Source organism: Trachurus trachurus (assembly GCF_905171665.1).
Source record: "Trachurus trachurus genome assembly, chromosome: 22".
NCBI lineage: Eukaryota > Metazoa > Chordata > Actinopteri > Carangiformes > Carangidae > Trachurus > Trachurus trachurus.
In genome coordinates this window covers 28,979,291-29,123,469 of record NC_139907.1, presented here as the reverse complement: position 1 = coordinate 29,123,469, position 144,179 = coordinate 28,979,291, and the positions used below count along the sequence as shown (strand labels likewise).

General features: G+C 42.9%; 1 protein-coding gene across 1 annotated transcript; it reads left to right on the top strand.

Moving 5' to 3' along the window:
• Window positions 1-72,604: 72,604 nt before the first annotated feature.
• On the top strand, window positions 72,605-143,727 carry myt1lb (myelin transcription factor 1-like, b; the record flags this gene model as incomplete). Its single annotated transcript, XM_083998671.1, has 21 exons — window positions 72,605-72,650; window positions 74,854-74,887; window positions 100,299-100,777; window positions 105,380-106,588; window positions 111,349-111,483; window positions 116,195-116,285; window positions 118,352-118,459; window positions 119,952-120,178; window positions 121,012-121,298; window positions 127,057-127,320; window positions 130,121-130,242; window positions 130,757-130,819; window positions 131,505-131,573; window positions 133,206-133,268; window positions 133,419-133,502; window positions 136,731-136,952; window positions 138,287-138,381; window positions 139,533-139,636; window positions 139,767-139,910; window positions 140,778-140,840; window positions 143,587-143,727. 21 exons carry the CDS (start codon window positions 72,605-72,607, stop codon window positions 143,725-143,727), a joined length of 4,050 nt encoding a protein of 1,349 aa, XP_083854797.1.
• Between the last annotated feature and the right edge of the window lie 452 nt (window positions 143,728-144,179).

The window sequence follows — 144,179 nt, the reverse complement described above, 5'->3', positions numbered from 1 at the left end:
ATAAATATGAATGAAATGATATTAAAATGTCACTTACCTTCATAATAGGCTTCGTCATGTTGTGTTCATTAGTTACCCGCTAGGGCAGGGGTCAGCAACCTTTAGCATTAAAAGAGCCGTTTGGGCCCTTTCCCACCATATGGAAACCCACTTGGGTTTTTTCGTCATGTCATCCGCCCGACCCGCGGTTTATCCGCAGACTCTGCGGATGTGCCCGCAAACCGCGCATCTCTAGTGGCTATGCTTATTATGCAAAAACATAGAAGTGCTAAAAAACATCATCAACATCAGCTGCATTTATACATCTATTTATTTTCTTACATCTGTGCATTAACTCATTCGCATGGACTACAAACTTTTGTACATACAACAATTGCTGTATATGTGTACCTAAGTCTAAATAAATGAGTGTATATAATCTTGTAATGAAGGAACATTTGACTGACAGGATTGACTGATGGGTTTTTAGTAGTTCATTAGAGCTCAGAGAAGATGTTTCAGGTTTTTGACACAATACACTTATAGGATCAATTCACCATTTGTTTTGTGTTTCTATGTAGGATTTATTGACATTGAAAACAATTCAGAATGTTACTGGCCTTATATTGATAAGCTATCATTTCATAAAACTCTCCTACATAAACTTTATCAAACAGACATCAACATTGAGATTCTCATGCAGACAACCCTTGTATATTGTACATGACACTGCTGCATGAAGACACATAACCAGTTGAAGACACACAACTCCTGGACCCTTGAGAAATAGAAAATCATCCGATGAGTCATCCAGTCTTTCCTACCCATCCAGATGGGTTTATATTTGGAGAAAACAAAAAAGCCTCCAGCTCTTAGTATCTATTAAAGTCGGAGGTGGGTGTGTAATGGCAGTAGCTACAGTGAATCATTAGCTTAGAAGTTTGGTCTATATAATTACCATAGCCACAGTCACTCCTCCCTATTTGAAGAGTAGGTGTCATGACTGCAGGGAATATTACAAAACCTGCTGCATCCTCAGTGCAAATAGTTTCCTCTTGATGTTCCCGCTCTTGTTGAATTCTAACTATGTTGTGAATGAAGTATGTGAGACCAAAAGGGTGGCAAGATGAAGTCGAGCAATAGACTGCAGGGATATAAATCTCAAACTAACACTGTACTTGTCTTTCATCAGGATTCTTTATTATTCTGCAGCGGGAGACAAGCATTTGTTATGAAAAGCTTTAGTTCTAAAGGGCTTACAGTACAGTCGGGAGAGACTATCAGGAGCAAAGAGAAATATGAGGTAAAATGGAAGAACGAGTAATAGACATTGGTGTTTAAGGAGGAAGTAACCAGGAGAAGAGTCCTTTTAATTGGAAGAGTCTTCCTTTGGAGCCAAGACGCTGGTGGTGGAAAAGAACAATGGAACTTAAGGATGGGAACATCTGGCCAGATGGACAGGCATCCACAGATGAAGTGATAAAGGGGTGGAGATGGGTCATGAAAAGTTCACAGTGCCTAAAAGACATCTGAATGACAGCAGAGAGAGAGGAGGGCATTGACAGCTCTCTGATTGGCTAAAGGCCAGAGTGTCAGGTTGTGTTTGGATGAAGATCAGAATGAGCTGAGACTTGCACAAGGAGTTTTCCTGACTGTGTTCTCACGAAGTTTCATTTGTCAGCTGGTGCAACAGCATCACCACTTTGAAAATGAAAATGAGGTACAGTACATACTCATAATTTGCTGATATATTATTTAAAGTATATCGGAAATGTAAAAGAAAAAAAAAGTGTAATGTGAGTTTTCTCTCACGATCTTTCACCCAACTTCACTTTTATCAGTCTCACACTCGCATCGGTGTCATTTCCAGCAGCAAATACACTCTGATAGCACTTTACCTGCCCAGAGCCATTCAGCTGATGCAAAGTTAGCTACCATTCATTGAACATTACGAGGTATACAACATGCAGGGATCATCTATAAAATGTTGTTTTTCATGCCCAAACACACCACAAGACTACTCTGCTAACCAGCCATGTTGCATGAATCTTTAGCAGTTACCACATTTAATGACAGTCAGGGGTAGAGATGCGCGGTTTGCGGGCACCTCCGCGGATAAATCGCGGGTCGGGCGGATGACATGACGAAAACATATATTTTAATTAGATTCGGGCGGGTGGCGGTTGAACCAATTAGGAAAAATATATACATAGTCCATATTAGATATACAACAACGGGTGAATGGCGAGTCTATGACGACTTTTGTGATATGGTTGCGGATGAAATAATTGCCTATCCGCAAATCTCTAGTCAGGGGTGTTCTTGCAGAACATTATGATGTCACAGTGAAGACTTTTGACAATTTGTCATAAAAACATTATTACTGCATCATTTTAGCTTATTAGATATTTGAGATAAGTGGTGCCATCAGAAATTCATGAGAGTTTGTGGTTTGTCTATTTGCATATGTTTTCTGCAGTCACTTTCAGTGAGTCGAGCTCTCAGAGCTTATGTTTCTAGATAATGTAATCACCTGTAATACTCCTCTCATCTGCTGAATCTGTTTATTTTTCTTCTCTTCTGAACTCTGATAAACTTCTACATGTTTTTAGTCTTCCCAAGCACCAGGCGCTGTGACAGTTTCCAGAAATAGGTCACCCAAGTAGACAGTGAATCCACAGATACAAACTACATGCATATTGGTAAGTGTAAATATTAGTTTTCTTAATATACTACAAGTTTTATACAGCTCATAAAAGGGCCTGAGAATGCTTCAGGCAAATAAACTGTGTCCATTTAAATTTGACTGCACTACCCAAACGGATTAGTGAAGAAAAAACCTCCCAAGTTCTTCACTTTGACAGCGAATCTCTTTAAGTCCAGTGAAACTGAAGCAAATCAAAGCACAGCGAGAATACAGAAGAGCAGACCTGAGGTCAGTTCAGTCTCGAGGACGAGGCATTATGATGCCCTCTCAGACCTGTTGGCTTTACAATCAGAACAGAGCAGAGTGAGTGACCTCTGCTATTCAGTCAGCAGATTTAAACATCTCTGACCCTGGACAGGAAGCAGACTTCCACTTCTTTCATCCTTCAAAGAACTGAGGAGGATTGGTCCAGAATCGATAGTAGCAGATAGTTGAGGCTGCAGTGTGACCGCTGTACTCAAAAACACTAAAGGCAGGTATAGAACTATCAATTTATTGAGGCTTATAATTGTTAAAAGGTTTTGTTTTTCATTTGCATACATGAGGAATCATGTTAGAGGTCCCCAGGGGGAGGGGGGAGGTCATTGACAAGCATCAAAATATACCACAGGAGAGAGAAAACAAAGGCACAGACCTAACAATACAGCAACTAGTACTGTATTCTGCTGAAGACAGGACAAGGCCGGAGCACTCAAGCATATATGCCAGAGTTGAACAATTCCTCTCTCCTAATTCTGAGGAATTGAAGGTCTAGATCACTGCTGTAGCCCATACTTGGACCATAATCACTGTTTTCATCTGGGCCAGTGTTGCTGGGGCTTGAGATTAAATAATGGAGCAAATAAATCAGCTCTGTAATTAGGCAAAAAAAAAAAAAAAAAGATTGGAGCTGCAGTATTCTCTGCAACAAACTGTCCCATTCTGTATTTACCCCCCAAAATGGGCTGAATTATCCAGATTCTATTATAAAAGGACTTGTGCTGCCCAGTGACACACAAACCTTTGTTCACTATAATAGCACCACATTAGACGGAATGTATTCCATAAATCTAAATTAAAACAGGAGTTGTACTACAATACTTCTCAGTGAGACAGTCAATGTAGCTGCTTTGAAGAATGGCACATAAAGATGTGAAATAATAGGATGAGATCTGATAGTAACGACTGATCTGACTGCCTCATCTCTGAGATTTAGTTCTAGATGTAACTATTAAACTCAGTAATAAGAGTTGGGATCAATTCAAAGTTCAGCTGCGTATTGTGAAAGTAGATACGTGAAAACTATATAATATAATTTTATTTACTGCCCCTTCTGTGTGCATCACATCTTGACCTTGAGAACCAAAGAAAACACATTTCTTCCTTTTGGTGCAGCAGGCAAGACAAGTGATCGCTTTCCAATAGAAGAAAAATAGCTACGCCTACAATTGATGCTTGGTGTAAGACCATGAGTAGTTTATGCCTAAGGAGAGAATAACATATTGTAGGCTCAACAACATCACAGTAATAATAATCATAACATTATTGAATGGTTTATTAATTATTGTCATGATTCTCTTGGTGATGATGCTGTGACTGCTTCAGTCAATGGATTTCCAGTCTAGTGTCAATGAAGAAATGTTTTAATGACCTACCAGCTACAGACTAAATGCAGTGTCCAGTGATCATGAGGCTGTGTTATTACTACCACTATACAGACATTTGGTAAGTGAAAATTGTCTTATTTCCTCATCAACACCATCATGAGCAGAATGTTAAGACCGGCCTATGAGCTGCTGGAGACAGGGATCCGAGGAGGTGGCAGAGGTTGCTGTGGTAACATTGGGATGCGGTATGGTTTCTCCTGGAGTTTCTATCACTGTCATCACGGTGCTACTGTCAGTGTCTCGGTGGTTCAGCCTAGGTTGATGTTCTGTCTTGGTCCGTGTTGGTTGCTCAGTGTCAGCTGCAGGTCAACTGATCCCTGGGCCTCTTGCAAGTTGATGTGAAATAAAACCTTACTGTGGACGTTTGCTGATTAACTTTAGGAGAGGCGGACATTGGCTGGATGACTGAAGTTATTAAAAATCTTCAAAGAGGCGAATGTGATGACAATTAAAAAGTTGCAAAAATGACTTTGAGGTAGGCTACTTCTGCTGCTTGATTCAATTGGTTTTATCCTTGCCTCTTAAAATAACAGAGTGCACATGTAGATGGGCGGGGTTGGTACATTTTTCTGGGGTGTTTAAGCTAAAGTTTGCCCATTTACTTGCATATCCTTCTTCCACCATGGCTATAGAAAATTAAAAACTACATACAGGTCTAACAGCACTAATAAGTAGGCCTACAGAAAAGAATGTGGATTTTATGCTAGGTTACATCGTTTAGGGCCTCAGTTTAAATATAGGCCTACTAGTGGTTAACTGGGGAAACATTTCCTAAGGTGTATAGTTATTAAATGTGGATTACACAACACTTCTTTAATTATAGGCTATTGATTGATGATGATAATCATAAATAAAATCTTAAAGCCATCCGTCATTTTGACAGATTACAATTCACACCCATAGCCGTCTGGCCACGTGTATTTGGATTCGGATAATCGATAAATGGAGCGATTGATAACTTTATATAACATCTACTATGTCACAAAGTCACTACGGTGAGAATAGAGAGCCTAAGCGGAAGCAGGAAGTAACGGTCACCATGGGACCTCAACTCTGAAAAACTCGCCATTCAAATGAACGGGACTGAAAATTTTATTTCGTGATCCGATTGAATTGTGCCATGAGAAAAAAATATGTCCTCTACCTGTTTAAAACATCACGTTTCATCCCGAGAAATCAGCAGTTTGTTGTAAAGCTATTGTAGAATAAAATTCAGAAGAATCTGTAAGCAGAAAGACTACAGGTCGCGTAGGTGACGTCACACACCAAATGCCGCCCTTTGCCGTGTCAGTTGGTGACGTATTTTCTGTGGGACACAGATCTGTAGTCCGTAGAGCGGTCTTTACACAAAATACATTCTTCTGTTGCCGTTTTACGATAAACGGCTGATTTCTCTTCATGAAACGTGATGTTTTAAACAGGTAGAGGACATATTTTTTTCTCATGGCACAATTTAATCGGATCACGAAATAAAATTTTCAGTCTCATTCATTTGAATGGCGAGTTTTTCAGAGTTGAGGTCATGGAGGTCCCATGGCGCCGTTACTTCCTGCTTCCGCTTAGGCTCTCTATTAGATTACAAACCTCACAGCTGGCTGGTGCTTTCAGTAGAAAACGCTGTAGTAGCTCCTCCAGGCGTGTGTGGCGCTGTAGCGCTGCCACACGCAGCCTACACACCAACAACAGAGAAGAAGACAGAAAGCTTCCCTGCAGGATTCAAACTCATTAACAAAGTGGATTAAATGTTGACTGGGAGTCGTGTCAGTGCAAATATGACGGTCGATAATGATTTAACGGGCGAGATTCAGCTGCAGTGTCCGAGGGACCGACAGTAGTCAGCTGTTGTTAAGTTACGTCCATAGACTGTTGCTAGGCTACATAGCGGCGTGTCTCGTACAGGTAGAGCGGTATGACATCATCGTTTCAGAGAAGATCCGTTTTGGGTGTTTTCGGACCACAGATGTGCAATGCTTCATAAAGGAAAGTCCAGGTGCTTCAGCTGGACTTTGAAAGAGACTGGACCCGAAAATATCCGACCCAGTGGAAAGATGCAGTTCTTCCAACTTACACCGCTGCATACAACTCTTCTAAAGGTAACGCTAAGCCTCTTTCAATGCATTTTGCCCGCCGTGGCATTGTATCACTTAAAGCTTAGTGGGGGTTTGTCCTGTCTGAATGTGTGCTGCATCTGGCTGTGTGGTCTATGCTTCAGTTGTTTCAGTGATGCGCAATGGCTGCGTGCGTGCGTAAAGAGAGATGAGAGGCACACAGTGCTTTGGATGTTTTGGTATAACACATGGATTAGTGTTGTTTGTTGACAGAACACTTGTGTCATCACATATTTACGTTTGTTGAGTGGCAGAGAGTGGCCCCTGCATTCACTGAATGGATTGGATTGGCACAGACTTGTCTTTGAATAAAACCAAAGAGGAGTCAGCCTCCTCGGGATCACTGCTGACATCCAAGAAGCTCTCCACTTTGTCTCCAATTGCTCTTTTCTTTCTCTTTAGCTTTTTCAAACGTCCAGCTACAGTGTACTGTATGTGGTCCATTCCTAATGCAAATGAATGATCAGTGGTTACAACCAGCAAACAGCAACAGAAACATGACAAACATTTAGCCGCTTTTCTGATTCAACCTGGTCAGGGATCATGTTAATAAGCTCTGCAGGAGCATCATCCAGATCAGAAGAGTTTGGTCTTTTTCAGTGTTTTCCTTATCTCTGTTTGTTCTCAAGTCCCCATGCCCATCATGGTTTTGTTGGTCTGGTTGCTGAAGTGTTTTCATTTCATTCTCATAAATGACATGTAGGCTACTTAGAGTAGATCTCCCAGCAGCCCTGAACCAAACACCTGACAAAAAAGAGCAATGTCTCGTTAGGAATAAGAACTTGTAGCCAGCAGGGGGAAGAGTACAGTGATTCAGACAGGAAAGCACAAGTTTCATTATTTTCATTTCTGGGGAGGATCAAACTCTGAATATATAGACACTATTACACACATGTGAGATGGATACCATCCATCATCAATCTCCCAAAGACCATCTATCAACAGTTTAAAGGTTATTTTAATGGCAAAATTCAATAGGTTGATTATATCATCATCACAATCATAACCAAAGTTGCGGTTGCTACCACTTTATTGAAGTTGCACACCACAGAAAATATCAAACTGCTTTGAACTCACAGTATTGAATCACCTGCAGCTGGATTTGACCAAATAACCATATTTCAGTCTGCAGCAAAGTAATGTAGACATAGACCTTGGCCGCATGAACTGAATGTATTATTTTAATATTAGGTATATTACTCAGTGCTTCAAACAGTCTGGCCTTCAACACAGACTAGATTGATCATTATGTGGAAAAGTAATTACAGTGTTTCAATTATTGTCACTGAAAAGGATTTAATCAATTTTCTTTATTTCGTGATAATAAATAATAAATGCCCACACCCTCTTTGCTGTTATGCTGACATGTCATTCAACATAGTTCTCAGGTTGGTGGGACTGGTTCATTGGTAGGGCAATGGGGATGGGGAGACAAGGCTGCTGAGCCTAAAGCTGCAGCCTGACAGCAGGCAGGTAGCAGGGACAACTGATTCAGTATGAATAACTTACAGCGCTTTACCTAAATAGAGAGCCGAAGCGGAAGCAGGAAGAAACAGTGCCATGGGTCCTCAATTCAAAAAAAGTCTCCATACAAATGAACGGGAGTCCAAGTTTTATTTCGTGATCCGTTTGAATTGTGCCATGAGAAAAAAATATGTCCTCTATCTGTTTAAAAGATCACGTTTCATGCCGAGAAATCAGCCGTTTGTTGTAAAACGGCAACAGAAGAATGTATTTAGTGTGACGACTAGGGATGCACATGATTAACCGTTTAACCGTTAACCGATAACAAGAACTTTGACCGACTAATACTATCGGTTATTTATTTATTTTATTAGCTCCTTATGTCGTCAACTCATGGGGGCGTGTCGACACGTGCAGAGTTCACGTGCCTTCAGTCATATTTCGCAGCAAAAAGTTATACAGGAGGACTGACAGTATGTGCAGCAGCCCCCATGAAGGAAGGTCAGACAATAAATGTAACCTACACGGACATAGACATGAATCACCTGTAACAACGACGCTGAAAAAAAAAAAAAAAAAAAAAGAGGATGTCGCTGCTCTCCAGCCTGTTCAGCTGCAGCTCTCCTGCAGCTCCACAGAGGAGCGCGATCAGCTGAGACAGAGCGCACTGATCAGCTGTCGCGGCGCATGTGTGTATTTAACGGCAAAAAAAAAAAAAAAAAAAAAATTTAAACCAAAAAAGAATTTTTTATTTATTTTTTTTTATTTTGGCCGTGCGCCGCAAGATTCTTAATCTTATCGGTTAACGGTTAGGCTAATAATCGGTTAACAAGCGTCGGTTATCGGTCAGAAAAAAAATTCAAAATGTGCATCCCTAGTGACGACGCTCTGTGGACTACAGATCTGGTGTCCCACAAAAAATACGTCACCAACTGACACGGGAAATGGCGGCATTTGGTGTGTGACGTCACCTACGCAACCTAGCTTGTCAGTGTGGAGCTCATGAGGAGTGGGAGAGTCACAGTGCAGCGAGTGCAGCAGCCGCAGCGTCTCCCCGGTCTGCTCTCTGCTCTCAGTGAAACTAACCCCACTCTGCTGATGCTCCCAGCCACCGTCTCACCCGGTTCCTTCACACCTCGGCTTTCCCGTCAACATCAGCGCGCCCCTGATAACACACTCTGGACTTCATCATCAGTGTTTTTAATGACCCGCCCCACCGCGCCCCGCACCGCAAATAAAGTACCTAAACATTTCTTGACCCGCACCGCGCGTCACTAGTGTACAGACCTCCTCAGCCTTATCTTCTTAAACAAAAACTGTTTTTGATTTGTCATCATGACTGCTCCAGTGTTTGTTTTATTTTGTTGCATACAGTCACCTGTTCTGCAGCTCTTTGTATGTTAGACTGCTTGCCAAGTTTCAGTTTTATAGTTACAGTTAGGGACCCTCCCTTTTAATTGAATACCATATTGGCAAAATCTATTTTTGGAGGCCTTTTGGAGGTCTTACAAGCTGTGTAAGATGTATGTTTGAAGTCCAAGCATGCATGCAAAAATGGCCTGTGTGAAGAGTTTGTCAAATAAAAAAATATCCTGTGAAATAAGTTGTGACATGTTGACCTGCACCTCAAAGAATCGGAATCGAGAATCGTTTAGAACAGGAATCGAAATAGAGACTCGGAATCGGAATCGCTAAAATCTAAACGATGCCCAAACCCTACTTGTAGTCTTTCTGGTTACGGACTCTTCGGAATTTTATTTTACAATAGGTTTACAACAAACTGCTGATTTCTCTTCATGAAATGTGATGTTTTAAACAGGTAGAGGACATGTTTTTTTCTCATGGCAAAATTCAAACGGATCACGAAATAAAACTTGGACTCCCGTTCATTTGTATGGAGACTTTTTTCGAATTGAGGACCCATGGCGCTGTTACTTCCTGCTTCCGCTTCAGCTCACTATGGTGGTTAAAAGGGGGACAATAACAAGCAGCACTGCAATAGAATGGTCCTTACTTTGCCCCTCATACAGGCCACTTTACTTACTGATCTCTGCTGTGGTGGCTTAGCTCAGGAAGATGTGATTGAACTACTGCAACTATGAACAGGCTTGGGGAGTAACGGACTACATGTAACGGCGTTACGTAATCAGGATACAAAAAAAAGGTAACTGTAGTCCGTTACAAGTACAGAAAAAAAACCCTGTAATCAGATTACCGGTACATTTGATAAAAACGGAGATTACTTGTATGATTACTTCACATTTTAAAAATCAACCGTAGAAGCCGCTCGCCGTCTCGTTGTATTTCAGAGGAGAGAGAGCTGCTCTGCCTCTTCTGCCCGTACGGTGTGCGTGTGGCTGAGGCTACGCTGCCTCCCTTTGCGTAACTCTACTAGTGTGAGCGGCACGTAAGTTCACGTTGCTTTCGTGAATTGTAAACACAGACGGCCCCTCGGTTTTAGCGTCCAGCAGTTTAACGGCTAATTCAACAGCAGTGATGGATAACTGTACCGGAGAGGCTCCACATACAACTTCATGAGCTTCATCTGAGGAATAAACGGCAGCTTTTACCTGACGGGAGACCGACGCCTGAGCTACGGTAGCTAACAGCAGGTTTTACAGACTTTCTCTCTCTCTCCCTCTCTTTCTTACGCACGCACGCACGCACGCACGCACGCACGCACGCACGCACGCACGCACGCACACACACACACACACACACACACACACACACAGCCCAGGTTGTCTGTTGTAAACCTTGTAATAATAGCTTGTTGAGTACTATTGTTGCTTCGGTTTGAGTGTGGATTCATTGATAAAGGTTTGTTGTGTAGCTAATGTTAGCGGTGGTCCAATATCACGATCCTGTTATTGATGAGTTGGGTTTTAATAACAGCTGATCTGTGAACTGTAGATGGCGTGGATTGTGATGAGAAGGTGTTGCAATGCACACATTTATTCTAAGACTTATCTGTGCAAAGTGCAAACCACTGTGCAAAACCTGTCTACGTGGATTGATGCGTGATGGCTGCGTGACTTCATTTGCATATGTTTGGTATTAAAGTAATCCAAAAGTAACTAAAAGTAATCCGTTACATTACTTTAATTTTGTGGTACTTAGAGTAAGTTACTAATTACATTTTTTAACAGGTAACTTGTAATTGTAACGGAATACATTTTTAAAGTAACCCTCCCAACCCTGACTATGAATAAGTTAAAGGACAATTCCTGGCGAATTCAACTCTGGGGTGTACTTTCCTAACATTTTAGGTCTAAAAGAAGGAATCTGAAGATTTTCAGTTTAATTGCTCCTGTTTTGCGGTAGTGCGTCTGTCCCCGCATCGCCACGGCAGCAATGAATGAGAGTGGATGTAAGTTCCGCTGCTTAGGCTGTTTCCAGCCCTCAAAGCCGCAATTTTTTTCCACAGACAGCGTCAGATAGCTACTCAAACATGCACCGAGAAGTTTATTTACTTCAAGCAATCCGACATGTTTGTAAAACTAGATCTAATTCAAAGTCTCCCAGAGTCTCGCGCGAGACCAAGTTGCCGTGCGCGGTGCATTCGGGCGCAGTCGGAGCTACCGTTTGTGTCATAAACACAGGAATATCAACTCTTGACTTGCTTCAAGTGTACATTTTTTTCCACAGACAGCGTCAGGTGGCGACTCAAACATGCGGCGAGAAGTTTTTTTAACTTGAAGCAAGTCAAGAGTTGATATTCCTGTGTTTATGACACAAACGGTAGCTTTCCCACTGCACCTGAACACACCGAGCACGGCAACTTGGGCCTCGCCCGAGACTCTGGGAGACTTTGAATTAGATCTAGTTTTACAAACATGTCGGCTTGCTTGAAGTAAATAAACTTCTGGGTGCATGTTTGAGGAGCCATATGACGCTGTCTGTGGAAAAAAATTGCGGCTTTGAGGGCTGTAAACAGCCTAAACAGCGGAACTTACATCCACTCCCATTCATTGCTGCCGTGGCGATGCGGGGACAGATACAACTACTGCAAAACAGGAGCAATTAAACTGAAAATCTTCAGATTCCTTCTTTTAGACCTAAAATGATAGGAACATACACCCCCGAGTTGAATTCACCTGGAATTGTCCTTTAAAGCAGTACTAAAGAACTTTCAGTTTTGGTTGAGTTTGGCGGCGCCTGTGGACCAAAGCGGTAGTGTTTTGCCTGAAGGAAGACTCCATTTCCCATGAACACTAGCGTGAAGCCCTGTAAATATCCTGCATTAAAATTAACAGAAGACATCAAAACTAAGTTTCTGTTTCCAGTGGATCATTTCAAAGTGAAAACACAAACATAATCCATTGCTAAAGTGCTGTTTTGCCTATTCCCTTCTTGTTGTGACTCGCAAAAGTGAAAGTGAAAGTAAAGTGAGAGCAGGGTTCCTACCATGCTCCTCAAAGCTGCTTAGTGCCAGAGAAAGAGATACAGACCCCCTCAGACCATGACAGAGGTGTCATTCAATTTGTTGTAAGTCGATGTATCATCACAAAAGTTATGAAAATATTTTATGAAGGTTGAAAAGTTACTTAGTGCTGGTTTAAAGACAATGATTCAAATCAGCAAAGTGATTTGTAATTTCCCCCTCTAACTCTGCGTTCACACCAAAAGCTTCCAAAGCATCAAAAACGTTCAAGGGTGGGCGTCAGACAAGACAGCTCCCAAAACGGCAAATATTTTCAGCCGCTTTGGCCGCTCGTCACGTGACTGGCGTCAAAGTTTGATCGCGCTGGTCATTGGGGAGCCGAAATACAAAAAAAGGGAGCCGACGGACATCTCTATTCTGACAGGTTGCCACCGAACCACGTCATAGCTAATTACCCTAAAGTTAACCAGGGCTCAACTTCTCGTCTGGCGACGCCTGTTGACGCTTTGGACGCTCAGTGCTGCCGGGCTCTCATTGAAAATGAATTGACTTCCGGCGTTTTGACGCTTTGGAAGCTTTTGATGTGAACGCACAGTAATAGTTGGGTCTCTTGTTGCCTAGAGGATTAGGATTAGTTTGACTTTTTATTTGCATTTTTGCTGAGCCTTTCATAGAAAAATCAATTCTGTTCTAATTTCTGTCTGCAAAATATGAATCTGAATCTTCAGCCAACTGCCAATTAGGAGACTAGTCAGTGTGTCTGGAAGCCCAGGAAGTCACAAAGATAGAAGCTGTGTCCTAATTCAGGGACCACATCCTATGGGGGCTGCATTTGGAGACTAACAGTGGGACTGTCTTATTTTCCTGACCAACAAAGGCTACAACAGGTGGATCCTTCACGGCCCAAACTGGCCAGGATTCATTTGAAATATGGCAGCAAACAATGTCAATAGAAAGCTGAAGGAGTAGATGTGTGAATATGAGTGGTGGGCTCACTTCATCTGCTAATAATGGTACAGTTGTGAAAAAACAAGGACTTTGAAACTTCACGTTTTGGTAATTTATTTATTTATTTTATTTTTTGATAAGGTTGCTAGGCAACAGCAGTAAAGGCAGTCGTAGCAGGTAGCCCAAAGAAAATATCCCCCATAGGCCACACTCTTTTTTGTTGTTGTTGATGTTGTTGTTTTTTTTCAATGACAGTGAAGGCAACATCTTCACTAGGGGTGGGAATCTTTTACTATCTCACCATTAGATTAGATTCTGATTTTTGGGGCTATACGATTTGATTCAAAATCGATTTTCGATTCAAAACGTGCTTCAGTCTATCGGTGTGAAAGGATCCTCATGATCTACTCCAGTCTGCTAAAATACAGAATGACTAAAGTGTCTTTTTCACATTTATTGAGTTTTAAACATTTATAAGTAATTACTTTTTTAAAGTTACGCGCCCAACACTGGGTATACTTGATTACTTTGCTACACTTAATGTTGGTTTAATGCAACATTTAAATTTTTCTTTTTGCATTTTTGTTTAGATTTCATTGCTTCATTGTAGTTTATTTTGTATTTATTTGGATTTGCTTAACCCTTGATTTACTCTGTGATTTCTTTTTTTTGCGCTGCATTGCTTTACGTGACATGAAGTCATGTAAAGCAGAATGAAATTGTCCAGAAAAAAATGTAATAAGTCTATATTTCAAGCTTGTTTGTAGCGGAAGCTCCTCTTCCCGGTTCATCAAATTTGGATGAACCAGGGTCTGTCCTCTTCCCAGTTCGTCCAAATTTGACGAACCGGGAAGAGGAGCTTCGAGAAGCTTCCGCTACAAAACAAGCTTGAAATATAGACTTATTTAATTTTTTTCGGGACAATTTCGCATTCCGGGGCTTCAATACAAGACGGACATTACATACGAGCAGCATGGAGGTATTTGGATGTTTTGTGTGTCTTTTTGTTACAAAGACAGTTGGTATCCATTTGCAACCGTCATATGGACATGCAGTACTACGCCGAGACCCCCTGTAACTAAATTTCAATTTTGGGTGAACTATCCCTTTAAAATAAATACCCTGGGAAGAGCTGTAAAACATTAGTGGGTAGGACTGGACCATGCTGCTGCCACAGCAACCCAGTCAGGGATAAGTGGTGGAGAACGGATGATTACAGTCCATCAGATCTGCAATTGTAGGTGCAAATGTCCAGATTCTGCTCCACTCTAACCTATATTTTCCAGAGGTGAAGAGGTTGAAGCTTCACTGACTTCTCCTCAAACCGCTAAGACGAAGCCTGATTTATCAGGAAGTGGAACCAGACAAATCAGCTAATGACTCTGTTGAAGTGAACAAGTTGAGTGATTTAATGTGGGTGCAGTCTAACCTCAGTGGACCTCCCACCGTGCCCTACAGAGTCAACCAAACTTTCCAACAGACTTCACCCCCCGTGCCCTATCCCATCATGGGAGGTTTTGATTCACAGGACTGACAACCTTATTATGCAGTGCACTTATTATTGATATTACGCCGCAGAGGCGCGGTTGCCATGGTCACCGAGCAAGAGACATTTAATTTTCTCTCCTCCATCATCATTATCTATGGGGCCATCTGTTGTGGAAAATGAATTCAGCCTCATTTGCATGACTGATAAGCACATTCTTTATCTGTCCCACAGAAGGTCATATGCCATGGATTTGGGGACTCGAGAGAGAGAGAAAGAGAGTGAGGGGGTGAAATGATGCGTGGTCTTACCTCTATGAATGAGGGAAATGGTGTGTGTGTGTGTGTGTGTGTGTGTGTTTGAGTGTGTATCGGAGCTCGGATGCGTGCATATGTCTGCATAATGCATGGACATGTAATGTTTATGTATGCCCTCTTGTTTATACCCATGCCTTTGTTCATATATGGGTGCTTCTGAATTTACATACAGTATGTATGTGTGTCTATGTGTGTGTGTGTGTGTGTGTGTGTGTGTGTGTTCACCATAGGTCCATGCATTTTGTGTACATGTAACTATTACTTTAACACTATGTGAGTGTGTGTTCTTGTAGGTGTGGGTAAGAGTGAATACATTTTTGACTAAGTAATTGTGTTGAGTGAGTCAGTCTGACTTCAGCATGTGGTTACCTGGATGTGCTGACATGTCTGATTCTTTCATTTCATTTCATTTATTGTTTATTTGACGAGGACAGTGCACATTAATGAACAATTTGGGACACGCACATCACGTCATGTAAATGTGCCGGATTTAGCTCAAAGCTAATGTCCATCCATAGTCCTCACATTTAAAGACGGACAGACATACCATACAAAAAGATAACAGCAGGAAGCTACCTGCGTAAGTATGAAAAAACATAGTATTAGCAGCAGTTACAACAATAAGAAAACAGATAGCAACCTGCATAAATACATATAAGAGAGGACAGAGTACTAGCAGCATTTATTTCAGTAAAAAATAAGAAATAAGAAAACAGATAACAATGCCATGCAGCGCTGCATGGCATTGTTATCTGCATAAATATACGAAAAAACGGAATATTAGCAGCAGATTCACAATAAACTTGTTGGAGTTGAATTACAATCAACTTTCTTGACGTACAGGTCAGCATAACTGGTGCTTTTGGAGGTGTATATGTCAGTATGTGAGCTCTGTATGGTTACCTAAAACACCATTCCAGAGACATGCACATGTATCCGTATGATTTGAACAGGCTGAAAACCGTGCACCTGACATATGATCATCTTATTATCTGTGATGGAGAATGCTTTAATTACTCAAACAATGGTAAGATTACACATCCAGCGGAGCAACATTAGCATTCATTTGGAGTCGTGTTGGTGTCCACCTGATAAATGTAAGTCCAATATTCACTCCTTTATCTCTCCACCAGCACCCTGAGAAGAAATATCTGGCTCATTAGCTGCTAAATGCTCCTGTGTTCACCAGTAACTTACTAAGCCTCATGACTGTTTGCTCTTCGGTGCAGGTGGCGCACAGTGGGTTTTGTTGTTGTTGTTTCTTTGTTTGTTTCAGTTTCACACGGTGATAGCCAGGATTTTAGAAAAAGAAAAGTGTGAGTTTAGTTTAGTTTAGTTTTATTATGGATCCCCATTAGTCCTCACCTTGATAAGGACTATTCTTCCTGGGGTCCAGACACTCATATGTGACAATCAAAACATAATACAATAACTTACAGAGTTAGATAAATGACAAACAACAAAATAAAACAAAATAATAAGAATAAAAAATATTTTACAAATACAAACCAATTTTGACTTTTCAAAACCTTAAAAAAATGTAAGTTCTTTACTAATAATGGCCTCTTTTATTTTCTTTTTGAATCTCCATTTATTTTCAATGTTGGTCATATATGGTGGGAGCCTATTCCAATACGTCACTGCTCTGTACATTACAGTTCTCCTAAGTGCCTCAGTTCTTGGTAGAGGCAGAGTAAAATGAGCACTCAATGCATGCCTTGTTGCATAGCCACGCCTTTCGTTAGTAGTTTGTAGCTGCAACACCAAATTATTAGGTTTTCCCACATGATAAATATTAAACAAAAATGTGACCAAACTATAAGCAAATCTTTGTCATCCAAGACAGCGTTTGTCCCTTGCAAGGTCAACCCCAACCTCCAAGATTTATATCTATAAAATAGTGTTTCTGAAATTCCTCCATCACTCGTGAAATATTCAGTTCAGTTGAATTCAGCTTTATTGGTATTGTGCCAATTTACTACATGCATTAGGCACATACAGACTAAGGTCGAGACCTTACAATATTACAGATATAAGCCAACAATTCCCACAATGAACAGTGTTATTATCCAAACCTCCAACAGAACCAGTCGGGGGTGCCTGCCTGCAGAACGAGGACAGAGGGGAGAAACACAAACTGCAGCAGAGAGAAGATAACTGCATACAAGCAGCGATGTGATATAAATGCATGGAGCGAGATAGAAGAAAGCCTCGGTGCATTAAGGAGTTTACTCAGGATCCGTGGCCTACAGCAGCACCTAAGAGCTGGTTCAGAGCTCACCTGAGCCAGCTCTAACTATAAGCCTTATCAAAGAGAAGAGTTTTAAGCCTGGTCTTAAATGTAGAGAGTGTGTCTGCATCCTGGACCCAGAGTGGGAGCAGGGAGGAGGTTGACAGCGAGGGGTTCCATGATTTCACATGAGATAAACCCACATATCAAATGTTATTCTACATGGGACAAATTGCATGTGTCTGGGAATTCATTCAGACTAAATGGATATTATTAATACCCACAAAGACATGACCTCAGTGTCAGTTGTCATTATGCCTCTGATCTTTTTTTCTGACTGAATACTGTTGCCTGCTTCTGCTGGAAACAGGGTCAAATAGAGTGGCACTCATTAGAGCATACCTCTGCCAAGGCCACACAACTCTGTCAGATCCACACTATTCTCTGCATCTGCACCACATTGTGTAAAGTCAGTTCTCCACATAAACCATAAATGCCTATTTTACATCTAAGTAAAAAAAAAAAAAAAAAAAAAGGTTGGTTCTTGCTTCTGACTGTTTGGCTGCCTTCTTAAAGGGATAGTTGGAACATTTTGGCAAATAAAAGCCCATTGCCATAATCCCTATAGTCATAGCAGTAGGTTTGTTACCTTTAATTGTCGGTGCAAGCTATTTTTAGAACGGTAGAGCAGAGCCGCAAGCTGCTCAGAGCTACGCTACGGAGGCTAATGGGATGGTTTCCCTCATCAAACTCATCAAATACACAATCCAACAACTCCACAACGCTCTGGTGGACAAGTTGTGACCTGCACATTCACCACGCTATGAGATAATAACACAACGTTACCAGACAGAGTTGTTTTAGAGGGAAATACATGCAAAACAGCTGATGCGCGTTGCCTTCAGGGACAGTTTTTCATCAAGCAGTCTCTATATTTCCCTCTAAAACAACTCTGTCTGGTAACGTTGTGTTATTCTCTCATAGCGTGGTGAATGTGCAGCTCACAACTTGTCCACCAGAGTGTTGTGGAGTTGTTGGATTGTGTATAGGGTTGTTCGGTATACCGGTACTAGATTGGTACCGGGGTACTGACGCATTTAAACCGGTACCATACTGCGCTTAGATGGGACCGGTACTTTCATTTTGCGCCGCCGGCAGCGGTGACGTCGCTGCGTTAAGTCGCCACATTGTAATTTGAGCCGAGCGAGTGAGCGAGCCACAAACGAAGCAAGGTGCTTTTTTTTAAATTACCGTTACAGCGCCACCTGTCCATGTGCCTGTGTTTATGTGTGTATCTGTGTGTGTCGTCAGCGCGCGAGAGAGAGACGGGCCACCACAGCCTCGTTAATTAATGCAAACACTGCTGGTTGATAAGTTTATTTGTTTATTAACGGAACGATATTGCGTTGATGGGGGGGGGGGCAGAATCAATCAATTTGGTCTACGTATGGGAAACAATTGGTGTGTGTGTTTGAGTAAAATGAACGTTTGTGTTTCATTCTATAAACTACTGATAACAATTTCTCCCAAAAATTACAACTGGTCAAAATAACAAAAAAGATGCAGTGTTTTCAGACCTCAAATAATGCAAAGAAAACAAGTTGATATTCATTTTTAAACAGACTGCTAATGTTTTAATTTAGGAAGAGTTCAGATTAATATAGATGGAAATTTAATCCTGCAGCAGCGGTAACTGTTTACTGATTTACTGATTACTGATGCATATGTTATAGTTCTAAGATTTTCTATTAAAATAAAGCCAATAATGACATTTTTTGTGTTCTCTTTTTATTTGGAAAAGTACCGAAAAGTATCGAAAAACATGTTGGTACCGATACCGGTACCAAAATGTTGGTATCGTGACAACACTAATTGTGTATTTAATGAGCATGATGAGGGAAACCAAGAAATCCCAGGAGCCTCCGTAGCGTAGCTCTGAGCAGCTTGCGGCTCTGCTCCGCCGTTCTAAAAATAGCTTGCACTGACAAATAAAGGTAACAAACCTACTGCTATGACTATAGGGATTATGGCAATGGGCCAATTTGCCAAAATGTTCAACTATCCCTTTAACTGCTATCCTGTCTGCCACCTCTATACCCCATTGCCTACCTGGTTCATTTACAGATGTTTTAACATTACAGGGGGCAAAACATGAGTGAACGGCCTCCAGCTAAACAGAGTAAAACCCAGTGGCCTGTGGAGCCGGAGACACTTCAACCTCAGAAAACACACAAACACACAACACAAGCACATTTAGAGCAGAGCCGTGTACAGAAATGTGTGTTTTCTGAAGTTGCAGTGTTTTGAGAATGGGCACATAGCCCAACACACTAGTATACTAGTGACACAAACCAGTGTGTGTGTGTGTGTGTGTGTGTGTGTGTGTGTTGGTGTGTTAACCCCCCTGAAACCACTGTTGTTGGAACGCATGTGTGACTGCTGCCACCGTGTGTGTGTGTACGTGTGTGTGCGCGCAGGTAAAGTGGCTTCCTAAGGTTTGTGTGTGTGTGTGTGCTGCTCTGTTCTTTTATGTCTGGCACATTTGTCATCCTGCTCCAAAGACACACACATCTCTCTCTCCCTCTCTCTCTTTCTCTCTCTCTCTCACACACACACACACACACACATAGAAGCACACCATACTGTACGTATGTAGACTGCAGCTTGTTATTCCTCCTCTCTCTTACTCCCAATACACAAACAAGGCAACTTCTCCTCCCTTATACATCTTCCTCTGCTCCCTTAAGGTCTCCTCTTCCTCCTCTTCCTCCTCTTCCCCTCACCCCACCTGCTCTTCTCCCTTGGTCCCACTGAACAACAAGCCTTCACCTTCTCCCACACTATCATCTCCAGTCCCAAAACGCACTGATTATCTTTCTCCCGCTCCTCTGGCTCCCTGGCTCTCGTTCTCTTTGACTCTGCAACATCAAACCCTCTACCATCAACAACCGCTCCCTCCATCCCCGCTGCAGCAGCGGGCTTCCCTCCATTTCTTTCACTCTTTTTCTGTCGCTTCCTCTGGATTCTATCACTTCATTTTCACTTCCAACAAAGACAGTAAGTCATTGTATTTTTTTTAAGCGTATGCATCTGTACATACTGTATATTATCTGTGTATACTTTTCATTCCTTTTTGAGTAGATTTCTTCAACTATTTTGTCATTTTGTCTACCATAGTGCATCTACAGGATGAAGGATCAGAGAGCAGAGATCTGACATATAAGACACATGACTCCAGAGGAACATGTGATTGCAAAATCTTTAATTAGAGATTACTTTTATTGACATCAGTATTTTTAGATCTGATCTGTGTTTTTACTTTTAGAAGCAGCATAAATTTAACATGCAGTCTTAAAGCAGAAGTGAGTGGTCCGGTCGTTTTCGCTAATGCTGCGTTCCAGGCAGGCTTTTGAAATCGTAAATTACAGCTTCAAGTCACAACTTACGACTTTGTAGCGTTCCAGGCAACCCACTCGTGTTTTTCCGACCTGTTTTACCGGTGAAAGTCACTATAACGGCCACTCGTAACTTCCGACCGGTGAACTCGTACCAGATCGAACTGGTACCACTTCACGGTCGGAAAAATACGAGTTTCCTTGAACGCACCATAACAGTCCTCGTCCCTACGTCACGGCGTTCCTTGGCTGCACACACAGCCCTGCATGCCGTTCTCTCTCCTCATTGGATAAAAACTGTAGGATACGATAAATGTTTTCTCTTCGGCTCAGAGCAGAGCAGAGTGACTGACAGACCCGTGTTTCAGTCCAAACACTCTATGTAAGTGATTGCTGTCGGAAGATATAACTATTTAAGACTTATATTAACACAAATATATCACTCACTTCTGCTTTAAAGGGGAATTGCCGTTTTTTTTACAATATGGACCTTATTTCTAGCATAAAATACGATCATTTACTCACCCAGATAACTTTGGTGTCATTACAAGTCGTTCCGACAAAATTAGCTCCAGCCGAGAGCCGCGTATATCCGTATAATTTGAGTCTACAGGGCAGCAGAATGGAGCCTATCTATCTGCAGCGAAACTCGTTAATTTCACCAATATTTAGTTCTGATAGGCTAGTGCTATTCCCCTCTGAGTCCGGGGTTAGCTGTTAGCAACATCTGGCGTTTGTAGGTTGACCTACTGACCTCTGACCTGGATGATGTCATCTCTGAGCGCCTGCAGCTTGTTTACCCTTGTTTAATAGCTGCAGCCACCCACTACAACCACGCCTCCTCCAGACCACGCCCCCGTCCATTACGGTTAGGTTTAGGGTTAACCCTCCTTGGCAATGCCCACCCCTAAGCTAGACCCTTCTCTGTTTACCTGAAAGTTGCTACCGCTAACACTATGGTTGGTTTCTGTGTGTTTCTGACTTGTCAGAACAAAATGAGCAGCTGGATGAAGTTCAGCTTCCACAGGCTTCCTCTCCTCAACCTGGACTCACTAAAGCTCCGGCTAGTTGAGATAAAAATGCAGCCGAATGCCGAAGCGGAATAGCACTAGCCTATCATAACAGAATATTGGTGAAATGAACGAGCTTCGCGGCAGATAATGTGTTATTTAGAGGCTGCATTGCGTGCCCCGTGTTCTCACATTATACAGATATACGCGGCTCTCAGCTGGAGCTAATTTCATCAGAACGACTTGTAATGACACCAAAGTTATCTGAGTGAGTAAATGATCGTATTTTATGCTAGAAATAAGGTCCAGATTGTAAAAAAACAGCAATTCCCCTTTAAGGTTCACTTGTGCTTACACCACAATAAAATACTTTTAAAAGACTATAGATCTTATATACTGTAAAGACTTTCCTTAAAGGTGTACAGAAATGGCCGTTTGTCCTGTTTGTCGCGCCGAGTTGTCACGAGCTACAACACGAGTTTACCCGAGTAAGGAAAACGAATTTGATTGGTCGTTATCGAGCGGGCGGGATATTCAAAGTTTGGGGCGAGCCCGAGCTCCATGTGTGTGTGCGTGTGTCAGACGTTTGAATGACGGATTACGGATCCAATATCAGTGGCTGGTGAATCGTGTACAGGCTGACGTATAATCCGTGCGCCTGCATTATCCAATGCGAAAAAAAAAATACACACTTTCATCCCGGATTTACTCAAAAATAGAATTTTGCACAAAGTTTGGCCTACATCGTCTGATAGATGAGTTATTACATTAATTTTATGATCCAGAGTGGGCTCAAATTCAATTTTCTTTTCTGTACACCTTTAAGAGATTCCTCGAGATTATTTCCCATCATGCTCCTAACACTGGTTTTCTGGTGACATCGCTCTGTAAGTCTGCTGGTGCTCCAAGCTGCCTCCTTCTGCTGACAGCACACCAGTGTGAATGTACCACAAGTTACACACTGACTGACCTCACACAACCCCATATCAAATAACCTGAACTATCCCTTTAAAAACATTGAAACAAGTATGTTAACTTGCTGAGTCCCATAGTTACACTGCGAAGATACAAAATGTTGTCGAATGGCATCGAATCCATGGCAGTGTTAGATATGACAAGTAGTGTAGATGAGCCAGACTCATTACAATATACGTCAGTTGACTGAGGATTAGCAGCTGCTGGTATTGCTATAGGGATAGCTTCACTCATTCATCATGCTGCACAAAACTATAGTATATGTTTGTAAGGATAAACAATACCGAGAATTTGAGACACCGCAGTAGCAACAGTGATCAGGGAATTGGTTTGTCAAAGGTTTGAGAGTAAGAACTCATTATGGAGAAAACAATATCCTGTCTGTTACACACACTACTGACATGTAGTGTATGAGTAACGGTCAGCAGGAGGCCGGCTTGGCTAAAGTGTCAGGAAAAGCTCCTCTAGGTGTAGTCAGTGACTAACCTTGCTTCTGTATTGTCAGCTCATGCTTTTTTTTTTTTTTTTTACCTGACTTCTGTTTCCATGCCATTCTATTGTGGACAGCCCACTGTTCATTGATTGGACTCATTGAAGCATTTGGGTAATAATTTTGGCTCTCAGTGGGTCTGTTTGATTTGATTGCCCAGTTTTCAGCATACACAAAAATGTCTGAACAAAAGGCATTGGCGTAATCAGCCCTTTATTTTTCTGAAACAAGTGGAGCGCAGTGATTTTGGCCAAGATATATTGTTTTAGCCATCTGTTTTTTTTTTTGATTGACATTTTCACTGTATTACATGTTTAGAATGCTCATTCTGCTGTGTAGTTTCACATATTATGTGAAAATATTTCATTTCTCTACAACAAAGTAACCACAGTTTCCTCTAAGGACAACACACAATACAAAGGAGAAGTCACAATACAGAGGGGAGGAGTGCCCCAAATTCACAAATACCAAAATACACAGAAGCATGAAAGCACAAACATTAAGGGAAATGCAATACAAATCCAAAAATGCAACACACACACACACACACACACACACACACACACACACACACACACACACACACACACACACACACACACACACACACAAAAAGAGAAAAATCACGCGGCATGAACTGCTACACCACAAGTGCACCGCAACCCAGGGGAGAGTGATAGGCAACGTTACACACACACACACACACACACACACACACACACACACACACACACACACACACACACACACACACACACACACACACACACACACACACACACACACACACACACACACACACACACACATTTCTGAACAGATTCTTCCAGGGGAGAAAATATCCAGTCGGCAGTTAGTAGGCCTATGGTAAAAGATTTTGTATTATACAATAAAAAATAAAATAAAATGAATACAGACAAGACTGCCACTGTTCGTTTGAATTTGTAAATCAGAAGTGAATGTTCCATAATGGTTCCTCTATTGTGGAATTGTATAATTGTCCTTGTCCCTATGGGCCACCATACTTTCTCCTTTCATGTCCATATTTAATCATATTTTCTATAATGTGTCAAAAATACCTCTAGGTGTGAGGGAGAGAGTCAACCTTGTTGCTTTGTAGTTCTCTAATAGTTCCTGTGACTTTTCTGATTGATTACAGCTGTAAAACTAAAAGCATCATTCTGATTGGTCGGTGTCACCTGTGCTGTGGGTCCTGCCACAGTTGTTATTAATGAAGTTGGTAACACCTGTTAGAAGCTGGAAAATGAGATAGCATTCATTTGACAAAATAAAAAAACAAACAAATTAAAAAGAACTGTAAAGCTCATTGCATGTTAAAGGGATAGTTCACCCAAAATTCAAATTTCCTCCGAAGAGTCCTCCGTGGCTTCTCTGAGTTACAGGGGGTCTCGGCGTAGCAGTGCATGTCAATATAACGGTTGCAAATGGATACCAACTGTCTTCGTAACAAAAAGACACACCAAAAAACATCCAAATACAAATAAAAATTTGGACGAACCAGGGTCTGTCCTCTTCCCAGTTCGTCCAAATTTGACGAACCGGGAAGAGGAGCTTCGAGAAGCTTCCGCTACAAAACAAGCTTGAAATATAGACTTATTTAATTTTTTTCGGGACGATTTCACATTTCGGGGCTTCAATACAAGACGGACATTACATATGAGCAGCATGGAGGTATTTGGATGTTTTTTTTTCAAATTTCAATTTTGGGTGAACTATCCCTGTAACAGCAATGTAGCCCCGAGTAACTAATAACAGTAAGGTAAACACTAGACCATGCATTGACACACCTATTCAGCATATCAGTCACATAACAGTCCCACAATTCCCAAATGGTGTCAGCTGGAGATCTTTTGTTTTTGTTTTCCTCCCCCCGGCAATTTATCCACAGACCGGTTTACACGGTAATCACTTTACAACTGAGAGAAGCCGCTGCTTTCACATATCCAGGTTTTGAGCAGTCAGCGCTGCACCGAGGTATCACTGTGCTGATAGACCACTGTCAGACACTAACTGCTTCAACCATAGATTCTGGCTTAGTATGCCAGATAGGAGAAGATTCCTCTTTGTTTATTTGTTTAAGAATGTGTGGTAAATTAATTGTGCTTGACTGGCATTAACATAGCCAAATAAGGGTTTGAGATTGCTAATATTGAACGCCCCCAGGGCATCTGTGTCCCAACCCACCAGAGTACTTATCATGCTTTCCACAATTGCCTGGCAGCATTGTTGGAGAGCGATGCTTGGTGGGTCTGTAGAATACTGCTTTACAGCATTTGATTTGTTTACTGATATGGGAAAGATCAAAACAGTGTGGCTCATATACATGTTTACTGGGTTGGAGGAGCACAGCATAGGCCCGTGTCTTTGAATGTTATTCTGAATATTTATGTGTAAACATGAATTTATTTGAATATATTATTGTTTGTCTCTGTCATATGAGCATGCAGCTCTGCCTATAGGGTGGCAGCTACATTTACAGCTGAGTCTCCCCCCACTGCTGCAAAGTAAATGAATTAGCACCTCTTGTCCGGTAAGAAATGAACCTAATTTATAATCTAATTATGATGATGTCTCAGGGATCAAATTAGCATTCTCCGTGTTTGCATATCTGGGTAAATATGGAAATCATCACGTTAGTATTCCCATTTTCATTCACACAAGAGCGCACATGAATGTCACCTTCTTCTGGCTTGAGCATGATTATATTGTAAATATTGTCTCCTGTTTAGGAGCAGTGCTGCTCGTCGCTGAACACATGGCTACAACTAGAAGCCGTTTCAATGCTCATTCATCTGGTGCTCTCTGAATGCTGGAGCTCGGCCAGCCCCGGAGCCTGGAAACGGGGGGAAAAAGTGTTAATTAACAGCGAGCCAAAGACTTCCTTTAAGTTTTGCATCCTGTATCTGTCTCAGCTCTCTGAATGATCTCAGGCCAAATGCTGTGCACTGAAGCACCAGTGCAGCTCATTTCCCCCCCTTTTAAAGGCACAAATTTGCGTCTCCCCCATTTGAAATAAATGCACTGCACATGGCTCCCAATCACCCCCCCTCCTCCTCCTCCATCCTCCCTCTCTTTCCCTTTCACTCCCTGCGCTCCATCTCCACCCGGGCCGTGGGAAGAACTGACTCTGGGAGCAGACAGTCTGCAGCCCTGAATAAATGTATAAGAGGGAGAAGGGGAAGGGAGGGCACATTAGCAGGCAGAGAGAGGGAGAGAGGGAGAGGGAGGGAGAGAGAACATATTGAGTGTTGGAGGACATACATGCACAGTGTACAAAGGCAGAGATGCACAGATAGAGGGAGAAAGAGACACAGAGAGGAGGAAAGGAAAGCAGCTCTGAGACAGGAGGAGAGAGCATTTCAGCTTCCTGCTGCCGTCTCCCCCTCTCCTCCCGGCACACACACACACACACACATGCTCATACACACCCCCACCCTCTCTCCCTCTGACACACACTCATATACACACATACACACACACACACACACACACACACAGACAGGCACGCTTGCTTTAGGGCATACCAGTAGTCCTCTCTTTTGTTGTTTTTGCTATTGGTTAGTGCAGCGGCAGCGCGGCATGCGCCTCTACCGCCGGGGCGGCTGCATGTGCATATGAATGTGTGTGTGGAGTCTGCGAGGCAGTGTGTGAAGGATGCTACTAGCACCACCCGGGTAAGTCAGCTCTCTCCGTCCTTCCTTCCTTCCTTCCTTCTCTCTTTCTCTCCCTTTCATCCTTCCTCTTTGCTGCTTTTTTTTTTTCATTTTCTCTCTTTCTTTGAGCTCTCTTCTCTTTCCCCCTCTCTGATGTGCAGTCTCTCCATCTCGCTCGGGATGCTGGCTTCTCTCCTCCTACTGTGCACATCCGCTATGTGCGGCTCTCCCCCTCCCTCCCCTATCTCTCCCTCCCTCCCTCTCTCTCTCTCTCTCTCTCTGCTCTTTCTCTGTGCCTCCTCTCTCCCTCAGTGTCTTTCTCGGTCTGCGTTTCAGCGTCTCCTCCCGACTGCGCTCTCGCCATCCCTGCTCCTCCAGCCCGTTTCCTCTGCGCTCTCTCTCTCTCTCCTCTCTCTCTCTCTCCCCGTCTCGCTCTCTCGCTCTCTCTCTCTCTCCAGGCTGTGCCTCATTGGTGTGTCCTGATTCTCTTTTTCCATTAGGCTTCGGGCCCATTGGTCGCCCGCCTCCCAGCCATTATCTCCACTCCTCCACCCCTCTGTCATCCTTTCTCCCTTCGCTCTCTTCCCTCCTTCCCTCATTCCCAGTCATCTCGCAAGTCGTAAAAATGATTTGCATGCGGGAGGAGAGCAGAACTTTGCAGTGAACACAGAGAGTGAACTGGGAAGAGAGTGAGGGAGAGAGATAAAGGGAAAGACTTGGGGGAAAAGGACAGGAAGCGCATTGTGGAGAGCAGGAGGAAAAGTTTACAGAGAAGACTGCAGTTGGTAGGTAACTTGCACTTGTTCATGGCTTCTTGTGTTTGGCTTGTGCATTGATACGAGGTGTATAGGATACAGCTGCATTTCTACAAAGATGATATTGTGGGGGGAAAGAGAACATTGTGGCAGCTTTAATTTGATTTGAGGTCGATCTGAGGAGCGGTTTGTGTGTTAATTGTTCCAGTTTCCTTTAGTTCAAACAGGTGTAGCGGCCATGTCTTGTCATAAAGGTGCTCAGTGAAAACAGAAATGCAAGCTGTCATGTTGCATGGTGAAGACTACATTATCATGCTTATTTCTCATTGCTCATGATTGTGGAGAATTGCTGCTGAACATGAAGATGTTTCCCTTCATAAATCACATTCTGTTTGTCTGACAAAGCTGCATGTGGAGGTGGCATCGTTCCTAACAGGAGCACCCATTTAAAAGTTTGTTCTCTAAGTTCTGAGCTCCTCCCATGCATAAGGCTGCTCTGCAAACTTCAGTGTTTAATAGGACATTTATTTGAGGACATATACGTGGTACATGCTCATATTCTTACTAGCCTATTAAAAATGAATTTCTTTATGTATAATTTTGCTTCTGAGCTAAAAATCATGTCTTATCATGTCTTGCTGTGCGATGTGTCCTCTTTGCTTTCACTCTGAGGTCTGTGAGGAGGGTGTTAGGTATACTGGGGGGGGGGGTAAAGGTGCTGTGACAACCACAAAACAATTAGAGGTGGTGAAAGTAGAGGCAGAGAGACAGAAGAGAATGTAAAGTTAGAAGAGTTTCAAATCCACTTCCTTTGCCCAAGTTGGATGCATATAAACAATCACACACACATGGACACTGGACTCTGCATTTCATCCTACACACTACTGTACATGTTTCTGGTTTGTAACAAAAGGCGATGCAGATGTTTGTTTGTGTGTGCCAGTAGGCTATGTGCGTGTGTGTGCATGCGTGTCTGTGTGTGTTGTGTGTGTGTGTGTACTCCTGTGGGTGGCATATATACTGTATACACACGGCAGAAGGCAGATGCGCTGCAACATGTTTCATTCTGTCAAGACAAACAAAGCTCTGATACAAAGTGAGGTACTTATGTCTCTCTTGCCCAAAATGTGTCAGACTGAGTGTTTCTCATGTCAACAAATGATGGAGACAGTATTTGGAGACATGTGGGGATAGTGTGAGGGATTATACAGCACAGTCCCCATGCCAAGATTCTTGCTGGCAACAAACCAACCTACAGGATGTAGGTGCAGTGAAAGTCCATGTTCGTATCTGTGAGTCTTCAGCTATAGATTCAGTCTGGTCTCATTTCTTTTTATAGGACAAAGTCGTTGTCAGATAGGAGCAGTAGTAAGAATAAGTGAGCGCTTGTGTTCACTATATAGCTCCGTATCTTTGTGTCACTTTATTGAGGTGGCCGGGACAAGCCGCTTAACAGGAGGTGAAGCCATGTTCTTTGGGATGTTCCTTTAGCTGGGAGAGGAAGGAAACGTCTTGCTTGTTAGAGGGAGGCTTGTGTTGGTGTGCCGACAGTGTGTGTATGTGTGTGTGTGGTTGACTGTGTGTGTGTTTGTGCCACCACGGTGCCTGATGTGCTTTGCTGCGCGAGCCGAGGACAGGGAGACAGCTGAATGTGATTAAATTATAGAGGGAAAGCACGCTACCCAGGTCTTACTGAGACCAACATTGCGGGAACCCCCCTCCCTCCTTCCTTCCCTCCTTCCCTCCCATCATCTCTCTCTCATTCTTTCAGCATCTTTCTCTCTTTGCCTCTCTCACTCGGGTATGAAAGTAGAAGAAGCCAGCCTCTCATAATCACACCAGTCTAGTCGGAGCTGGAGGGGAGAGGAAATTGGGTGCTGATGGGATTGCTGAATATGGACTGTAAGGTCATAAGAAATGTACTGTTGCACTGTATTTGGTATACTATGATGTGGGTGGACATCACTGTGTATTTTGTAACTTGTTCTCATTTGTATGAATGAATACTATGTGATATAACAAAGAAAACCTGCATATAGTTGGTTATCATGTAGAGACACAGACTGTGTAGAGGTATCTATTCCAGCCTTGTAAAGGAGACTCTGTGTGTCCTTTATCCCTGTGTAGCCTAATGGATGAGTGGCAAAGAAGCTCCTGGGGATCCCCTGCATGCAACTGGCCGGGGGGTGGGGGGGTGGCGGCTGGAGGAGGGCAGCCACACACTAATATTAGCCTCCATGTTGAGCGGCTGGAGTACACATCTGCACGCTACGCTTAGCATGTCTGAGCCATATACTGTACTGCCATAGCATGACTCTGCATTCATGCCAGACAGTGTAATTTGCTGTCGTGACAACTTTTTGCAAATGCCTCTCCATATGGAAATGTGCAGAATGATGTATTTGGAAAATATTTAAATGTAGGCTATTATAAATTAAATATTTTAAATAGGTGTACAAGCTTGTATATAATTTTAATTTCTGGGAGAACCCATGTAGTTGATATCAGGCAATGCTGAAATTGTCTATGAAAATAAATACATAGAACTTGACCTTTGGATTTCAGCAAAGAGATTTTGGTGGGAAGCCAGTGAGGGATCACATCCTTGTTACTATTATTGGTATCTCCTCCCCTCCTCCCCTTTGGTTGGTCTGCCTGCACAAACGATGTGAGCCTCATGTGAAGCTTGTTATACAACCAAGGGGGCAGTTGTCGGTCTGAGAAGTGAAGTCACTTCCGCGTTCAAAAAACTGCAATCCCCTCGGCTTCCTCTGGGGGCTGGTGTCAGAAAGCAGCATTCTCCATAGACCCCCATGTTAAAATCACCGACTTTACATCCTCAATAAACATGATCAAAGCCTGGTGTCAGAACGTTTTTTGGTCTCAACCGATTTTCTACCCCCGCACACACTCTGAGGGGCGTGATTTTTTTTTACTATTATTAGGTTTAAAATTCTTGCATAAATTAGTGAGAATTGAAAAATTGGTCCACCTTAAAACTGGTGGAGAGGATTTAAAGGGATAGTTCACCCAAAATTCTAATTTCACTCATTATCTACTAACCCTCTTGTCAGAGCTGTGAGAATTTTCAGAGTCCTCCGTGCCTTCTCTGAGTTACGGGGGGGGGGGGTCCGCATAGCAGTATTTGTCCATATAATGGTTGTCAATGGATACCAACTTTCTTCGTCCAAAAAGACACACCAAAAAACATCCAAATACCTCCATACTGCTCGTCTGTAATGTCCCTCTTGTATTGAAGCCCCGACATGAGAAATTGTTCTGCCGGTCAAATCACGCGAGATTTGCACTGACACAGGAAGAGTAGTGAACTGAGACACTGGGAGCTTCCGCTACAAACAAGCTTAAAATATAGACTTTTTTTTTTCTTTTTCTGAACAATTTCTCATGTGGGGGCTTCAATACAAGAGGGACATTACAGACGAGCAGTATGGAGGTATTTGGATGTTTTTTGGTGTGTCTTTTTGGACGAAGAAAGTTGGTATCCATTGACAACCATTATATGGACAAATACTGCTGCACGGACCCCCCCCCCCCCCCCCCCCCGTAACTCAGAGAAGGAACGGAGGACTCTGAAAATTCTCACAGCTCTTAGTCGACACGAGGGTGAGTAGATAATGAGTGAAATTTGAATTTTGGGTGAACTATCCCTTTAACCTTCCACGAACCTGTGCCCCGTCTGTCACAGTGACTGCTGCTCTGGGTACAGCTGTGGACTGTGCGACCTCTCCAGCACACAGCAGATCAGCCTCTCTCCCTGCAGCGAAGGCTCACAGGCCGGCCTTCCACCGTAGCTTGCCCTTGACGTCAGACTGCGTGTGCACCCACAGAACTGCTGGCTTGCGTTTTTTTTCCCCTTATGATTCATCATAGCATGGCACGAATCGATTAGGCAGCATCTGGCAAAAAAAATTTCAACATTTCGTCACAAGCGAAACATTTTTTTTTCTCTTTCTATAGGCTACCGTTTGCAAAGTCACAAGGATCAGTCCGTGGTTGTGCTATGGGAGCATGTATACCCTCGTGAGGCTGTGAAGATAGTACGGGGGAATCAATGTGATCAGTTAGGCCGGGGTGGAGGAGGGATTGATCTATCTGAGCAGACACAGTGTCAATACTGACATCTCCTCAGTGTAAGATGTAGCTGCTCTCGTGTCCTTCACACATGCATTCCTTTGCCACGCTTGCTGCTACAGGCTATTAATTATGTCACATTCATCACTCAGACCCAAATTCACGAGTTGCAGCAATCACTGAAAAGCCCTTGTGTTAATACCACTATATTTAATAACAGTGACAATACATATTTAACATTTTGAAGATGAATATACAGTTATAACTCAATAACTCTTTTGTGTATGGCCAGATAAGCAAAACATTGTTGCTTTGTGTCCTTGTATTGTAGTACTTTAAAGGTTCTATAGAGAATAAAGGGAAATGTCTTGGATTATACAGCTCTTCTATGCAGATTCTCTGATAATAAAGCTCTCAGTACACAGAGAAATGCATACAGCCTGTATTCAGAAACTGAGCCTTAAAGGTCCAGTGTGTAATAATTGGAAAGGTTTATTGGCTAAATCTGAATATACTACCTATAAATATATTTGTATATCCAGTATATAACAGCAGAACTATCCTAAAATGGTTTAGATCTTCACTTCATCGCTCCATGCTCCTGAAATACTCCCAGTCGTGGTAAACAAGTTGTTTTGTCCTCGGAGGACACCGTCACTTTGCCGGTGGGAGGGGTGAGTGCAAGTGAGCGCTGAAAACTAGAATCTGAACGCTAGATGACATGCCTCCTAGGCCTGTAACGATACACCAAAGTCACGATTACATTCGTATCTCGATTTCATTCTGACCCACGGTTCGATACACAATTCGATTCAATTCTAATTTTTTAAGGTTAAGAAAAGAAGAGATTTTGGTAGCAAAAACTGGATTATTTATTATAACAACAATATAACAATAACAAGTATAACTTCACCCAAATAGTCGACCAAGCACTGGTCGACTAAAAAAACATTAGCCAAAATCTCATTGATCGATTGGTCGCAGGAAAAAGAACGCGAAAGAAAGTGTCTTGTCAAAATTAAGTCAAAATCAACATGACTGAACTGTATATGAAAGGCTATAGGGCTTTTAATTTGAAGGGCCAGATACAGGAAGTCATGACAATCACTCACTGTCAGTTTTTTTTTGTTGTTGTTGTGTTTTTATTTTTTTTTTACATGGCACGGCCGGTCTGGTCCCTACTTTTTTTTCCTTGTCAAGAGCGACTTTTTCCCATGTTGACTCCGACATGGAAGCACGTATCACGACCGTCTATGATCACGACGTATCACGTAGCAGATGATCTGGCTGTGTGATGTGTGTGTGTGAGTGACTATGGCGGAACGGGTCCGACGGGGCGGGAGGGAGGGAGCGGGGGATCGTCAGCCTAATTATAACAATGATAAATTAAAAACAAAGAAACTATTCTATTTTCTCAAACAAAATACTGTTAAAAAAATAAACAGAACTTAACTCCATTGTGGAGACTATTTAAGTTTAGGAAACAAACTTGCCGTCTGTGCCTTATACCCAGGGGGCAAAGCAAAAAAACAGACACGGAGCGTTGGAATGGGGGTGTCGTGGTTCTGCCATTTCATTGGCGACACAGGTTCGTGTCTTAGAGTGTCGCGGTTTTGGTTTCGATACGTGTATCATTACAGGCCTAATGCCTCCCCCCATATTTTACACACTGGACCTTTAAAACGAGCTGTCAGGCCTTCTGTAACTTTGTGATGTCACAATGACCTGCTCCAGAAAGGAGAAGTAAAGCTACAGTAGATCCAAATGATTTTCAAATATATTTCCTTTCCAAATGAATGCGTTATAAAAATGGGAGCCTTGAATAAATTGTCACATATGTAAAGGGATGTACTTGTGTGACTATTTGTGTAATTGGTAGCTGTCATGTCACCAGTGGAATAAAAGAAAAAGAAGGTTGCGCCCACTTGTTACTGGCAAAGGTAATAATACTGCATGTGACAGGTTCCTGCCTAGATGTGGTTGTTTGTCTCTCTTGTAAAATAAAGAGATAATAGAGAGGAAATACGACGTGGGTATCCCTCCAGAGATAGCTCAGGTGCCCCCCTACCCCCCATCATACACACACACACACACACACACACACACACACACACACACACACACACACACACACACACACACACACACACACACACACACACACACACACCTTTGTGCCTTTCCTGAGGGAAAACATGATCTATCTTCTGGCGGGCAGGCCAATTAAAAACCAATCAGGCTACTTGAAGTGTGCTGGTAATGGGAAAGCCACGGCAGTGGAGGAAGTGGAGCTGATTAATGGACATTTTCACCTTGTGGCATAACAGCCTCCCACAGGCATCCATCAGCTCTGGGGACAAGGCTCACCTAAACACCAGACCTCACACCCATCCGCCGTCCGCTGTCACACATATAAGCTGCAAATGTCTGAGTATGTGATGATGTGTGCCAGACTAGATTAGAGTATCTATGATTAGCTTCCCTGACCTGTGAGGCCACAGAGATCATTTGCTGTGAGGCAGCATCCCAACTTAATGTGAGCTCGTAGTGCTGAGGCATTAGAGATTATTGCATGTAGAGGCCATGCTGGTCAACTACTACTGAAATACAACAGCCAAAATCTTCCTATATTATTAATAGCTGAACTTCTGACCTCAGTTCATGCTCACTGGCTCCTGAGTTGGTGTCACTGCCTATTTCTGTTGTTTTGTGGACTTTCCCACAGGGGGCCAGACACATTTTTAACTGCAGAGTCAAGACGCTTTTGCTGCAGGAGGAGTGAAACCGGTGTGTTTGTGTCTTTCCCCTCTGGTGCCATTGTAAGGTAGCAAGCATTCAAAAGAAAAGTATTAAATGGTGTGAGCGAGGTTTGTTCCATTTCAGGGGCTGCTGTGACCTACTTCACACAGCCAGGCAGCTAGCTGTAAATAAGGATTTTCATAACCTGGTTTGGCCTTTCCCATTAGAGGCACAACTGTGCCTTGAAGAATATTACAAGGAGCACAGGACCAGCTGCTTACAGCGCTGCTCCGATATCATCAAAGCTCTGACCTTGAGACTGCTTGTGTAGTTATGTGATTACAATTAGTTTTAGTACTGCATTTAATCGGAATTGTGAAGGTTGTGTATGCAAAGCACGATAGAAAGGGAATTCAATCTTTGATGCCCCCTGCTAAACCTTCTGTATGGTAATGTTTTCTATATCCACCCCTCTGGTCCTCTGCCCACATACACCATCAGAGAGAGGAGAAGAGTCCAACTCAGCTAGTTTAGTGAGCTGAAGCTCCCAATTATCAAGCTGCTGAAAGAGGATGTGAAATGTACACACGTATGATCAAATGCATGTTTAGAATCAGATAATTATACACATGCAGATATATGAATAAGGACTTGGCTGTTGTGTGGCCACTGATTGTCACTGGTTGATCTGCAGGAAGGCTTCATGTTGTTTTACCTGTGAGAGAAATGTCAAATATATTTTCTGTTTCAATCTGTTTAATTTTCGTCCACATTTCTGTACTGAATCAGCTGCAAGATTCACACCTGTTGACATTTTCTTTCTTTCTTCTTCTGAAGTCCCCATTTTCATTAAAGAGCCCATATTGTATAAAGCTAGATGTTCATGTGTTCTTTAGAAAGCAGCTCTAGGTTCTTTATTAAAACTGCAAAAGGGTCAAAGCCTCAGACCACAGAGAAATACACACAGCCTGTATTCAGAAATGGAGTTTTAAACAAGCAGTTTGGACTTCTGTACCTTAGTGATGTCACAACTCTCAACCATGCCCCAAGACGAGCCCACTACTGGGTGGGTTCATCATCCAGCATGGCAGGATTTGGTTTCTGGTTTTGTTTGAACTGAAATCTGATATGTCTCTGTTGGATCACTGAGCAAACAGACAGCGAATCAGAAGAGAGGCTCAGAGCCTCCTCTCTTATGATTGGCTTACTGACCTGTTGTTACTAGAGTGTGTGGTACAGCGGTGTGGTGGTTAGCATCCTTGCCTCTCAGCAAGAAGGTTCTGGGGCTTTTCTGGCTGGAGTTTGAATGTTCTCCCTGTGTCGGGTGGGTTCTCTCTGTGTTCCTTTATCTATTGGCCATTGCCAGGTATCAGATTTTTTTGAATGCGACCGCAATCTGAACAGCCAGGTCCCATTTAATGCGACTTTGACGTCATTCTGACCCGCGCTGCACTGTTTTGTAAATTAATGACAAATAAAGTTGATTGAAAAAAAAAAAGTGTGCCACAGGCGGGAGCCATTAACAGAATCAAAACATGGATATCAGAGTAAGCTTGATAGCGTAGTGGGGAGAGATGCTACTCTAGCCCAAGACCAAGGTTCAAATCGGATGTGAATTTCTTTTTTTAGCATTAAGCCATTAAGTCCTACAATACCGGTTGCCGTTACCATGTTCGCTTCCGTAAACACCGCTGTGGCATTATGTCATCAATGATCAACTGCGCATGCAGGTTACTTCAGGAGCGTTCACACAGCAATCTGTAGACAGGCCACATTTAAAGACGTGATGTGAACAGCCAAACAAAAAATCGGATTTGAGCAATAAATTAAATTAAATTAAGACCTGCAGTGTGAACGTAGCCATATGTCGGCCCTGTGATAGACTGGCAGCATGTCCACAGTGTACCCCATCCTCACCCTGTGTCAGTTGGGATTGACTCCTACCGAGACCCTGCATATACAGTAGGCGGTAGACAATGGATGGATGGATGGATACTGGAGCTCCAGAGAGAAACCTGAGAAAGGAAATGTAAAACTACACTGAGATATTTTTTGGTTCCTAAAACTACAAAATATCATCTGATGGATCGACACAGGGAAATAAAACACAGAGAAAGTGTAAAATATCTTAAATAGAGAGGTTCTGGTTGGGAGTCAAAGCAGTGACTACATGCTCAGAGTATTCATGTGGTATTGGCCCTATCCACTCTGCAGTCGAACAGTAACAACAAGATGTTGAGTGGGAGCAGATGTGTAAATCTTTTCATTACTGATTGCTTCAAGTCAAGGTATCCTGGAATCAATATATTAGAAAAAGATAAGGAACAAGAGAAAAGAAAGAAAAGAAAATACTCTTCTAGGCCAGTCTGAGAGAAAGTGGTGTGATATTGGAAAATGATTACCAAACAGGCATCCATTATTCAACAGGGCAATCAGGGAGGGCACAATCTCCTTATTTATGCTAGCTCTGTAAATCAGATTTGTCGGTTTTGATCACTCTAAAATCTCGCAGTCACACGGCGGCAATATTGGGCGAATATTACACTGTCTAATGGGTAATTGATGACGGCATGTGACACCGATCGAAACGAATGGATGGCCTACAGGAACAAGGGAGGGGGGGCTGGAGGTGTGGAGAGAGGAGAGGACTGTGGAGTGTAGCGTCATATTCAGAAGGCGTATTACAGGTCTTCTCACATTATCCAGACATGATCATGGATCATGTTTGTCTGCCCCACTGAGGCCGCTGCGTTGTTCCAGTCAGGAGTCAGAGTAGTTATTGTTACAAAAGGTGAAACAGCTGTTTTTTGTGATAATCAATATACATTTCTGCACTGTTTGTTTTGTGTTTACTCAATAATTATATTTGATGCATGTTTAAAAGGAAGTAGATGGACGTTAAAGGGACATTGTGTAGGAATTCCTCCCATCTAGCGTTGTGGTTGTATATCGCAAGCAACTCAATCGTATTTTTCCTGCTGCATTCACGTGAAATTGGGCAGACAGCAGACGGACGACAGTTACAACGGCATAAACAAGCCTTTATGTAAACAAGTGGTCCGTCAGCACGAGGCAAAACAATACACGTGACAATATGTTGTCATGGCGATGTCGTATTGTTTACCTGACCCACGTTTTACCGTCTTTCTCTGGACTTCTGTGACTAAAATGACATCTGGTTTGTTACCGACGGCCGTCTGCCCGACTGCAGGTGAATGCAGCATCAGTGTAACGCTCCATTCCTCCTCACTGCGTTACCGCGGTGACTTTTCACAGACGCCACCTCGACCTGAGCCGACAGCTCCGGTGTCTCCGCTGAGTTTCCGTGGTTTCCTACCGTCACGCTGCCACTGAACGTAAAAACATGGAGACACCACATGGCAGCAGCACCGAGCTTACCCGCTCCATGTAGATATGAATGATATGAACGGCTCATTCAGAGCTGAAAGGAACACTTCACTTTGTTGATGGGGGGAATTACTGGTTAATGAAAAACAGACTTTTGAACGAAATAATCGATTTTCCTGAAAAGATAACAGGAGAAGTTACACAATGTCCCTTTAAAAAAACACAACTGGTGTCTGCATGGACAAGGATGAGTCTGTGTGTGTATGCAAATAAATGTGTGCCATTGTTTTATGCATGAGTATGTGTGTGTGTGCAGGCAGGCAGACATGATGTGCTCTGAGTCGCAGCGTCTCTGTGAGGGTGGCCTGACCCCTGCCTTCAGCTCCACTTCACAGGACAGCAGCAAATGAGAGGTGTCATTGCATGACAGCAGCACAGCCCCTCTTTAGGACTGACGGCTCTTGGAACACACACACAAACACACACACACACACACATGCATGCGTATGCACGCACACACACACACATACAAAATGTGCAAATGGTGCAGGCAAATGTGTACACATGCATGCAAATGCTTGCAACAGTTTGAACATAAACAGACAATGGTGCATAAATATTGACACACACACAAATACACACACGTACACACACACACACACACACAAATTCCCAGGAAACACAGAGCAGATCAATAGCTTTGTTTCATGAACATACAGCTTTTGTTAGGGGAACAATGATTTGGATTCAGTTTTGACCACCTAGTGCTCATAGCTGGCTTTGTCTGGCTCTGAAAATCAAACTCCCATGCAGAAAGGATTGTATCAGACAACAATCCAAGCACACTCATTTTTGATTCGGTTCTTTTTTTTTAAGGGGGTGTCAGTATGATCCTTTGAATTGGAAAGGCCATTTGAGTTGAGATAATCCGTCTGTCTCTGGTCTGTTTGAGTCACATCGATCACTGTGTTTTTCTGAGGCCAGGTTTAAGGAGCCTGGCTGCAGCGTGACATTTTGTCAGAGAAACTTAGTTTTCAGTAAATCCGATGCATACAGGCTGCAGAATGCATCTTCAGCGTGCAATCAAAACAACAACAGTTTGTTGCTACTTGGATTTACAAGAAGCAGTGAGATTTCAAGTCTTTAAAGGGGAATTACAACATGCAAGTCCAGTCGCTTTTCCTCTGTTTTGCTAACCCTCAGTTTGGCCATGTGCATTTCTTTTCAACAAAGTCGGCACTAAAGTAATCAGTAGAGTTGTAGATAATATTATATATCATATACATATTTGTGTACAGTAGTCTTATCTGTCATAAACAATAGATTACAGGTTACGGGGCGCGTTTGTGTGGCGGTGCCACAGAGACGAGAGCTGGGACACCGGGTCGGAGGCTCTAGGTTGGTTTTCAGCCAAGAGATGCTAGGTGGAAGGCAGAGAGCCTCCATTCTCCCTGGAACTAGTTACAAGTCATTTATTTAAAGGGATAGTTCACCCAAAATTCAAATTTCACTCATTATCACCCTCATGTCAACTAAGAGCTGTGAGAATTTTCACAGTCCTCCGTGCCTTCTCTGAGTTACGGGGGGGTCCGCGCAGCAGTATTTGTCCATATAATGTTTGTGAATGGATACCAACTTTCTTAGTGCAAATCACGAGAGATTTGCACTGACACAGGAAGAGCAGTGAACTGAGACACTGGGAGCTTCCGCTACAAACAAGCTTAAAATATAGACTTATTTAATTTTTTTCTGAACAATTTCTCATGTCGGGGCTTCAATACAAGAGGGACATTACAGACGAGCAGTATGGAGGTATTTGGATGTTTTTTGGTGTGTCTTTTTGGACGAAGAAAGTTGGTATCCATTGACAACCATTATATGGACAAATACTGCTGTGCGGACCCCCCGTAACTCAGAGAAGGAACGGAGGACTCTGAAAATTCTCACAGCTCTTAGTTGACATGAGGGTGAGTAGATAATGAGTGAAATTTGAATTTTGGGTGAACTATCACTTTAAGCATTCAGCCAAGGTGAAAATCATGCATGGTTCCCCTTTAAGGTACGAGATATACCTTTACCAAACGGCGATACAAGGACAGGAGACAGCCTGCTGTTTACATGAATAACAATGACATGTTGAAAGCAATCAATACAAATTTTGATTCGACTTAATAAGAGTGAAGAGGAACAGTGAACTGTAAGGGTTGAGCACTATTATCTGTGTGAGCTTCGGCTAAGTGAAGCAGCACCTCAGGGACTCAAGTGTTAAATATTTAGGAAAATGTGATAAAGAGAAAGAGGACCTCAAGTCTGGTGTGTTTGACTCCTCTGCACCAGTGTGTGTGTGTGTGTGTGTGTGTTAGTGTAGAAGTAGACAGAGACGCCGCTCCTTAAATTAGGGCATATCCACCTGCCACCTGGAGGCCTCCTCAGACGGCCCCCTGAAACCGCTGACAAGGCACCTCTGGGCCTTCCTCCTCCTCCTCCTCCTCCCAACACACACAGACACACACACACACACCTCTAGTTGTGCGTTCTCCTCATGCACCCTCTCCCTGTCTGTCCTCCCTCTGTCGTTTCCTTCATCTCGGCCTGTGAATGTGTGTCCGTCTGCGAACACACACACACACTCTCTGCTGCCTCTCCTCTCCTCTCCTACACCTGTCTGTCTCTCTGAGATCTGATGCCCCCCCCCCCCCCCTCCCCCTCTTGCCCTATCCTTTTGCTCTGGTTCTGACTGCAGTGCATCTCTGTTTCATTGTTATCCTGGTCTCTGTAACAGGATTTTCCCTGTCCTGTAGATGATTAGTTCAGATATAACTGAGAAAGGAAGGGGAGGGTGGGTGGTGGTGGTGGTGGTGGTGTGTGTGTGTGTGTGTGTGTGTGTGTGGGGGGGGGGTGTCGTTGCAAGTTTTGGCTTCACTTCTTCCTCTCAGTTCGGTGGTTAATGAGGGGGATGGATCACATATTTACTGTTAACAAGGAGGATGCCATCATTTCTTATTCCCCCTCACCAATTGTGCCCCACAGTCCCATGCATAATAAATCAGACCCTCGGTGTCAGCGCTGGTCTCTGCGTACGAGCAGGAGTGTGATCTTCTACAAAATGCAGGAGGAATTTGAAGCTCTGCTCTGCTCGGCGGGTTCTCTCACTTCTCCCCTCCATTGCTGCAGTGTATTCAGGTCAATGCCAGGTTTGTTAAAACGCTTCTGTGCTTCGCCTCCCGTTAAGCCCCCCATCTTGTTCATTTTACTCAAATCTGTGTACCCTCTGTCCTGAATAAATAGTGCTACATGTTTTTAGTTCTTCAGTCCCAACCCCTTCGCCGCCACCGCTGCTCACTTCCAGAAAGAAGGCACAGCCCTGCTCATGTAAGTGACCTAATTTTCCTGCTCGGCCCAGCGTTTTCTGATGTGAGCCGTTTCCAAAATAGCTTGGCTACAGCAAAGCGTGGCAAACTCATTTCCATCTTGCATAACAGGGACCAAACATCACCCCCCCCCATGCACCCCCCCACCACCTCCTAAGCTCAATGGCGAGATGGCAAATACTCTCACGGGCTGAATATCAGACCCCCACACCACACCCCCCCACCTCTCATTGTATGAGGACGAATGTGATATGAATTTCACTAATTCACTTTCATCCCACAGCTTGTGCATCATTTCTCCTCACTCTCTTTTATTTATTGAACATGTCATGTCTGAGTGTGAGCCTGCATGACCCTGATCAAATACACAGAAACTACAGTAGATGCTTTGTCCAGAATAATAAATAAAGGACTGTGGTGTGAGGGTAGGGTGGGGGACGTCACACTGCAAAGATCAAATCAAAAGGATTGGGGGCAACATACAGTACTTTAACACAGCCTCTAGTCTGCTACGTTCTATCTGTATTTTGTACCATAAAAGCATCAGAATAACGGTTCATATGCTACAAGCAGAACTATCGCTTTCCAAGCAGGGTACAATATCACAATAAGATGGCATTTCACAGAAAGTATAAGGACCGTACATGCATTTGGCCCCGTATCTACTCCCTGCCATTGAATTGGCTTTGGATGGAGATAATGAGGAGTAGGGGGTTGAGAGAGGAATCATTATTTTACCCATGGCTGCAGTGCTTCTTAACGGGGTCTGTAGGGCGCCTTCACAAAGCTAATGTAGAGAAATGGAAACAGATGGAAGGCATGATTATTTGATCTGCAAAGAGCTCTTGGTGGGCTTTGTAGTAACTGGACTAGACTGCTTAGAGGCAAGAGAGTGGGTTGTATATGTCTGTGTGTGTGTGTGTCTGTGTGTGTGTGTGTGTGTGTGTGTGTGCTCAGAGGGGAGTACATAAATGTGCCGGGGTGTGTACGGCGGCTATTGTTTTGTGTGGATGCCGACATGTATGTGTCCATCTGTTCCCATGTTTGAATGCATCGCACGTGCCTCTTTGAGTGTGTGTTTGTGCATACTCCCCTAATAACAATAAGATTATTTGTCTCACATGCCAAACATATGGCTGTATAATTAGGATTAAGCAATGAGCAATGAAACAGGTAGAAAGCTCAGGCAGACGGTTCTCCCATGCAGCACATACAGGGTGTATAGTATAGTATAGTATAGTATATAGTGTGCAGGTGTCTTGGTGCTGTGCTGTGGGCTGTTTGTGCGCTGCTCTGCTCCATACAGTACCACCTCGCCATGCTTCCTGTTAATTTCTGTACCTGTGGGCAACAGCAAGATTGATTCTGTGCGTGAAGGGCGCTCCATTCTGAAATGTTCATTCAAGAGGTACACATTTGCAGAAAAGCACTCACACAGGAGCACAGGTCTCATCTTCTCTGTTGCACTCCTACACACATGCTGTACATGTCCTGTAGATGTGTAGTGTAGCTATACGGACGTATAGACATCACTGTTATAGCAGGAGTCCACACCAAAAAAAAAAAAAAAAGACCATTACCACTGTGAAAAGTAATAAGTTTTAGACACACATCAAATATACAGAGGCTTGCGTCTTTATGCTGTACACCCACTCACAATAGGAAGAGAATTAGCCAGGCTCTGTGTTATTCTATTGATCTGACTGCAATGCTGGAGCTGGTACCATGCTCCTCTACACAGTACTCACAGCTGCAGCAGCAAAGCCCTATAGAAGCACTGTGGAGACTGCTGTTGATGTGACAGAGGGGCACACACACACACACACACACAGCTAGTCCAGGGTCACACGCATGGACTCTGACAAAACATACAGTTTTTCATTTTAGTCCTCCTCCATCTTTGTCCATTGCACAAACACACACACGCACACAATGTCACCAAATGGGGTACATTATCACATGTGGTTCGTTGTGTGTCAGGCGAGGGGTTGGAGGACGTGGCTGGCTGGTGTGTGTGTGTGTGTGCGTGACTGGCGGGCCACACCTGTCAACAGTGCTCCATAGGCTGGTGGTGATGCTATCTGACAGCACGGCTGCCATGGCAGGGTGTGTGTGCGTGTGTGTGTGTGTCTGTGTATTCCGTGACCGTTTGGATGAGTCACTGTTATGCCTCCGCTGCTATGTTCCCCAGAGGACCCTCTAGTGTCTGACTGGTGTTTTCAGTGTGTGTGTGTGTGTGTGTGTGTGTGTGTGTGTGTGTGTGTGTGTGTGTGTGTGTGTGTGCATGTGTGTGTGGTTGTCTTTTTTGTCTGGCTGTGTGTTCAGACCCTATTAACAGCTGGCCTCTTACTCACACAGTAAACAAACACGTTGAACCATCAAAATTTTTAGCGATCCAGTCTCTAGTAGTGTTTTCACCATGCCTCTGCAACACGTTCAAATATGCAGTGTGCTGAAACACTCACACTCTCTCCCTCTGTTGTGTGCCTGTGTGTGTGTGTGTCTGTAACACAGCAATCTGCTTTAATTCATAGGAAGGATTTACATTGAGGAACAACACAACACCTTTTGCCAAAATTGGATCATTGTAATGCAAATCACGTCGCTTTAAACGTAATGTTTGAGCCCACTTCACATCGCACGTTCTGTACCCGACGACTATATGACTCTCAGACGCCGTCCTACAGCCACAGCCACCACAAGACCCGGCGTTATGTAGCAGCTGTAGCCGAACCCTCCAGTGCCTCTCAGCAAGCACATGCATTTGGCTGAAATATTCAGCCCGGCTCCCAGCGTTACCTTGCATGTATAATTACCGGATATGCTGCCTGCCGCTGATAACTCTCCCAAACAATGTTTGAAGGGGGAAGGCGGCGATGAATTCCCAATGAAGTGTGAAAAAGACTGATTAAAATTGCCGTGGTCAAAAGCCAGCACACCAGTGTGTTCTGCTCTCACGGACCAGGGGAGATGGGGAGACAGGCTCTGCAGTTAAGATAGCTGGCTCTTTTCTCTCTCTCTCTCTCTCTATACTGTGCTGAGGATTGATTTTTGTTTTTTTATTTTGGTCCACAGTAGAAATTATGTTGGCATGTATTTCTACTTCTGTTTTGGCTGATTAAAAAAAACAGTTACATCTGGTTAATAGAGATAGATAGATAGATAGATAGATAGATAGATAGATAGATAGATAGATAGATAGATAGATAGATAGATAGATAGATAGATAGATAGATAGATAGAGCGATCTAGTGTTATTTATTTATTTTTGCTGCTAATGTAGCCTACACTTTGTAATTTGTTAATTAATAATATTAAGTAGGACATTTATATCTGTGTTAATTTGTTACCTTTATTTTAACAAGGCTAAATGTTTATGTCAAGCCTGATGCCTTCACTCACATGGCAAGGTATAAAACTCACATATTTCATGCTATCCTAGTATATGAGGTCACTGCACAATCTAGAGAAATACACAGTGGTCAGCGGGGTACAGTTGAGACACAATGTCTCAACTGTACCCTGATAGAGTTCTATTACATCACATCACTGTTAAGTTGTGCAGTGTAGGCTAACGATAACATGTTATAAGTCATAATAAGACAAAAAAACTAAGAAAATGGAAAAAAAACAACTAATAATTGTGATACCTGAATAGTGTTATATTAATATATACTATTAATATTATAATTGTATGTAATATAATAATATTTATGTTAAGAATACAATACTGTTCCATTGTTTTTTAATTTTGATGAAGAGGAATACATATATATTGAAATATCTTGTCAAATTGTCATTTTAAAAAGTTTATTGCATTTACAATTGATGTTCAGTCATCATCAATGGGTTTCAATAGGTGTCTCAACTGTACCATGGTAGGCTACCGTCTCAACTGTACACATATGGGGTATGGTTGAGACGGGACCATGGTAAAAATGCACCTCATATTTATGACCTGATTGTGAAAAAACAAAAACAAATAATAAATTATATTCTTCAATAATAACTTAGTATACAAACAAATTAAACAGCATATGAAAAATCACTTATTTTCAGTGTATAGTTTTTTTGCAATATCTATTCAAAAATGGAAAATCAAAAAGTGTCTCAAACGTAGGCTACTCGGTCTACCCTATCGGGTATCAGCTGATACGCTCATCCCAGGTATCGGTATCGGATTGGATTGGAAAAAACTGGATCGGTACATCTCTAAGAGATAGATAGATAGATAGACAGACAGGCAGACAGACAGGCAGACAATGTGTGTGTGTATGTGTGTGTGTTCCAGAGCCCAGCCGCCCGGGAGCCTATTTGCAGAGGGGAGGGAGGGATGGATGGCGTCTCATTCAAGGCGTGTGGGCGTCAAACTCAGGGCACCTAATTACAACCCTGGCTCCCACAGCCTGCCTGCCTCTCCCTCAGCCCCCATGTTTGGGTGCGTCTTCCCTGGCAGAGGCAGACGATGCGCTCCCCTTGTCTCCCAGGCCCGGGTCTCAGGAGGGCTCCACCTTAGCACAAAGCACAAAGCACGGCTGGGTCTGATTAGCAGCCTTAAATGAGATCCCCAGCTAACTGGCTATATTGTCATTCTCTTTGTTGACAGTTGGGAGATGGGCTGCCAGACAGCCATCCGGTTGGTTTAGCTTGATCAGGAGAGTTCTTTATCATACCTAACAAACACTGACATTACTGATCTGCAGGGAGCTCATTTAGGGCTACTACTAGCCCTAGTTGTAGAAACTAGTTAGCCAGCTAGCTAGCTCTGGACCTTTGTGCTAACAAGCCCTGACTAACATAGAGAGGATCGTTTTTTTTACTTCCATTCTTTTCTTGTGCTGATGTATAGTTCGATAATTGGTGGTTATTAGTGAGCTCGGAGCTGGAAGAGGAGCTGGGTAGCTGGTTAACCCTTTACTCCCTGAAAGGACTGCAGTTGTCTTTCATCTCGTTTTTAGAGGATTAAAAGGCAGAGAGAGTGGGAGAGAGACAGAGACAGAGATGGATGCCTATAGTGGGGGCTGGTTTTTCTTTTTTATATTTTCTTTTTTTTTGCCAACAGCAGATGCCAGGCACAGTGTTTTCAACCGGGCACACTTTAAAACACAACACAGCTGCCTTTCTCTGCATCTGGGCACCAGATAGAAAGAGGAGGAGAGGGAAGAGAAGAGGAGAACAAGAAAAAAAAAGACCCGAATGAAAATGAGAGAGAGCAGGAAACAGACTGTGTAAGGAGAAACAGAGGGAACACAAAGGATGAAGAAGGAGAGAGAAGAAGAAACAAAGGCTGACACAGATAACATCTATCAGCGCAGCAGAAACATGGGCCGGGTTTACCATTATAAATAGAGAGATACCCACATCCCCCCTCCCACCTCATCCCCAGTTTAGTATTCCCTTCCAAAAGCTGGGAACCACTAACTGGGCCAATCCACAACAGGGATTAGCTATCGAGCTGCAGAGGCATTTAAATATGCTCATAGCGAGCGCTGTGCTTTATGTGGGAGTGACTGTAAACACAAACACATACCGAGGTGTGAGGAAGAGCGAAAGACAGAAGAAAATATATGGTTTACTCCATTGTTTTTAACGCTACGGAGGAAACATGTCACTGGGAGAAGACATTGTCGTAGCATTACATTAAAATATCCAATTTAAGATTTAACACAGCAAAACTGCGAACAGCTGGAGACGGGAAAGAAAGAAAGAAAGAAAGAAAGAAAGAAAGAAAGAAAGAAAGAAAGAAAGAAAGAAAGAAAGAAAGAAAGAAAGAAAGAAAGAAAGAAAGAAGAGTAGACTATTATGTGTTACTGTTACTGTAGCCTATGTTGGTGACTGGCTGTACACAGCTATAGGCTACAGTGCTCAGGTTGCTCTTTGAAATCTGGCTGAGTTGTGTGATATGTAAAAAAGAGGAAGATTGAAATTTTCCTTACTACACCCCCCACCTGTGGACAGTGGCACAGGACAGAGTTCTGCACCATTGAAAAGGGAATTGCACACTATTATTATTATTTTTTTAACATGTACAATTTCAAAGACCCTTGCACTACAGTGTGCTTGTTTCTCTCCATCCGTCTCTCTCACCCCCTCTCTTTCTCTTCCCTTCCCTTTTGTTCTACCTCTATTACAGTTGTCCTTGACTGCCGAGTGAGCGCGCAATGCAGCCTTTGGTTGAGAGGAGCCAGTCAAACGCTCTCCCGCTCTCCTGTTGAGACGAGAATAAGAGAGGACGTGGGGGAGCGAGAGATGGAGAGAGAAAGGATAGCAAGAAAAAAAACGAGAGAGAGAGAGAGAGAGGGAGTCTTTTTTTTCAATTCAGCCAACATATTCCTAAAGCCACAAAGAGCTTTGAATGAGATAGGAAGACTATTAGCAGGATGCTGGCCTGATGACTAAGCGTCTGAAGACAGCGGAGAGCTCCGGGCATCTTGTTTGGAAAGACAGTGAATGAATAGACATTGTCTGCCAAGAAAGGAACCCTCATAAATTGTGGTGCATCATTCCCTGATATGTGTTGGAGAGCTCCTGGTCCTGGAAAAACCTGCTCCTGCCCATTGTGGACTGGCACAGTCGCATTCGTGGTAAATGTAAGATTAAGGCTGAGGGAATACTGCCGAGGCTTGTAGTGACAGGGTGGTCTTGTAGTGTCCAGTCAGAGGAGATGGAATTCAGGACTCTTCCATACATGGGCGCTACCAACACACAACTGGGAGGGGGGTGGTCACACAAACAGTTTTCCCTAACAAATGATTTAAATTATAGAATTAAAGGGACAACGAGGAGTTTCTCTGAATAATTCCGCGACAATAAAAAAGTCTCATATTAATGTGGATGAATCTACGCTACCCACACTTGTTAATGGGCCCATTTTCGATAAATATATCGTTTTGTCTCTATTGTTATTTTGTTATTATTAGTGGTGGTGGAAATGCTGGTCGAGCCGACCAGCGTTTCCTTACTTTCAGTTTCGCGGTGAGTCATGAGAATAACGCCGCCGAATCGCCGTTTATGGTCGGAACTACGACGGTATGTGATCGTCTTCCAACCTCTGACTTTAATTCTTGATGAATGAAAACATGAGTCTGTCTTGCCCCGGTCAAAGAATTTCACGGTGCGCGGAGGCTCATAAATGTAGTGTGAAAACACTTCGCTTTTCCAAAACTCCTCGTTGTCCTTTTAAATGGAAAATAAATCGGAAATAACAAGAGAAGGATGCACAGCTGGGGTTCTTAAAAGGAGAATGCACACATTTTTTTGGGGGGGGCAGATTGGTGGTCCCCTAATATTGGGGGGGGGGGGGGGGGGGCATGTCCCCCCCAAAGAATGCGTGGTTACGCCCATGCTTCCATAACACCAGACATGTCTTTAAATGTTCTGTTGTGGAATTAAAGTGAGCAGCAGCTGCTATAGGAAGGAGGTCAGGGGTTCACGTCATTTTACAAATCACCTTGACACAGACGGACATACACTCACATACAAACAGATTACAGACAGATGGACAGACAGACAGGTAAACAGGCCGATAGACGAGCAGGCAAACAAATAGAGACACAAACAGATGACAAATAGACAGGCAGATAGTCAGGCAGATTGGCAGAGCGGCTGACAGCCTGGCCGCTTTCCGGCGGAGAGGTATTGGCTAGAAAGAGTGGCTGGCAGGCAGACAGGCAGATGGACAGGCAGGCCCCCATGCACACAGACAGAGGCACAGACACAAAAGCAGACAGACAGACAGACAGGAGGACTGGGAGAGAATGGTGGATGGAGAGAGACATGCATGCAGAGCAGCAGACAGAAGCAAGGCAGAGAGGCTGCCAGACAGACATGCACTGTTGGTAGCAGGACAGGCAGTTGGCGTAGATAGGAGACACGGGGACAGCAAGTGCCTCTGGCAGAGAGGGAGAGCGAGATGGAGGGAGACAGAAATAGAGGAGGAGAGAGAGAGAGAGGGATGAGGTCAGTGCACGGCTGGCTGGCTGACTGTTGATCTGTGGCACTGGGCTGGCAGAAGAGGCTCCTCAGGGAGAGAGCTGCTCCACACAGCCTGCGTCTACATCCCCCCAGCCATCATCCCATCCCTCCATCCCCCAGCTGGGATGGAAAGACAAGCGCGTGGAGGGAGAGACTTTTAACAAACAGTGGCACGGAGGGGTGAAAGGAGGGAAACATGCACAAAATTAGGAGTCGGAGGGACAAACGCAGAAACGGGTTGCGGGGGAATGAAAAGGGGAATGAAAGCTGTGAATCAGGTTGAAAAACAGCCTCCTCTCCTCCACTTGAAGGACACAGTGACGGGACTTTGTCCCACATGGGGCTCTGCATGCACCCCGGGCTTTTAGAAAGGGGGACATGTGATATTCACTGTGCCTCTTGTCTGATGACAAAACAGAAAGACAAACTCTACATTGCACCACTGCTCCGTCAATAAATATTTTACCCGTAAACCTTTTGCTTCAGCGGTGCAGAAAAAGTCAACACCATCTATTTGTATCAAACTCAGAGGGAGTAATAATAATCAGCCATTCATTTTGCAAATCAGGTCGAAGCGCTGCTGTTACTGGTATGTCTGGTATGATATTTCCCGATCGTGTTTCCAGAGAAGCTGCATGGGATCAGAATGTATCGCTCATTGTTGAAAATGCTTCAACACTTAAGGGAACGTCTGTGTCTCAGCTAAAACAGCCTGTGGAGGTATTTCCAGGGCACAGACCAGACGAAACGTTAGAATATTATGGCCGTTTTGACTTACCCCATGTTTGGACAGTTGAAATATTGAATCAGTATGTCGATATGTGATTTGAGGTGCTGAGGAGTTTTTTTTTGTTTTTCCGTTGCTATCTCTCGGCTAGAGTTACACAAGGTTAATGTTACAGCCGTGTGTGGGAGTGTGAATGTGTGCGTGCGCGTGTGTAGATACGCGTGTGTTTTGCTGCAGGGTGCAAAGCTGCTCCAAATGTCCATCTGCCGAGTTCACAATCCACCTGAGCCCACTAACACATGATGCACATGTGCCCACACCCCCCACCCCTCAACAACATTAACACATGCAGTTGCACACATGTGTTCGATCACACACACGTTCACGCGGGCAACACGCAGGGGGTGTGACATAGCTCCCAGCCTGAATTATTCAGCACGTATACCTGTAACGGCCACGCTCGGTGTTTTCCCTCTTCCACTTCTGTTCAGGCCCATCTTCATTCTCACACTCATTTGCATAAAAGCATCCCACCTTTTCTCGAGCTGTCACCTTGATGTAGCTGCAATACACAGTGTGATATCAACATAACAAGTTTTCTGACAAAAATCCAGAAATGCACATATACAATATTTCACAACAGGTGTTAAGAGAAGTATGGGGTACGGGAAAGAATGCAGCGGAATCACACTAACGCGCAGACAGAATGGGCCAGAGTAAATATCCATATGTACGGGCTCGCGCTGCCATTCAATTCTTACCATGTATGTCTGCGTGCACGTTCATACACACACACACACACAGCTCTTGTTTGCAGATGATTGTTTTTTCAGCTTGTATTTCAGTGTGGGCATGTGTGCTTGGCACTCCAAGTGCAAAGCTGATAATTATTGAAACGAGCTTGTGACTCAGTGGCGCTACCACTCTGACAAGATCTCTGAACCAAATTCATTTACAAGTGCCACATACAGTACACTACAGTACAGCAGCAGGTTTAGTCTTCATGGCCTCCCAGTCTTTCTCTGTGACACTGGGCTCGGCCACTGTATTTTATTATAGATAAAGTTGCTGTCATGTTGAAAGTAAATGCAGCAGTTTTGTTCCGACTTATTCATCAGCTGAGCCAGCCAACAGCACCTCTGCTAAACCGGTGCCGTGTAGCCCACATTTAACTGGTCTTTGTTTAGTTTAGTTTATTTAGATCCCCATTAGCTTTAACCACGCAGCAGCAGCTATTCTTCCTGGGGTCGTTTCATCAGAATAAATGACAAATACAAACCATTAACACACAACACATTAAAGCTACAGTTGGTAAGTTGACGAAAGTGAAAGTAAACTCCACAAATTAGCCATAAACGCACCCACAGAAGACGTACCGTATCCATAGCAACCGGAGACTCCATAACGATCTCGCCTCTCTCTCACCCAACACAGGGGGAGGGGGGTTGACAGAAGTGAAAAGAGGGAGCTGAAGGTGTATCGTCTTGAAATTTCTGACCAAATCGCGGACTTTACTTTCACTTTCGTCAGCTTACTACGACGTGTACGAGCTGCGATTGGCCGCTCCTCCTGCTCCCTCTACCTGATTGGAGGAGAATCGTCGGTCGCGGTGGATTCTGGCAAATACGATTACAGGCTGTAGGTGGAGCCAGAGGAGTTGGATTTTGCCCTAAATTACCCATTTAATGTCCAACTATCAGAATATAGTGACAGTTCCAGCAAATATGACTGAATAATTGTTACCAACTGAAGCTTTAATACATAAAAACAAAAATACATACAGAAAACACATACTTACATACATACAATACATACAATACATACACATACAAAACAAAACATCCAAGACAAACACTTAACATATGTTACCCGCTCCTACACAACAAGGATACCAGGACCCAATTTACAAATATACAAATATAGGCTAATGGTCAAAATTGCGATCAAAATAATAATCTCTTAGTTTCATTTTAAAACTAACCATGTTTCTTTGTTGTATAACATAATTCCTTCATAGCTCTATACTGTACCTTGAGAGAGTGCCCTGGGTAAAATAAAATCACCTCCAGCAGCATGTCCAGTTGAGTAATTAGGCTATGTATGTTTGAACTAAAAGATAATTTTCTATACAAAATGTACAGTATGGCATTTTAGTTGTTATAATATTTCTAAGAAAAACCATCAACAAATATGACAATCTGTGCTTAACATCCAGCCAACCAAGACTGGCAGCATTTGACAAATATTCGACCTTGTTCCACACATAAGTGCAACACGTGCTGCTTTATTTTGTATAAGTTGCAGTTTTCTGATGTTGGCTATAGTGAGGTATTGGACCAAACAACTGTACAATAATCCACATGTGACAAAACCAGTGCTTGAATGACTTGTTCAGTGATTTGTGTTGTTAGGATCTGTAGGAATTTTAGAGCCTTTATTCCATTGTCTGTAAAGATTTACTTAATGGAACCACTGATCTGATTCTTCACTCATTATTGCAGGATAGTTTGATTAGAAAGGTCATTAAATTGTATATGTATTATATTTTATTCATTTCCTGCTGGTCGCCATTTACAGGACACCACAGAGTGACAAAAGAATATTTACATTTTATTTTTCCATCGCTCCACAGACCACAGAGCAGTGCACAGATGTTTCTAATAACATTAATGATGACTCTGTTTTAGGGTGCTATTATAGTCAGCCATGACAGTTTGATAGCACATTCAGTGGAATTTATTTTTACTTAACATTATTTTCAAAGTGACATGTCATAATGTCTTTCATGAGAGAGATCCATCATGGACATTATAGAAATACAGTGTTAGTGTTCGACTCTCCTTCATCAGCTTCCACCACATGGAGATTTCAGGCCTGTGTGAAACACTTACTGAATAACTAGCAACACAATAATCAGCACTAGATTCAAAGCTTCAGTCCACAGAGGAACACACTCTTTGGTCAGAAACTGAACATTAAAACAAGTTGTCAGGACTTCTGTAACTTTGTGATGTCACAACGAAGCAGTCATAGCTCACAGGCACAAGCCCCACACACCATCCAGCTTTGTTTTCTCTGTGTTTATCTGAAATCTGCTTTATTTTATTGGATTGCGCAGAAAATAGAATCAAATAGGAGGCTCAGAGCCTCCTGTGTTCTGATTGGCTCACTGACCTGCCGAGAGCTCCAGAGAGAAGCCTGAGAGAGAGATGGAAAACTACACTGAGATGGTTTTTGCTTCTTAAAACCACAAATATATCTTCTTAACAATCAATACTTGAAATAAAACTCAGGAAAAGTGTAAAGTACAGGACTTTTAATTTTTATTAAATGTAGTAAGTTAACTTTGTAGCACCCGTCAAAAAGTTTCTATATCCTAAAGCATTGAACACTGGCAAGTAATCAAAGTTGGTGCTGAATAGATAGTCAGATCATTGACTTCTCTACTCATTCTTTTATGTACCTTTTTTAACAAATGTGAATTTTAGTGAAATTAAGTTGTTCTATTTTTTGATTTTTAAAAGCTGAAAAACAAAATGTCTGTATCAAAAGTCAGGTATTATAAGGTAACAATATCAAAAACACAATTAAAATAAAATAAAATAGCATAAAATGAAATAAATTGAAATAAAATAAATATAAGAACATATTAATTCATGACACAGTGGCTTTATGAAAACAGCTTACCTGAATGCAAGCTCAGGATACTGAGCCTTCTTTGGATTTAAAATTATTTCTGCTGTATCCAATCATTTCTCTCCGTATCCAATGATCCAACATTCACACACACCTCACGCTGCGACTGACCAGCTGTGCAGAGGCGAGAGGAGCCAGACATTGTGTTCCTCTTTTATCATTTTTTACACACTTGTTGTGTCAGTTTTAAGGTGAACAATCATGTGCAAACGTCTGGTCTGACTATAAACAGCATTATGCAACCGTTTCTACTATCCAGTATACGTTCACTGGGCCTGAATCCTGACTGGGATGTAGTAGTGGTCCTGTGTGTTCCTGCTGGAGTTGACTGTGCTGTGTGACAGCGACTGGATCGTGGTGAAGGGAAACTCAGCTGTGTTTCTTGAAACCCAGGCGTGTGCATGCTGCCAATTGTCCGAGTGTAGTTCTGCTCTTTTTCTTCATATTTAATAAGTTGCTGTATTTTAAACCCTCTCAAGAATTACTCACTCCCCAAAAAGCGTCCCAGTCAACACTGCAGTAGAATACACCCCCCCTCACAGTCTGAAATTGATGGGATGAGTTGTCAAGAAATCGAAATACAGACGGACAGAGATTCTTTCACATGTGGAGTGACTTCTGAACCTTATATAGACAGGGGAACAGCCTGCCAGTGTGTGTGTGTGTGTGTGTGTGTGTGTGTGTGTGTACCACAGAGTGCACTCAGGGTTTGGGGGGAGTTATTTTGAATTATTGTGTAATTCATTCAAATCCCAACAAATTCCATCTCATGTTGTTGTCCAGTGGCTTTGAGTCCCACACTGGAAGTATAGGTCCTATCTTAGCAGAGAGGGGGGTGGGGGGTGGGGGGGCATTTTCTATTCCATTCTATTAGGCTGCTATTTTTGGTACCACAGGATACCCAGTGACTGTGTAGAGCCTTGTCAGTGACGAATGTGTTTGTGTGAGAAACAGGGGTGGGGTGCCTTCCCACAGGAAGATATATGCATATACGTGTGTGTTTGTATGTGTTTGTGTGTGTGTGTGTGTGTGTGTGTGTGTGTGTGTGTGTGTGTGAGATGGAGGGAATTGGGGGGATATTCACTGTTTTTCTCTCCTGCCTGCAGGACTGTGTGTGTGTGACAGAACGAGAGAGCGGGAGAGAGATAGCATGTGTGTACAGTGTTGGGATGTTCTCTCTCTCTCTCTCCCTGGCTTGCTCCCCTGTGGTGATTCAATGTGTGTATGCCCATTAGCTTGCCCGAGCGTGTGTATACTTCTGAATGTGAATGCCTGCAATGCTGTGTGTGTGTGTGTTTGCGTTTGCCTGCCTACCTTCTTCGGTGCCTCTGCTGAGATAGAGCATGCCAGGCTGGAGGTACCGTTGTGCAAGTTTTTGTGTGGATGTGTGTGTGTGTGTGTGTGTGTGTGTGTGTGTGTGTGTGCGTGCTGCGCCTGCTGTCATCCTGGGGTAAAGCCTCAGGACACATAGGGTCATGTGACAGACAGCCATATCTATCTATCTGCAGACTGCATCATTGGTATTCTGGGTAGACACAGGCAGCCAAGCAGGAGGTGGGGGGAGGAGGCGGAGGAGGGGGAGGAAGGAGGGAGAGACAGGAGGGAGAGAGAGAGAGAGAGAGAGAGAGAGAGAGAGAGAGAGAGAGAGAGAGAGAGAGAGAGAGAGAGAGAGAGAGAGAGAGAGAGAGAGAGAGAGAGAGAGAGAGAGAGAGAGAGAGAGAGAGAGAGAGAGAGAGAGAGAGAGAGAGAGAGAGAGAGAGAGAGAGAGAGAGTGAGGGTGTTTGATGGAGAGAATCAGAAAAAAGACAGAGGGATTTCGTGAGAGAGAAAAAAATGGAGAAGAGAACAATAGAGCTCATCAGTGCTTTGAGGCCAGGGTACAATCAGACACACACACATGCACAGACACGCAAACTCTCACACACACACACACACACCAACGAGCACATGTATTTGCACACTGTATACAAACCTGTGCACTTGCCTGCATGCCTTCACATGTACACAAACTTTCGTGCAGTCATTGATAGCACATTGTGCACACACATGCATACACACACACACACACACACACACATACAGGGACGTCCTTGCAAATTCTTAAGGGAGATCAGATATGAATAACGAGGAGGAGGAAGCCATGAGGACCAAATGTTGGAAAATGTCATCAACAGTGACACAAAAGCCGCTATTTCATTAGCCGGGGCGCCGCCGTCCGACACGGTGGCAGTTTAGCGCGGCTGAGGGTTAAACTCCCATCTGATGTGATGAAAGAAGGCTAACCTTCAAACACTCCATAGATACTGCTGCACCGTGCTGCTGCTGTTTGATCCCTCTGTCTGAATACTGAGGAGAGACGGCAGCATATAGGCCGGCTCTATAAACAAGCATTCAGCCTTCATTGGCATTAACATCCACATGCAGGTTGTGGGTTCACTCACTGCAGCACCGGGTCTGATATCGTTCCCCAGTTCATGTCCAACCTTCTGAGCCCAGATGCTGTTGACTAACAAAAACGCAGGATAGTCTTGTGTTAGCTTTCTGCTACTATCTCTCGTGTCGGTTTTGTGTGTTAGATCAGCTGTAAAATACACTAAAAGGTTTTTTTCATCCATTTTTTTTTCTTGGTTACGTTGTTAGGCTTGGTTGGTTGCTTGGTTTTGCACTTATGATTTCAGTTTAACTCTTATTTTTGTTCTTATCGTTATAACCGGGTCGGTTATTGATGCAATAAACTAATTAATGTGGTACTTTTATGCATTTGAAACCTAAAAACTTGAGGAAGGTTAAAGGGATATTTCACCCAAAATTGAAATTTCACTCATTATCTACTCACCCTCATGTGGACTAAGGGCTGGGAGAAGTTTCAGAGTCCTCCGTGGCTTCTCTGAGTTACAGGGGGTCTCGGCGTAGCAGTGCATGTCCATATAACGGTTGCAAATGGATACCAACTGTCTTTGTAACAAAAAGACACACCAAAAAACATCCAAATACCTCCATGCTGCTCGTATGTAATGTCCTTCTTGTATTGAAGCCCCGAAATGCGAAATTGTCCGGAAAAAAATTAAATAAGTCTATATTTCAAGCTTGTTTTGTAGCTGAAGCTTCTCGAAGCTCCTCTTCCTGGTTCGTCAAATTTGGACGAACTGGGAAGAGGACAGACCCTGGTTCGAGCAGCATGGAGGTATTTGGATGTTTTTTGGTCCTAAATTACCCATTTAATGTCCGACTATCAGAATATAGTGACAGTTCCAGCAAATATGACTGAATAATTGTTACCAACTGAAGCTTTAAGGAGTGCTGCATTATTTTCACATTATATTGTACAAAACACAAGCACAAAGAATGTTGAGCCTTGACTGGTTTTCAAAGCTCTAAGTGGGCTATAACCTATTACAAAAACATTTATATTGTGTTCGTAAAAGAATCTGCAAAAAAATAGTTTTTATAATGTTCAATCTTTAATGGGTTAATGTTATAATGTTAGCGATACTGAAACATATCTGAATCTATTTAAATGTATATTCTTTTATTAGTGTTTTGAATGTAAAAGCCATGTTCCAGGTTGAGCTCCATCAGCAGACAGACCTGGACCAGTCACAGTGGTAGATTCCACTGGTTGATGAGCCGGCCTAATTACCATCCACAACATGCGAGAAAAAAATGTTGTGCGGACTGTAGCCGTGTACATGCAGCACGTCCTCACACTCCCAGTGCAGAGAGAGTCTTGAACGCTCCCTCATGGCATCATATACAGCAGAGAGCATCAACAGAGTGCTGTTCTATAGGCAGCCTCGCCGTACAGCTCTGTTTTCCTCTGGCTATTTCAAGTCTTTGCTGTCTCACTCCTCGACCTTGGTGTTCTATAGCTGCTGGGGATGAGAGATGGTGTTAACACTTCTAAAGGCGTAAATCACCCCCACCCCACCCCACTACACCCCCCTACCACCGCCATCTCTCCCCCTCTCCCTCTTCCACCGACTGCAATGTTGTTCTCTTCCCTCGCTATCTGTGCTGAGAGGTGATTGGAGTCTTCCCAGTCTGATAATGGGCCACATAAACACACTCACTCACACACACACATACACACACACACACACACACACACACACACCTTTTTACAGCCAGAGCAGAGAGAGAGAGAGAGAGAAGGAGACTCATCAAGTAATTAAGGCCCTGGCTCTCCCTTGGAAATTAAAGGAATGGCCCTTTGCTCTTATCTCTCTCTTTCCCTCCATCTCTCTCTGTCTCTCTCTCACTCTTTTTCTCTCTCTCTCTCTCTCTTCCACTTCCTGCTGGGCTGATTGCTGTCTGGCTTCTCTTCTCACCTGAGTATTTCACTCTCTCTCCCAGGCAGCCAACCCATAGTGCATTGTGCTAGTGATTACCCCACTGTGGGTAATTGCGGTGGCGGTTCGCTCGATGTTATTTCCCCCCACACTCTGCCCTTCCAGAGGAGGAGGCAGCTCCCCGGAGGAGGACGAGGGGTGGAGGGGGCACTTTGAGCTGCGTGCGTGTCTTACTGGGAGTTACAAACTAATAATGAGAGCTCTGCATGTGTTCCAGGGAGCATTTTAGAAAGAAAAAAAAAACATGTATAAAATTTCATCCAGACTGCTTGTGTGGATGGTGTGTGTGTGTGTGTGTGTGTGTGTGTGTGTGTGTGTGTGTGTGTGTGTGTGTGTGTGTGTGTGTGTGTGTGTGTGTGTGTGTGTGTGTGTGTGTGTGTTCAGCTCAGAAGGTCATGCATGCGGTCAGTTCCATCTCTCACGTCCTTGAAGAGAGAAGCGGGTCAGAAAAGCGCTTTTACCTCGGCTCACTCTTCCTCTTTGGTCGGAGCAGAAAAGTCCTAAAGAGCCGGCCCACTTCACTAGCTGACAGCTTCCTTCACCCCGCAACCTCAGCGTCTCACACAACACAGCTGTGTCCACAGCCCAGCACACACATCCTTTTTCTCCTCTTTTACCAGCCGGTTAAATATGCTACTTTAAGTGCTGATCTGATACATGTGACTCTGTGGTTACTGTACCTCGGCTCGTCTGCCGTGCTGGTTGGACCTAGACCCTAGACCTGGGGCCCAGTGGGAGTCGCCCTCACTTAGATTAGCTGCTATAGAAAACTGGATGGATGGATGACAGTATAGCACCCCCCCCCCCCCAAAAAAAAAAAAAGTATAATTGAGTCTGTCTAAAATAGAGGACCTATCAACAAAACCATACATGTCTTCACACTGATTACCTCATAGGTTAATCCTGTTGTTGTTGGTATCACCAGCTTAAATGTGTGACAACCAAATAGGGTTCAATATTAAAAAGTATAGTGTAGGTAATAAATGTGTACAGTGAAATACAATGTTGCCAATAGTTGAAATAAAATATGTGATTGATTCTTGATAAAGTCTATACCTTCTCAAAACTGGTAACTGGGATACAGTGTGTTAATTGCACCAAAGGTCATAACTGATTTGTATTAAAGAAAAGAGGAATGTGTCTAAAACCACAATTTTTCCAACAGCAAAATTAACATAAAAGTCACATTTTTAAAAATCATTATTTTCATCCTTTTTTTATTTGATTATTTAAATCTTTATTTTAAAATGTCATCTGAAACCCACATGCAGAATACTGTCTGTTTCCCACTACATGATTTGGAGAGCATCTTTTAAAGTACAGCTCTGTCGCAGGTGAAGCTAAAAAAGCTGTAATACTGAATCTTCGGTCAGTTTGTGATAAAATACTGTGTCCTGCACACCAGGACAATGTTCCATTAGGCGCACAATTATGTTAATACGTTCTTAAATTATATTTATTTCTTATTGAAATGACGGGTAAAAATAGATTATGAAGGGATTTTTATGACCCTGTCCGTAAAAATGATAAACAACAAAAAAGTGTAGAACAGCCTCTGGTCCCGAGTCCCATTCCCCATCACAGCCACACACAGATCAGTTCTGAGTCTCTTCAGTCAGATGGAAGCAACAAGACAACACAAGTGGTCAAAGTGATGAGGTGTCATCATATACAGGTGTCAGTCATGTCCAGAGGGAATAAATGAAGTTCCTCTGCCTCTCTGTGTGAGGCTGCATGAAGATCATGAAACACAGTGACAAAGACTCACACTGTTAGCAAGGAGCTGGATGATGGGCTGTATTAAAAATGTTAGCTTTAACACAACAGTCACATTTTGTTTCAGCTCTGTCGTCACAGTCCTCTGATGTAGCGACCCCAGACCAGCGCTCTGAGCTGTGGTCTGTTAATATTACTGTAGCTGTGTTAGGAAACCACATCCTGTCTGAACAAGAAAAATGAGTCTCATCCCATTCTTTTGCTGTAGCTTAACCCATCGTCCAGTTATGAACACAGTCACAAGGGGATATATCTGCAGCAGGAGCTCCAGCAGACCTGGAATCAGCACATCACCAATTCGTAAATGAGTCTGCTTGATTATAAAGAAATGATTATAAATGATTCAAATAAAGAAATGAATGAAATATTTATCTTAAAAATCTTATGCTACATTTAAACTACTCCAACATTTATATTAAAACAGTGATTTAGCTAACCTGCATGATGTAACAGAGTTTGGAGCATCACCACCCACCTCTGAGGCCGTTCTGTGAGAGGTCAGGTCACTGTCAGGAAACTGAGGGGGCAGTAGGCTATACAAACACATGCATGAAGATACTAATGTAACCAGCTCAAAGTCAAAACTCTTTCTCTGTAAGAAAAATATCCCTAAATCTATGTTTCACATGCTTCATGTTGTGCTCTGTGAGCGCGCTGAAGGATTTGCAGGAATAAATCCTGCAATATAAACGTTGTCAGGATGCGGGGTCGTGGGATTTACTCGCTCAGGTTCTGTGGTATCACTGTTTTGACAGTGTGGCCGGTGTAATGCCTCAGTGGATTTCAAGAGCTGGGATGGGTTTAGTTTTGGGATGTAGTGGATCTGTTCTTCTTCATAAACTGAAAACCTTTTGAATTACTAACCTGTGTGTGTGTTGCTGTGTGGGCACTGCAGCGCCCAGCAGACTGCATCCTGACTGAAGGGATGGATCATGTGTTTTCTGCACTGAGGGACAAACAAAGAACACGCCCACTTTCTCAGGACGCACACGGCTGTGGGTCAGATTGGTCCCATCTAGAGATGCACCGATTTCCGATAACCTGCCAAAACCGTTTTTTCCGATACCAATTTTCTATCTAAGAAATAATTATAATCATACAATAGACACCATATTTGTTTGGCTTGAGTACCCTTTCCCACATTTAATACAAGTACCCCTCTGCCAGACAACATTTTGCTTATATAACTGCAATTAAAACCACAACTAGTATAGGCTATATGATGCTATCATAACCACCCTTTTCAAGAATAAAACATCACAAATAAGAAATAGAGAAACAAGCGCTTCTGCCCCTCAGCTCTGTGTGTGTGTGTGTGTGTGTTCATCTCTCGCACTCTGTTTAGATTAATAAACACAAATAGGCTATAAACATACACACTTTGGCCTCACATATTCGTCAATCGCGGTGTTTTATTTTGAAAATGGACCGGATTCTCTCGTGTTTCTTTGTGTGACTTCCTGCCAAGATTGACGCGATCGCTGGTGGCTCGTGCACAAAATAGGGCGCGAGCCGGTCACGGAGGGTATGGACGGTCGCGAGCCCCCCTGATCGGCCGAAAACCGAAAAAATGACGGCAGTGACCGGCCGGTCACCGATTGGGGCCGATTGGACATAAAACCGGCCATTTTAATCGGCGGCCGATTGATCGGTGCATCTCTAGTCCCTTCAAGTCAGATATGATATGTCTGCTGCTGCCTGTCTCAGTCTGTGTTTGCTGTCCAGTCTAGTGGAGGCATTGGCTTCCACAGTCCAGTGTGATGAGAGACAGCTAAAGGTCCTGCTGCTTTTATTATCAGACCGCTCCTACCTCCTGCTCTCCAGCTAATCACAGCTGCCAGCACACACACACACACACACACACACACACACACACACACACACACACACACACACACACACACACACACACACACACACACACACACACACACACAAGTTAACTCACACACCGTCACCCTGCTTCCTCACCTCACCCCTCGTCTCTCTGAGAAGGGGATGTTTTGGACGAGTGCTGGACTTTAAGGGCTGTAATTATTTTATGTACATACATAAAGAGAAAGGGACAGTTTGAGTGATGGGTCATATGCAGCAGGGGAAAGACAGAATATACACCAAGGTTAGTATAGTGTTAAAGGGACAATGAGGAGTTTTGGAAAGTGAAGTGTTTCCCATGAGCGTCCGCGTGCACGGTGAAATTCTTGGACCGGCCCAAGACGGACGAAAAAGAAAACATTTGCCAAGAATGTTTTAATTGATCAAGAATGAAAGTTGGAAGTTGGAAGACGGTCAGATACCGTCGTAGTTCCGACCATAAACGATGCCAACTAGCGGCAGCGTCTGGGAAACCGAAAGGAAATGCTGGGCAAGTCCACCACTCAATAATAATAACAAAATAACTATAAAGACAAAACCATATATATATCGAAAATGGACCCATTAACAAGTGGTAACGTAGATTCATCCACATAATATAGCCTATAATATGATACTTTTTTATAACCAAATACAAACTCCTTGTTGTCCCTTTAACATTTTCATTAGTTTTTATTTTTCAGTTTGCTTTTTTTTCAGTTTAGTTTTAGTTAGTTCAACAAGTGATGAAGCCGTTTTAGTTTAGTTTTTATTTTTGAGGAATTGACTAGTTTTTATTTAGTTTTAGTTTTTCAGGTTTTAGGAGAAAGCCTCTGTCAGACCTCTGAAGTTGCATCCCATAATGTTCCCACCAGTCCTCATCAGGTTACTTCACTCTTACCTACCTGTGGGTCGTACTCCAAGTCGTCCCACATTGAGCTGTGGTGTTTTCTTCCTGCAGCTTTAAACATCGACAAGAAAACTACAACTAAGCTGCTGTTATCTGACTCTACTTTAGTTTTAGTTAGTTTTACATTATTCATTGTAGTTTTTATTTAGACCTCCTTTTTGAAAAAATTGCCATTTTTATTTTTATTTCAGTTTACTCAATTATTTTCTCACTGCTAGTTGTAATTTTAGTGAACTATAATAACCCTAATCCACACACACCATCACATCTCATCAAACACGTAGCTGTTCTGTGACCGTGCAGCTCCATCTGCAGCATGAGGCCATCCAGGCCAAGAAATCATAGCTGCTTCTTCACCTCCAGTGTGTGTGTGTGTGTGTGCATGTGTGTGTGTGTGTGTGTGTGTGTGTGTGTGTGTGTGTGTCCAAGAGGCAATGAACAGTCAGTGAAAAGAAGACAGGATATGGAACAGAGAGAGAGAGGAGAGCAATAGAGAGAGAGATTTCATCTCCTCTCTGCCTGTATACATATCTGCTGAATGTAGGTCAGGCAGCCCCAGTCACTCTCTGAGCCGCAGGAGGAGACTGCTGTGTGTGTGTGTGTGTGTGTGTGTGTGTGTGTGTGTGTGTGTGTGTGTGTGTGTGTGTGTGTGTGTGTGTGTGTGTGTGTGTGCATACACATCACATGAATAAAGCATGCGTCTCTCTTGTAATATGTATTTATTTGTGTGTGCCCTGTTGTCCTCATGTGCCATAAGTGTGTGTTTCTGTATATGATGGGTGTGATTTTGAATGTGAGTGTGTGTGTGTCTAAAATGCCTGTCATGTACAGTGTGTGTCACAGAAAATGTCAAGGCAGACATCGGAGCCCGCTTTGCCATACAGCTGTGTGTGGAAGCATACAATAGGGTTTTCATTACAGTAACGTGTGTGTGTGTGTGTGTGTGTGTGTAGCGGGAGGTGTGTAGCTGCACCCTGGCTCTGATAGATATAGAACTCAGTAAAGGCCAGGCATGGATCCTCCTTTCCTCCAAGGAACAGACTGAATGACAATCACACAACCACACACCAACACACACACACACACACATATACACACTTGTAGAATTGAGGGTTGAGACGGGGTCTGCCAGTCCTTGGTCCTTTGGTCGTATATTGTGTAGTTGCTGTGTGTGTCGCTGTCCTTGGTGCTGAAACAGACTCACACAGCAGCTGCGTGGATAAAGCACCACACACACAGTCACATACACACAAAGCATTTTGTATTGTATGTTTTTCTGCTGCTGTCTGTTCGACTCTTTCCATTTGTCATTCTTTCCTCTCCTTTTTCTGATTCACACACACACACACACACACACACACACACACACACACACACACTGGGGGAATGTGGACTGTGTCCTGATGAAGAGTCAGAGAGCTGTGATTTGTCACCAGCCTCCACATGAAGACCTTCATCAGAGGACAGACCCATCACTTACACTCTGATTATAATGACCAAGAGGGCAGGGATTATATTGTGTGTGTGTGTGTGTGTGTGTGTGTGTGTGTGTGTCTTGGGTCGCTTTTTTTGTAGCAGGTGGGATTATGGTACAAATTCCCCAGAGATCCTTCTTAAATGGACGAATAAATCTCCCCCTACTCACAACAGATGGATACATGAGATCCTGTATTGTGTTAGAAGATTTGATTCTCCCGTTGTGGTTCATTAAAGCCCCAGTATGTAACTTATTTGGCTTTTTTTTTAAGCAAAAATCAAATATGTGTTTCATAAATACGTATTTCACTGAAGTGGAATCACAGCTGCATACAAATGAAAGCTTTCTGGTACCTTAGAATGAGTTGTTACAAGTCGTTACAAATACATAAGTGGGCGACGCACCGAACCGAGGCGGCCATGTTGCATCGCCATTTTTTATACGACAATACGACATCACCATGACAACATATTGTGACTCCTGTATTGTTTTGCCTCGTGCTGGCAGACCACTTGTTTACATAGATGCTTGTTTATCCTGTTACATGCAGCGTCTGTTGTCTGTCTGACGTCTGCCCCATTTCACCTGAATGCAACATCAAGAATACGTTCCGATATGCAACCGCACCGCTAGATGGGGGGAATTCCTACATATTATACCTTTAATAAAAACAAAAACAAATTGCCAGAGATCATTCATTAAATTTACATTGGGTTTAGTCAAATAGTTTGAAGGGATGTGTTTCTGCCAGTAGCCCAAATTCACTTTGACTTTGCCTCCATTCTCTTCTCAGTCAAAACACTTTCAGCATTGCTGCTGTAATCAAATACAAACCAACCTTTGACGCTGTTTTTCAAAAAAACACAAAAGCCGGCAGAACCGTGGTTGTAAAACGAAAATATAGTTTGAGTGGCCCATTGTTTCACATTAGGGTTTCACGTTAATAGCCCATTTTCAAAGTTGTTTGTGCTATCCCCTTACAACTCACTCACACTGTTTCCAACTTGGCCGCGCTTATTATTCACACTACAAAGGAAGTGGACAAAAAGGAAAGTGGAAAGCAGAGGTATGTGTGTGATGAAAAGACCCCCTGCTGGTTCAAAGTAAAGTCCGCTTATGCACATAACCACCGCCGCTCCTTTTACATAACACACAACACACACTCCCTGTAAGCCTATGGTTGTGTTTGTCCTGAGGAACCAGCTATTATTTTGATTTAAGCTGCTTTGAGATAGGTTGGTGTGTGTGTGTGTGTGTGTGTTGGGCTGTGTGTGTGTTATGGGCCATCTGGTGGGCTCCCTATGGGGGCCTTCATTCTTTGTGATGGTCCCTATACACCATCAGCACCTCATCTGTTCTCTACCATACATTCTCTCAATTAGCAGCAGCGGTTTGGGAGAAACAAAGACAGGCAGGGTTTGGATGCATCACTCACACGCCCGTCTCTTTTTCTTTCTGTCTTTCCATGTGTCAGGTTATTTTACCTTATTTTTTGACAAAGTGGGACATCAGCCCCCTCGCTCACTCTTCTCCCGTCTTCCTCCGTCCTGCCTCCCCTCTCCTCTCCTCCTCTAAGTCAGCCAAGGATGGAGAGCTGAGGAGAGAAATCATGAAGGCAGGCACGGATCATTAGCTATATTTGTCCCCACTTCCTGCAGAAGATGATAGATCTAGCTAATTACCCCATGTTGCCAAGCCTATTGCACACAACAAGCGGCCGTTGTTATGGCGGAAATCAACGTTCGCCTCGGCGTGTGCCGCATAGCTGATGCTATATGACTATTCATGAGCCCGGAGTCAAAGGAGAGGAGGAAATTTCAAATCCTGTCACTGACTGCTGTGTGAATGTGATTGTTCTGGAAACGATTTTAATGATATGTGCTCTCCTTTTTTCTTTTTCTTTTTTTTGTGCAGAAAATGAGTTTGGAGGAGACGTGGTGAGCCGTTCCTCTCCAGCTGAACATCAGTAGGTCACAGTGGAAGCAGAGGTCTGGACCAAAAAGCTGTCTCAACCCCAAACCATCAGGTCAGAGTCTGGATCACCAACATGCTGATGATGCAGGACTGAATGATACTTTTTTCACATTGTTTCATATTTTCTAATATATAAACAAAAACATGGTACATGCCGGGATCACACTGCACACTGAATGGTTGTTTTTTTTTAATAGAAGTCAATTTGATTAAGACGTAAAGAGACCCTGAGGAGTTTGCTTTTGGTTATAAAAGAAAAGAGTCTCATATGAATGTGCATGAATCTCCGTTACCCACTTGTTAATGGCTCCCTTTTTGATATCGTTTTGTCTTTATAGTTATTTTGATATTATTATTCAGTGGTTGGCTCATCCAGCATTTCCTACTTTCGGTTTCCCGGACGCTGCCCGGCGAGTCATGGGAATAACGCCGCCGGATCGCCGTTTATGGTCGGAACTACGACGGTATCTGATCGTCTTGAAACCTCCGACTTTCATTCTTGATGAATGAAAACATTCTTGGCAAATGTTTTCCTTTCGTCTGTCTTGCGCCGGTCCAAGAATTTCACGGTGCGCGCGGAGGCTCATGGGAAATGTAGTGTGAAAACACTTCACTTTCCAAAACTCCTCGTTGTCCCTTTAATGTTCTGTATCTGGACTCACTCTGAGCTTTTGAGTCTGAGACCTGTTGGTGACGTCACAGAGGCTGTGTCCATCCTCATTTACTGTGGTTGTGGTACAGCATGTACCGGTAGTCCTGGAGAGAAGGACGGCATGGCTCAAGGAGGAGACTGTCAGTCAGTGAATACCGAGCAGAATTAGAACCTCTGTAGAAATCATGTAAGTTGTAAATAGGATGTCATCACTGGACCGGCTGATAAATTGTGCTATTGTATTCAGATCACAGCTTCTCTCACTCTAACCGTTTTAGAGCCCGGCACAGTTTCCGTCACCCACTAAAGGTGTTTGCCACACTAGTTAGGAGCCGCTCCGCAGATTTGAGTTTCTCTTTCTGTCTCCATCACCCTCGCTCTCCCTCTCAATCCAACTGCCCTCTATCTCTGTCTCTCTGTCTCTCCCTCTCTCTCAGCGCCCACTCAGATGCTATCTCTACAGCCCTTCACACTAATTCAGATGCACTTAGCTTCGTTTTGGCACACATGTTTACTGTCACTAGATGATGCATGGCATAAATACATATTTGCAGTGAAATATGATAATGCCAATGTGTTTTTTTTCTTCTTTTCTCCCCCCCCCGACCCCCCCTCCCCGGCTCCTACACTGTGCAGAATACCAATGTGAGCGTGTGAGTGTCTATGTATGTGTGTGTGTGTGTGTTGGTGGAGGGTGGAGGGTGGAGGGTGGGGTTGGGCGCCATATGCCTGAAACGCATTCTCCCAAAACTTCAAGGTGAAAACAAAGGGAAACTGATAACGATGTGAATTGTTGTGGCAGATGTCTGAGTGCCACCCCCTCATACCCGCCCCCCCCTCACCACCACCACCAAAATGATAAACACACACACACACACACAAAACGCTTGTTTAATGTCTCGGTGCATATTACAATAATCGCTGCATGTTTCATTCAGTAATATCCTGATCCTCTCTATCAAACAGCAGCAACCCTCCTCAATTTGTCTGTGTCTGCCGGTGTCCCCCTGTCCTATACACTGATGAAGACACACTAATAACAACAGGCACCCTCACTTTTATTTCCAAAGAAGATAATTTGCATACCATTTCTGCATTGATTGTCAACTGTACCATCAATACCAACACAAAACCAGCTGCAATTTAGACAGCTGCTGTTCCCAATATGTGAGCTGAATAAGAAAAGTTTCGCTGCATTCCACATTCCATTCACAGCCCGCATATTTTTTCAAAGGAGGAGAGACTTTAGCTTTGTGCTGCATTAAATACTTGTGTTTATAGGCTTACAGTAGATGGTGTGCATTTGAAATGGGATGCAGCCCACACTTCACGCAGCCATTTCATCTCAGGCCTTGTGCATTGTGAAAGTGAATAAAATCCTTGCACAATATGTGCTGTATAATGTGCTACATGGATTAAAAGTCATGAATGCAAAATACAAAAGATGGGAAGAACGTTTCACACGTATTGGGGTGATGAATAGTAAACAGAAATATGAACTACAATATTTTTTTCTTTTCTTGTTTTTTTTTTATATACCAAATTACCTGCTGGTTTTTGAATATGCAAATGGAACCACAACCATAGGTGAAACTAAATGTTAGATTACACCATATTCTTTATAGGCAGACTTCCACGTGTTCTTTGATCATAATGTTCTATATTACTGTAATATGCCATGGTGAAAAGCTCACAGCCTGTATTCAGAAACTGAGCCTTTAAAAGGAGCTGTCAGGACTTCTATATCTTTGTGATGTCACAACAAAGCAGTCCTGCTGTAAGCCCCGCCCACCCCGACCCACCATCAGACTTTCAGGTTAGCTCTCTGACTGTTCATTTGAAATACATTTTTATTCCATCACTCAGAAAACAGACAGCCAATCTGGATCACAGACTTGTTGTAGATGTAACAGAGAGGACATTTTGGTCTTTCCAACCATAACTAGGGTGAAGTCAGGTAATATGGGACACTTTTTGGTAGAATGACCAAACCACCATCAAAAAAGGTGGTTACTCACTCCATTGATGTTTGTATCATTTATCACAGATCTCTTCAATATTTCTGTGGTGAAATTATGTTGTAAAGTGTGATTGTTTAGAAACTACAGACCTATAAACTCACTGAGACCCCCTCTCTCCCCCTTCTGAAAGTTTCAGGTAATATGGGACAGCTGTTATGGTAATATGGGACATTCACTTTCAACCAAATTGTATTTTCTTTATTTGAACATGTATGTGCTGATTTTAGTTTTTAAACAGATAATGATAATTGATAATACAGTGCAAACAATCAATGATCAATCCTCTCAAAACTTGATTTTGGCACATTCCTGGCAATGAACCTCAGCCTAGGTTTCTGACCTGCCGCAAATACCCTGTACGCATTGTTAGCCTTGGCTAGCCTATATTAGCGTAGAGATTATTGTAACTGTGTGAGGCAAAAAATGTGTAGCAAGGTTAAAAAAAAGTATACAAAAATACCAACAACAGCACTAACAACAGGATTGTTCACCATAACTGCTTAAATCATGATTTTATTGCAACTACTAACAGTTTATAAAGTGTCCCAATATAGCTGAATTTTTTGTCCCATATTACCAAACACGGTTTGGTAATATGGGACAGTGCTAAAAATGCTAGTTGACAAAAAAAACAACAACGTGTAGCCTATTTGACAAATATTTTTTATCAAAATTATAAGACTTCATTAACACTATATAAAAATACAATTGAGCAGATTCTTAAATAGTTTTGTTGTTTGTCTAGAACCCTTATTATGCAAAAATGAAATTGCGCATGCCACTGCCCTTTTCGCTTGAACTTCCCTCCTGAGTCTCCTTCAAAGTTGCATCAACAACTTTCTGGTTACCAACAACTGATCAAATTGATTGTTTTCTGTCAAGAGGTGTTATGGCAACAATTCAAAATCGTTTTTTGTGACTGGCTGGTAATATTTTAATTGCAAAAGGCCTCTGACCTTATATGTCCCATATTACCTGACTTCACCCTATATCTTCCTATGGATCAACACCTCAAATAAAACACTGGAAATGTGTCAAATATGTGACCTTTTTGTGGGAAAAAAAATGGAATGATGCGTAAATCATGTTGTCATTATTATAACCGAGACATTCTATTCTTATTATATAATTGTTATTAGTTCACATTTTATTTTAATAGGCTAATAACTGCTTTTACATACTGTAAATGAATGGACAGTAAGATTATAGATTTAATATGACAATCAGCGTGCATGTGTGGAAACATTTATGCAGATTCCTGTCAGACCTATGCATCATTACGTGTGTTTGCTTAGCCAACTTCAACTTTAGGAGCAGGGATGAACGTGACTCTGTGGTTATTCATCAGGGCCCATAATGCCATTGATCCGGGGTCTAATTGAGACACAGACAGAGAGGGAGTGGGCCTCCTCCTAATCCTCAATAAGCAGGCTAACCTTCATTACAGCCGTGACATTTTCCCATGGGGTGCTGAGAGGGAGAGAGAGAGCCAGACAGAATATGAAGGGCTCTCCAACATATGGTGAGCTGCAGAGGCGTGCACGCTTCTCGGGTCCAACTCTCATGAGGAGCCTTGAGGGAAGGAAGCGGAGGCGACAAGACTTCCACTGCTGCTGCTGCTGCTGCTGCTGCTGTTATTGTTGCTGTTATTTTATTCTGCTGCTGGATTCGCTTGTTGTTGACACTGTGTTCAGTGCTGATGCAGGCCCGGCTTAAACCGGGGCCCTCGGAGAGAGTCTGACAGCTTCAGATAGGCACTAGTGTGTGTGTGTGTGTGTGTGTGTGTGTGTGTGTGTGTGTGTGTGTGTGTGTGTGTGTGTGTGTGTGTGTGTGTGTGTGTGTGTGTGTGTGTGTGTGTGTGTGTGTGTGTGTGTGCATGTGTTCAACTGAACATGCATTTAAACAAGTCTGTCTCATATTTCAGTCCACCGTGGATATTTTTCCTTTTAACAAGGGAGGTGTTGTGCAGGTTGGCCTTTGCTCTTTCATCCATTTCACTCTAGAATGTTAAAGAAAGTTCCTCGTTGTTTTCATCTATCTATTTCTGTGTAATCGTCAGCAGCATTAGGCAGCCGGTCTTTGAATAAACCAATGGTTCTTTCTCCCAAAAAGAATGTAGTGTTTCCACTACACTGCAGGTCTGAACACTGGCTGTGTGGCAGATGTTGCTTGCTGCTGTTGGGAAGTTTTGCCTCTAACAGCAGGAGAAGTTGTTAGTTTAGAGAACAGGTGGACACAAACAGGAACAGTACCTTCTGTGTAAAAATATAACAGAGTAACACCACTCACAGAAAGTCAAACTTTCAAATTCATGATAGAAAAAAAGAAAAAATCACACTAACACACCCCCAAATCCACCAGGTCACCCCCTCCCTTCTGCCCTGATAAGATTTACAAGGTATCCTCGCCTTTCCTCATGTTATTTTTCTCCTGTTGAAACATTTATGGGCATTCATAAAGAAACACCCCATTAGGGCTGAGGGGCTCTACAGTACAGTAAGTGTGGTGTTAATAAATCATGTTTAATAAAAAGAGACATCCAAACAGAGCTGCTGCTCCCGTCACAGTCCCAACCCCTGCTAGTAGGAATATCTGGAAGTAACAGCTCCTCCACAATTTATGATGTGTAGGTGATGGTGTAAACCTACATTTAGATGGGTGCGTGGCTCTGACATACATGAAAGAGACGTAGTAGAGGGGATACACCTTCCTCTGGCCCGTGAAGAGCTAGAGCGGTTTGAAAACGGAGGGGGATGGAGGTTAAATGGAAACCATACAGCTGATGTAGGAGGTTGTTATGTCTGCAGTACATCTGTAAAACGACCTAATGGATGAATGAGTGCTTGAACGGTTGGACTGATGGATAGAGGGACTGATAAATGAATACTTAAGAAATTATGTTTTGCTGAACAATGAAATTAAAGATTAAGAAACTGAAATATGACCAAGTGCAATATCCAAATTACAGTAGCTCTGTTTTTTTTTTGATAAAGGTAAAACAAACTGTAAATGAGGCAGTGCAGTGCTACAGAGATGTCAGCCTACAATACAAATCTATAACTCCACATGTGAGAGAAAACCACATCATTTTAATGAAATGTTTAGATGACCATGATCATGCTGCTTTTACAATATTAAAAAAACAATAAAATCATTATTCATGCCATGTCTTTCAGTTTTTTTTTTTTTTTTTTTTTTTTGCTTATCCTTCCTTATCATTTACAGCAATATTATAAAAAATGAAATCTATCAATCAATCAAACTTTATTGATAGAGCATTTTTCATGCACAAAGAAGCAGCCTAGTGATTTACATAAAACAGTATACAAAAGATATCCCTCCACACGCACATTCACACTCATACAGAATTAAAAACATTGAGAAATTAAAAAAACATTAGGAAACACTTAACGCTCACTCAAGTGAGGAAATAGTGAGGAGAGAGAGGATAAAAAGTAGATAAGAAATATTAAAAGTAAGAAAAATAAATAAAAAGTAGAAGAAAATGAGTAAAGAACTGTTCGGGTCATAGAAGGAGAGAAAATGGAATAAAATAATAAATATATAAATAAATAAAGAGAAGGAATGAAATGGTAAAACTGTATAAATTAAAAATTCAGTACATATATAGTAAACAATAAAATATATTACTGAAACATGACAGTTCACAAACTAATCAATCCCATAATGTGTTGATTGGTCTGGACCATGTACAGGTGGGTTTCTGAGTAAATAGACTTTTCATTGAGGAGGACCATTTTCCATTTAGCATCCTTATAAATCATGTACGTATATCATTTAAATTCTGCTCTCACTCATGCAGTACTGATTGAGGATAATCTAGACGTTCCCTATTTTTTTTTAGATTACATCAATCATTTATGCAGATTGTGTCAATCACTCCGTCAGCTGCAGGAAGTGTGGGTGTAGCAAAACATCAGGTGCAAACTGCTTGTTTGACAGGAGGTGAAAACAGAGCTGCGCAGCTGAAAGTAGATGAGTCCAAATGAAAGATAATGGTGTGACGCTGTGCGCTCGGTGTTTAACAGCTTGTTTGTGTCTCTTCTTCTCTATAGATGGAGGTGGATGCAGACGATAAGCGCCATCGAACACGCTCCAAAGGTATCTGCATGGCTACACACATGTACTCACACAGGCGGCAATGCCATTCAGGGTGACCTTCACTCTCCCAACACAAACACACACACACACACACACACACACACACACACACACACACACACACACACACACACAGGCACAACAACGTACATATACTGTACACACACCACTGCACAAATCCCAGACTGTCACACTCCAGTTGCCTTTCCTCATTGCTCTCTCTCTCTCTCTCTCTCTCTCTCTCTCTCTCTCTCTCTCTCTCTCTCTCTCTCTCTCTCTCTCCCTCTCCACATCTTGCAGAAACAGAATCACAGTCCACATTTGCAGAATTTTATTAATGCATTCCTCTGCCTCTGTAAAGCACTTTGAACTGTCTGAATGGTGTTATATAAAATATGCAGAGTGCATTATTATGCACAGTGATATAGGCAAAAATCCACCCCCCACCCCCAAAAAAAGATGCATCGTTGGATATGAAAACAAAGTATCAAACTTTAAAGAGAACAAAGCAGGGTTTTAGCTGCATGATGAACCAGTGACACTCTCACTGTCCTTTTGTGTTACCTCCAAGGAAAATGTATGAGAAGTTGGATATTAGAGCAAATGGCCCTGTGACTGTCTAACACAGTCTCATTACTGGTGGCCAGATGCCCTGCCCACTCTGGTGTGTTTGAAGCATCTGAAAAGAGGGTTAGGCCATCAGACCGCTCTCATGTTACATATTTCATCGCCTCGAACTTTACAAAGACTCTGTCATTTCTGACTGAACGGGGGGAAAAAGGGTGGCGACCGTTGCACCTACATAATGTGGATCAAGCTCTTTGTCAGCTATGTGGTGACAGTGGCCACAACCACGGCCCCCGTTTGATTGAGTTACAGGCTTCCTCTGCTCGGGGACTGGCACCGGAGTCACATTAACGGCTGCGTCCTAAATCACTGCTTCATCCACTCCTTCACTCCTTTGTGGACTAAAGACTACTGGGCTTTATTGCACAATGGAAAATAAATGACAGCAAATATGGTGCAACCATAGATAATAAGGAACTCTCAATACTTTATATATTTTATTCATAATATCAATACTCTATTAAAAATATCAACCCTGGGGTGGTGTTTAGCTCAGTTGGTAGAGCACCCGCCCCATGTGTTGAGGCTATAGTCCTCACTGCAGGCGGCCCCGGTTCGAAACCCGCGCTGAGTGGCCCTATCCTGCATGTTACCCCCCCTCTCTGCCTCCTATTTCCTGTCTCTCTCGCGACTATCCTGTACATTAAAGGCAAAAAAGCCCCAAAAAATATTCTTTAAAGGTACATTGTGTAAGAATTCCTCCCATCTAGCGGTGCGGTTGTATATCTCAAGCAACTCAGTCGTATTTTTCATGCTGCATTCACGTGAAATCGGTTAGATATCACGTGAAAATCCGTTTTTCCGACTGCACCTGAATGCAGCATTCAGGTGCAGTCCTCACAGTCCTCACTGCGTTACCGCGGTGACTTTTCACAGACGCCACCTGGACCTGAGCCGACAGCTCCAGTGTCTCCGCTGAGTTTCCGTGGTTTCCTACCGTCACGCTGCCACTGAACGTAAAAACATGGAGACACCACATGGCAGCCAGCACCGAGCTTACCCGCTCCATGGAGATATGAATGATATGAACGGATAATTCAGAGCTGAAAGGAACACTTCACTTTGTTGATGGGGGGGATTACTGGTGAATGAAAAACAGACTTTTGAACAAAATAATCGATTTTTGTGAATAGATAACAGGAGAACTTACACAATGTACCTTTAAAAAAAAAAAAAAAAAATCAACCCTGTGCATCTTTTCCTCATCTGTATCCAATGATCACATATTTCCAATAAATGAATAATTTAAAAAAAGAATGAAAAGCTATACGCATCCATAAATACACTAAAAGACATACACACCAAGTGAATAAATACATCAGAGGTTGTTTTCATTTTGAAGTATTTTAGATAATGGCAGCAAATTATAGAGAAATCAGCATCTCAAGGAAACATGTATCCCATCATGCATTTTTGTTATTACAAGCACATTTCTACATGTATTAATACTGGGAGTATAAAAGTTTTTTCCAGTCATTTATTTCATGAATACATCATGAGACGGTTCTTATACAAAGAGCCCATTAGTTTAACATGTTCCTAATCATTCCTAATCATTCTCTCTCTCTCCTCTCAGTGCCTGTGGATCCAGCACTAACAGAGCTTTTCAGGTCAGTTGAAAACTACAGACACATACATGAACATGTCTACACACACACACACACACACACACACACACACACACACACACAAATTCACAGACAAATGTAAAAATAAGCCGAGTTCCATGCCACCTGTGCTGTTTGACCGCTGCCTTCACATTAACAGCCACTCACCTCTGCCTGCTTTGCCTCTTTTCTCTTCCTCTCTTTCTCCCTGCAGTGATACTTAGGTTATTTCATTATCTCTCTTCCTCTCTTTCGCTCTCTTCATCCCTCCCTCATAGGCAGTATTTCACACTTTATGTTCTTCTTTCTTTGGACATCCTCAGTGTCACAAAGGATGATAACAATAGAACAGAAACAACAAGCGCCAAATTCTTTCTTCCTTCTAGTTAATACAATTCCCCCATATGAAATATTAAACAAGAGGGTTTTCTCCTCTTTTTATGTTCCAACTAGACGAGCTAAATAATTCTGTTTTTGTCTCATGTACTTGATGATATTTAGCATGAGAGCCAATTATCAATTCATTTCCCATGCAGCACAACTCCTTCTCCCCGTCGACGCCCACAGCTTTAAAGTTCTTGTTGGGTGAGTTGAGTGGGTGGAAGGTAGAACACAACTTTAATTCAAATTTGAAGCTTTTCTTTGTCTCTGAAAAAGTTTCTTTCTTTCACAGTGTATTTTTAAGAGCTATTGTCATTTTTTTTTTAAAACACAAATGTGTGAGAAAAGTTTGAAGTTAATTAAAAATGCAAGTTAAAGGAGAGTAGCTTTCACACATGCACCGCCACCCTGAAATTATTCAGACGTTAACCGGAGGATGTGAGAACACAAATGTCCACATCAGCTGTACTGAACGTTGTACATAGGACTGTACGTTGAGCGTGTGTGGTTCTGTTGTGCAACTGACACAAAACCAGACACAAAGATGCAAAGATGCCAACAAAAACAGGCAAATTATAAAGACACAAAGACTTACACAGACTTTTTCTGTCCAATTGTGCCTCTCAACCACACCAACACGGTGATTTCACCCACATAAACAGAGATATTTTTAAACGGATAAAAAAGTGGAGAAATTAAAAAAAATATCCGATTGAGTGGATCCGTGTAGCGATGTTAGACGGAGCTGGTGTTGATACGATGACGTCAAGCGCCTAGCAACAAGCCATTCACACATGCATGGAAGCAAAACGGTGCCAACAACAATGGCCGACATGTGCTTTGCACTTTTAGCAGTGTTTCCCATTCATTCATTTATTCGTGATGAATTACGTCCACCACAAATAGATTTTTCGCCGTTCATTCATGTCCGCATAGCACTGTTTCTCCGTTATTGTCGTTCACAGAGAGAGAGAGAGAGAGAGAGAGAGAGAAGCGTGCATGCATGACAGTAGTGCACGGTTTAAAATCCACCGTTTGACCGGGTGTGGCATTTCAGGCTTCAGAGGCCATCGTTTTCAGTTTTGCCTCTTCGTATGGACAGAGATATTTCTGTGGTGTGGACAGAGTTTGTTTTTTTTTAAACGAAGACGAAAATATCCGCTTAAAAAAAATATCCATATAGGTGTAGTCCAGGCCTAAGTTGTTTAATGTTAACAATATGCTGATTTTCTCAGCTAGTTTTTGCATCACCTGCACTCTGTCCATGTCTATAACTGAATATTTCCAGTAGAGACAGACATAATAACACGTCTATTATATTATATACTAGTCTACAATCTACATACAATCTACACCAATCAGGCTTAGCATTCTGAGCACTGACAGGTGATGTCATTAACACTGAATAATACTTCATCATGGCTCCTGTTAGTGGGTGGATATACAGTATCAGGCAGCAGGTGAAGATGTTGTCCTCAGAGTTGATGAGTTAGCAGCAGGAACCATGTTCAGTGTCAGGATCTGATCCAGTTCTCCAAGGAGGACTGGGTCTCTTATGTGGGCTGTTCCTGGTCTGCAGTGGTCAGGATCTATCAAAGTTGGTCCAAGGAAGGAAGAGTGGTGAAGCGGCCTCAGGCTCACTGATACACATGGGGAGAGAAGGCTGGCCCAATGTGCTCCCATCCAACAGACCAGACAGACAGTTTGTTGTGTATTTGGGACCAACACAATATCAGACAGGTGGTCAGAATGTTAGGCCTGATCGGTTTAATATGAGATTTTTAGCTTTTAATCCAATTTTATGAATACAAGTCACACATGTTGGTTGGCTTATCCCAAATCAGTTAAAACTGCTGTGATACAGTTTAGTGGGTGGTGGCTGAAAAGATCACATTTCCTCCGAGAAATAAAAGTTGAAACAAGTGGTTTAGTGAACCTCACTAACACTGAACACAGAGCTCATGCTTCACATTGCCCTACTCTCTCACCACGGTTTGTTTCACAGCTGTTCGGTTTATGAAATGTAGCCTGTGATGTTGATGTGGACTCATCAGTTTCTCCATACACTGTGTATGGACCAGTATGATACAGAATACCAATGTCAACAGAAATAGCTCAGTTATCTTCCATTCAAAAGCAGCAGCTTCTCCTGAGCCCTTCAGCTTGTTGTGATGGTTATTGACGTGTGTAACACAAGGTGTGACACAGTCTCGTGGGAGCAGCGTGAGTGACGCCCAAAGGATCTAACTAGAGTTCATTAACCCACTTGTCCACACTAGCTCCCTGTCCACAGAGGCTGGAATCAATGTCCAGAAGGAGTTTTAAAGGTTTTGATTTTATTCTATTCTTATCATTATTTTCATATAATTTGTTTGGGAATTCACGGTTGGGAAATTCCGTGTCCTCTATTTGTCTTTGCCAGTTGTTTCTATCCCAGTAATGTGTGAATTTCATTTTGTCCTTGGCCGTGTGTTGGGGGGTGGGTGCAGTTCCGATAAGGGTTCCTGCCTACCTATATATCAATAAATAATATTCCACCTGGAAGATTACTGTGTAGCCTTTAGCTGATATCCATAGATAGTACAAGGTGTACTCTCCCTCCTCCCTCTCCCCAATCCTTCAACCCCACCCCCACCTGTCTCCATTCATCCTCTCTTCTCCCCATTTTCTATCATTCTCACCTCCCTGGCTCCCTCCTCCTCCTCCTCCTCCTCTCCTCCTCTCCCTCTCTCTGTCTCTCTGCCTCAGTCTGCTGCTGCCTGCAGATAGTAATTAATCAGGGGATCGATGTGAAGCCTATCTCCAGGCTGAGGCGTCTATAATGTCGATAATACTGCTCGATGGCCTCTCTCCCCAGAGAGCTGATAGTCTTCAGGACGAACACGCCTGACTTTGCATGAAGCAGCCTGGGCTGGCTCAGATAGGCTGTTGCTGCTAAGCTTGTGTGCATGTTTGTGCGTATAATATGTGTGTTAATATGTGCGTAGACCCTTCTTCTATGCATCCATGTAATGCTCTATACACTCACATGCAGTACACAAACACCCACACACTAACACACATAGATGTCGGATGAATGAAAGCTAATTACAGGGAACGTCTAGCGGTGTTTTTTATATATAGTCAGGTTGTTACTATGAAGACATCATGGTAAAGACAGGGGTGTGATGGTGGTAAAATTGATGCTTCCTATCGCAGACATTCATCTGCTCTCACAACTCCTCCAGAAGACACAACAGGAGGTTACGGGCTCTTCTTTCCTTTGTTGATTTTTTTTTTTCACCTGTTACAAACAGGCTTATTCTAACATGTTGGCAGAATTTGCTGCTTTCAGATCCGTTTTTTCTAGACACAAATAATAAGGCACCACTGGAGCTATGGGGAGGTGTCTATCACACAATACAGAATAAAAAGCCTTTAGTATTTAGTATTTAGTATTTATTTATTTGCACCATAATAAAAGACAAATACAAAAAACAGAAATGAAACAAGAATAGTAAGTGCGGGAGAGGTTAAAAAAACCCTATATACTCAAAGAAGTCAGAAATAAAAACATGGGTATGTATAAATATAAAATAATTGTATTTGACTGAGTGAGTGTATAAGCATGTAAAGAGATAATGATCCAATGACAAATATACTGGAAAAGAAACTATTAGGAACTTTGATTTAACAGGTAAGCTTTCAGTCTTAACTTAAAGTATTGAGGGATGAAGATCATTTAACTTTAGTATAGTAAGAATACTATTATAAAATCAGTACATTTAAGGAACCAACCCAAATGTATATAATAATAATAGAAATAGAAATAATAATAATAATGATAATAATAATAGTAGCAACAGAATCCCACCAGGAATGCAATATTGGATCATAAAACTAGCTATATAGAAATGTATTGGAGTTGGTGCATGTTATTTATTTGTGTAAGAATGACTCACTGTCAGTATGAATCAGATCAGTATGCAAAAATCATCTGACGGTCTGAACAGTGTTACACCAGCGTGGTCCCTCTCTGTCCTGGAGTGTTGAGCCTTTCACACTACGATCTGTCATAGTAACCACAGAGCTGAGGAGGGGGGTGTGCACGTAAGGCAGGGTGTTGAGTTGGTGGTCTAGGACGTGGACTCAACACACAGAGAGCTGGAAGCAGCTGCTGTCATGTGTCCATGTGTGTCTGTCTGCGTGGTGCGGTGTGTGAAGGCTTCCCCTTCACAGCAGAAACATTCCCCTGCACGTCCCATCGCCATTTGCATATTTACAGTCCGCCATGCTAATCATGTTTATTGGGGTGTATAAGTACTGTGCACAAGCTCAATAGGGTGGGACAGCTTTGTGCCAGAGACTGTATAGTAGCGACACTGAGATAAAAATTGCCCCCCAACACCCCCATTTCTGAAAATAAATGGTTCATCCTGCAGTAATCCAATTTCAAAAGACAAAAAGAGCCGTCTTACATAACTAGGACAGCACGGGTTTTGCTAATTATGGTGTTAATACAGAGTGAAAAATTCCCCTGATTTAAACAAAGGCCAAGATTTGTGATGATATTTTTATGCTGTTGAGTGTTTGTGTAGTTGAACAAGTGCAGTTCTAACAGTATCACATCATAAAGCAGCATTGGATCCATAATTACAGGAGGAGATGGATGTGTGGCTTACAGGAATGAGCTATTTGTTCATTTAAATGCATGTATCAGGAAAAAAATGTGGGGAAAATTACACGCCATGTAAAAGCTATCAATATGTAAAGATTTTTCAAGGTGGATGTCTCAGTGCCTAAGGCTGGCTCACAGACGTAAACTATTCACTCCCTTATTTGCATTAATCAAAAAAAAAAATCCAAGGAAACCAAATCCAGATTTGCACGATTTCACCTTGAGCACATAGATTTTATTGTCAGTTCCAGTGTGCTTCAGCGCTGAAGTGTTGAGAACAGTCAAGTAAGGTGGATAACTGCTAAAGCCCCTCATTTTTCCCCCCCGTCAGATTTCCGCTCCCATACAAAAGACAGAAGGTTGTCCTCTGTGGCGGACCGGCTCAATGAGGGAGGCGGACAGTCCTGGCTTTAATTGCTGGTGTCACAGCTGAAACATGGCCGAACAGGAAATGATCAAGTTAATGAAACCTTTTAATTATTCAACATAATTGTGGAACGTGATGAGCGTGTCGGTGAATCCCTGGCCTGGCTATTCACACAGGGTGTCTCTCAAACACACACACACACACACACACACACACACACACACACACACACACACACACACACACACACACACACATGCTGCCCCTCTCTTCCTGCCTCGCTCGTTCCCTTTGTCTCATCCACAAGTGAACACTTGCTTTCCCATGGTGCTCTCCCTCATCCTTATTACCCACCATTCTCTTCAGTGATAGAGGGAGTGAGATCAGTCTGTGTTATAATTACTTGCCCTTGTCTCCTCGGGGTCGTTACTCCTCCACCTCGGCCTGTATGCCCACTGGCCTGAGCCCCTGCAGCCATTCTGCACATCACTTCAGGGCTGACAGGCTCTGGCATATTGATCTGAGAGCTGGAGAGCACGGGAATGAAATTTCTTTCATTCTCCATCACTGTCTCTTTGTCTAATTCCACACACATACCCACACATTTGCCTACTGTGCACGTCAGATAATTAAAGAGACTAAAACAAACATGAGGATATCAGTTCATCAGCACGCCTGAGACTCCTTCGCTTGCTCCTTTCTTCCTTCCTTCCTTCCTTCCTTCCTCCACTGTCTTGATATTCCTCCTCTCCTCTCCTTCCTGCCCCCTCTTAGTTCCCTCTTTCCCTTCCTTCCTCCTTTCCTTCCTTCCTTCCTCTTTCTCTCCCCCCCTCCCTTTTCTCTCGGCTGTCTCTGGCAGAGCTAATTCCCTCTTCAGATGGTGCAGCTCTCATTTGCATACTTATCAAAGTGTTTGGACTATCCGACAGAAGCTGTAGGAAGGTGGGGTCATTAATATGTTAATTAGCCCCCCCCTCCTCCTCTTCTTTTTTCCCCCCATCGTCTTTAGACGGCAGCACACCATCCATATCCTCCACCTCTCTCTCCGCTTCACACGCAGCCTTTGAATGTTTGAATACCCTCAGAGGCCCTGCAAATGCCATAAGACTCTGTAGACATCCACACATGGGGGTTAGGGCACTTTGACAGAGGGTGTGTGTTTGCATGTGTGTGTGTGAGTGTGTGTGTGTCTGTGTGCACACTGTAAGCTACCATCAGTTACATGTCTATGGCCAGGGATTATTGCCACTAATACTGTACATCCGTTCATATGACATTTCAGAGCCACAATGTAATGTGGTTGCACAATTGGCCATTTTCTAAACGTCTTTCCAGAATAGACATAGAATAGAACAGACACACAGAACGACAGGCTTCAGATTTCTGTGATCACCACCGAAGCATCGTCAAATTTTTCCTACCTTTACCAAAAAAAAAAGAAACTGCCTTATTCAGTGCTTTAGCCTTCCTCTTGTGTCAGCTTTCTACTGCCATCTATGGTGTTCGGGTCAGTTTTGACCCATGTTTTAGATCAGCTGTAAAATACACTAAAAACATTTTTTTTCATCCAATTTGTTTCTCATCTCTTGGTTACATTGTTAGGCTTCCTTATCCATGAAAATATTGGTTTAAATATGTTTTGGTGTGGGCCCCTAGGCCTTTTTTTGTCAGTATACCCCTTGACTTCCTCTTGTCAGCTTTCTGCTACCATCTCAGTTTTGGTAGCAGGGTCAGTTTTGGGCTTCCTTATCCATGAAAAGGTTGGTTTTGCACTTATGATTTCAGTTTGAACTCTCATTATTGTTCTTATCGTTATAAACAGGTCAAAATTGACCCCAACACCACAAATGTCATAATTTTAACCAGAGCATTTTAGAATTTTGTGAAGAAAAAAAATTGTTTTATTTTGTTTAAATTGAGGTTCCTGACAAAGTCAAAAAGCCTTGATGCTATAAACAAATTTATGTGGTACTTGTATGCATTTAAAACCTGAAAACGGGTCACTGGTGACCTGAACACCAGAGAAGGGTTAGTTCTGCTCCTGGTTAAAACCACTGACAGTGAAGGAACTTGTGGCATCACCAGTGCCTCATCACAGAACCCTGTCTTTTGTTACAGTTTTGACTCGAGGATCCATATACGCAGAAAAAACGACATATTTTGCTTTCACAAAGTGTCACAATATCATATCTGATCTCAGAGTGAAGGTGAGTCAAGGGCAGCTTGACAGGCACAGTTGTCTGTGATAAGCTGGAGCTGGTCACCCATCAGAGATCGTGGAGGATTATCCACAAAACATATGCACCAAGGTCCAACAGAGGCTGCTCCTCTCTCTGCTCCACCAGCTCCACTTTCTGTCAATGGGACAACGTCTTGTTTCCCACAATGACAGGATTCACAGATACAGTGGTTGATGATCAACCCTGGCTGCCAGAGACAATAGGCTGCTGCTGCTGTAAGTGGGCAGTTCATTTCAGGATAATTGCGAACAGGTATCAGATCACTGTTCTGACATGGAAGGAAAGATGTCACATGCGTTGTTACTGCTCTAATTTATGTTTTTTTTTGTGTTTTTTTTTTAGCTCCCTAACTTACTTGTTCCAATATTACACCACAGAACTTTATTGTTTCACAGCCTTCAACATTTTGGCAAATTGGCCCATTTCCATAATCCCTATAGTCATAGCAGTAGGTTCAAAAACTTTATTTGTCAGTGTGAGCTATTTTTAGAATGGCGGAGCAGAGCCGTGAGCCGCTCAGAGCTACACTACGGAGGCTCATGGGATTTCTTGGTTTCCCTCATCAAACTCATCAAATACACAATCCAACAACTCCACAACGCTCTGGTGGACAAGTTGTGACCTGCACATTCACCACGCTATGAGATAATAACACAACGTTACCAGACAGAGTTGTTTTAGAGGGAAATTCATGCAAAACCGCTGATGTGCATTGCCTTCAGGGACAATTTTTCAAGCAGTCTCTGTATTTACCTCTAAAACAACTCTGTCTGGTAACGTTCCATTATTATCTCATAGTGTGGTGAATGTGCAGGTCACAACTTGTCCACCAGAGCGTTGTGGAGTTGTTGGATTGTGTATTTGATGAGTTTGATGAGGGAAACCAAGAAATCCCATTAGCCTCCGTAGCATAGCTCTGAGCAGGTCACAGCTCTGCTCCACCGTTCTAAAAATATCTCACACTGACAAATAAAGGTAACGAACCTACTGCTGAGACTATTTTGGCAAACAATGGGCCAATTTGCCAAACTGTTGAACTATCTCTTTAATGGAAAGTATCTCCACTCATAGACTGAGACATGATCTATATTGTGCAGTGGATGCAGTCAGTCAAAGCAACATGATTACAATAACATCCCTACATAAAGGTTGTGGGGTCGACAGATAAGTCAGAAGGACATCTCTTTAAGTCAGTCATGTGTTGGCTCTTCTAACAAGGCCTGGTCGGCAGCCAGGTCGCTCAGCGCCGATGCAGGTGAGCGGCTGAGACTGACACTAATTGAAAATGGCAAGAGAAGTTATAAGCAAATTAGGCATCTTGGGTAGTGATGTCTTTGATTGAGCTTGCTTTGTGGTTTGCTGTTTGCTGAACACTCTGCGGTTTGAGTCTGTGTCGAAAAGCCAAAATCCAAGGAATCCATGGTGTTGGTTCAGTGATGTGTCGGCAAACAGAGCTGAGTGAATCTAGAATGAAAGAGAAACATGAAAATAAATCAACATTTTTTGTCCATAAGGTAACCAGGGACTCAAGTGTTTCCTAAAGTAGGTTTTCATTGATTTCACCAGGCAGAGTGAAGGCAGGAGAACTGTTGCAACATTCCTGCGCACAAGTTTTGATTTCAGCTTTTCAAGGACAGTAACATTTCTAACAGCTACCTCTCTGCACGTGTTTATGTTAAGTAGACTCTCTTCCATTCTCTTGCTTTCACCTCTGCTGTTGTCTCCCCCCCCCGCGTGCCTCTGCCTGCACACCAAGGGGTGGCTCTCTGGGTGACTATTATGTGCGGTTGGTAGAATGAATCTAGAAGGACTGCAGTTTATTATCATCAGCTATTTACATAAATTGGAGATAAACAGTGTGATTTTTCCAGCAGGAAACAACACAGACCACCAACCCGCCTAACGGTTTGCCTTCCCCCCCCGTCCTTCCCTGTGGCTGAGATTGGACAGAACAGGGGTAGGGCAGGTGAAGGTGGTGAAATAGAGTAGAGCGGGGTTTAGTAATGATGGAAAAGCGGAATGAAGGAGCAGTGTTTGCACAATGAAAAAATACAGCATGAGATCCAGCTAGGGTGGCGGAACGATAACAGAAGTTAAGAAAAAGGCCGGGAGATTAGACGAGACAAAAGGTGAGATGAGGAGAGCCCTCACCTTGTTCGTAGCAACAATAAAAGCTTCACAAATCTACTTGGCCTTGCCTCTGAATACATATTTCTCCGCGCGGCAAACTGAAAGGGCGTTCAATTCAACCCACACAGGGCAGACTTAATAATTACTCTCACTTTGAACGCAATTTCCTGGCTGGGGGAAATGATTGACAGATTGTATCCATGGTGTCAGGGGGCCAGCCACGCCCCTCCTGACTAAGGCAGAAATTAGAGAACAGCAGGAGCTAAATTACACCTTAGCAGAGACCTCTGGCAAGAGGACAGGAAGGGAGGCATGATGAATGAGAAAAAGATCAGAACAGAAAGGTAGAGGGTGAGTCGCGTGGGAGCATGGAGATGATTGGAGGAATAGCTGGAAAATACATTTGTAACTACACACAGGCACATGCATGCACGGATGCTGGAAGACATACAAACACACACATGCACACACACACTGTGGTAATGGGTCTGCAGTTCTATTGGAGTGCAAAGGGAGAGACACTTAAATGCCATCTCTACAGCTGGGATGCTATTTACTCCCTCACACACATACACACACATACAGAGTCATCTCCACTCTCTCTATGTCATGCTCTCAAAGCACTCAGACTGATATGAGAGCAGCAAGCAACCAGCAGAGTGGCACAATGAGACTCATGGTATCTAAGGTGGAGGAGCTCGACAACAGCAGGAAGTGGGCAAGGAGAATAACAGATCACTGGTTCGTACACATTGTAAAGGAAAAAAACATCATTCGCTGTGGTCACACAGTAAAAACCTGTTCTTATCTATCCACATTAGTTTCTTATGGAGCTTTTTACTGACCAGTGGATTCAGCATCAAACTTTATTCCTTTACTCACAGAGAGTGATGGACAACAACAGCAATGGATTTTTATTTTGCTTCTGTTCTCTCCTTTTGTTCTTCTAATGAAACTAGCATGCTAACCAGCTTGTTGTTTGGCCACTTTCCGATACCGAGGCAGTGCAGCTTTCAGTCCGCCCTAAAGAGGTAGTGCTACTCAATACGTATTGTAATCTGTACACAAGAGTTCATTCGCCATATATCCAAAGCAAAACTTATTAATAGCTCCTTCAAATTTCAGGTTTGGTGATATTCAGTATTTTTGTTGTGTTTCGTTAAGAAATGAAAGATAGTTGTAGCTTGAAGCAGAGCTTTTAATGCTCTTCATCCTCTTTGTAGCAGCTCAGCTAATCCAATGGCAGGTGAAGAGGTTGTCGTGGTGTAGTGAGAAATTAGCTCTAAAACCATTATTTTATACCAGGCTACCTGGTATTTTAACATGGAGGTTTATGGGGATTTACTCACTTTTGGAGCCAGACTCAAGTGCTCATTTCAGGAAGTGTGTTCACTGTAGTCTTTTGTTCATCTCGCTGGCTTTGCCAACAATATACTGGTCCAACTTACACTGGGTTCATTCATACCCTGATATAGTCTGATTCTCTGCATCATACTGCTCAGTTGTAAAAATATACGATATGTCCATTAGCCACATCACAATGTGTTTGACATGTTTCTTCTAAATCCACATAATTGTATTTACTGTATTTATGCGGCACATAATTAAATCTATGGTGAACCAACACTTAATTTAATTAGGCTTATATTATATTGATAATGATATTTTCTCTTCTGACTAGACTAGAGAAAAAAAGTACATGTCAAAATTCACACTCTTAGAAATAAGGGTTCTAAAAGGGTTCTTCTAGAAGGGCCGAGGTTCTACCTGGAACCATTTGCCTCTGAAAAACCCTAATGCTGCGTTCACATGGAGTCCGGTAAACAGCAGACAGCATGCTGGACTCCATGTTAGTGGATGAGAGGACGACGGTAAAACTTGGGGGAGCACGGCAAAAAATACCATGGAGAGCAACGGCAAACGGCAATGCCGTCCCGAGTTCAAATATTTTAAGTTTTGCTGTCTGCTGCGACGGTACTGAACCAACCGAACGTGACGTGTGAGTACGTGTAAGTTGACATTGCCATAGCAAAATGGTGACACGTCTTGCCGTTGTGCCGTGCCGTGCCGTCCCACAGTTTGTTTGTTTTTACCTTTCCGTCCAGCGGCATTTGCTGTTTGCCGGACTCCATGTGAACGTAGCATAAGGGTTCTTGGTAACACTAAGCGTTCCAGTAAGAACCATTTTGATCCAGAGAACCTTTATAAAAGGTTCTACCAGGAGCTACAAATAGTTCTCCTATGGGGACAAGCCAAAGAATATGGTTCTACTTAGCACTTTTATTTCTAAGAGTGTAGAGGCATATGGTGAATGACTTGTCAATGTGGATAGGGATATTCTTTGCAGTACTGGGCGTTGTTGCCTGCTGGGGCCAAACTACTTGTAGCTGCTGTCTGATGGTCCATTAAGTGTTTGCTGCTAAGACCCGTGGCGTACTGTAGGCTTACCTCTATCTGGGCAAAGTGCTGGCAGCCTGGCTTCAAGGGCCCTCGACTGGAGCAGAGCCTTCAGAACAGCCTCTTCACCTGGAGAGAGAGAGGCAAAGGGCAACACACTGTCACACACACAAACGCACACTCTTTCACACATACATTCACACCTACATAGGCTCACGTAATGCGTGCTGACACAAATGTAGACATGCACACACACACACACATCTCCTAAAACCCCTCACACACACACAACCTACTTCACATGTAGAGCAGCATTCCCAGCTGAGTGCCTCTCTCCAACCTGGCAATTTCAGCGGAAAGAGAATCCAGCTAAAGTACACAGGGCGTCATGCTGATTTCACAACAGGGGGGTTGAATGGCAGAATGGCCTCAGTACAGTCCTCATTACTGATCCGGCAATATCCGACTCATCTATTTCAGTAGCACTCCATCATTCACAGTTATGTGTGCATTATAGAGATGGAGCCAGTTTGGAGGTTTTTACATTGGGATGTATTCATCACACCAATAAACTGTTTTTAAATCGAACACACTGAAATTATTGGACATAGTTGAACTGAAAACGACTCAGAAAGCTTTCAAAGCAAGAAATAATCTGCTTCCTGGTAACCTACAGAAATTGTTTAAAGAAAGAGAAGGGAGATATGAATATAGACATGCACTAAACTTCCAGCAACCTAAGGCACGGACAACATTTAAGAGTATAGGGAGTGAAATTATGGAATGGATTATCAGATGAGATTAAAATAAGTAAGAATATTCATCATTTCAAAATAATGTTTATAAAATCTAAACTCAAAGGGTATGGACAAATCTTGGATCCATAGGGGCAGGCTAAGGGTCTTTGGGTAGGAAGGTTTTTGTATTTCTGAGTATGAAGGTTTTGATGTAGTCACATGGCTTTAAGGCTTCGTGTGTTTTGATTTGAACATGCTCACGTGAAGGCGAATGTTTTCATGAACATTTACTGTATTCTATGTGTTATAGACATTGGTGAAATTAAGTTATTAATAATTTCTCGCTTTTCATAGTTTTTCTTTCTTTATGAAATTGCTTTAATAAGCTATAGTAAGCTATTCCTCATTTCAAGTTTGTCTCTGGATATGCAAGTATCTTAGTGATCTTGTCTCTACACCATGATTGATTGTAAATGTAACCGTTGCAAGGGGGTAGGTTCTTCATAAGCCTAGACTTCTTACCTATTCTTTTCATATGTATGTCTGTCATTTATACGAAATAAAACAATCAATCAATCAATCAAACATTCTTGCTACAGAGGTGTTGAGTTGTCTCTGTAAATCAAGTGTTTAGAGTGGACAGACCTGAGCCCCCAGGGTGTGATGAAATACATGGACACACACATATCTACTACATAGAAAACACTACCTACAAGCTGATACACACAACACCATCTGACAGTGATGTTTTGGGTGACATTTAGTTTCTAGGTTGCACAAGATGCTCCTATAAATGAATCATGAGTAAATCTGTGAGGTGTGAATAATAGATGGGAGGAGAGGTAAAAAACAAAGGAGTGCCGTTATTATTTGTTAATAAGACACTCTGGAGCATCACTAACTAGATCTCATTACCACAATACACGCAGGCATGCATACACACATACACCCACAGACACACACACACACACACTTTCTCCCACCCACATGCACAAACACTTTGTGCACGCACGCCACATGCCAAACACATGCAGAAGTCTCTCATCCTGCATGACTATTTTTACCTGTGAAGCCTGTCGTTGCCTAGCACTCTGTAATTACATCCCACACTCCACCAACGAATGATTAGAAGCAATGATGGATGACTTAACACTGTCACCTAAGGATGCCTCGGTGCAAAGCTAATTATGCGACCATACATGTGTCATGTGCCTGATACATGTGATAGCCCTCTCAGCCTCCTGCCATAACTGTAGAACAAGTGTGATAAAGGTGGACGACTTGTCTCCTGTTAATCGTCAGATAAGACATGATGAAGTAACTCGGCTGTTGATTAATAGATCTTTGTAATTCAGTGGCGTCTTAAATATGGATGGAATTACATTTAGCTTTCAGTTTGCTTCGACGAGCATTTCAAGGTCCCATTTTTTTTATGATATGGGTTTCTCTCTTGAACTATAGCAAGAACAGGATTCACTCTCTCTGCCTCCTCTCTGACTGGCTGACTGCTCTCTGCTTGATGCAGGGCGAGGCCAACCACAGGCAATGGACTGTAGCCTACTACCGATATCAGTGGGTGGTGGTATTTCAGAAAAATAAGACTTTTGCCCATGTTTTCTGTCTTGGCTAAAGTCGTGCAGTGATTTTGAAGTGTGCTAACTTGGTTGTTGTTATGTTGTTAATAAAGTTAAAGGTTTGGGCAGTTGGAACAGATGGACTTTCCTGGGGACATGGCTATGAGTGGTGACTTTATAGTTGTAACGTCAAAAACGTACTAAAGTTATGACTGATCATTTTGAGGCACTGTTTCTACCTAGTTTCAGTGTGCATTCATCCATGGATTAAATCTTTTAGTACTTAATACATTTATAGAATTTAGATCTCATAACAAAAGAAACCTGACTTTCTACAATATGTGACCTTTAATGTACTTAACTTTTTCCTCAATTCTTTAACATTAAAAACAGCTTTTTCTCTCTGCAACGAAAGTATCTCACGTCATAATTTGGGCTGTTTAGCGGCATTATCAGATATCTTGGAGTATCCCACCTAAAACCAATGCCTTGATTTCGTCATAATTCTCCATGAAAACACCGTCAGCTGTATTCTGAGCTTGCATCTGTTTCATCTGTAGATTTTGTTGGAAAATTTCTGAATGTTGCTTGAAAAGAGAGGACGGATGGATTTTCTGTCGTGTATGGCAGGAAAGTTATAGACTTTGTTGCTCTGCATAGACAATATTTGGTGTTATTTGGCCCAGGAGATGGAGCTCATATGTGCAAGTCTGTGGGGTGTGTGTATGTGTGTATGTGTGTGTGTGCAGGCAGGGATGTGAGGGCTTGCGTTTATGATTGCCACGACTACAGCTGGGGCTGTGGGCTGAGTAATTGCCTGTCTTGGTAGGGAGAGTGTGGTAGCGAGCTAAAAGTCAAGTGCTCTCTTCCTGCTGTAGACCTCATTTGGATTCCACATAGCTAGCTAGCAAGCTAACGCCAGCCTTGGGCCTGTATTATTCATAGCTTGACAGATAGCTCTCACTAAAAGCATTGGAACTGGGCCAGGTGGCGATGGAGCGACAGGGGGAAGTGGCACTACTGCACCTCACTCACTCTGACCTGACGGAGAGGAGAGGAGAGAGGAGGGGAAAGGAGAGGAGAGGAGGGGAAAGGAGAGGAGGAGAGGAGGAGGAGAGGAGAAGAGAGGAGAGGAAGGAAGGAGAGAGGAGATGAGAGGAAGGAAGAGGAGAGGAGAGGAGGGGAGGGGAGATGAGATGAGAGGAAGGAAGGGAAGGGGAGAGGAGAGGAGAGGAGGGGAAAGGAGAGGAGATGAGAGGAAGGAAGGGGAGAGGAGAGGAGAAGAGAGGAGAGGAGAGGAGGGGATGGGAGAGAGGAGAGGAGAGGAGAGGAGAGGAGAGGAGAGGAGAGGAGAGGAGAGGAGAGGATATGGAAATTGAAAATAGGAATCAGTGTCTGAGTCTGATGAGCAGTTTTAAGAGAAACAGGAAAATGTGGAATAGGAAAAGGAAGAAGGGATATAGAGATGAAGAGACCTGGAAAGTTGATGAGTGGACAGAGGGTGAAGAACGAAATCAATCAGAATTATCATATGGCCGTATTAAGTTAAACAACCGTGTGACTACCAGACATTTAAACATAGCTTCTATTATAAGAAAGAGAGAGGATGAGCGCGCCGACCACAAAAAAGGGTGAAAATGGAGAGAAGGCAGGAACAGAAATGCAGAGCGAGTGAGTGAAACGATTTCAAACGGAGGAGAGAGAAAGAGGCCTGGAAAAAGAAGAAGAGAACAAGCAGCCATCCACCCCCGCCAAGCTCAGCAACCCCTCTGCCTCCATGTGCAGAACCAGATAAGGTCGCATTAATCAAAATCTGCCACTTCCCCTTCCAAAAAAACACCGTCTATGCCATCAGCCCCCTTCTGTGAAGTATCTGTCACCGAAACGGAAATTTCCATATTTAATGGGAAGGCTTTATATCACCAAAAAGGCAGTGTGGGCTGAGGGTGAAAAGAACAGAGTTGGTTGGATCTGTCAGCTCTGTCATTAGCTTATACACTTTAGACTGCGTACAGAGCCTTTGGGTTCTTTTCACTTTGGCTCTGATACATTTGTTATCGTTTCAGGAGTGTGATGAGGCCGGACAGAGATTGGTCCCTGTCTTGTACAACCACAATCACAATCACAAAGTGTAATAAAGGTGTATTATAACAGAATATTTCCTCTCCTCTGCATCCCGCTCCCTTTCTAGCACATTTACACTTCTCCTGCTGCATATTCTATCCTCACATTAACCTCTAATGCAGCTCAAAATGCACCTTGAAAGCACTTCAGAGCCACGGCCACTGAATTTACAGAGGCATGTACATGTGACTCCTCCTGTCATGACTTCCTCTCTGTTTATTTTTTCCCTTTGTAATCTTCCCCTCTGATTTGCATCCTGTGCCTATTATGACAGGCCTGAAAACTACCTCTGTGACATTACCGGCACGAGATAAACAGGTGGATAAACGCCTCTTTTTTATTCTCATTTTTTCTTTTTTTCTTTTTTTTTTGCTGCCTCCCTGAGGAAAGACATCAAAGGGAATAACAGATCATGTGCAGTGAGTGCAGAGCGTGCCAGGGGAACGTGGGCATGGAGGAGGAGGGGTGGGGGTGGGTGAAGGGGCGGCCAGCCACTCAGGGGGCAGCTCCAGGCCGGGCACATCCTGACCTCTAACCCCTCAGCCCCCCCTCCATCCCCCTCCACCCCTCACACCTCCGGCCAGCCCTCCTCCCCTCAGAGCGGCTGCCAACTAAATTACATCAGTGTCAAAAAGCCCTCCTCCCGCTCTGAGGAGATGGAGTCTGGTGAACATGACACAGAGCGGGGCTCGCCTCGCGCTGCAACACACACACACACATACAGAGCAGACACTTTATTCTCTGGACCAGAAATTCACTTAAGGATCAGGCTGGTGGGTTGTGTCATCGTCAAGAAATCCCATGAAGTCTAAAAGCAACCACGCATCAGTTTGTCTGTATGTTCCCACTCCTCCAGCTTGTCTCAACCCGACCTGCTGAAACCTTCCAAAGTCCATGAATATACTGTATGTGTTTATGTTGGAAAAAAGAAAAGGGTTATAATTTATTACAACAGCTGGGTGCTCTAGTTGTTACAAAAACCGCAGGAGAGAGCTGCTTTTTATTGTTTTTTGTTTCATTTTTTTCTCTCTCTGTTTTTTTCATTGTTATTATAATTGGAAGTTAATTCTGTCTTCTGAATAATAGACATTTTTACCACTTCTTTCTATTATATATAATAGTTAATCAAATAAAATGGATACAACAAATGGCAAAATCATCAGTACTGGCAGTATAGATATTCAATAAAAACTTGTATCCCTAGTTTAGATCCACATTCTGGCCTGGCAATTTCTTTTAACATTATTGTGACTTACTACAATGATAATAAGTATAAGAAACAAAGGAGTCTAATACATTCACATCAATTCATTTATCTCAGCTCTTCCAAATAAGTTCAGGTCAGTTTGGTTCAGTTTATTGTCATTCAACATGTTGAAAATATGAAGGAATGAAACACAGTACATTCCTTGGTTCCAGCAGGATAAATAAAAAGTTGAATAAATAAGCAACATACTGTGACAACCTTAACAATCTAAAGGAAGGAATCCCTTTTCCAAAATGGCAACTGGGCTTGCAGTTAACTAGCTGACCGGCGTGTGTGTGTGTGTCTCTGAGTTGGGGTGATTGATTGAAGTCATTACAGTGGTAGAGAGACTCTTTACCTGGCTAATCCAGGAGTGAATTCAGCTGCAGGATGACAAATAGCCGCATTACATCCTTGGAGTGTGCTGTCCGATGAGCTCTCCTGCTCCGAGCCTCCACTTGGGAATTATGCAGAAGAGCTTGTATGATGCACATTTCAATATTCTGCCAGATCTGTCTTAAAGCCCAAACCTCCAGATTTCATTTAACGAGTCTGAAGACACAAAGCTTCATAGTGTTTTCTTTCTTGGATGTTGCACATTGTTTCCACACACACACACAAAAAAAAAAACATTTATTTTTTACATTTTATTATGTGATTTATGAAATGTGATAAAATAGTTGAAAATAATATGTCCAAATCCCATCAAATGTGCGGCCTTGAAAAAATAATTAATCAGCGTTCATACATAGTTGCTGATTAACATTTGCCCAGCGTATAATTAAGTGATGGTTTCAAATGGTTTCTCCACCTAAATTCAAAATAATTTCAATCAAGTGGTTCTTCCCTGCACATCAGAATGCACTGAAGAGTTTAGGTTTCTCTGATGCAGCAGCAAGAACAAAAAAACACAAACCTCCTTCTCAATCCTTACCTCTCTTGCCCACCTTTAATGCTCTCAGCTCCTTCTCACATGTTCCACCCGCCCCAGTCCAGCTGCCTGATGGGGCCACTATCAGACTGCACATAAACAATCTGAGGGGCTGTTTCCCCCTGAGCAGGAACTGTGGGAGATACAGGAGCCAAAGGAGAGCAAGCTGAGACCTTGGGCGGTCTCAGGGAGTGAGGAATAAGCATTGGACAATGTTGCTCAGCATGTATGAGATGCACGCTGTAGTGTAGTGGCTGCAGCCGCTGCTCTGTATCTCAGCCTCAACATTGCGAATGTGGCGGCTCCAAGGCTCTGGGGGCTCTGAATAAAGACTGACAGTATAGGAGTATCAGCACGCAGGCAGTGGCGTGGATAAACACAAAGTGCATGAGTTAACAGCAGAAGTCAATGCAATGCAAGGGGGCAGAGTGTTTGACTAAAGTTGAGGCTGGAGAGTTATCAGCTCCAGGCTACAAACGTTAGAGCTGGACCAGTGAATGGGCAACAACAACAGGCGTATTGAACCAGTGAGCCGAGCAGAGCGGCGTGTTTGTCGGGTGATGCCTCGGCTACGTGCTAGCCGTTGTATCGTCGGGGTGAAGCTGGATGTTGGTGCTTTTGTTGAAACATGTAACCAAACACGAAAAGACTGTATTACTTCACTGTTGTGTTTGTTCTTAAGACTTCAGCGTAAATCCAAGCGGACGTGTAATTTCTTGCCCATGTGTTTGACGAACGCTGAGGATTATTTCAAACCCACAGCTGTGTGAGTTTTTTAGGACAAATTGACAGTCGTTCTGCTGTATGTGTGTATGTGTGTGTGTGTGTGTGTGTGTGTGTGTGTGTGTGTGTGCGTGTGTGAATGAGCCATAGCAGCTGATATGTGAGCCGGAGCCTGAGCCGCCAGAAAACGCCCCAAATTGCAGCGTCTGCCATGCACTGAGCCTCCTGCACCAAGACACTGTCTTTTGTTCTCCCCTGCTAGCAGGAGAAGCCTGACAGCTCTGAAATGATCCTCTCTGCTCTTACACACACACACACACACACACACACACACACACACACACACCCACAAGCATGCACACACACAATACATTTCTCCTCTACTCTGTATTTCCCAAATTTCTGAGCACCTACACACACACACACACACACACATATGCAAACACACACAAAAGCATACATACACTCTTCCTTCCACCGTCGTCTCACTCCCATAGCCTCTATATTTTTCCTCTCCCCCTGTTCTCATTTTCTCTCTTTCCCTGTCTGTCTATCTCTCTCATTTTTCCTCACTGTCTGGCTGTGAGGATGGCGAATCCCTCATGGATTTCTGCAGGGTATCACCATGGAGACGGGGCTCTGCCACACGTGTCTATAGATCCTCCTACTGGATAGGGGGCACAGCCAGAGGTGGTGCATTCCCTCCATCTCAAGTCTGTCTCTGCAGGGAGAGAAGGAGAGACAACAATGAGCTGAGGCTGTGTGTGTGTGTGCGTGTGTGTGTGTGTGTGTGTGTGTGTGTGTGTGTGTGTGTGTGTGTGTGTGTGTGTGTGTGTGTGTGTGTGTGTGTGTGTGTGTGTGTGTGTGTGTGTGTGTGTGTGTGTGTGTGTGTGTGTGTGTGTGTGTGTGTGTGTGTGTGTGTGTGTGTGTGTGTGTGTGCGTGCGTGCGTGCGTGTGTGTGTGTGAGAGAGAGAGAGAGAGAGGGTTAGGGTTGGGGGGTAGGAGAAAATAGGAAAAAGGGGATGAAAGTGAAATAAATTGGTGTGAGAGAAGAACAAAGGTAATGTATAGTCTATGATATAGGCTACATAGAGGAGGAGGAGGAGAAAGTGGAAAGGAAAGGAGCAGGTGAGGTTATGATGGGGGAGAACAAAGAGGGAGAAATATGAGGTGAGAACGTTGGGTGACAGGAGGAGATGACAAGAGGAGAGAGGGAGGGAGAGGAGGCAGAGGAAGAGGCAACAGCAGCCTCATCCCGGTGTCAGGGAGACAAATAGTATGTGATGCTAATGACTGGCTAAAGCTTTTGCCCCTGCTGAGAACAGCCGCTAATATGACTGCTAATAAAGGCACCGTGGAACGCTGTCGCATTCCAGCAGTCGCTCAACTGTCGCCCAAAATTAGCCAAACGGGAGCTTTGCCTCTCCTGCCTGCCTCACACAAACGGTGCTCTCTCTCTCTCTATAACGTTTCTAGTTTTTTCTTCCCTCCCTGCATTAAAGGACCACTTGTTCATACTGTTAAAGAATTTGTTCCATCTAATAATGCCAAGGATGCCCACTCCATAAAATATGAAGTAGTCTTTTTGTGATCTGAAGCTCTTTTCTTTTTTGATTGCTACCTCTCATGCCACACACTCCTCTTGAAGGATTTTGTGATGCTGCCAGGGTACAGAGCTAAAGAGAAGCCGGTGCGTTTTTCTCTTCTCTCCTTCCTTTCCCTGCGCAATTCCCGCAGATTTTTTTTTTCTTTCTTCCCTTTTTTCATTCAAATGCCACCTAATTATTTCCGGAATTTTAATTGCCAAGCGCAGTGAGTGGGATGCGGAGCCTGTGATGACGAATGCTGTAGCCAAGGTCACAGAGAGACAGAGCCAGGGAACGTGGGATGGCGGAGCCGTGGAGGCTTCCTGTGGCTTAGTCATCATGGGGCTTAGGAGCGTCGGGGGCAAGCACACCTCTCACGGTGTCACAACAACCTGACAGCTCAGGGACGGGAGGACACCTGAGACCAAAGTTATTCTGCATGCAACGCCTCTTAACACCAGCGTGATTAAAAGTCATTTACATAAGAGCGGCTCTGTGGTCACTTTGTGCAGGAGCTTTCAAACTGCATCCAGATATCTATGGTAGCATGTTCATCCTCCGTGGTTCAGAAGGCCTCTTTGTCACCCTAAATAACAAAGTGTTCCCTTGACTCCTTTTAAACTTACCATGAAAAAAAAAATACACAGCCAAGTATTTATTATTGGCTATTAGCTGATGTTGCATAGCAGTTACAGCAACTGTGATTCAGGAGCAATTGCATTAAAGGGACTACGAGGACTTTCAGAAGGCAAAGTGTTTTCACACTACATTTCCCATGAGCCTCCGTGCGCACAGTGAAATTCTTGGACCGGTGCAAGACGGACGAAAGCGAAAACATTTGCCAAGAATGTTTTCATTCATCAAGAATGAAAGTCGGAGGTTGGAAGACGATCAGATACCGTCGTAGTTCCGACCATAAACGATGCCAACTAGCGGCAGCGTCCGCGAAACCGAAACTAGGAAATGCTGGGCAAGTTGACCATTAAATAATAATAACAAAATAACTATAAAGACAAAACCATATATTTATAGAAAATGGACCCATTAACAAGTGTGGGTAACGTAGATTCATCCACCTTAATATGAGACTCTTTTATAACCAAAAGCAAACTCCTCTGTGTCTCTTTAATAGCCGCCACTGAGCTATGCTGTGGCTTAACCTTCCTCTTGTGTTTTTAGGTTTTTAATGCATAAAAGTACCACACTATATTTAAACAAATAAAAATGTATATTTACTTTTTTTCACAAAATTCTAAAATGCTCTGGTTACCTGGTTGTAACGATAAGAACAATAATGAGAGTTAAAACTGAAATCATAAGTGCAACACAAACCTTTTCATAGATAAGGAAGCCTAACAATGTAACCAAGACATGAGAAACAAATGGGATGATAAATAATTGTTTTAGTGTGTTTTACAGCTGATTTAAGACTCAATTCAAAACCAACCCTAACACCATAGATGGTAGCAGAAAGCTGACGGGAGAAAGCCAAGGGGTATACTGACAAACAAGGCCCAGGGGCCCACACCAAAAATATTAAACCCAACATTTCATGGATAAGGAAGCCTAACAATGTCACCAAGAAAAAAAATTAATTGGATGAAAAAAAAAGTTTTTAGTGTGTTTTACAGCTGATTTAAGACTCGCGTCAAAACCGACTCTAACACAAGAGATGGTGACAGAAAGCTAACAAAGACGAAGGTTGATGCGTAACCACAACAGCTACCTTAAAGGGACAACAAGGAGTTTTGGAAAAGCAAAGTGTTTTCACACTACATTTATGAGCCTCCGCGCACCGTGAAATTCTTTGACCGGCGCAAGACAGACTCATGTTTTCATTCATCAAGAATTAAAGTCAGAGGTTCAAAGACGATCACATACCGTCGTAGTTCCGACCATAAACGGCGATTCAGCGGCGTTATTCTCATGACTCGCCACAAAACCGAAAGTAAAGAAACGCTGGTCGGCTCGACCAGCATTTCCACCACCACTAATAATAACAAAATAACGATAGAGACAAAACGATATATTTATCGAAAATGGGCCCATTAACAAGTGTGGGTAGCGTAGATTCATCCACATTAACGTGAGACTTTTTTTATAACCAAATAGAAACTCCTCGTTGTCCCTTTAAATCCAACATTTCATGGATAAGGAAGCCTAACAATGTAACCAAGAAAAAAAAAATGAATTGGATGAAAAAAAAAGTTTTTAGTGTATTTTACAGCTGATTTAAGACTTGTGTCAAAACCGACTCTAACACAAGAGATGGTAACAGAAAGCTAACAAAGACGAAGGTTAATGCGTAACCACATCAGCTACCTTAAGACTGCTTTATTGTCAAGATCAAGGTGGAGAGGCAGGAACAGAAGACGGAGCAGCAGAGGAGTGGTGAGGGGCTGCGTCTCTCTCTTTCCTTCTCCCCCCTCACCTCTCCTCCTCTCCTCCTCTCCTCTTCTCCTGCCAGCCCGCCTGCATTGGCAGCTGCTAACCTGCTGGGACTAGCCCTTGATTTATTTGGAGAGGGCCCTGGAACGGAGGGGCCAGGATGAGTGGCATTTTAATGTGCTTTTGAGATGTTTGGTCACAAGCATTATTGATCACAGTGCCGCAGCACACACCAGTCCCCCCCCTCCTCCCTCCTCCTTCCTCCTTCCTCCCTCACTGTCCCGCAGACTCTCACACTGCCCTGGGGGAGAGGTCTGGCTGTCAAGCAGGGAATGAGTTTCCATGTGGGCTTAGATTAATGAAATGAGGCCCCTGGTTGCAGGGGGTGCAGGGGGTGCAGGGGGTCAGACCATTAAGGAATCCCTGGGCCTGGCGAGATTGAGCCTGCCAGGTGACTGGACCCTGACTGACTGATAGACGTGCGGGACAGAGGAGAGATGGAGAGAGAGAGGCAGAGGGGAGGATAGATAGGATATTGGCCTGTGGGACACACTGACATGAAAAACAGAGAAAAAAAGAGAGAACAGAAATGGCTTTCTAAGACTGCAGTCCTCCATCCTGCAACAGCCCATTAGCACCTCACCACCGCGATAAGCCTTTTCCATATAGTCGCTTCTCCACAAAAGCAGCACACACCGACTAACAACAACCATTTTCTTACTCTCACACGCAGCCTTGTGCCATTCATTCACATCAGGTCTTACTCTAAGTAGCGTGGAGCTGGGGAAATGTCCAGAGGTTGTAAAAATAGGAGCCAGGGATATTTCACAGCTGAGTGAACATGCCCAAAGCGTGTTTAGCTCTCTTACACTGGAGCCTGGACAGGGAGTTTATTTGATGGCCAAAACACTCAGTAGAACTCATCATAAGTCGGACCGCGTGGGCGTCTTTGTTCAAACATGCCAAATGTGTGCGGGCCGCTACGACGCGCGCGCAAATACGCTCACACATAAATGCACAAACGGCAGCACACGTTTTGAAGTCACACACTTAAATTGGGGAGAGGAGGGGGGCCCAGGTAGCGGCTCGGGGGCTCTCAGAGGTTCGATGATTGAAATGGATTAAGCCCCTGTGATCAATATCTTGAGCGAAAACACAGATTATCAGATTATCAGATTAGGATCTGTCCCCCTGCTGCCGCGGGGGAGCCAGAGAATACATTAAAACCTGAGGTGCTTTAATCAGGCTACAGGTTGTCTGCCCCCCCCCCCCCTCCACACACACAGCCCCAGACAGGCTGCACTCGCTTCACATCAGAATTTGCTTGTAGGGCAAAGTGTTTGCAGGTACAGAGATCTTCTATATGTATGAATGTCCAAATAAAAAGGTTCAGATTTTATCCATTGCAATTGCAAAATTAGAATTAGCATTAGAATTAGAATTATTTTTTTGTCATTATCCACAAGTTTCCGAACGTCATCTATGGTCAAACCCGGAAGCCGGTTTTGCCGGTACGTTTCCATGGTTTTCAGTCGTTGTCATAGTTGCAGTAGGAGCAGGAGTTACCTAGGGGCAGTTTAAAGTGTGAATTGCAATTGAGATGAAACTGTCTTGTGGTTCAAGCCCAGAATGCTCTGTAGCATTTAGTTCAAAGTGTCTATGGGATGCATTTGTGGGGTCTTTGCAGTTAGATCTCTTTCCTGAGGCAGCAGTAGCCTACAGTAGATGTCCTCCAGTTTTGGGAGCTGCTCACCAGTAACGAGTACATGTCTAATTAAGGTTTGTTGAATGAACTTGAATATTTTTGGCAGCAGAAGGAGTTCCATGGTGTTGCTGGCCTTGTTCTTTGTTCTGAATGTAGTTTGTAAACCACAGCATCCCTCCATAGGTGAGGCTAACAGCTAATGGTTGCTCTCTTATCTCTCCTCTGCAGTGTGTATGGCTGCCCTCTGGCCAAGAAGAGAAAGAGTCTAGACAGACAAACCCTGGAAAGCTCCCCTAAAAGGAGCACCTACCTTGACGACATGGACAACTCCACCATGGAGGAGTGCTACGAGACGGACGGAACTGAGGAGATGGACGACAGGGAAGAGGAGGAGGGGGGAGCTGTGGAGGAGGAGGAAGAGGAAGAGGGAGAGGTGGAGGAGGAGGAGGAGGAGGTGGAAGGCTACATGGACTACAACGTGGAGCAAATGGAGCACGAAGATGGGGAGGTGGAGAGGGGCGAGGAGGAGGAAGAGGAGGAAGAGGAGGTAGAGGTGGAGCAGGAAGAGGAGGAGGAGGGTGAGGAAGAGAGGGTGGACGAGGCGGAGGAGGAGGAGGAGGAGGAGGAGGAGGACGCGGTGGACGCGGTGGAGGAGGTGGACTATGAAGAGGGAGAAGAAGAGGAGGGAGAGCACGGTCAAGGGCAAGGTGAGAACACTGTCCCATCACACAGCAGCCGACACGGACCGATGTCCCCAACTACTTCTAAAACTTAAAGGAACAGTTCACCACATGAGGTAGCATGTTAGCGTAGCACAAAGGCTGGGGCAGTGGGGCAACGTCCAGTCTGTCTCTGTCTGGACGTATACAGACCTACCAACCAGCACCAGTCATGTCAGCCTGCTTCTTGGCTGGGCAACAGTAAGATCCTGGAGTCTCCACATGGTTGCCTGGCAACTGTCAGCTGAGCCAAGGAATACTTGGGTTCGGAACCCCCAGTAAAACAGCAAACTGTTGTTTTTGCACTGCAGTTTTTCTACAAACAACATATAATGTTAATTTTTAGCCTGTTCATTGATATCACACACTGACACTGCCACACCTGCCCGCTGTACATAATGTCAATATAAATCCCACAGTGAATTATATATGTATAGGCAAATGTAGGCTACATATCCTATCATTCATACCACATAGCCTACAGCTCTGGAAAAAGAGACCACTCCCAAAATGATCAGTCTCTAGTTTTAGTATTTATAGGTATGTGTTTGAGTAAAATTAAATTAAATTATTTTTTTGTTTTATTCTGTCAACTACCGACAACATTTCTCCCAAAATTGAAAAAAAAAAATATTGTCATTTAGAGATTTTATTGGCTAATGACTAAACTAGTCTAAATAACAGAAATATCAAGTCTTTTCAGACCTTGAATAATAATAATAATGCACAGAAAACATGTTCATATTTATTCCTAAACAACACAGCAGGAATATTTTAACTCAGGAAGAGTTTATAAACCAGTTTTTGTGGGATAATGTCAATGTTTAATCTCAGCAGTGGTTTTTATAATCTTCCTATAAAACCAGATGTGGTTCAGGTGATGACCTCATCAGTTTCTCATTAAGGAGAATGAGTTGTGTTTGTGTTGGTATTTAAAGAAGAAAAGAAAAGAATGACTGTCATACATGTAGAGATGCTTTTAAGAAACACTTGTGAAAGTGCTCTCTTAATTTTTTCCAGAGCTGTACATATATTTATCCATTATTTATTATTTATTGCATGATGGCACTACCTCATTGTTTATTTGCACTACATGTTAGGCTACTGTACAGTACAGTCTGGCCATGCACTTTTATTGAACTCATTTTGTATTATTCTCATTCTTATTATTCTTTAACTCATTGTACAGTTGTTGTTGTTGTTGTTGTTGTTGTTGTTGTTGTTGTTGTACGTCTAAGTCAGAGACTAATGCAAAAACCGGGTCGTATTCATTGTATGCAACAAAGGCTACTTGGACAATAAATCTGATTCAGATTCAGATTCTGATTCAGGTATCTGCTCCCAGTCTTTGTGCTGCAGTAGGCTAACAGGCTGCTGGTTGGAGCTTTACATTTATCTCACACAGAGTAACATCAATCTTACCATCTCACTCCGCCATAAAGAATAAAAATATATAAAATGTTATTGTTCCTTTAAAGATTTCTATATACTTAAAAAATCATACCATCATTTCCCATGCAGCATCAGTGTTCTAGTCCTCTTCTCTTTTTTATGGATTAAATAAAGTGGTTTAGAGAAGTTGGATGTAATCTTCAAACACAGACTGTGTTTTGCATTAGAATGAGAGGGAGGATGTGACTCCAGCACAGTGTGTTATTCCTATAGCAGCTCATTTTGAAAAAACTGCACTGCTATTGAAGTCTAAAGCCACCAGAATCTGGAGGAGAGGAGCAGGCACCAAACTGTCTGTTTTGCTAGTTTCTTGATTTTTCAGAGAACTCTTTAAAAAAAAAAAATATTTAGGAGTAAGAATTTTTCTTATTAGAGCAAATTGATCTAAATTGATGACTAAAAATCAGCGAGGCTCCACTCTGCAATTATTTTTTCACTGAAAAGTTTTAACCTTCTTCATGAGACACTGGGGAAAAATGCTTTTAACAAATGAATCATTTTTAATATCAAAGGGATCTTAAGCTGGTAGTTGCTGCTCCCTTGATATATTTGAATCTCGTAGTCATCAGAGCTGTTGACATGAAACATGATACAAAAATACCACCTAGTTTTAAGAAGCTTCTGCCCCATATGTCCCCCCCACTCCACCCCAGCCCACTCCACCCCCTGACGTGCCCAACACCAGATCTGGCAGGTTTCTCTCCTGCAGATTCTGCTTTGCACCCCTGCATCACGATTGGACCTGACAGTGCCTTCAAGTCCAATTAAGAGTGAAGCTCTGAGAGAGGAGTGTGTTAACCCTGTTTGGAGCGCACCTCCATACCCACCCAGTGTGGATGTGGCACCTCAGCAGCCATGCTCCTATTTTCTTGCAGACATGTGAAAACATCTCCACAGACTGGTGTTCATTAGAGAACCGCAGACGAGACCTCACCCTTAGCTCAGAGACGGTGGACTGTCGCCGCTGTCTCTTCAGCCTGTCAACAGCCTCTCTCTCCATGGCTGGGAACTGATTACCATTTATTTTTGATAAGTGCTATATGCACATGGCGCGGCGTGTTTTAAATTCTGCGCTGAGCTCTATAATCATAATGATACTTACCTCCTCTGCAACAGAGGGATACTACGTATGAATCTGCAGCAATTTCCTTAAAGGGATAGTTCACCCAAAATTCAAATTTCACTCATTATCTACTCACCCTCATGTCGACTAAGAGCTGTGAGAATTTTCAGAGTCCTCCATCCCTTCTCTGAGTTACGGGGGGGGTCCGCGCAGCAGTATTTGTCCATATAATGGTTGTCAATGGATACCAACTTTCTTCGTCCAAAAAGACACACCAAAACATTACATTACATTACAGACGAGCAGTATGGAGGTATTTGGATGTTTTTTGGTGTGTCTTTTTGGACGAAGAAAGTTGGTATCCATTGACAACCATTATATGGACAAATACTGCTGCGCGGACCCCCCCGTAACTCAGAGAAGGGATGGAGGACTCTGAAAATTCTCACAGCTCTTAGTCGACATGAGGGTGAGTAGATAATGAGTGAAATTTGAATTTTGGGTGAACTATCCCTTTAAAAAAAGGCAGAAACTCTTTCCATATGCATCATTACCATGTTCTCCATTCGCTCTAAGATAGCAGTGCTGGATGGTTGCTGGGCAGATTCCAATCATCTAAATGTAATAGAGGTGACGTTGTGAAGCTTCTTGGTGTTTCTCAGTGGCATTCACATCTCTGTAGCTAATCCAAAGCCAATTCAGGGCAGGGCAGCCTCTCTGTTCCCTCTTTAATCTGTTTCCCTTCCATATCCCTTTTATGTACCTTGATTGCTCTTCAAATTGCTTTTCTGTGCCATGTTTCATACCAACAAAAATTAAACCCCTGGTGCAGGGGGTTGCAGTAAGAAGCCTTCCACTGTCAAAATATGTGCCTGGTCATTCATGACTGTTCCCTGTTCCCGCTCTAAAGCCCTCAGCCCCCGAGCACCAATATTATATTGCTCTCATTAGACTGGAGTGAGTGTAAGGATGTGTGTATGTGCAGTGTGTGAGAGAGGGAAGTCTGTGTTTGTGTAGCCTGTGTAAATAACTGGATAATATTCCGATTTGTTTTTCTACACATATTCCATGGTCATGGCGTAGTACTTCATATTTGTAACTTTGATCTGATAAAATAGTTCAAATCTGTGTATATTGTGATTAGCGGTGAAAATTAATATTTCATCACAAACAATCACACTGTGCTTTTTTTTTTTTCATTTCTATTAATACCATTTATTGTCTTGTGATTTGCTTGTTCCCACCAGAAGTGAAACTCTTTATTTATGATTTTCCATGTGTGGGCCTCTGGGTTCATTTTCTCCACAGGAATGTAAGTGGCAAATGTGACGCCAGTGTGAGCAATGTGCTCTTGGCGGCTCAGGGCGGAAATGTGAAAGGAGAGATTGGAAGTGCTCCAGGAGTGAGTGCTTGAAATTACTGACAGAAGAGGTTCAGTAACCTTTTGCAGCCTGTCAGAATCAATTAGGCAGTGAAAGGAATTCAAAAGGTACTGATGATTGAATGTAAAAAGAACTTTACAAGCAAACGATGAATTGCTGCCGACTGGGGTTCATCTTGTTGTGGAAGGAACACCACATTATCTTGCAGATTTTTTAGCACATCCTGCAAAAAAATGATAATGATAGTAACAATGTTCTCCCCAATTCAAAGGTTTTTCACAATGTTTTGGTTTGAAATTGCTGAAAATGAAATAAAATGTCTCCCAATTGCAAACTATTTACAGAAATCCTTAGTAGTATTTTTAATCATAAGACCTGTACAATCTCTTTCTAAAGATATCCAAGAAATTAGGACAAAAAATATACTCGCCAAAGATATAGTCCCTTGTTTTCACAGATTCTCATTTGCCAGAGCATCTTTCTCTGGAACTTTCCCAAACAGCTATATTTAACTTCCTGTGGTGATTCACAATTCAGAGCACGAGCTGCTGTTAAGACTCTCAAAGTAAATTATTAGGGGAAGCAAAGAGTTCCTTATCCAATTTAGATGGACCAAGCCCAGAAATCTGATTTACCAGTAAAATAGAATGATGGAAATGAAATTACAAGACGTTTGTTCTTTCTGTCCAACAGAGGACGATCAGATGAGCAACGGCGAGAGGGGCGAGGGTGATGGTGGTGGAGGTGGTGGAGGAGGTGGCGGCAGCAGCCATGCCAAATCTGGCCCCACGGCCGAGAAGGACAACAACAACAACGAAGAGTATGAAAACTATGACGAGCTGGTGGCCAAGTCGCTCCTCAACCTGGGCAAGATCGCAGAAGACGCCGCAAACAGAGCCCTGACAGAGTCTGAGATGAACAGCAACTCCTCCAACAGCGCAGAGGAGGATGACGAGGAAGAGGAGGAGGACGATGATGAGGAAGAGGAGGAGGAGGAGGAGGAAGAAGAGGAGGAGGAGGAGGAGGAGGAGGAAGAGGAAGAGGAAGAGGAGGAGGAAGAGGGGGAAGGGGATGGAACGCAGAGGGCCGATCTGAGTTTGGACGTTGACAGCGACGTTGTCCGGGAGACGGTGGACTCTCTCAAGCTGCTGGCTCAGGGTCACGGGGCGGTGCTGTCCGACAACATGGACGGAGAGGGGTTTGAGGACGGGACAGGTGAGAACAGGGGCGAGAACGAGCGCGGCCGCGGCGAGGGGAATGGACACAATGGTGGTAATGGACAAATGAAGACCGCCGGTAATGGACAAATAGAGAACAGCGACGAGGAGGTGTGTCTCAGCAGTCTGGAGTGCCTACGGAACCAGTGCTTCGACCTGGCGCGGAAACTAAGCGAAACGAAGCCCTCCGACCGAACCGGACCGCCACAGCTAAATCTTTTCTCGTGCGGAGGAGACCCCAATCAACAGCCCCAGCATCACGGCTACGGGGACTTCGGCCACGGCCAGGACGACAGGAGGTCGCTCGATAGGAACTATTCCGACATGGACAATCTGCTGAAGCTGGAGGAGCAGCTGAGCCCGCGCTCCAAAGCCTTCTCCAGCTGCGCGCAGGACGACCGCTACCACACCAGCCACCGGGACTTCGACGAGGACACGGCCTCGGTGACGTCGGACCGGTCGGAGGAGGTGTTCGACATGACCAAGGGGAACCTGTCCCTCCTGGAGAAGGCCATCGCGCTAGAGTCGGAGCGCGCCAAGGCCATGCGAGACAAGATGGCCGCCGAGGCCGCCAGGAGAGACGGGGTGAGGTACGGCCACGACGACCACGGCCCGCGGCACGGCTACGGCGTGGAGCGTAAAGCCCGCCTCCCCGACGGTATGAAGAAGCCTTTCTACCATAAAGGTGAGTGATTCTCTCTGCACACGGACACGCTCGGATGCACACGGGTCTTCCCATTGGAAACCACATCCACACAGGTGTAGGCATGTTTACCTCATTTAACAAGCTCAGGTAAAAAAAAAAAACTGTTTGTCTGCCACTGTTGGGCTCTGTATTGTATCTATCCTGCACTGGAGACTAGACAGCCCACATGCATTCTGGGAACCTCACTATAACCCCAGGACAAGCTTTTTCAGCCAATTTGGAAATTCGCATCTCGGTAGCAGCGGGAGCAGCAGCAGCAGCTTATGTTGTTAAAATAGGCCAGCATGGAAACATCAGAGGGTAGGCTTGTCAGGCATAAGTAATGGCAATCTGCACGGCCTGTTAGGACCGCAAATCTCATCCCTGCGATGCAGCTTGGGGTAAAGCTGCCTATTTTTAAACCTGAGCAAGCACTCGGGAGAGGAAGCTACAAAACAGAGGCCGTCTGCCTTCAGAAAGGATTCATTCTGTAGGGAGCAAATCATCTTTTTATGTTTGTTTATGACCTAACACTCCGACTGATACTGACTGATACTACAGAGACACAAATATACAAATATTACAAAGACTGTAGTATTCCCTCAGTGGTAACTTAGTGAACGTCTTGTTGTGTACCTACAAAGAGGAGCTGCAGTCACAGACACGCTGCATTGGCATTTGCAGAGGTCTGATCACCGGCTCCCTTGTTTAACTCTTAATTATTCCTCACATCGTACCCTTTACTGCAACGATACTCAGGCTTAGGTTGGCCCCCCCCCCTCCCTCCCCATAAGGAAGATATCAGATGAGAGCAACAAATAAGAGCATGCTAAATCACAGCAGGGTAATATTACACCTAAATGCCACACAACTCACAGCAGGTATATATTGCTACTTAAATGCCACACAAATGTTAATTTCAAGAGCCTTCCTATCGCCCCTGTGTCTGGCTAATGTTGGAATAATGAGAGGACGCCAGACAGTTGCATCACGATAACATCTTTCCCCGGGCGAGATAGGAGCAGACACTCGTTGACCAGGGTTCTTGTGTATGATTTATAAAACAGAACACGGCGAGGGAGGGAGGAGTGTCGGGGTGGAGGCGGAGGCGGCGGTAGTGATAGGGGACGGAGGGGATCGAGGCTTTCAGAGAAGAGACCAGCTCCCAGAGAGAAACATGAGGCTGAGATGAAAATTGAACAGTACCAGAATGACCGATAACGAACGACAGGCCCACTGACTGCACATTAATTATCCAGAGATGGTATGGTAATGGGGGCCATTTGCTATGCAAAGCGCAGACCATCCCCAGCCACAATCAATATCCCCCTGCTTTCTAATATGCCTTCCACTCGGCTGCCTCCACTCTGCAATGGAAAAAACGTGGCAGACCGAACGCACAGGCCATCACATATGTGTGTGTGTGTGTGTGTGTGTGTGTGTGTGTGTGTGTGTGTGTGTGTGTGTGTGTGTGTGTGTGTGTGTGTGTGTGTGCGTGTGTGTGCCTCTGTGCGAGTGGAAACGGAGAATTATTTCCAACGTACTGTTCAAACACTAACAGTCAGTGTAATAATGTGCCAGAAAAGAAGCCGTTATTAAGAAGCCAGGTTTTACATACGGACCAAGTTCTTTATCAACATGCCCCCCCCCACCCCCACACCCCCCGCTATGCTTTTATTGCACCCGTGGCAGACAGAGAGAGACATGACGTTGCAATATTGTACCAAACTCATGTGCCCCCACAGTGACATAGATAGATGACAACATCAGGGGATAATGAGCTACATTTTTGTTCTGATTAATGAGACATGGGATTTGGTTTGGTGACTGGCTTGTAAATGTATGAGTAGGTGTGTTCCACACCGCCTCTTCATTTTATCCTCCACTCATTTATTCCTCTTGTTGCTCTGGGTTTGTTTTGGGTTGGTCAGAACGTGTCCTACAGGTGGACTTCTTTACTTCTCCAATCCTAGGTCCTGATGAAGGTTCAGTCTCAGAGTCACCTCCACTAACAGTTTTTATGATACCAATTTTTAATTTTCATGATTTCTAGACATTACAATGCCACAACAAACATACAGCTCTGGAGAAAATAAAGCAACCACTCTAAATAATAAATAAATAAATCAGCTTCTCTACATGTATGGCAGCCATGGATTCCAGTGTCTGTTGAACTCCAACACAAGCACACCTCACTCTACTATTTAATGAGGAAGAAAGAAACACTGCTGTCAGTAGAAATTGGGATTATTCCACCAATTTTGATTTCTAAACTCTTCCTAAGTTTAAAAAGTAGTGTTGTGTTGTTAACTTGTTTTCTTTGCATTATACAAGGTCTGAAAACACCAGATTTTTTTTGGTTATTTTGACCTGTTGCCATTTTCTGCAAATAAATGCTCTAAATGACAATATTTTTATTTCCAATTTGGGAGAAATCTTGTCAGTAGGTTATAGAATGAAACAAAAGTGTTAATTTTACTCAAACACATACAGTAGCTATGAATAGTAAAACCAGAGGAACTGATCATTTTGAAGTGGTCTCTTCATTTTTTCCAGAGCTGTAATATACTGACATAACATAAACACATAAACCTAGGATAGGTTACACCTCGTACAAATTAGGTTCCACAAACAAACCCAAACAAAATGCAGACAAACAACCAAATTACATATTTTATTGTCCTGTAATAAACTTTATATATTTTCCCCATTTCAACTGATATGTATGGGGGCGGTGTATCATCCTATATGATAACTCTCCATATGCTGCTACTGTACCTAAACAAGTGAACCAGAGACTGGATGGAGGGAGGGAGGTCTTCTGATTCCCATTCCCTAACAAGTAACTACAACTGGCTGTATGGATCCATGTTGTGGTTCAGGGGTTCCCTTTAAAGGTCCAGCGTCCCCCAGGACATACAAGCTCAGCAGCAATAGAATGTTTTGACCCATAATTAGTTTAATATTTTCATAAATTGCTGTCCACCACATCTGAGCCTTGGGACAGCCACCATAACAATTGAATATGGGTACCTTATTGTCCTATGAAAAGATATAGGCTTTTGTTGTTGATAGGCAGTGTAAAGTGTATCCCACAAAAGCCACTGCATTTGGACTGTAAGAAGAATCCTTGTCCTTCTTGAGGGTCAGTGTTAAAGGTGGACGGCTGCATTTGAAGAACCGATGCCAGTTGGCACTCCCTGGTATCCCTGCTTTTTGGTGGTAACCATATCTGATCTGGGCCGGGCTGAAATAGGAGCGCGTGGTTTTGGAAAGGGAAAGACAATCTTCTCCGGTGTGTGTGTGTGTGTGTGGGTGTGTGTGTGTGTGTGTATGTATGTGTGTGTGTTTTGGGCCCTCATTGTCACACTCAGGTCAACAAAGTAGCCGTGGCTTTGATGAAGAGAATATTAAGAACATGATGCATTCTTAATTCAAGCTACACTTGACGATGAAACTCTTTTTGTTGAAGGTCATGAACACTGGAATTTTAATATTTAAACAAACTTCATGATAAAAGAAAAAGATCTTTCCACAAGTCAAATATTGTGTCTTTGTCATCGTCAGTGTTCATGACATTTCATCATATAGATCTAGCAACTTTAAATGAGAAATAAATCCACTTATGGTGTAGATATGTGTAATTACAATAGAGAAAATGTGGTTTTGGTTTCAGTCAGAGGTTGTTCAACAATATCCTCATTTGTTTTGCTGCATTGACATATATCTACATCTAGAATGTTTAACCTTATACCCATGTGCTGTTTTTTTAATATATTTTTTTAATGAAATATAAGACATATCATGAGGAAAATAATGTCTGCTAGTCTGATTCTGAGTGAGAACAGACATGTGGCTGAGTCTCTGTAACCATCTGGACATGCACAGCTCTTTCACAGGTGAACCAGGCTCAAACAGCGCAGAACTGCTTCCTGCCCCAGTTTCCCTTTTTGTGGGGAAACTGTGTTTAATCACATATTAATCATAACCGTTTTCACATAGTTTAAAGGGATAGTTCAACATTTTGGCAAATTCCTCCTATTGCCATAATCCCTATAGTCATAGCAGTAGGTTCATTACTTTTAATTATCGGTGCATGTTGTTTTTTGATCGGTGGAGCAGAGACGTGAGCTGCTCAGCGAACACAATGGAGACTCAAGGTATTTTCGTCTTTCCCTCATCAAACTAAATACACAATCCAACAACTCCAAAACACTCTCATGGACAAGTTGTACATTCACCACACTATGAGATAATCATGTATAATTATGTAACATTACGACACATGAAGCAAATACTCGGAACTACTTGCGCTTTTGAAATCACTCCGCCCAGCAGCCGTGTCTGGAATGTAGTTCCTGTTTTGCATTTGTCTTGAAAACAACTCTGTCTCATAACGTTCCATTACTATTTCATAGCGTGGTGAATGTGCAGGTCACAACTTCTCCACGAGAGCGTTTTGGAGTTGTTGGATTGTGTATTTGATGAGTTTGATGAGGGAAATGCGAAAGTACCGCTCGCAGTGCAGAGCTCACATCTCTGCCCCGCCGATCTAAAAACAGCTTGCACCGACAATTAAAGGTAATGAACCTACTGGGATTATGGCAATGGGCGAATTTGCCAAAATGTTAAACTATCGCTTTAAACATTTGTGGAGAGGAACTTTGAAATCAACTTTCAGGTTAAAACATATACAAGAAGCGAATCCTCCGCAGCCATGTTGGGTATGGGATCACCTCCACGTCCCTCTCTGTCCGCAGATGCTTCACGTGCAGACAAGAAGGAGAGCCGGTGTCCGACGCCGGGCTGCGATGGCACGGGTCACGTGACCGGCTTATACCCACACCACCGGAGCCTGTCGGGCTGTCCGCACAAAGACAGGGTGCCACCAGAAAGTAAGCATATCCGTCACACACCAGCCAAAAACCAGGCATAGGTTTTTAGTTTATTTACCCGACCTGTGGCCTTGATGTCCTTTGATGTTCACGGATCGGCATGTTTCCCGTGGCCGCTGCTGTGTGTGTGTCTGGCACGTCCTGTGTACTTTGCTGTGGTGGTTGAACTGTGTTTGATATTTCAGTGGGGCGTACAGTGAGGGGTCAGACGGGTTGCAGCTGCGCTTCTCCTGTGACATTTTGCATGGGGCCGTGGATTTGCTTGCTGATTGCCTGCCTAGTGTGCCGTGGTGATGAGGTGGGAAATGAGGCCTTGGTGATATGCAGATTAGTGGCAATGCAGTGATTGGTGAGATGGTCAAGAGCTGTCAATCAGTGATTTTACTTGACTGCAAGAGACCTTCCCCTCTGCTAGACTGACTGACAGTGATTGAAAGCATATGATTTGGGGGTGGGGGGGCTATATATGGGTTGCATGCTTCTTCACAGCATGGATGGCCAGTGCATGTATGAGTGATAAGAAAAGGTTAAAGGGACAGTTCAACATTTTGGCAAATTCGCCTGTTGCCATAATCCCTATAGTCTTAGCATCATTACTTTTAATTGTCGGTGCAAGCTGTTTTTAGATCAGCAGGGCAGAGATGTGAGCTCTGCACGGCGTGCCGTATTTCCGGCTTTCCCTCATCGAACTCATCAAATACACAATCCAACAACTCCAAAACGCTCTGGTGGACAAGTTGTGACCTGCACATTCACCACGCTATGAAATAATAATGGAACATTACGAGACAGAGTTGTTTTCGAGGTAAACGCATAGCTGGAACTACATTCCAGACACGGCTGCTGGGCGGAGTGATTTCAAAAGCGCAAGTAGTTCTGAGTATTTGCTTCATGTGTCATAATGTTACATAATTATACGTTATTATTTCATAGTGTGGTGAATGTGCAGGTCACAGCTCGAGTTGTTGGATTGTGTATTTAGTTTGTTAAGGGAGACGTGGAAATACTATGAGCCTCCTTTGCGTTAGCGGATCAGCTCATGTCTCTGCCCCGCTGATCTAAAAACAGCTTGCACCGACAATTAAAGGTAATGAACCTACTCTTAAGAATATAGGGATTATGGCAATAGGCATATTTGCCAATATGTTGATATATCCCTTTAATGCTAATTGAATGTTAGCATTTCATTTTTTCACAAAACCTGAAAATGCTCACGGACCTTGATAACACTGTGTCTGCTTCAGTCATCCATGCCATGAACCCCATTCATTTATTTGTATTCCCCACTCAATTAAGTTATATTGAATAGAAAGGCACTATCATATCTCTAAGCCACAGATCAAGTGAAGTGGCAATAAACATTAGCCTTGGCTGAATAGTGAGTCTTCCCTTTTGAGAATTCACCCCGGCTATTTAGTCCCATTCACCTTGTGCAAACTTCTCAATAAAAGCCCCTTTACACGTTTCATTAACCGCAGCGTGAAAATCAAGTTATGATCTGCCATGACCCAGACCGCAATCAAAATAAAAGAGGTTTTAATAATGGCAAAGAAATTAGTTACCATTAAAGCCAGGCTTGTAAAGACCAGTGGTGTCACAGATGACTCTTGTTCTGTGGAGCAATGCTCGCACAAAAGTCCCCCCCCCCCAACCTGAGATGTACTCGTCTACCAGAAATGTGAAATGACTCAGAGCAGTTGACCTTGACTGGGATCAAGAGGCTCGGGATGGAATTTGGAAAGGGCTTGAATTGATTGTCACTGGAGATTTTTGGAATACGATGTCTGTGTTCGTCCTCCTCTTCCTCACTTGTGTTGATCGGGCTGACTTTTGGGGGAATTGATACGAGGAACACAGAACAGGATGCTCAGGAAAAAGAAAACACACAAAAAAAAGTTTTCTTCTGGACGTTTGTGTGTGGTGTAGAGGGCGCCGTGCTTTGGGCAGTGTGAGCCATCTGTAGGTGTAGCAACATCAGCCATAAATAAAAATGATTTTAAAAAATTACGCAAAATAATTTATTTATATAGAGTTTAGAGTTTAGAGTTTATTTATTTAGCACACATTTAAATTCAATGGTGCACGGAGGGAAGGAAGCTGGTTGGCTTGTACATAAGTTCCACCCCTATAACAAATTACAACAAGACAAATTTCTATGGCTAACAAATAAACAAAAAAAAAGGAGATAAAGTGCATACATAATCAACGTTATATGAGCAAAATGAGCAGAAATGAGAAAAAAATAAAGAGATAAAGTGCAAAGTGGTTCAGTAACAAATAAAAACAATAGAGATAAGGTACAAAAAATTAATTAATTGAAATCATAAAAAGACAAAGTAAGGATGTGGGATATGGAGAGAGCGAAAGAGAGAGAGAGAGGAAATATCATATATAGCACACACGTTTGCAAAGTGCTTGACAAAACAACATAGAAATCATGGAAGACAAGTTATGGACCACCCAAGTAATACAGCAACACAGGCAAAGTAGGGGAGACCAGGGATGGTTGTAATACTTTTTGTCTCAGCTCCTGTCATGGTGGGGCTCTCAAATTCTGACATAATTGTCTCCTCATTTGTCCACTACAAATAGCAATGCCTTAAACTTCTCAAACTATATCACAGAATTCATTATTTTATGTCAAATGCAACGAGTGCCCCTGTTCCAACCTCCACCACTACCAGGGTAGGTTAACACAACCTGGGCTCAGTTGTAACAGTGAGATGGAAAACTAAAAACTGAGACCACACCACAAGATATGCATCTATGTAAGTTTATTTAGCATGTTCCAATGCTAAAGCAACTTCCTGTGGTTCAGTATGAACAAAAGGAACTCATCACTAATGGCTATATTGTGTGTATCCTAACATTAGGAGAACATGTTCTGATTATACCAATTAATGTTGTACATGTATGAACGGAAACCTTCAGCAGGAGCTCAGAAGCAGCTCATAGTTCATGTTAAATTCCAGTAGAGATGGTTGAATAAACAAAGATAAAATGTGTTACAACCATCCCCAGCCCTGTCAGCCATTGTTTGACCAGCTGTACCAGCATGGTGGTTTGAAATAAACATTGATGAAATGACTCACTTTTTACCAAAGAACCAGCTCTTTCATCTTATACAAGTTGCCTAATTCAAACTTCAACGGTATCAATACAAATCAAAATTTAGACTTGGTCCAAAAGATTAGTTTCTGACCTAAAAAAAATGTTTTTGGGCTGTAAAACCTACACACTTCTTCACACAGCCATGGAGTCAGGGAGTTAGTGGGTACACATGATATTGATCACATAACTCTAATGCTATCCCTTATTGGTGACAGTGATGCTGTAACAACCATCCCCGGTCTCCCCTAGTCAAATTAAAAGTGTAGGATGCAGTTGTCTGGATAAAGTAAATAAAAGGGTCTACATGATAAAAGGAGATAAGATAAAGGTAAAGATGAGCACATGTCAGACATTAGACTGCCTGCAGGGAAGACCCAGCTACAGGCAAGTCTCTCTCCCCTATTAACACATTTGCTGGTCTGAATGGACAATGTGTGATTAATGGCTTCATTTAATTGCGAAATCACACAGTGTGGCCAGACTCTTCCTTAGAAAATGTGAAAAAAAGAGAAAAAAAGACGATTAAATTATATCTCATATTCATTAATTCACATTCCTGTTTGGTCATTGTTGCTCTTTTCTGCCGACTATTAAAATATTGAATCTCAGAGTCTCTGCGCTGTCTTTAGAGTGGTTCGCCCTTGGCGCCACATTGCTTCCTGTTTCCTTCCATGGACTATTCTGCTGTAGTTAATGCCTGTAGCTCTGTGTGTGTGTGTGTGTGTGTGTTATGTGTGTGTGTGTGCCCTCTGAATCAGGCCCACTGCTTCATTTCCTTGCCATTCTGTCTGTCTCTAATGCAGAGGCCACTGCAGAAGTGGGATATATGCATAATGTATTGGCTTGTGGCACGTCGAGGTGGCAGGCTTTGTCCAATTACCTGCACTGAATACCAATTAGTACGGAAAGGGAAGGAGGATGATGAGGGGTTAAAGTTTAAGGGGGTGATAATGATGAAGCTGATGCCGATGGGGGTTTGGCCCTGCATTCCACCGGTGTGGAGGCGACCCCCGCCTGCAGCGCTCCAACAGCTCCTCTCGGACATCCATAGATCATTAATCTAATTGGTGGGTTGCCGAGGGGATCTGAGACAGTTATGGACTGTTTTAATGGTAAATGGTATTGAAGACTGCACTCACTACCCTAACAACGTGCAGATGATAACAAAGCGCACTCTATCAAGACGCTGTATTCCATCTGTCTGCTTCTTCCATTGATTTCAAGGCGTGTGTTTTGCATGATTGCTAGCTGTTGGTCGCTCCGCTCTCTGCATGCCCAAAATTTCCCTCCATCTCTTGTCTCTTGCTGGCTTTGTCCTGTTAAACTTAAATGACATCTTTTTATTCATGACTGTCGCCACTCCATGAATACTAATTTGAAAGGGCTGGATAAGTGGAAGCAATATGGTGGGGAACCTTGCCTGCCCTTTCAAACTAGTGTTCATTAAAATGAAGAAGAGGTCATTTAGGTTCACACAGGCTCATTTCTTAATGATGTTTATAATGCCAAGCTCCTCACATACTAATAGAGCTCATGCTTGATTGTAAAGGGGGCTCCTAACCTTCCCTGTCTTTCACTCCTATCTCCTGTCTGTATGAAGTTGTGGCAATGTATGAGAATGTTCTTAAGTGTCCTACGCCTGGCTGCACGGGACGCGGCCATGTCAATAGCAACAGAAACTCCCACAGAAGGTAAGTGACAGCCTGCCTACATGAAACTGGCACTGTCCTTGTTGCACCCTCCTTACTTTACTATGGAACTTGGTTCTTTTTTTTTTTTTGAATTATCGTTCTTGTTTCATCTTGATATTTTTCCATCTCATCTTTTTGTTCAAGCACTGTTAAAGGGATAGTAGCATTTTTTTTAAAGTGGGGTTGTATGATCTACAAATAGCCCCTAAGTACTTTAATTGCAGTAGAAGACTCTCTGCACTCCTCCCGTTAGCAACGCCAGCCCATAGCCCTACCCAGAGATTTACAACATACAGTGTTGTGAACAGACCCAAAGAAACGGCCTATTTTTGTGGCCTAAAAGAGGTTTTACCTGAAAAAAAAATACACAGTTCCATTGTTCGCTATAATATAATTTTTTCCAGCCCTTCAAAGTGCAGGAAAAACACAGTTTTTATTTGGACCTAACCAACTGCTGATCTGCGGGCGCTAACCCTGGGCGGAGGGATACGTGAGTTGGTTAGGTCCAAATAAAAACTGTGTTTTTCCTGCACTTTGAGGGGCTGGAAAAAATTATATTATAGCGAACAATGGAACTGTGTCAGTTTTTTCACGTAAAACCTCTTATAGGCCGTGAAAATAGGCCGTTTCTTTGGGTCTGTTCACAACACTGTATGTTGTAAATCTCTGGGCAGGGCTATTATGGGCTGGCGTTGCTAATGGGAGGAGTTCAGAGAGTCTTCTACTGCAATTAAAGTGCTTAGGGGCTATTTGTAGATCATACAACCCCACTTTAAAAAAAAAATGATACTATCCCTTTAAACATAGTCTTTTTGTTTTTTCGGGACATTGTTTTTGTGTGGATGTGTGCAGGCGGAAGTGTTCGTCTTCTTAGCAATCCCATAGTTTAAACCGAGTCTGATTAGAATGCAAGCAATTCACACCTTCCACAGCATAAATCATTTATCAGCTCGTGGTGAAAAATGGCATCTATCAGGTGCAGGTTTGGAGGGAGAGGCTGAAAATAGCAGGGCGCTCTTTGCCAGTGCTGTCAGACGGGGGGGAGGGGAGGAGGAGGGGGGGATGGGGGGGGGGGGGGGGGGGGGTGAGGTGACAGTGAAAGAGGAGTGTCACCCAGAGCAGATGCTCAGGGAGCCGGGGCCGGAGCGGCAGCCATTAGCACCTATCTGCCACTCAGCCGGGGTGACAGGAAGAGGTGCAGACCTGGGAGGAGCAGGATGCCTGCGTGCTGTGCTCACTGACACGGCTGCAGTGCAAAATAGACACACACATTGGACACACACTGTAAACTTTCACTTCTACTCGAAAGCGCTGATATCAACCTCCCTAACCTCCATACACTCGCTCACCAACCCGGTACACACACACTCTCCTCATCCCCCTGCACACATTCATGCACGTCTGATGACAGCTACTCTGGCTTCAGGCTGTTGTCAAGGATCATTTTTCCATCGTGGCAACCGACACATTTGCAGCTGACAGACTGGATGGAGAATAATGGGGGTTAAGGAGAACAGCAGCAACTTTTGTCACATTTGGTCAGTTAGTTGTCATGAGGAAGTCTTCCAGCTCCCAGTTCTGTTGGAACACACTGCAGGTGTAACCGTACAGTAGATCCCAAGTGTATACAAGTGTGTACTGTGTGTGTGTGTGTGTGCGCTGTGTGTCTCGTCATCTTGTGTTTGAAGGAAACAAGATGCTACAGAATGCACACAAAAAAATGCACATTTGTCCATATGGGAGTCACTATTCTGAGAATTATTTCAAGCTGCTCAACCAGAAACATGCAAGCTGTCCGCCAATTGTGTTGGTATTTAAAGTGTGAACAGTGACTAAATTGAAAGATTTCTGCGTTTTAAGCAGAGTCTAAAGTAAAGTCAGGTATTTTCAGACTTGTGCGATTGATCGGCTGACAGACAGATGTGCATGAGCTGTTTTTGTTTTTTTGTTTGTTTTTTTTAGCCTGCCGCTCTAACAAGCTCATCGGCATGCGTGTGTATTCAGTGTAATGTGTGTGTGTCGGAAGCGCGCTCCACAGTACGACTTGAGTTGCTTTCTCATTTCAGTCTGTCAGGATGTCCCATAGCTGCAGCCGAGAAGCTGGCTAAAGCCCAGGAGAAGCACCAGAGCTGCGACGGTCCCAAGTCCAACCAGGCCTCCGACCGAGTCTTAAGGTACAGTAGTATTCACTCTACACAATCACCTTTTTATTTTTATTCAATTTAAAGGGATAGTTCACCCAGAATTCAAATTGCTCTCATTATCTACTCACCCTCATGTGGACTAAGGGCTGGGAGAAGTTTCAGAGTCCTCCGTGGCTTCTCTGAGTTACAGGGGGTCTCGGCGTAGCAGTGCATGTCCATATAACGGTTGCAAATGGATACCAACTGTCTTCGTAACAAAAAGACACACCAAAAAACATCCAAATACCTCCATGCTGCTCATATGTAATGTCCGTCTTGTATTGAAGCCCCGAAATGCGAAATTGTCCCGAATTGGACGAACCAGGAAGAGAAGCTTCCGCTACAAACAAGCTTGAAATATAGACTTGTTTAATTTTTTTCAGAACAATTTCACATTTCGGGGCTTCAATACAAGACGGACATTACATACGAGCAGCATGGAGGTATTTGGATGTTTTTTGGTGTGTCTTTTTGTTACGAAGACAGTTGGTATCCATTTGCAACCGTTATATGGACATGCACTGCTACGCCGAGACCCCCTGTAACTCAGAGAAGCCACGGAGGACTCTGAAACTTCTCCCAGCCCTTAGTCCACATGAGGGCGAGTAGATAATGAGTGCAATTTGAATTTTGGGTGAACTATCCCTTTAAGAATGCCTGTGATGTGAAATGGGTGGTGAAGTGATCACTTACGAGGGAACACAAATATGGATTTAAATATCACACAAGCTCAGTCCACTCTTGTTTCTTTTTTCTTCAGAATGTTTCTTTTTTTCTTTTCTCCTGCGTTCAGTAGAGCTATAAGATTTGAAGTCTCCCCTTTTTGTTTCATGTTTATTTCTCCTGTCCCCTGAGAATACTTTGAAGAGGCTGCGTCTTCATTCCGCTGCTCACTATTGAAGGCAAATGGCTTTATTAGATTTTAACAAAATTGCTTGCATTCATCACAGCGAAGCCAGAGCTTTTTGACTGAGACATTCTTTGATAGTTATGAAATGTTATGATGAAAAGTCTTAAGTAATTGTACATTTTATATTTATATCCAACTGAACATCAACAACAGAAGATCTAACATCCAATTTTTCCAGGTCTTAGATTAGGGCCCGTCACCATATAAACACATATCAAATGATAAAGGGAAGAATGGGAAAGTAATAAAAGATGTGGGAATTCAGTTTAGTCAGTTTTTTATTGACTATGCATGGAAATAAAACTCTGTAGTGTAGCAGAGTTGTGTTTCTTAAAAAAAAAAAAAAAAGAGGAGCAAAAAGAAAGAGGGACGCCTTGCAGCCTAAGTCAGTCCTCTCCCATCCCTGATATTCCTCTCCTGGAGTTTGACCATAAATAGTCTGCTCCCCCCCCTCCCTTTCCCCTGCATCTGCCCATTTTTTATTAACCAAACCCCCCAAGTTCCCTCTCTTTCCCCCTGGGCAATGTTGAGTGCCTCGGTCCAACTTCCACCCCCTCGTCATTTATTTTCCAGGCCTATGTGCTTTGTCAAACAACTGGACTATCCACAGTATGGTTACAAGAACAATGTTTCCACCAGCACGCCCCGCTCAAACCTGGCCAAGGAGCTGGAGAAGTACTCCAAGACCAGCTTCGACTACAGCGCCTTCGACGGCACCAACAGCCACCAAGTGTACGGGAAACGGGCCATCGCACCCAAAGTTCACGGACAAAGGGACAGCTCGCCGAAAGGATACGATGGTACTGTTTTATTTCCACTGCTGCTACATCTATTTTTATTTATCCCATGTTGAATGAATATTATTTGAACTCATAAGTACACAATTAAAGGGATATTTAAACATTTTGACAAATTCGCCTATTGCCATAGTTCCTATAGTCTTAGCAGTAGGTTCATTACTTTTAATTGTCGGTGCAAGCTGTTTTTAGATTGGCGGGGCAGAGATGCAAGCTGCTTAGCGAATACAATAGAGGCTCAGGGTATTTTCGTCTTTCCCTCATCAAATACACAACCCAACAACTCCAAAAACATTCTGGTGGTCAAGTTATAACCTGCACATTCACCACGCTATGAAATGATAACATATAATTATGTAACATTACGGCACATGAAGCAAATACTCTGAACTAATTGCACTTTTGAAGTCACTCTGTCTGGAATGTGGTTTCGGCTATGTATTTAAAACAACTCTGTCTCGTAACGTTCCGTTATTATTTCATAGTGTGGTGAATGTGCAGGTCACAACTTGTCCACTAGAGCGTTTTGGAGTTGTTGGATTGTGTATTTGATGAGTTTGATAAGGGAAAGGCGGCAATACCACACACCATGCAGAGCTCACGTCTCTGCTCCGCTGATCTAAAAATAGCTTGCACCGACAATTAAAGATAATGAACCTACTCCTAAGACTACAGGGATTATGGCAATGGGAGATTCGCCAAAATGTTGAACTATCCCTTTAAACATTTGTGGAGAGGAACTTTGAAATCAACTTTCAGATTAAAACATATACAACAAGTGAAGCCTACGCATTCACTTCCTCTATTGATTTTGAATTTCCCGACCGGTCACACAGTGAAGCGTTACTGCAAGAACTCCAGCTCGGCCAGCAGCACCACCAGCACCTACGCTCCCAGCAGCAGCAGCAGCAGCCTGAGCTGTGGGGGTGGAGGAGGGGGCGCGGGAGGAGGCGGCGGGGGCGGGGGCAGCAGCGCCAGCAGCACCTGCAGCAAGAGCAGCTTCGACTACAGCCACGACATGGAGGCGGCCCACATGGCGGCCACGGCCATCCTCAACCTGTCCACGCGCTGTCGGGAGATGCCCCACGGCATGGGGGGCAAGCCCCAGGACCTGTGCTCGCAGGTAGGTGGCGAGGGGGGGAGGGGCGCTGGAACTGTTCTTCATGATGTGTGATAGCAGTTTGTCTTAAAGGGATAGTTCACCCAAAATTGAATTTTCACTCATTATCTACTCCCCCTCATGTGGACTAAGGGCTGGGAGAAGTTTCAGAGTCCTCCGTGGCTTCTCTGAGTTACAGGGGGTCTCGGCGTAGCAGTGCATGTCCATATAACGGTTGCAAATGGATACCAACTGTCTTCGTAACAAAAAGACACACCAAAAAACATCCAAATACCTCCATGCTGCTCGTATGTAATGTCCGTCTTGTATTGAAGCCCCGAAATACGAAATTGTCCTGAAAAAAATTAAATAAGTCTATATTTCAAGCTTGTTTGTAGCGGAAGCTCCTCTTCCCGGTTCGTCAAATTTGGACGAACCAGGGTCCGTCCTCTTCCCAGTTCATCCAAATTTGACGTTTGCATTTTGCAAACTTCTCCCAGCCCTTAGTCGACATGAGGGTGAGTAGATAATGAGTGAAATTTCAATTTTGGGTGAACTATCCCTTTAAATGACAACTGTTCATCGACTGTTGAAACAAGTTTGAGCAGCTTCACAACATTCAGCACAGCTTGGTCAGACTCTCTGCTGCTGTGGTTACAAAAACACACTGACAGATTCTATCTCAGCCTCCTTCATTATACTGATGCCGGCAGTGAACACTGACAAAGATAGGGAAGATTTCAGATTTCACACTACACGTACACGTGCACGCACTCGCACGTACACACATTCCATTAAAGATCCAAGGCTGTGTCTTACACTCAGGGCTCAGCAGGGCAGTTTTTTATTTTCTGTCTGAGGATCAGATAGGAGCAGGACGAAGCGCCGTTTGACACGGCGTGAGCCCAGTGTGTCATTTCTGAGGAGATAAGGTGACGGTGTTCCTGTATTATCTGCACCCAGATGCTGAGCTGGAAAATGGGGGCCAGAAAGAGAGTGCACAGCAGAGGGCTAATGCTGGCTTAATGCTAATGTTGACAGCCAGGACTACCAGAGAATGAGAACCAAGGTGATAGAACTGAAAATAATAGAAAGAGAGCAAAGAAAGCCTTTTTGGTGAGAGGTTTGTAAATGTCACAGTGGTGAGAGGAGAGGAGAGGAGAGGAGAGGAGAGGAGAGGAGAGGAGAGGAGAGGAGAGGAGAGGAGAGGAGAGGAGAGGAGGGGAGAGGAGAGGAGAGGAGAGGAGAGGAGAGGAGAGGAGAGGAGAGGAGGGGAAGGGAAGGGAAGGGAGGAGGAGAGGAGAGAGGAGGGGAAGGGAGGAGGAGAGGAGAGGAGGGGAGGGGAAGGGAGGATGAGAGGAGAGGAGAGGTGAGGTGCTTTCCTTATTCAAAGGAAAGAAAGGAGGAAGAGGAAAGTGAAAAAAGCCAAAAGCAACATGCTTCCGAAAAAAAGAAAAAAGGAGAAAAAAAAGGTGGCGGCTCCAAACGCCTGAAGCAGTCAGCTCTTCCTCTGGTCCTATCTCATTTTCTCTTCTGTCCTTCTCCTGCTCCGGGGCCAGACGGCCAGGAGGCTCTCAGGGCAGGATGGGGAGACAGGAGCCTTCAGATTTCAGATCAGACTTTCAGATCAGGTTTCTTTTCTTCTTCTTTCATCTCAACACCTCACCTCGTGGCGCACACTGTTCTGTTCTATGTCTGAATGAGACACACACACTCACACATTCGCACATCTATTCCCACAACCTTATTCACCACTTTGTTTTGTTTTTTTCTCCGGCGTTCTGCTTGTTTCTCTGTCTCTCTGTCTACTCATTGAATTTATTGCTAGCTGGGTCGACTAAAGGACTGAAGTGAGCTGTGTGTGTTTAATGTCTTGAAGTCAAATGCTGCTTTAGAGTTAGAATAATGGAAACTGGAAATGGAAAGGCAGTTACACAGAAATTCTGTTTGAGGGGAATCCCTTGTAACACATACAAAGTTGTGTTTTTGAGTGCGAGCTGTGTTCTGTGACATTAGCCTGCTCCGACACTGGTCTACAGCTTTTCTGCCAGGTAACTCCTTAAATGAAATAGTTAAATGGTGCAACATAAAATGAAAGTTCTCATATTTTACACTTTTAGTGTTTATTTGAAATATCACTGCACACAAACACAAAGCCTCAGAACAACCAGCCCATAAAATAGCAGGTAGTGGATATACTGTAGCAGAATCAGCAGTAACAGGTCAAACTGTGAGGTTGGATGGTGGCCGGGCTGAGGGTGTTGACTGTTTGTTGTGACATCACAAAGTTACAGAAGTCCTAAGTGCTCATTTTAAGGCTCAGTTTCACACACACAGACACACATGCACACACACAGTATTATATAGTGATATATTATAACAATCAATGTTTCTGTTAAGTGTTAAAAATGGAACAAATTTCTTTCTTGAAATAGAAATGAATATTTTCTCATTATAATATATAATTATATATCTGTCAGGTTCATCATGTTGAAGCTTCTGTATATTTTCAAATGGCTCTTCATATTAAATCTTGGAATTTATTTGTACTTTTAAAAAAATGACTTTGACAGTAAGCTAGCAGCACATTTTTAAAGCCTCAGCTTTACAGAGGCTGTGTTTCCCTCAGCGAAGCTGGGAACGACTCCAAGGACATCCCAGCGTTTAGCCAAAATAAGATAATCTGAGTGTCAGCACACTACCTAACCGCACTCGAAAACATAAACAGGCATCAAACAACAACAAATGTTTCATAAGTAGAGGGTAAGGGGAGCGGTGGTCACAGGAAGAGAAGGAACAAACCCAGTGAAACAGTGAGACGTGAGCAGAGGAGGGAGGGGGGGGGGCACGGGCCAGAGAGGAGGACAGCACGCTGCTGCTTTTATTTTAAGACCTGGGGTAGGTGGGCAGAAGTAATGTGGCAGGAATTAGCAAGTGACCTCTCACGCTCTGACCTTCTTCCTCCCAGAGACACCGTGGCGACAGAGGTCACCGCGGGGTCAGAGCGACAAAGGGGGACGGCCTCAGATGAAGTTGGTGTAGGGGGGGGGGCACGTCCTTCACATATCAACCTCATTTATTCAATATGAAGGGGTGGGTCACGTTAATTGGACAGTGACATACAACACAATGGCTGACAAGGAGAGGGCAGTCGGCTGAGCATATTCACAGCGACACGGCCGAGTCACGGCGGCGCGCGGGGAGCGGGGAGCGTGCACCGTGCACCGTGAGCCGGCTCTCCTCAGCGCTGCATGACCTTTACATAACACAGACCGCTGCTCTTACACTACTTTACTCCTCCTGCTAGTGGAGCTTTAATAGTGAGAGATAGAAGCAGACACCTAACATCATACAGTCATGTCATCTGAGCAGTTGTGCAGACAGATAAAGGTTCAGATGCTTCATAATGAACAGCCCATCATCTCCATGTTTGTCTCGTCTGGCGTGAATCCCGAGGTTTTTATCGTACCTATAGTTCACCGTGAGTTATTTTCCTCCACAGACTAATGACCGAGCAGTTGTAATGTTTTATTACCCTTTTTTTTGGGGGGACTATTTGAAATCCTTGGTTCAGCCGTAGTTTTGGCAGTATTTGTGTCCTATCACCTCTGTCACCCCGTGCGCTCGAGTCCATGTGCGTCACAGAGGTTTTTGGCTTCAGACACCAGGAGAATCCACCCCCAGGGACACTGTCGGCTGGAATAAGCATTAGAGCGGGCATCTCTGCTCATGAGAGGGAGTGCAAGGAAACAAGGAGGATGACCAGGAGAGAGCAGATGAAAAAAGACAGGGATATTGAAGAGAATGCAGAGATCAACACATGCATAGCAACTGAAATATGATCCCAGAGGGTTAATATTATATACCGTATATCAATTATGACCCTCTTGATATATACAGTATATATATATATATATCAAGAGGGTCATTAATTAATCAATGTTATATCTATATAGATATATCAAGGACGAAACGCAAAACCTCCTACCTGAAAAATGTACTAACTAAAAAAAAACTAGAATGCTATTTGTCAAATACATAATACACTGTTATTGGACTATATTACTATAAGAATGCTGACTAGGTATTAGTGCAGTGTTTTTCAACCTTGGGGTCGGGACCCCACATGGGGTCGCCTGGATCCAAATGGGGTCGCCTGAAATGTCTAGTAGTTGATAAAAAAAAAAAAATATGATAAAAATATTTTTTAAACTAATTATTATTCTTTTTAAAATTATGATTAAAAACACCAAACACAATCTTAAACTTAAACTGTATTCTATACTTTCACTTTCTCAAATATAGATCGATCTCAAATAAAATGCAGCATATAAAAATATCTGAGCTGGCGCATCTTTGGTGAAAATTTGTTATGTCAAATGGGGTCACGAGCTAAAAAAGGTTGGGAACCACTGTATTAGTGCCTCACAAAGTGCAGATAGGAGGTTTTCCCCCACTTTTCCTAGGTCATTTTACAGAAAGGAGCTTTTGTACTTGGTGCAAGTTGGAAGAGGTTCTACAAAACAATACTCTAAATTATGTTAATAAATAAAAGTTAATCAAAAATGAAACAAAGTTTGTTTTCAGGTAAAAAGATGGGACAGTTTAGGTAATGTAATAGTTATTACATTGTAGTATACTAGCGTTATCCTTAAAGGGATAGTTCAACATTTTGGCAAATTTGCCTATTGTCATAATCCCTATAGTCATAGTCATAGGAGTGGATTCACTACCTTTAATTACCGGTGGAGCACAGCGAACTATCTTGCAGACAGACTGAAATCTGCAATTCAGAAAAATCTGCAGATAGGAGGTTTTGCATTTCGTCCATCGATATACTCAAAATATAGATATATATCATCAGAGATCTGAGTTAGTGTATGCACACGTATACTCAGGAGGCACAGTGAATACTTTCAGTGAGCAGTCAATCTTATTGGATGTGACCCACTTTGTCCACCACGGTACAGTTGGTTTGTGGTTTGCAGCAGCAGCAGCAGCAGCAGCAGCAGCAGCAGCAGCATAGCTCCATCCACTGCTGCTCATCACTGCCCTCAACCCCACCCCACCCCAACCCTCACCCCCAGCCCCTGCCCCCCGTGTGATGTCCACTCGCATTAAGCTCACACACACACACAACGCAAAGTCATACACACACACACACGCGCACACACACACATCCTACTGACTGCACATTACAGACTACAGCGGGATGGAAGGAAAGAGAGAGACAGAGAGAGAAGGAGAGGGGGAAGGAGGGAAGGAGGGAAGGAGGGGTTCACAGAGGGATGCACTCGTCCTGGAGCACTGATGACCTCTTCTCCTTCTGACCCTCCTACCAGTGTCACGCTACGTGTTTTTTTTACTGTACACTGCAAGTGTCTCATGTTTCATGCTAGAACAGACTTGGGCAAAAAATAAATTGGAATATTGTTTCAGATATTTGAACTGTGAGTGTTCTTGATCCATCTCTCCAGACATCTGAAAAAGTTCACAAGTTCAAGCACTTTTCATGTACGTCACGAGCGTTCATCATGTATTCAGCCACTGTTTTGCCCAGCTCTGATCCCAGAATATGAATATGTTTGACTGCTATGTAATCAGAAACTCTCTCTCTCTTTTATCCCTTTCTCTCCATCCCTGTCTCCTTATGTCCTGCGCTTCCTCTTACCCTTCTCTCATAATCATCTGACTGATAACACACCACACACACACACACACATTTTCTCCACAAACACTGACCTTTTACTCCCACACACGCACATCCGCATGCACCTTCCAGAGCCCCGGTCTAGATGTTGATGAGAACGGTACGTTGGACCTGAGTATGAGCAAGCGTCTGTGCGGCGGTGGTGGTGGTGGTGGAGGTGGAGGTGGAGGTGGAGGTGGAGGGGACTCTGTGCTCACCCCGCTAGAGCCCATGTCCCCCCAGAGGCAAGCTGCCCTGCTGGGCTCCCACTGCTACGGCATGGGGGACGCTGCAGACTGCTGGGACCTGCCAGTAGACTACACCAAGATCAAACACATAGATGAGGACGAGAAAGAGGTAAAGGCAGAAACAACCAGGAACCGTGCTGTAAATACGTTTGATTTCTATAATGTCTGCTCGTGGCTCAGGTGAATTCCGCATTTTGCCATTTTTGTTTTAGTTTCATTTTATTTTAGTATAGTTTAGTTTATTTCGGTCTTGACATGACACCTCATTGTACAATAGAAATGACATCTCAATATAAATACAGCAGCGAGACAAGGTCTAAAAAAAATAGAAGTAACAAAACAGAAAATATGCCATAAGTATAACAATACAGTAAGTAAATAAAGAACATTTAGACCGAAAAGGTGTAGGCTGAAGCTTAGCTTATTTTGCCGATCCTATTATAAATCAAGTAATATTAATAATTATGCAATATACTTGGTTTTAATCAGGATAATTATTCAAATGATGAAAAGAAGAATGAAAATGGAGAGATTTGACTGAAAAGTGATAACTTTGTAACTGTCGTACATCACAGTTTGCGGTTTTTGAAGCCATGCAGTTGGCATGCGTCGTTTATTCTGTCTGCTCTGTGTGTCTCAGCCCAAATTATCTCCCTCCAAACCACTGATTCAACACAGTGCCTCCAAGTCAAACATTTGCCTTGCCGTCTGATTCTCCTCTAGGTTTCTTACCTCTCTGTCTGACTCGCTGTTATATATTTGGAATCATTAGAAAGTCATATGAGGGGTTTTTGAGGGAAACCTAATGAATCTGCATGTTAATTGATGTCGGCGTTGCCATACACAGAGGTATCTGCTCTGTTTGTATCATGCTCCCTGCATGCTGGCTTTCTGTTTTTTACATTTCGCTCTTCTCCAAAATGAATTATGCAAAGTAGCACCTTGGGAGGGAATCGAAATGGCTCATCTCATCAAAGAACTGCTGGAAATCAATGCAGCACTGTTGGGTGCGCCTGTCAGTGTGTGGAGGCGCTTGCCTGTACAGTACATGTGCCTCTGTTGCTGTGTATGTGTGTATGTGTGTATGTGTGAATATTCATATGTGCATGTCTGTACCCATGTCTCTTTGGGAGTGCGTCTGCATGTATATGCGAGCTTCATCCCCAGCCTACTTTTGCTGTGCATCTGTGTACGTATGCATGTGTGCTGCTGCCTCTCAGGCTAACGCTCCCTTTAATTGGAGAAGCTCACTGGCTGACCCAGCATCACACACTCGGAGACAGCTTGAGCGCTGGATAATTTGGGCTGTATCTGGGCCTGTCTCTTTATGGGCATTACTGTATATACACTGCAAGCATGGAAGAAAAAGGGAGAAAGAGGATTTGCATCAACAGCCGATGTGCCCTGTGTGTGTGTGTGTGTGTGTGTGTGTGTGTGTGTGTGTGTGTGTGTGTGTGTGTGTGTGTGTGTGTGTGTGTGTGTGTGTGTGTGTGTGCACTGCAGACAAAGCACAGCCCCACACCAACGCAGAGCACGCGGCCTGACGCTGCACCACAGTGCCATCTAGTGACCCGCTGGTGCATTACAAGAATTACACCCAGCCAACTCCCTGAATGCTCTGTACCCACTCACACACACTACACACAAGCATGCTGTGTGAACATGCACATACCCATGAGTGAGCCTCAACACACACACACACACACACACACACTGTTCATTTGGCACTGAGTCATTATTTCCGCCCAGGGATTCTGTTTTCTACCTCTGTGAGATTGACGGGTGAAGCTCAATCGTCACACAGGCTCAGCCGTTAGTATTTAAATTGACGCGGCTCTATGGTCCGACAAGTGCGTGCATGTAGTATGTGCGTGTGTGTATGTGTGTTTTATTTTCCCATACACACACATGTGCACAGACAGCTGGGTTAGGAACGATTAGAGATGCACCGATCCAGTTTTTTCCAATTCCAATCCTATCCGATACCTGGGCTGAGCGTATCGGCCAATACCCGATACCGATCCGATACTACGGCTGAATGAATGAACCGTAGGCCATGTGAGGCTTGACATAAACATTTAGCTTTGTTAAAATAAAGGTAACAAATTAACACAGATATAAATGTACTTAATATTATTTATTAAAGGGACAACGAGGAGTTTTGGAAAAGCAAAGTGTTTTCACACTACATTTATGAGCCTCCGCGCACCGTGAAATTCTTTGACCGGCGCAAGACGGACTCATGTTTTCATTCATCAAGAATTAAAGTCAGAGGTTGGAAGACGATCACATACCGTCGTAGTTCCGACCATAAACGGCGATTCGGCGGCGTTATTCTCATGACTCACTACGAAACCCAAAGTAAGGAAACGCTGGTCGGCTCGCCCAGCATTTCCACCACCACTAATAATAACAAAATAACGATAGAGACAAAACTATATATTTATCGAAAATGGGCCCATTAACAAGTGGTAACGTAGATTCATCCACATTAATATGAGACTTTTTTATTGTCGTGGAATTTTTTGTTCTGCCGATGGAGAAACTCCTCGTTGTCCCTTTAACAAATAACAAAGTGTAGGCTACATTAGCAGCAAAAAGAAATAAATAACACTAGATCACTGTAACTGTATTGCTGTGTATGATATTAATAAAAAAGAAAAGACTGGATCGGCCTCATTCATCCAATATCCGATCCAGCTAATTAGTCAATATCAGAGCCGATATCGGTGCATCTCTAGTTAGGAAGAATGGAAGAAAAAAGGAGATAATAGAACATACTCCAACTTTGACACTTATGAAGCATGATTTCTTAACAGAATGATGGAGTGACAGCTCTCTCCCTCTTTGTCCTCCTCCTCCTCCCCCCTCCCTCCCCTCCTCTTCCCTCTGTTCTCCCTCCACCTCAGCCGGATGACCTGGATCCCTTCCAGGACCTGCTGGAGGACCGCTCCTACACCACAGATGTGAACATGCCCAGCCCCAAGCCCAAGTATATTCAGTGCAAGGAGAGTAAGAAGGACCTGATAACGTAAGAGCCCCCTCCCCCCTCCCCCCTCCCCCACTACCCCACTCATGCTCTGCTTTCACCACCATCTTATTTCTGTCTTTTATTTTTCAGCCAGTTAAAAACTCTCATAACCCCCCCACCCCCACCCCCCCATCCTGTGCTGCTGGCAGTGGCTTGCTATAAGACTTTTATTTATTTATATTCCTTTTTCTTTTTTTCTTTTAATTGAACAGCGTTATCCATTTGTCCACACTGATTTAAGATCTGGTAGCTTCTACTGATGCCTTTATTGTAGCTCCCCTCTTTTGATGCTTTTATCTCTATCAGACACAACACTAGTAGTCAGTATCGTCTTATATCAAGTGTAGCTGATCTCAGGGACCACAGTGTTAATCACACTCAGTGAAGCTAAACTGGAAACAATGAAAACCAAAAAAGAAAAGAATCTGAGACGATCCCCTTTTTTCTCTAATTTTCACATTTTTTCTTCTCCTTCCCTTTGGGCTTATAAATCTGTCTATTTTTCCGGAGGCAGATGTCCCACACCGGCGTGTGATGGAAGTGGTCACTTGACGAGCAATTTCTCCACACATCGAAGGTGTGACTTCCTTTTCTCCTGGTGGATTCTAAGTCTATTTCTCTTTATTGTTTTCAGCTTACCTCGACTATGCTGTCAAACACCTGCAGGCAGAATGTCTGTCTCTCTCTTATTTGTTAGCCCTTTGACTATTAGCAGCTTGACATGCTGAAACAAAGCAATCAAAAACATAAGACTAAATTAATTAAAGATTGGATACATGCTCATTTTTTAAGCCGGACCCTGGGATGAAATTACATCTCAATGGGTTGTGTCTAAAGCCTTCTAAGCTGATGTTATTCGGTCCTCCAGGTCCTTTCTCATAGTGCAATGCAGACTAAGCATTTACCATTCAGACCAAGAGGACTTATGCAGAATTTCTGTGTGTTACAGTGTGAGATGAGTCTTAAAGGACTGAGTGTGGAGACTGACATGTACCACAATTCTGATGAAGTTGAAGTGCGATTTTCTGTCCACACTGTCCTGTAGAGTAGAAGATGCTTGTTACATAGAACTTCAAATACTCAGAGGGTTAAAATGTTTTCTTATCAGCTCCTTGCACTTGCATCATGGCTTTTCTTTGCATTATCTGATTGATGTTTTATGTACACGTGTGTTTTGTGTAGTATATGTAAATATGAGTGCGGGCTGTTGGGTGTGTGTTGTCACTGCGCTGTAACTAACGTTGCCCTGGTGTATTTTCCAGCCTCTCAGGTTGCCCTTTAGCTGATAAAAGCATTCGAAGTATGCTGGCCAACAACGCACAAGAGCTCAAGTAAGACGTGAGATGACTCAATGTCATACATGATGTGTGTGTCCTGTGTAAGTTCAGCCTGTTCAGTGTTAGGTTGTACAAGTGGTCAGGTGAAGCACTGCTCAGTGAGATTCATTACACTCCCCTTTAAGAACAATAATTACAAGCAGACTGATGACTTCCTTTATTTTGCTTCTTGTCATAAAAATCCATTAAAAAAGACTAAAACCCCAAAATGAATTGATCACACTAATTATAATTAAGTATTGTGTGTGTATTCAAAGTCTGATATATAGTATTCCTCTGTGCCATAGAGCTCCATTGTTGCTCAAAACTATTAAAAGCACATCAGTGAGCCACACTGTCACACTGGGTGACATTTCTCTTTGTTACCACGATCACACACACACACACACACACACACACACACACACACACACACACTGGCTGTGTGCAAAATCACTTACTACTCCCTATATAGTGGGCTCTATTGGGAGTTTACCATTTCATAGTGTTGTCCAAATGTGTAGTGACCATTTTTATGCACTAATGGATTTATAGTATCATCCAATGCATCATAAAAAGGTAGAACACAACCAGTGGTCACTGACCAAGCAGTAGGTATATATAGTACCATCATTGTGCTCATGCTGTGAGAAGGAAAAAAGATGAGTTGAATAGTGTTTTGTTGCGTTTAGAGATGAGTCCATGTTGTCATTAAAGGGATAGTTCACCCAAAATTGAAACTTCACTCATTATCTACTCACCCTCATGTGGACTAAGGGCTGGGAGAAGTTTCAGAGTCCTCCGTGGCTTCTCTGAGTTACAGGGGGTCTCGGCGTAGCAGTGCATGTCCATATAACGGTTGCAAATGGATACCAACTGTCTTCGTAACAAAAAGACACACCAAAAAGCATCCAAATACCTCCATGCTGCTCGTATGTAATGTCCGTCTTGTATTGAAGCCCCGAAATGCGTAAGTCTATTTTTCAAGTATGTTTTATAGCGGAAGCTCCTCGAAGCTCCTCTTCCCAGTTCGTCAAATTTGGACGAACCAGGGTCTGTCCTCTTCCCAGTTTGTCCAAATTTGATGAACCGGGAAGAGGAGCTTCAAGAAGCTTCCGCTACAAACAAGCTTGAAATATAGACTTATTTAATTTTTTTCGGGACAATTTCGCATTTCGGGGCTTCAATACAAGACGGACATTACATACGAGCAGCATGGAGGTATTTGGATGTTTTTTGGTGTGTCTTTTTGTTACGAAGACAGTTGGTATCCATTTGCAACCGTTATATGGACATGCACTGCTACGCCGAGACCCCCTGTAACTCAGAGAAGCCACGGATGACTCTGAAACTTCTCCCAGCCCTTAGTCCACATGAGGGTGAGTAGATAATGAGAAATTTCAATTTTGGGTGAACTATCCCTTTAAAGCTCCTTTAAAAACTAAATAGAGAAAGTAAAAAGATAAATCTATATATCAATGACCAGTTTTAAAGATTTCTGTCTCCAGGAAGAGCCATTAGTTGTAGTCATATTGCAGATGGAGGTTTATTACTGTGTTGTTTACTTCATAAGTTGTGTTTAGTGGAAACTAGGACACTGCACCTTTTGCTGTAGACCCTCAGCCCTTGTTGTGTTTTCTGCCCCAGGTGCCCGACACCAGGGTGCGATGGTTCGGGACATATCACTGGCAACTACGCCTCACACAGAAGGTACACACACACACACACACACACACACACCTCTCTTTTCTATCTCCCATGCATTCTAACGTTCTCATTGTAACTGTACACCCCAACCCTCACACACACACACACACAGACTTTATGCTTCAACATTCTTCCACTGTCATTTATCTGCAGTCTCTCAGGGTGTCCACGGGCCAGGAAAAGTGGGATAAAGATCATCCACAGTAAAGAGAACAAGGAGGACCAGGAGCCTATCAGGTACAGTACAGACACTGATCATCAGTCTTCTGTTTCCCTTTAAAAAGCCTGATAGTGAAACTCCTCATGCTGCTACCCAGCACCGCTCACTGATCTCAGCTTTACTTCACACATTTCTCATGAGACGCATGAAAAATGATTTTACTTTTTTCCCTTTTTAGAATGACGCACAAACGCTGTGTGAATGGGAACAGATTGATCTGATTAAAAATCAGAACCTTGCTCTATGACACGCACTGATGCAAGCAAGAAAATGAGAATCAGCTCTGACAAGACAAATGTGCTACGAGTGTCGAGCCTCAACCCAAATCCAAAGGTTGCAGGGGAAACTTCAGAAGTGCAGGCTTGTAGCAGTTTAGAGGGAGGGTGGGGGGAGGGGGGGTGTTCCTCTGCAGTCTCTGGAGAACTCCTGCAGACACACAGGTAGGGGAAGATAGAGAGGCAAGCAGAGAGGAGAGAGAGACAGAGGGAGATTGATTGGACTTTACCTAAATTCCACAGTGGGCTTCTCAGGTCTCAGCCCTGCAACTGCATTGATTTCTCTGGCACTGCAGCATCACTTTGGCCATTCTGTTGAGTTCTTAGCAGCGTGTCTTTGTCAGTCACTGTGCTCTTCTGACAGCGAAACATCACAGTAAGAAGTCAGAGGGAAAAGTTAAAGGTCCACATTGCTGATATTCAGAGGAAAATATACCGTTTGTGTGTTTTTGTGTCAAGTAAAAGTCATCTCAGTGTAGTTTTACATCTCCTCTCTCAAGCCAATCAGAGGAGAGGAGGCTCTAATGCTGCGTTCATAACAACTCGGAGGTCGGAATTCCCAACTCGGAAATTTCCGACTTCCAACATCATTGCGTTCACGCTGCAGGAACCCGGAAGAAAAAAAAACATGGACACCTGAAGGAAGTTTGGCGTATTGTGGCTCATAGCTGAATACGAAAAATAAATGCAGCAGTAAATAATGTTTATTTTGGAGGAGAGGAGACGCTGCAGATGAGTGCACATATAATGTTATAGCCTCGATAACAGTTAAACGTTATTTTCGTCACATACGAGGACCACAATTTCACACCATACAACAATCACAGCTTAATATAAACGTATTTCATATCGGCTACTGCAATAATACACAAAAATATGCATTCAAACTTCAACAAATAACTTAAAATGTCTAAATTCTAACCGTTTAAGAGGAGGACTGCCATGTTTTGATGTTGTTGTGACGTCAAGTTGGAAAGTCGGAGCTCTGATATGATACCCGAGTTTCCGACCTGTAATTTCTGAGTTTGACGCCGTTCAATTCATTTTTTACAACTCGGAGCTCGTTTTTTTCTGACTTCCGAGTTGTCTTGAATGCAGCATTAGCCTCTCGTCTGATTGGAAAGTGGTGACTGGCTTATTGTGACATCATAAACAGAAGTCTTTCTGAACTGTTTCTGAATACAGGCTGTGTGTATTTCTCAAGACTGATGCTTCCATACCTTCATAGTAATATAGAACATAGACCTATATTTTGAAATGACCATAATCTAGCTTTATACTTTATATATGAATACAGTGCAGGAAGCAGCCCAGTCATTTACATATATATACTACAGTATTTCCTAACCTGTTGCACTGCCCCTGTGGCAAGAGACACAAAGCTGCACTGACCAGGCTCTTCCTACTCAGCATTATTTATTTCAGCTGGGCTCCAATGGACTGTTGCATTACAGATTGGTGGACGTTAGCCCCAGCAGTACAAGTCTGGCTTTGTGTTCTGCCCAGTCTTGGCTCCTAGGTCACTGATGTGGTGCAGATATCTGGACTAGTCTGCTGAAACATGCATGGCTTGATCTTGTATCCAATCTTCCCCTAAGAAGATACAAAATAGTGCAGTCATTGGTAAGTGAGGATGAAAGACCTTTCTAGAGCAGTATTTCTTACACCAGCATGAGTCATTAGTCAAAATAAATCACAGCTGTGTAGAGAGTAAAATATTACAGGCATGCTCAGACTGTAGTGTCTATGGGCTGACTCGATCTGTGCGTAATTAAACACATTGGTGGAAAGGGTAAAGAACAGTCAGTTACAGTCAGTTTTCCACAGTCAGTTATGTGAAATTTCACAGGAATAGAACACAGCTCTACAAAATGTACAAATTCAACCTCAGTTTCAAGTGAAGATTCATCTGATGTCAGATTGTAGTGTCATTTTGGCAGAAAACAAATATATACAAATGTTTGTGTGTGTGCGTGCGTGTGTGTGTGTGTGTGTGTGTGTGTGTGTGTGTGTGTGTGTGTGTGTGTGTGTGTGTGTGTGTGTGTGTGTGTGTGTGTGTGTGTGTGTGTGTGTGTGTGTGTGTGTGTGTGTGTGTGTGTGTGTGTGTGTGTGTACGTCTGGCTTATAATAATATGTATGTACTATGCATGTAATTATGTGTGTGTGCCTATATTGTAGGCATACACAGTCTGTCCTATATAGGACCATAAGACCAGTCCTATAGGACAGACAGAGATGTATAGATATATAGATGTATGTATCTGACGACAATAAGTTACCTTAGCTATACATGACATATGGTAACATCTATCTTGCTATACGGGCATATACGTATCTGCACTGGCAACTCTACAGAAAGAAAGTGAAGGACCATTTTTACCGGAGGCAGAGAGTTGAATTGGTAGATGCAATGTAATTTAGTGTAATCACTCCAGGTTCAGATTTTGGGCTGGGTTCGACGGATTAGTTCAGCAAAATCCTTTGATTCTGATCTATATTTTTAAAGGAAATATTTCAGATATACTGAAATAGTGCAGATTAAACACCCTGTATCTATTCCGCAGCCAAAAAGCCATGAAGTTGAACTAAAAGCAGCCATTTGATAGTTTCACAACTGATGCTAGCTTTAGCCAAAATCCATTTCACCTGGTCTGACATTTGGAATAATTTACTGCCTGATTACATCTGATTAGCGCTGGTGTTGATGCACTGTCAGCATTCCAGAAGTGTGATAAGGCTGCCACTGGGACAGCTTTAAAATAAGATGATCATATCTTTGTTTATATCAAAGCAAAGGAGATAGAGGGAAACAGAGAAATGGCTATAGTGTACGGTGTTTCTGTGTTCCGGAGGCAAACAGACTGTAGTGTATAAGAGCCAGTGGGCGGCTGAGACTCAGCAGTTTACTCTTTGAAGGAAAATATTGTCTCCAAGAGCCTGTTCAGACCGTTGTTTCCCTCTGTCCCCCAGGTGTCCGGTCCCAGGTTGTGACGGTCAGGGACACGTGACAGGGAAGTATGCCTCCCATAGAAGTGCATCTGGGTGTCCCATAGCAGCCAAGAGACAAAAGGACGGCTACCTAAACGGCATTCAGTTCACATGGAAGTCTGGCAAGACGGAGGGGATGTCCTGCCCCACGCCGGGCTGCGACGGCTCGGGTCACGTCAGCGGCAGCTTCCTGACACATCGAAGGTAGGGTTGTATGATCTACAAATAGCCCCTAAGTACTTTAATTGCAGTAGAAGACGCTCTGCACTCCTCCCGTTAGCAACGCCAGCCCATAGCCCTGCCCAGAGATTTACAACATACAGTGTTGTGAACAGACCCAAAGAAACGGCCTATTTTTGCGGCCTAAAAGAGGTTTTACCTGAAAAAGAATACACAGTTCCATTGTTCGCTATAATATAATTTTTTCAGTTTTTATTTGGAGCTAACCAATTGCTGATCGGTTGTGAATCTCTGGGCAGGGCTATGGGCTGGCGTTGCTAACGGGAGGAGTGCAGAGGGTCTTCTACTGCAATTACAGTACTTAGGCGCTATTTGTAGATCATACAACCCCACTTTAAGAAAATGCTACTATCCCTTTAAATAACTTTTTTAAGTTTATATGTGCTCAGCTTAAATGTAAATTTAAAGTTTGCAATACAACTCCCTCATGTTTTGTTTATTACAAGTGTAACTCTCCAAAAAAAACAAAAAACAAATAATGTGATCCATCAAGAGTGTTGGTGTGGTTTGATGAGATTTAATTGACAGTTTTGTGTCAATGAAAGCAAACAACCCACCAACTGAATTCAGAATTGAATTGGAAAATTAAACTGCAAAATAGGACTGACAGATGTTTGTGAAATCATGTGAAAAATCAAAACGGTCATAACATCGGTAGAGAAGTTTGTGTTTATATACGAGTGGTAGCCATTTACATTTTTTAAAATCTGAATTGGAAAACATGATGATAATTCAAATTACATACAGTTCTGTGAGCCGGGTGTCTGGTACAAGTCAAACATGGAAACCTATAAGCAACTTAAAACCAATCACAGTACAAAACATACTTTCCACAAGTGATAGTAGAAATATTAAACCTGTGCTTGAAATATTTATGTGACTTTAAGAATTCTTAATAGACTGTTTGTATGGGGAGAAACTAATTGAAGATTCAACATATCCCAACAACATGTATTTTATAATTGAAAAGTGACAGTAAGAAATATGCAGATTTGGATGATATATGGGACAAGGCTGAAGAAATTGTTTCCCTCCTTATTAGCAAGTGATTATAGCAAATACATACACACCTACATACAAGTGTGTTTGATTTGTTAAGGAGGATGAGGACTGCTCTGCCTTCTTATGATTTTCCCTGCTTCGTTTAAACTCATTGTAAACTCATGTAACTGATTAAGACACTGATGAAATATTTATTCTCAGCCTGGCTATATATAAACCGTCTATATAAGCTGCATTCCTTGGTTGTGTGTGTTGAATGTAGCGAGACAGTCCTTCATTCTTCTTTCTGCCTCCAGTCTGTCGGGTTGTCCGCGCGCCACCTCCGCCATGAGGAAAGCCAGGCTCTCCGGAGTGGAAATGCTAACAATAAAGCAGCAGCGTGCCAGTAACGGTAACTACAGCTACCACCCACACAGTACAGCCAATCAGGAACATGGATGTCAAATAATTAACAGAACAGAGTTCCAGCTTCATTTATTAAACCAATCAGGAGGGTGTGTGTGTGTGTGGAGTGAAAGCTTTGATTGGAAATAAACAGCCATTCAGGAGTATGGAGTAAATGATGAGAAGAGTGGCTCCAGTCTGGCCTTATGAGCAGTAATCACACATGTAATATGGGAGCTGGCCTGTAGCTGTTCTCCATCTGCTTTTTCCAAGACTTAGGAAATGGAATGTGAATGTGAATGTGAATGTGAATGTGAATGTGAATGTGAATGTGAATGTGAATGTGAATGTGAATGTGAATGTGAATGTGACGAGATCATAGCATCATTAACCTGTGAGACTGCCTTGATGATGTGAGCCTTGATCAGCTTGAAGTGACCTGACCCGGTCCAGTTGTAAAGATGAAGACAGTCAAAAATATATACGGAATGAAATATACGGAAGAGGATTAGGGCCAAAGTGAATTCTGACTTTTTTCTCAGAATTCTGAGATTTTTTTTTTTTTTTTGAGAAAAAAAAAAAAATTCTAGAGATTTTTTGAGATTAAAGTCAGAATTCTGAGATTTCTGAATTATGATTTCTTTTTTTATATATATACCACAGTGGCCCTAATCCTTTTCCGTAAATTGAAGCATAAAGGCTAAGGACAACGAGGAGTTTTGGAAAAGCGAAGTGTTTTCACACTACATTTATGAGCCTCCGCGCACCGTGAAATTCTTTGACCGGCGCAAGACAGACTCATGTTTTCATTCATCAAGAATTAAAGTCAGAGGTTCGAAGACGATCACATACCGTCGTAGTTCCGACCATAAAAGGTGATTCAGCGGCGTTATTCTCATGACCGAAAGTAAAGAAATGCTGGTCGGCTTGCCCAGCATTTCCGCCACCACTAATAATAACAAAATAACAATAGACACAAAACGATATATTTGTCAAAAATGGGCCCATTAACAAGTGTGGGTAACGTAGATTCATCCACATTAACGTGAGACTTTTTTATAACCAAATAGAAACTCCTCGTTGTCCCTTTAATCTAATTTATGAGCGAGGTTTTTTTTGCGGTATGGTGTCGGTGCTAACGCTGCTCCTCCTCTGCAGGGCTGGAGCATGAAGAGGATATCAAACAGCTGGATGAGGAAATCAAAGATTTAAGTGAATCTAATTCACAAGTGGAAGCAGACATGATCAAACTTAGAACACAGGTGAGTGGCCTCCTGCCTGCTGCGGTGCGGCCCAGCCTGTGTGAGTGTGAGTCAGCAGTGGTGTGTTATCTAGCTTTGAACGCACAAAGCCGCACTGTAACACCCTGTCGTTGGCCGTTCCTCTCCTCAGATCACGACAATGGAATCCAACCTGAAGTCCATAGAGGAGGAAAACAAGGTGATTGAACAGCAAAATGAATCTCTCCTGCATGAGCTGGCCAACCTCAGCCAGTCACTGATTAACAGTTTAGCTAATGTCCAGCTCCCTCATATGGTAAGGGTCACCAGGAACGGCAAGCCGGCAAATTGCAGAACATTGCTAACTGTAGCATTATAGCAGCTTATTCATTTATTTGTGCATTTAACCTGCAGCCTATTGTGCATGCTTGGTCGGAAAATGTGGAGCATTGCTTGTCTTTCCAGTGAGAGGGAGTTGTGAAATGAGGTTTGACTGGGCATGTAGTTTTTCCATAGTGGTAGAAATGATCATTCAGAGATGTATTGTTATTAAAGACTCTATTACAAAGTGATATTCCTGAGGATGGAACCTGTTTTTGTAGAGTTATCACTGACAAAACATCTGTGTGCTTCAATCACTGTATTCTATCTGCTATCTTTCCATTCTCTTTTTTTTTTTTTTGTCTCTTGAAGATAACACACACCCAGGGTGCTAAGAGTTTTATTGTCATCAGATTCTATTTTGTCCTAATTTATCCTTCACAATGCCATTACTTCATTATATCCTCTTGCATATTGGATCAGTTACTATTCACTGACAAAAGAATGAATTAAACCTCAGTCAACCGTCCTTCACTAAGTGGCATGTCATTTTTAAAATTATGCCCTCCTTTTGTATTTCAGTAGTTAAGATTTATTTAGGAGAAAAAGAAAGAAAAAAAAAAAAGCGGCCATGACACTGGAGTTTAATTCTTTACAAATGATGCGTCCTCGCAGCACCAGTGGGTTGGGTTGGCTCTGTGTTTGTCTCATCAATGTCCAGCTTCTATTTTTTCCTGTCTTTTCCAGGTCTTCTGTATGTGGCTGCTAATCTGATACTGCCACCTAGTGTTTACATGTGAGAATAGCCACTTTGTGTCTCAAAGCCGGCTAACAGAAATGTGTCCCTCCTGTCTTCCCATAGAAACCACTGGCACACAAAGAACCTCCTCTAAGGAATAACAGCTGTCTACAGTTGCACCAGCAAGTAAGTTACTATATGTACTTATAATATAGAAACATCATTATCATGGTTTTTCTTTCTCTGTTTTTTTCTTTTTCTTTTTGGGCATTGACAGTCAATAACTAATCATGCCTTATACTTGTAGACTCATTTACATTCTGTCATGTGATCTTTTTTGTACTTCATCTTAATATCATTTTTTTTAATGAGATATATATATATATACAGCTCTGGAAAAAATTAAGAGACTACTTTCACAAGTGTATCTTAAAAGCATCTCTACATGTATGACAGTCATTCTTTTCTTTTCTTTTTTAAATACCAACACAAACACAACTCATTCTCCTTAATGAGACACTGATGAGGTCATCACCTGAACCACATCTGGTTTTATAGGAAGATTATAAAAACCACTGCTGGGATTAAACATTGACATTATCCCACAAAAACTGATTTATAAACTCTTCCTGAGTTAAAATATTCTTGCTGTGTTCTTTAGGAATAAATATGAACATGTTTTCTTTGCATTATTATTATATATGATATTTCTGTTATTTAGACTAGTTTAGTCATTAGCCAATAAAAGCTCTAAATGAAATTTTTTTTTTTTTTTCAGTTTTGGGAGAAATGTTGTCGGTAGTTGATAGAATAAAACAAAAAAAAAATGTAATTTAATTTTACTCAAACACATACCTATAAATAGTAAAACTAGAGACACTGATCATTTTGGGAGTGGTCTCTTTATTTTTTCCAGAGCTAATATATATACTGAGAGAGAGAGAGGGATGTAGCACAGACTCAAATCATTATAATATGCCATAGTAACTGAAAACCAAAAAGCACCTCTCACGTCAAAACGTTATCTGATGTACAGTATTTGTTCAACATTTTCCATTTGTCTATCATAGACAAGTTTGTGGAGTCATTTTCTTGTTATTTTTTTCAGTTTGAACAGTGAGACATTCATTATTCAATATTTCATATTTTTTCTTCCATTTCCCATTTCTGTACATTGTTCCAAAAAAGTTGTATTGATGGTCCTGATAGAACATAAATCCAAAGTTGGCAGTTTACATGTCACCACACTCCCTCTACAGTAGCAGTTTGGCAATATGTCCCAATAACAGTTGCACTGGTTTGATGAAGTAACATTTTCACCAAACAGCTCCCTAAAACTAGAGATGGGATGGATGACCCACAAACTAGGTTTTACATCTACCTATTGTAAATAAACTCCTCAAAAACAGCTCGGAAACATTTTTTCAGTCAATGCTTTCATAATACCAGTTGGTGTTGTTGTATATATAATGAGATACAACTTGTAAGAATCATGCAGCCGTGGAATAAGCAACACAGCTAAACGTGTGGGTAGCACCCCAAAAAATGTGGATGATTGCACTCTCCCACAGTAATAAGGAAAAAATGACATATTGGCCATTTTTACACTTTATTCATTTGACACTGTCAGGGACTTCAGGAGCATGTTGAAGATCCATACACAGCCACAGCAGCTGGGCTCCTCCTCCTCATGCTGCTCACCAGCCTGCTCACATTTTTGCTATGGGATGGCATCCCATTCCTCAACCAGGAGTTGTTGAAGGTCAACCAGTGTGGTTGTGTTGTCACTTTAGCACGTACATCACACCCAAGCTGATCCCACAAGTCCGGCGCCAGTCATACACCTGTGACTGACGCACACCTGAAGCCCACAACAGGAGAGAATACAGATAGGAGAATAATGCAGGGGGTTTTGGCGCATTTTATTTGGGCGGTAGCCACACGTTAGCTGTGTTGCTCATTCCATGAATCCGTATAAGTTGTACCTCATTGTAAAGTGTATTGAGTGTATGTAAAGTGATGAGCCCTGTCAAAGACAAATTTCTGCTACCCTTTGGGGCAGACAATAATCTATCTATCTATCTATCTATCTATCTATCTATCTATCTATCTATCTATCTATCTATCTATCTATCTATCTATCTATCTATCTATCTATCTATCTATCTATCTATCTATCTATCTATCTATCTATCTATCTATCTATCTATCTATCTATCTAAAGGTGACTAATCAGCCTTTCCAATGATATCAAACACATTATTAAACATATTATTAAAGGGGAGAAATGATTGACTGAAATAATGTTTCCAAACTTTTTTTGAGGCGTTTACATGAGCCTAGTGCAAAGTCTACGTGCTGAGTGAGATCACAGATAAAAAAAATGTGTGCAGCATGTTGTGCAGTATTGTGCTGCACAACATGCTGCACAACATGGAAGTAAAGAACCTTAGTGTGATGCGTTTTGCATGTAGTGAAGTGAATGAGAAGCATGCTCTGCTACTGCTACACTGGTCATGAGGTTTCACATGAGGATGTTCAGTCGCTTTTAAAGTTCTAAGCATTACGACTTTTGTTTTTGCATCTCATGCTCCTCTATTTTCCTAATTGTAATTGTCAAAGTTTATTTGTAACTCTGAATTATTCTGCAGCACAGTGGGGGGTTGACAAAGCAGCATTTTCATCCGCCAATCATTTCTACCTATGTTTTGTTGACACACTCGCCTTAATGAAAATGAATAATCAAGGATTCATTAGTTAAGATGTCTCGCTACACGTTTCCTCTTGAAACCTGACATGTGATGTATTGTGCACACACACACACACACACACACACACACACACACACACACACACACACACACACACACACACACACACACGTTAGAACATCTGAACTCAGCCTCCATGTTGTGTGTCTGTTTTCCTGCAGGAGCCAATAAGTGAGCAGAACTTTGATGCCTATGTGACCACTCTAACGGATATGTACACAAATCAAGACCAGTACCAGAGCCCAGAAAACAAAGCCCTGCTGGAAAACATCAAGCAAGCTGTTCAAGGGATCCAAGTGTAACCATTCAGTACAGGGAGATTTTTGTTCCCCCAGCAGGTGTGGGTGGTGTATAAAATCCACATACAAACAGGCAGTAAACGGTTTGATCCCCTCGGTGCGGTGCAGTAACTTATATAGTGCTATTTATTCTCAATTCTGTTCTCTCAAAAAATGAGGTATTACGCTTAGAAAGACCTCAAGATGATTTCTTTCTTTCTGTCTTTCTTTTTTCCTTTCGGGTCTTGCTTTGAGGAAGAACATAAAAGAGTAAACTGCAAAATAGTTTTTGAGGACATTCACATTTTGTACGTTTTCATATGAGCTGACATAGTGTCATGTAATGTTTCTAGCTGCTCATGTATGCACATTTTTAGTGTATATTTCTGAACAGTAAGCTAATGATAATGGAGCGTGAGTTCCTTTTATTGACAACAAAGCATTTTAGATGAAAAAACTGGATAGGGAAATAAAAA